We start from the raw sequence: 144,179 nt of genomic DNA on the forward strand, positions 1-144,179 counted from the left end.
TCAACACAGACGCCAAAATCCAAGGCTTTCTAGCAGAACACCACATAGTACCAATATGATCAATGTTACTCACTTCACCTGTCAGTGGTTTTAATGTTGTGGCTGATCGGTGGACCTCCTAAGAGCTTAATTGAATTTCTGTTTCTGATTCTTGAAGATATTTCACCTCCTTGTCCAAGAGGCTTCTTCAGTTGACAGCGAAATATAGAAACCCCAACTTCTCATTGAATGCCGTTAAATGCAGTTTTCCTCTAAAGTCAATGATATTTTTAGAAAAAGGTTGAAAACATAAGCAAAAAAACCCCCAAACAACACAAAAATGTGGTCATATGGTGTAGTGAGTAGTCTCCCACTGTGCTGGCAGTCGAAGCCAAACAAGGTAAGAAGTGAGTGTGCAACTTGAAGGAAATATCAAACAACACGTCTTCTCTTACCTTTCTCATCCAAGACTATAATTACGTACGCTCCGCAGAGGAATGCATCTCATGTCAACAAGAGAAACATCTGAAAGTACTGTTTGTTGTTTGTAGCACATACAGTGTATTTTCTGTGTTTTCGGATTGCAATACACACAGGTGGGATTTTTTTTTTTTTTAAACTACAGAAACAAAACACTATTCATGGCCAGTGTGATGAATGCACTTATAATTGCGTCTACATGCACGGGCGTGTTTCATACAGCTGCAGAGTTTGTGCTCTGTAATTACCTGCTAATGTGTCACAGCCTCAGACAAAGCAGTGACCCCTGATGGTTGCTGGATTCCCCGGAGAGAAGCCCGAGGCATTCTCACACCGCATTCAGGGTTGAACTTTCAACTCGCATCAGTAACGCGGCGCATAATGGCTTCATACACAAGCTTTAGACAGATGCAAATATTCATACACTGCATCTCCAAAGGCCACATGCACGCTAAAACTGACTAAATTAAAAGAAAGGCATTAAAATGTACTAATATCATAAACTAAACTGATCGACTGGGTCCTAAAACATGATAGATTTACTACAGAAACTACTAGCAAGGGGTAAAAAAGCAATAACAAAAATATGGCTGAGTAAAGATATCCCAAAAGTCACAGAATGGATAGGAATAATTCAGAAAATATACATTATGGAATGATTGACCTTTCCTCTGAGACATGCAACCCAAAAATGTGAAAGGTAGTGGGGAAAATGGAAATCTTATTTGAATAGCAGATGATCATAGTTATTATTGAGATGTTCACTCATCATTTTTGAACTGTTTGAGAATGCAAGACTATATGTCTTGGAAGGAGCAGAAACCAAATAACCTTTAACCCATAAATACATGGAAGACTCAAGAAAGACCTGGAGGATCAACGTTTTATACTGACAGTCTTGGACACTTCGAACCTTGGCTTGGCTTTTATTATATTATACTGTGATGGGCAGTATTCTGTCTATATATTGCTCCATTTGAAGCAACATATTTTTCCTTATTGGAAAAATAAGAAAAATAAAGTTAAAAAACTAGAAAAGCACTCAGAGAGCACAGTACTCTGCTAAGGCTGCTCTTTCCTGTCATAATTCCCGACCGCTGAAATCTGAAAAAAAAATTTGTGCATCCAGACTGTAAGCTGCATCACTGCCAAAATTTAATCAGTTGGACCTTGTGTCATTTCTGACCTTCTCTGAAAATTTCATCTGAATCCGTTAATCCGTTTCTGAGTAATGTTGCAGACAGGCAGACAGACCAACATCGATCGTCACGCAATTCCACCAAGGTTCCGCCTTCTTGGTGGAGTGATAAAATAAACTATATATTGAGTCCTAAACTCAAATGTATTGGTTGGAAATTCTATAAAATGTGTAAAAATTAACAATATTTAGCCTTTTTGTGTGGAAAAATTACTAAAATTATTTGCCATTCAACCTTCTGTCAGCTAATCCATCAACTGCTAATTGTTTGAGCTATAGATTCTTGTTCTTGTGACCAGTTTGAAGCTGAACAGCAGCAGAGAGGCCTGAGGCTGGTTGAGATGTGGAGTAAACCCCAGGACGGGTCGCTGGCTCGCTGCAGAGCTAACGCAAAGAGACAACCAACCTTCATGCTCACATTCAGGGCCAATTCAGGACCAATTAACCCGCTATGCATGTATATCCTGCAGGAAACTCATGCAGGCACAGCGAGAACATGCAGACCGACCAGCAGTGCTGCCCTGCAGCTCATTGTTAAAGCCAAGAATGATTTTAAAATAGCTTTTCCATGTCAGTGCTCATTCAATAAAGAAATATCTAATTGTTACTTGCCCAAACTATTTCAAACACCACCTCTTTATTACTGCCAGACCTGTATTTTACAAAATCTGCAAACAGCCGAGCCTCACTTTCATTTATTAACAGGCCACAAAGGTAACCGAGGCTTATTATAGGATAATTAACCTGTGATGTTTGAGAAACCCAGAGGGCATTTAAAAGCATTTACTGCTCTGCTGAAGGTACTTCTCGTATCTTCAAAGACTCTTCCAAGCACAGAAAAACATCGTTGATTGGCTGTTTCTACCGCCTCGGGCCTTTTTACCAACAAACCAAGCTGTTTGTTTAAGAATCTGAATTTTCTATAAGCAGCTGTTTTGCAGTTGAAGTGTTTGGAAGCAGAGTGGTCTAACCCACTTTCTGTAGTTTTTGAGAAAAATGGGTTCAAAGTTTTGGGTTTTCAAGAGTGGTCTAACACTGGAAGCACCACTGTAATGCTATATTTGGGTCATGGGTTAAACCATTCAGCCACTAAAATCTAGACCATGAAATATTACAGAAATTATACAAAACTCAGTTTGGATTTTTTGTGGGTTAGACCACTCTGCTTTCAACACCCTCAGTTATAATTAGTTTAAAGGAATAAAACAATCCAGAGCTATTCCACCTTAACCACAATGAAAATGAGGTGCAGTCAGACTATTCTCCAGCTGACTTATTGCTGTGGAGGCAGGTCTTGAAATGTGAAACAACAGCTAAATGTGTCAGCTTCATGTCTGAATGAGCATCCTGGGAACTTTTCCATAATAGGTCGGACCTTGTAACATCTCCGTATCACTTTTAACACGGCACAAGTCTGAACTGCAAGTGATTTGTAGAAGAATTTTACTACATTTCAGCACCAATATTGTTCCAAAAAGACCATAAAAGTTCATCTATAAGATATGACAGAAATTATGTAAAACTCAGTTGGGATTTTTTGTGGGTTACACCACTCTGCTTCTAACCCCTTCAGTTTCTCCTCCCCTTCTGCTATCTACTCTTGCATTACCATTTTCAAAATCCTCTTCACTGTCCGAATCAACAACAACCTGGGGTAACAGCCTACACAATGGAAATTTCAAATCTTGCTAGGATTTGGATCATACAATATGGCAATCCTTCAAGTATTTTTGGCAATTGAGCCATTTTAATGGCAGAACCTTCTTCTGTATGTCCAAAAGTTCCCATAAAACAACACTGTGCTGCATCCTTCACTTAGCTCTTACTAGGAACAGTTGAAGGGTCTGGAAGCAGAGTGGTCTAACCCACTTTCTGTAGTTTTTGAGAAAATGGGTTAAAAATTTTGTGTTTTCAAGAATAGTCTAACATTGGAAGTGCCATTGTTACACTGCATTTGGGTTGTGGGTTAGACCATTTTGCCACTAAAAACTAGACCACAAAATATTACAGAAATTACATAAAACTAAGTTTGGATTTTGTGTTGGTTAGACCACTCTGCTTCTAACCCCTGACGATAGTGCAGTAGTCAGGGAGGAAGTAGATGTGTAAATAATGGTGTCATCAGCATACGGATGTACATGAGAATCACTGGTGGCAGACACAATGTTATTTTAATTCTGGATAGTCAGATTCAGGTATTAAATGTTAAAACAACTTGACGTAAGCACCTGTCTATCATCTACTATGACAATTTTTAATGGTATGCCCATCATCCTCTGCTGGGAAGCAACATGAGGAGTTCATGTCTAAAAATTATTTTTGACAATAAACAAGATAGGCTATGCTTACAAGTAACACTATATTTGGGTTGTGGGTTAGACCACTTTGCCACTAAAATCTAGACCACAGAATATTACAGAAATCATATAAAACTCAGTTTGAATTTTTGTTTAAGACCACTCTGCTTCTAACCCCTTCAATTGTGAGTCATGTAACATTTTTGATGAGAAAAATGAAGCCAGGAAACAAACTGAACCAACTATTCCGCATCACCACTGTCACCAAATGATTTTATAGCTTTTGCAGTAGTTAAAAGGTGACATCTTCACATTTTCGCACTCAGCAGTCTAAGACAGAGAAGAAAATTAATGATTATGTGGCTCTGCTTGGCGCTTAGGCACTTTTAATTTAAAATTTGAACATATCCGATTAACTGTAATTCAAATTTTGCACAGAAAAAAAAGCCACTCTAGTCCTCTGCTGGGCAAAAATGAGCAGCGGTGATGAGACACTTTGAATATCAGCATGATAGCGTGTGAAGCCTCAAGGCCCATAAAGACATAAATGATATCTCCTTTTTTTCTTCTTTTTTTTTTCTCCACGACTGAAAAAGTGGTTTCATCCTTTCTGTTCTTTCAGTGTTCTGGCTGAGAGATTTCCTATTTTATGACTCATAAATGTTCACCTTTAGCACCAAAACCGGTGAATGATCGCTATAAAGGCAATCAATTCCAAATTACTACTTTAATATATTAATGTACTTTTAATCGTCTTTTTATCCATGTTCGGCGGCAGCAGGTATTCAGGGCTGATTCATGCTGGGATTACTTGGAACAAGATAATGAAGGAATTTCCCCTTTGAAACCCCTAAAAATCGATTAAGCTGAAGACTTAGACCTTCCCCAGGGGCATTTCTGTCAGAATGTGACACCAGGCAGGATAAAGGACATTCCAACTTTATTTGTTGACTTCCTGCTGCTGAGAAGAAGCAAGAAAAAAGAAAATATTTTCAAAAAATAGGTCACAGAGAGCTCGGAAGTTGCATTTGGAAAGGCTAATGTGCACTGTCAGCTTCTGGATGACGTCCTGCCAAGCCAGTGAATTATTTTTGCAATCAAAACAGAAGGGATCCAGAGCGAAGAGCTGCTATTCTGTTATTGGAAATGATTTAAAGCAGATTTGATGTTGCAAACATCTGTTCAGTCAATTAATATAATCACTCTGTATTAATCGGCGTAAAAAGTACGATGTTCTTCACGGGTTCAGATTTAATTAGAAATCCAACAGCTCTTAAATATCAACTCTCCGTTTTTTTTTCCTAGGAAGAAAAATCTCCATGTCATCAGACTCGACTCCTCATTATTTAGCACCTGTAATCTCAGACGGCTTGTCTAACCCTCGGAGATAAGTCCGTTCGCCTCCCTTCTCCCCTCCGTCAGGTGCAGCGTCTGACAGCTTTATTCATGCAGAAACACCAGCAGTGAAATTCACACAAAGGTAATTAATCTGGAAACCTGAGGCCGCTCTCCATTCACAGCAGACTAGATAGGTAATTATAGCTACAGGCTTTTGGGGCTACAAGGGCAACGGAGCTGCTGAAAGACGGGCTTAAATGAGAGACTGAAAAGTTAGATTTTTTAAATTTTTTTTTTTACCTTCCAGAGTTTCATTTTGCACTTTATCAGCTGCCTTTGTGCGACCGGATGATTGTAATGCATAGCTTAAGCCTTAGATGCACGAGTGATTGGACCCTACACTCTTCCATAAGTGGGTCAAAAATGACCCCTATAAGAATCAATGTGATTTTATGCAATTTTTTTGTCATTTTGGTTAAGAATAATTATTTGCATTATTGTTTGTATTATATTTTTGTATACACAAGAATGATTTCATGTTTGAAATATGTTTATTTTTGACTTAATAACTGATTTTGACCTTTTTTTATGTCTTTTTATTGGGGTTTTATAATATATATCTATATATATATATATATATATATATATATATATATATATATATATATATATATATACATATATATATATATATATATATATATATATATATATATATATTCAATCAGCGGAGTACAGACCGCATAGATTTGAATGTAACAGTGAAAACAGAACAACTAATAAAATAAACTAATACAATAACAAATAAGAACATAGCAAGTTGACTAATAAAACCTCTTTCCCCACCCCATCACCCCCTTATGAAGACGCAGCTAGCAATCCAAAAACTCTACTGTGCACACTAGGAGGCAGCCTGTTGCGCTGCACCTGTATTCGCAGGATACAGCAGAAGGACTTGCCATATTTTATTAAATTGTTGGAGTCTATCTCTTGAGATGTATCTAATTCTTTACCAATGGAGAGTATTAGTTATACCCTCCAGCCACATCTTAGATGACAGCGCATTTGTACTTGTCCATAATGTGAGAATCAGGTTTTTTTTTTTTTTGCGATTATGAGACTATATAAGATAAAACACTGTTGTGTTTTATTTAATGTCTTGAAGATTTTGAACATTTTGATAATTCAAAAAGAAGGATATTAGAACAGCAATAGAAGAATGTCAATCCATTTTGTTGACATTTTTCGACTCTTTTCCTCCAGCTGTTGCTGCTCTCCAACCCTACAATGCATCACCTCTTATATGATATTATCAGTAATAAACAGCTTGGGCTAGTAAGACAAATATTCCAATTTCTTTACAAGTATAAAAGGTAACTTGAAAATTTCAATGGAATGATACGAAAACATGTTTTTTTGAGGAATAGCTGGAAAATGAAATGAGAAAAACTTTTCATTTCAAAGATATTACAAGAAACCAACCTCAACCAGGTCATTTTTGACCCACTTAGGTCATCTAAGGGTTAAACAACACCAGTTTCAATCAGAGCTTTACAAACAGGATAAAAATCAAATTTTAAATGCCAAGTTTTAACAATTCCTTCCCCCATCTTTGCAAACAGAAAGTCTGCTTCGGTGCAGGTGTGGAGCGGCGTTAATGAGGCCGCTGATGGACGAGTTGAGAGCAAGAGGTCGGAGGTCAAACCCGCAGGCCGTGACCACAAAATGACCATTTTAACGCATGTGTTGTTTGGACAGTCGTCAACATCTGTGGGATCTGCCTAAGTCCATCTGCCAAGCGTTTAGGTTTAGGCTGGTGGAGATCTCTTAGATAAAGCCAAAGTCTCAATTGTTTGACCGCAACAATTTCTGCAGTGAAACAATCAACCGGTGTTGTATTTTGGAGCCTTCTCAGCGTCTTTTATCAGCCGATGTGTAGCGGCTTCACACCCGTAGTTGATCCTGACAGAAGGCTATTAAGCCACTGCTGTGAGCTTCTATTAGCTACACTACCGCTCAAAAGTTTGGGGTCATCCAGACAATTTTATGTTTTCCATGAAAACACTTTTATTCACAACGTAATTGCACAAGGGTTTTCTAATCATCAGTTAGCCTTTCAACACCATTAGCTAACACAGTGTACCGTTAGAAGGGTCATTCCAGAATTGGAGGACATTTTATGTTCCACCCATCAAATTTCAAATAATCCATGTACAGAATACCAAAACATGCAGTTGTTGTGTAAATGCACTTGTCCTGAGACCAAATCTATAAAAAACTATGAGTAGAAAAAAATGACAATATTTTTTAAAATACCAAATAAGTCTGGAGTTCCCCCTAAAATGCCATTTTTCTCTTGTCCCACCCCCCGATGACCAAATTGAATCTCAAATAAAACAGTTCAAATGAAATTTAAATCTCCTTTTTTGGTATTATTTTTTCATTGATGTCTCTTGTAATTGTGGGAACATTTTTTAATCAACATAATATTTTAAATAATAATTATTTTGCATGGAACGTGTGTCTCACAACATCCCTGTTAGCTTAAACCTTTTTAGCTGGTAGAAGAAGAAGAAAACAGTGAATCACATGATACGCTGGAATTAACGTCATCAATGAGTTTTCCTAAAGAATGTGTAGAGCAAAGCTATGTCCTCTCTTCTATTTTTCATATTTTCATCACATTGTCAGCCTTGATTGAATGTCTCACTCTACCTCATATTATCAGGATCAGACTAATTCTTTGGACTGTTTTCCATCAGTCAGTTTGTCCTCTTGGTCAGCAGTAACAGCAGCTAAATATCTAGCTTCTACTGCTGAGAAAAAGATCACATTAGCATGGATTAGCAACCCTGTTACTGTGATTAGAGTAGGGTTAGCAAACAACACAGAAAACATGGAATAAAAATGCTACCATTGATGTGGAAGCTGAGCCTTTGATAGTTTATTACCTATTATTGATGAATATGGAGCAGGAGATTGTAAAAGAGAAGGTTTATTTTTCAAAATTTTGAAGCCCAAATGTCCTCCAATTCTAGACTGACCCATTTACTTGCAATTGAGTGTTGTTGCATTGCTGTATTGGTACTTTTACTTAACCAAGACATCTGAATGCGTCTTCCACAACGGGTCAGTGTCAATAGGTCACGTTTTATTGCCTCAGCTCAACATGCAATTGCTGCATTCTCAAATACATACCTAAATATAACTTTATTTCTCAGAAGAATGGTGGTTCCTCAGGCTTTGTGGATAAACTGACTGCATCCGTCTTTAATAAATTCCACTGTTAGCATATAAAATACATTATAAGTTATAATATTTATTGGCTCAACATAGAAAATGTAGAGAGGATTTGTATCAGTGTGCAGTTTTTCATACAATAAAAACACAGCAAAGATCAGCGCCCAGTATGTCCTGGTGGTGGTTTGTGCAGTGAGTCACTCAGTGAGAAGTTTTACACCCACAATCTGTCTAAAAGAATATTTCCTGTTGCAGGAAAAGTCCTCCATGTGGGTGTAAGCGCATTTCCAAATGATTTAGTCTTCACTGATCTATGGCAGAGGGATAAAAAAATAGCCTTGTTAGAAGTTCCTGAGTGCATCAAGACAAGATCTGGATCCCATTAACGAGACTTTTGCCAGATGAGACACATTTTTATTGAACTTTGATCACAGCCAGTAAATTGATAGGTAAGAATGAGCAGACCACATACCCTCCACCATAAATGAGAAGTAATAATCTATCTTGCAGCTTATTAAATCTCCCCAAATATAATCAAAAGCTTTGTGTTAATTATTGTAAGATTTTCGGTGAGCATCATATCTGCGCATTCATGGAAGTGGTGTTATTAGCATCTGTGATAGCTCTGCAGGGTGTCTCATTGTAAAACTTCTGCCTCCTTTGGTCCGCTGATGAAAAGCGCAGCTCGGCTTCCTGCTAATACTCTAATTAAAGCCAAACAGGCGCACAGCTTGCTGCACCACATAATCAGTCACCCCCTTCACAGAAATTCATTTCCACAATGGCTTTTATTATCTCCCTTATTCTGCCTTTATGGGAAGATTATTAGTTAAAATAGCCCGAGCTCAATGTGCTTTGTGATGTAGGAGAGGTGAGAAAAGCTTTGTTCATGGAGGAGAAAGAAAATCTTGGCCGTGTGTTTACTGAAAAAAAGACCAACTCTTTAAAAACAATCCTGATAGCTGCATTAGATGATGATGTTATTGGAATATATTTTCTGAAAATGTTATTTCAGTTATTAGGAACCTCAGGAGCTTATGTCAGGCCCTCGGGGAAGAAGTCAGAGGCTGAACCTCTTTGCAAACAAAGAGACTCCACATATGCTGTCTATTCAAATGGGAAAATGCACTTGTTGAAGCCAACCAGCTGCAAATGCAATCAGCTGAGGTTGTTCCATGACTTGGCGAGGCGTGCCAAGCTGTGAAGACTTTTAACAGGCTTCAGCTGAAAGTGTCCTCTCCGATTCAATTATGATCACATAGTTTAGCGCAAGTCATGCTTGTAGTCTGGAGAAAAGGGTCAGATGTGTCCCTTAAGAGGCCAGCACACGGAAAGTTAATGCACTTTTAATGTTGTAACATATCAGAGGTGATCATATGCGCAAAATGTTTAATGTCTGATGGTTTTACAATGTGTGCACTTGACCTCAGACGTTAAATGGCAATATCAGATTAATCAAGACAGATCACACAGCGCTTCACCTGAAAACACAAATTTAAGCATCAAATAAAGGGGGATTCACACCTTAAAGGGATCCAAATGCAGCAAATGTTGAGCTTTTTTTAAGTCATAAAAACTGAGAAAGACACATGTTTAGCATTAACTCTGAAGACTCCCTCGACTAATCTAACTTAAATAGGATGTTGTTTGACTGTGTTTGAAGAAGATGAAACTTTATATTTAAAAGATTTTTGGTATGTTAGGGCCTCAGTGCACCAGTTTGAAGTTATAGGTGAGACAGAAGGTGCAGAACATGCGGATGATATGTAAAAATGTGGTGTTGCTAGTGTTTGGTTTCCTGTACCTGTGCCTAAAATTACCAGAACTGTCACATCATAAAAACAGCAGATGCACCTGATGTTTTCTGTTTGTGGGACCTAATGTGGTTTGTACCTGTAAACCATTAAATTTGAATTTTTCATGTTGCTTTCGGTATATTTTATGTAAATATTTTCAATCTCCTTCTGACATCATGTAGGTTCTATCATTGTGAATAATGTTTTCTTATAATATTTTGCCATGTAGATTTATTTTAACATATTATGTGTTTGCATCTTCTTCAGCAGTTCAAAATGTTCACTGATTACACATAATCTCCCTAAAATTGGTGGTGTAACACATTTTTAATGGGCCTACAGCATCAGAAAAACAGAAATTTAGTCTGGGAAAGCTGAGTAAAATCTCCAAAATAGAACTCAACACTTAATTGTGAGAACTCTAATTGAACTTTAATGATAAATAAAAACTTCAACAGTTTTATGTGTCATTTCTTAAGTTAAGTTTTTCATGGTCATCCAACCAAAAGAAATCAAAATAAATATAAATATTTGCTAAGCTAATGTAGTTGTGGCTTCATAGCGTACAGATAGAGTGATTTCTTTTCTTCACTATCTCTGCAAGAAAGTAATTATATGTAGAACTGTGTTTTTTAATGTAAAAATGGTCTTAAACCATGCACCCAAGAATGAGCCACTTTGGTATTAATCTGCAGTTAATTGGTGGTGTTATTTTATCCACAAAATCCACGTCTTTTCTGCACTTTTTAATCCTAACAAAGGGACGTTGTATTTGTTTAAAACAACTAGCTACATCACCATCTACGTGGGTGGTTTGTGTGTATAAAAAACAGAAAGGAGGTGAATATTGACAGAAAGAAAACATCAAGTCTTCACAAATGAAGCTGCTCTCCTGGGGCCAATTAATAATAAATGTTGATGCGGTGCAGTGATGACAAAGTCTACATACTAATGATATTGCTGTAACACAAGTCCTCGTAGTACAAACTGCAGCCCAGAGTTCACAGAGTTCCTTAAATTGAAGTTTGATGTGTGGACCACTTACCAGCTCCTCCAGAAATGTAGTTAAATAGAAAAATCAAGCCTTGACCTGCACTCCTACACGGCACAAAGATGGATATTTGAAAATGTTTCCAGCTGTGCAACCCCGGTTCACCCAGACTTGATGCTGCAGTGACCCAGCGAGGCCCTGAACTGAACCTCCAGCAGGTTTGGCAGCAGTGATTAGAGCAGCTGTAAATCTTAATGGATCTGCTCTTCCTTGCCAGACTAATGAGCACTCAAATTTCATGAATCAAAACTGGATTAACCCTTAAACATCTGGGTGTCATCTCCTCCTGTCCTCACACAACCTCTTTGGATTTGCTAAAAAAATTTTTTACAAAGCTGCAACAAATAATAGAATTCAAGGAAAGAGAGCTTATGTTGTTGCACCAAACTAGCGCTAAATGCACTTTTAACCAAACAGCAAGGTTTGTTTCTTTGCAAAGATTCCTCTGTGTCTCACCATCTACACTGCCCTTCAAAAGTTTGGGAAGACTTAGAAATCTTATTTTTGAAAGAAAGGCAGTTTTTTTTTTTCAATCGAGAAAACATTAAATGAATCAGAAATACAGTCTAGACCAGGGGTGTCAAACTCATCTTAGTTCAAGGGCCACATTCAGTCCAGTGTGATCTCGAGTGATCCAGACCAGTAAAATCACAGCATAATAACCTATAAATAACTACGACAAAAAAACAACAAAAACTAGACAAAATATTACAAAATGAGACACAAAATGACAAAAGAACAATGACCAATCTAGTATTTTACTTTATGATCCAAACAACTTGTCATGGTCTGGAAATGATTTTAAATTTATAGTTTTACAAATTTACAATTTGCAGTCAATGTCTTCTCTGTAACTTTTACACTTTACAAAGACGTCCTGTGGATTGGACCCTTTAGTAGGCTGGTTTTGGCCCACGGGCCGCATGTTTGACACTCCTCATCTAGGCATTGTTAATGTGGTAAATGACTATTCTAGCTGGAAACAGCTGATTTTTAATGGAATATCTCCATAGGGGTACAGAGGAACATTTCCAGCAACCATCACTCCTGTGTTCTAATGCTACATTGTGTTAGCTAATGGTGCTGAAAGGCTAATTGATGACTAGAAAACCTTTGTACAGTTATGTTAACACACGAATTAAAGTGTGAAATTTCATGGAAAACATGAAATTGTCTGGGTGACCCCAAACTTTTGAACAGTAGTGTAGGTCAACCTTAACTAATATAGAGCAACTTTAACTCATGTACAGCAACTTCAATTCCTTTAGAGCAACTTTAGATAATATAGAGGAACTTTAACTATTAAAAAGCAACTTCAAATAATATGGAGCAACTTGAACTAATATGTTCTAATGCTACATTGTGTTAGCTAATCATGTTAAAATTCTAACTGGTGATTAGAAATCCCTTATGCAGTTATGTTAGCACATGAATGAAAGTGTGAGTTTTCATGGAAAACATGAAATTGCCTCGGTGACCCCAAACTTTTGAACGGTGGTGTATGTCTGTTGTGCACAAAAGCTGAGCAACTGTGTGACTCTTTCTGTGACGCCCAGCTGCAGTCGCCTCATTCATACATGTGTCATCTTGTCCAGGAAATATAAGGTTTCTGGACATTGTCAGAGCAGGTGCAATGAATTATTTCCCCATTCATGTCTTTGTAAAAGCTTTCCCCTGTAACCTCCTACCTTCGGCTTCTTTTTCTTCTAACCACTTTCCAGCCTCAAGGCAAGATCTTGACTTATCTCAGCTGCAATGTGACACTAAAGAGCATTACTTTCGGTGAGTTTCAGAGGGAGACGACAGCAGCAGCCTCAGGAAGAGGCGAAGAGGCCTTTGTGGCAGGACTATCGTCATCACAGCACATGTGGTGGAAGAATTTGCGGAAGTTTATCAGCTGATTCACAACTGAAGCCGCACAGTTTATGACAACATTTCAAAGAAAAGGGAAGTATAAATACCACAGTACTCGGTATAGGTGTGGGGGGGAGACCGACGGCGGCCGCAGAGCAGCAGATTTGTGGTTACAGTGCAGATAGAGACTCAATGCAGCTGGAATTTACTTCAAATTTCTCAAAAGTGTTTCTCACACTCTTATCTGATGTTGTGCTGCTGGTTAGTTTGCAAAATTTCCATGCAAATATGGGACGTTAAAAATACCGCAGCACCAAGAACTTATACTCAAGCAGCAACACAAAGAAGAGGCCAATTTTACTTCTCTAAAAAATTTTAAATGATAACATGCTGCCAGGATAAAGCAAGCAAGCTAAGACATAGTGTCTGACGAGGTTCGCACGATTTGCTGTAGCTTGCAGAATGTCTCACTGTCATCCTGTCTTGCTTTTTTTGTTATATGCACAGCAGTAACGCATAGACAGACTGGATGCTCTGGGTGCACGTCATGAACATTCTGGTGGAGGGGGAAAATATCATGGCCAGTTTGTTTTGGTGGAGCATTTGCATGCAATCTAAAATGCTAAAAATGGATGATTCACCAACAACACTTGTTTCCTATAATGAATGGGATTTGGAACATGACAACACATAGACTGCAAAAGGGGAGGAGAAAGTCGTATGGAATTTGAAGCTAATTGCAAGCTTCTACTGCAATCTACATATAGTGAGTCAGGCTATATGTACAATAGATCTGCCAATTAAAATTGCTTCAACAGAAAATCATTCCACTTTGTTGCCACGCTGCTGTACGCCAACTGTTTACTATTACTCCTAGGGTTTGTCCAATTGTTAGTCTGATTGATTGTCAGATCAGATACTCAGCATTCTTCCGATTGTCTGTATCCTTATTTTTTTCACCACTTTGGCGCTGATGCAGTGTTGTCTCCTGATCTGTAGTCTCCACTGTGTGGTCACGAGCAACGTTGCACCCACAGCACTATCTCATTGGTCATGTCATGAGTAATAAACAAATAATTCTGAGGGATAAATGTTATCCATCCATCCATCCATCCATCCATCCATGCGATGGCAGCAGGTTAAGTAGGTCATTCCACATATCCCTCTCCTCAGCATTTTACAGTCTTTCTTGGGGAATTCCAAGGCGTTCCTAGGCCAGATGAGATATGTAATCCCTCCAGCAAGTTCTGGGTCTATGCAGGGGTCTCCTCTTAGTTGGATGTTCCCAGAAAACCCCATAAGGCATCCAGAAGACATCCTAGCCCGATGGCTAGCTACTCTTCTCAACAATACTGTCCAATTTCTCCTGGGGCATCAAGAGGGGTTTACAGGCCAGATGAGATATGTCATCCATCCAACCATCAATCCATCCATCCATGCAGTGGCAGCAGGCTAAGTAGTTCATTCCACATGTCCTTCTTCTCAGCAACATTTTCCAGTTTTTCTTGTGGAATTCTAAGGTGTTCCTAGGCCAGATGAGATATGTAATCCCTCCAGCGAGTTCTGGGTCTGTGCAGGGGTCTCCCTCTTCACCACCATCCATCCATCCATCCATCCACCCATCCATCCATCCATCCGTCCATCCATCCATCCATCCACCAGTTTTACGTATTCTAGACGTCCCTCTGACCATTAACGTCTTCCAACTGCTTCTGATCGATCCCACGGTGGTCTCAGGCCAGATAAGATATGTGATCCCTCCCGGGAGATTAGGGTCTGCTGTACTCTGAGGTCTCCAACCAGTTTGAAAAAAATCCACAAGAAGCATCCCAATCAGATGCTCGGACCACTTCAGCTACCTCACTTGTATCTGTGTTCTCATTCTTTCAGTCACCCAAAGTCACTTGTATTTCTTTAAAAACTTTGGACAATAAAATGCTGCTGGAACAAGGTAAAGAACATAAGATATGATCTGTGAAGAGATCACATATGAGGATATCCAGATTCACAAAGATTACTAAGGTGTGGTATAATTTTTGCCTTGTTTTGGTGTTTATATACAATAGATCTGCCAGTTCATATCACTACAACAGAAAATCATTCCACTTTGTTGCCAAACTGCCATATATTGACTGACAATGTTGTTTCTTAGCGTAGACCAGTTACTGGCTTGGGAGAATATCAGATCTGATATTCAACATTTTTCCAATTATTGTTTTCCTTATTTAAAAAAAAAACAGTTCCAGATAAAATAAACTTATTCAAAAATGCACCTCTTTGGCTCTGAGGCAGCTGTGTCTCCTTATCTGTAGTCACCACTGTTTGGTCTCAAGCAATGTTGCACCCACAGCATGCCATTAGAAATAAACAACCATCGAAATCCATCATTTTCATTTTTTCCCTATTTTTCTAGGAGGCAGCAGATTAAGCAGGTCATTCCAGGCGTCCTTCTACCCAGCAATGTTGTTCAGTTTCTCCTGGGCAATTTGAAGGTGTTCCCAGGCCAGATGAGATATGCAAAGGGTTAGAAAGCAGAGAGGTCGAACCCACTTTCCGTAGTTTTTGAGAAAAATGGGTTCAAAGTTTTGTGTTTTCAAGAATGGTCTAACATTGGAAGCACCACTGTAATGTTATATTTGGGCTGTGGGTTAGACCACTTTGTCACTAAAATCTAGACCACAAAATATTACAGAAATTATTTACAACTCAGTTCTAATCAAAAATGTGCCAATTCATCTCTGACACCGTCACCTCTCTGTCTATACCAATCAGATACAACTTTATGACCACTGACAGGTGAAGTGAATGACAGTGATCATATTGGTAGTATGTGGTGTTCTGCTGGAAAACCTTGGATTCTGGCATCCATGTTGATGAGACTTAGACACCCAAATAAACACTGTCCCAGAACAAACACACTCTTTCATGCAAATGGAAATCCTTAATTTCACTTTAGGAAAATGAAAAAATGAAATCCCACCACACTGCAAAAATGTGAAACAGTTAGGAACATCTTGAGGAACATGACAATTGCCCAAGATGTTGATTTGACCTCCAAACTTCCTAGACCCCATTCTGATCAATCATCAACAAGATGCAGTGGAACAAGTTTGATTCCCAGAGGCTCCACTGCACAACCCAGAGAACTCAAAGGATCCACTGCCAACGTCCTGGTCCAGACCCCATAGGACACCCTGAGAGGTCCTCTGGTCCAGACCCAATGGTTCAGAGCATTTTGGACCACATAAGGTTGACCAACATAATATTACGCAGGTGGTCATAATGTTATACTTGATCGGTGTAAGTCACTGGTCCCGAATTGGTTGGTCACGAGTAACACACTAGCTGAAGGGAATATTGTAAAACCGACATGAAAAAAAGCATTTCAGCACTTGTTGCATTGGACTTTTTGTTCTAAAAGTGTATCTTTGATCTCTTTAATGACCCTTAAAAACATTGTTCGACCCCTAATAATTACACATAACCCGGTACAGATACAACACAGAGACCAGCAGAGTAAAACGCTGCTCCTCAGCCTGGAGAACATCAAACACCCAACATGCAGCAGACTGGTCCAGTAAAACGGCTGTTTAGCTCAGTTGATGGATGTTGTCGCGACACTGTTTCAGGGGTCACTGCAGAGGTGCTGCCTCTCCCTTGATCCAATTAAGCAATAGTGAAGTGAACAGCAGTGAGACGGCGCACCTTTCTGCCCCGAGTTGAATTTGTTTCAGTCGCACTCGAGGGTTTCTGCTGGAGCCATTTAAGATTTTCTTTCATTCCCATTGAAAACAGATAAGAAAAGGCTGCCCTCTTCTCTCCCTCAGACACATCCACTCCTGCTTACCCTTGAAGATAAATGGAAACGCCAGCGAGTTGTTTTCATGACGGATTATTGAAGTGACCATAAGTCTCCAGCGTACATGTAAAGGATACGAGCAGCTCACTTGATAATCACACAGATGCAAATTACCACAGCAGTCTGAATAAAGCAGCAATTTGGCAGAAAGGATATGAGAATAATGACAATAATAACAGTAATTTGGTTTATACAACTACAAATAGGCTTTTATAAAACATCTGTGTCTGCGCTCACGTAACTAAGCCTCACAAAATGTGTCACGACATTTTCTGAAAATGGACAAAGCTAATGCTCCTAAACAATTTGTGCATCAGCTTTCATTAACCCAGACGGTGTAAACAAAGCAGACAGAAACGAAGCAGACAGTCGCTGCTGCTGCTGCGAGTGTGTTAGACGTTTGTCTAGACTGTAAGCAAGATCCTTCCCGTCATTGTTGGTTGGCATTGAGGGGCTGCAAAACAGGAAATAATCTCACAGGGAAAACATACAGCTCTGGACATTAGAAAGTCAAAGACACATGCCATAAAATACAACATTTTAGTTTTAAAACTATATGGAAAATCTAAATGAATCTAATATTTATGTTTTAACAAAGTATGTTCAGTTCTATTTCTTTATTTTCCTCTGAAACTTGCAACACAAATTAGTTTCCCTGCAATCACTAAGTGCCTTTTGCTTGTTAAAGCCTGGACAGATTGTCAGAGATGAAGTCCGTTATTGTGCCAGTTTAGCAGATTGAAGACTAATATAGAATCTTAATCCTTATTTCGCTCACCAATCAGTGCTTCTAACTTCGGTTCCTTTTCAGTATTTACACGAAGTGTCAGAAATTCAGGACTGAGGTTTCTAGATCACTTCAGGTCATTGTTTATCGCAATAAGTCATGTCCTCATTAAGGAGGGCAAAGTGTGTGCTTAATGGTCTTTTTGCGCCATCTGGTGGACACAGCACTCAGTTTTAGTCTTAATATTTGCTTTGCTTTCTGCCTTTGTACAGAGCAACTGGTGCCAATAGCAAATAACAAACAAGATGCCTTTGTTTTACTGCAAATATAAAATAATTTCTCCTTTTGAAGGTGGGAATCCTGAGATGATTCTTGAAACAGTTGATCATCACAATAGTTTCTTTTGCAATAAATAAAGTACCTCTCCAGTCATTGATCAAACCCCTAAAAACTCTTCTCTGGATATCTAAGCTTTTTTCCTATTGAAATGGCCCATCATAGCTTAAAAAATGACCTCGATGTAACCCTAAGCCGTTACCTCCTCTAGAATCTGCAGATCTATAATGTCCTCATCTCAGTATTTTTGTTTTCATATCAATTTGTCAAAATGACATGTGGCATATAAATGTGCATCTCTTATAATTAGAATGTTGTGAAAAAGTTGACTTGTTTTTGTAGTTGAATTCAGAAAGGTGCATTTTTATATATTCTATGCTCATTACATGCGAAGCTAAGTATTTCAAGCATTTCTTGGTTTTAATTTTGATGACTATGGCTTGTAATGTCAGAGATCCAGTGTCTCAGAATTTTAGATAATTCTCTAAGACCTTAAAAAAAAGGATTTGCAACACAGAAATGTCCAGCTTCTGAAAAGTGTGGCCCTTTATATATTCAATACTTGCTTGGAGCTCCTTTATCATGAATTACTGCATCGGTGCAGCGTTGCATGGAGGCAACCAACCTGTGGCACTGCTGACATGTTGTTGAAGCAGAGGTGTGCTTTATTATTATTTTTGGCTGTTTCTCATCTTCCTCTTAGCAATACTTCATTTGGCGTTCTATGGAGTTCAGGTCAGGTGAGCTGGTTGGCCAGTCAAGCACAGTAATACCATGATCAGCAAACCATTTGGTAGTTTAGGTTCTGTGGGCAGCTGCTAAATCCTGGAAAATATAATCAGTATCTCCATATAAATTATCAGCAGAAGCAAAACGTGCTCTAAAATCTCCAGGTAGACGCTGTGATGACTTTAGACTTTATAAAACACAGTAGATCACTATCCTTGAGAAGCTCTCCTAAGGTCTTCGATCCGTCCCTGCTGCTTGTGTACCTTTTTCTATCACACTTTTCCCTTCAAGTCAACTTTTTATTCATATGGTTCAACAATACAGCACTCCATCTACAGCCAGCCTTTATAGCAATAACCTTCTGTGGCTCCTTGTAGAGGATGTCCATGATCACCTTCTAATCAACTTTCAAGTCAGCAGTCTTCTGTTTAAGAGATACACAATATTTATAGTTTTTGAAAATATAAATGTATTCAATGTGTAATGAAAATTCTAATATTTTGAGATATTGGAGTTTCTGATTTCATAAGCTACAGCCATAATCACAATTAAAGCATCATTTTTAATGAATGTAGAATTTATTACATTTTCACTTTCTTAAATAACTGATATGAACTGTTAAACTTTTTAGAATGTGTCCTAGTATAGATAGACAGATAGACAGATAGATAGCTCGATAAACAGATGATCCTTTTTGTCCCTGCTCGGCTACCTTCGCCAGTCACGTGATTTTTTGTCATATTTGTCCGTGGTGATTAGCGCTTTTAGCTGCTGAAACAGCTGCTCCCTTTGTAAGTTGTTTTCTTCCACAAACAAACAATCATGGAAATCGGGACTGAAATCAGCAAGAAGATAAGAGTGAGTAACGACACGGAGTGGAGTAGTTTAGTTCCTGTTTAACATTAGCACAACACCGGCGCTGCTAGCTGGTTAGCATTAGCTTGCTAGCTTATATTTCTAAGACGAGCAGAAAACAAACTTGTTTTTACTTTCACCGTCGAGCGTTCGTTACTTCAGTTGTGTCCAGGCGGGCGGGTTTGCAGACTTGTTAGATTGTTTTTCACTGATATTAACTTAACTTCTTTTGTATGTAACGTAGAGGCTACGTTTTCTGTTGCTGGCTAACTGGTATTAGCATAGTTAGCATGCTGTCCACAGTTTGGTTAAATAACATCTAAACTGAACGTTCGATCTATTTCAGGCTGCTATCAAAGGCAAACTTCAGGAGCTTGGTGCATATATTGGTGAGTGAATAAAAAGTGGCGTGGTAGTCTGTAGGAAAAACTGCTACTTCTATCAAACCCATATTACATGCTGAATGGTTTCTTGTCTTTTGACCTGCAGATGACGAGCTCCCTGACTATATTATGGTGATGGTGGCAAACAAGAAAACCCCCCAGCAGATGACCGACGACCTCTCCCTTTTTCTGGGAAACAACACTTTTAAGTTCACAACCTGGTATGTTTACAAAAAAAGTGATACTGAACCAACGTGTGAACGCAGCATGTAATATTTTAGAACAGAATAGAATAGGATGCTTTTTATTGTCATCATGCATACACAATGTCTAATGAAATTAAATTAAAGACAACTCTGTGATGCAAAGAACAAAAAAGACGGCTAGATAAAAAGTATAAATATATATACAAAAGGAGCCGAGAAGACAGTGAGAAGAACAAGCAACAAATGGCAGAGGTAATATATTGCACTGTTGACACTTAACTGAAAAACAGCTATTACATATTAAGTACCCATATTGCACTTGGGTTAAACATGATGGTGAATCTGGAGGTGTGGGCCTGGATGGGTCTGTATCTCTTTCCTGAGGACAACAGTGAGAACAGGCTGTGTCCTGGGTGTGACCTGTCAAACGTGATGCTTCTGGCCCTGCACAGACATCAGATGTTATGTATATCTGACAGAGAGGACAGCTGTGCTCCTATGATGCTCTGTGCTGACTTCCTGACTCTTTCCAGAGCCTTCTTGTCAGCCTGAGAGCTGCTCCTGTACCACATTAGATGTTATGGGTGAGGATGCTTTCTACAGAACATCTATAGAAGGATAACAGCAATTCTTTTTATTACAGTCTGCCTGTTCTTTTTAACATAGGAGTATTTGTCGTTGCAACATACGACATCTTTACAACAGAATAGACATGAGAAAACAACCAAGCATACAATCTTTTAGAGCTTTCCACTGGAAAAACAACCTGGCTCCGGCCAGAACTTAAATGCCAGATGCCTTGTCATCTGTTTGATTACGTCATTTGACTAAAGCTGCATTTTAAGGTGAACTTTTCTAGTCACTGGTCAGAGGAGTGTCTGTGTGCCGGTCTGTTGTATGATACTGTTTTCTTTTTACAATATGCACAGGAAACATGTGACTTTTCTTTGTAATAACATTTGTTTTTTGGTTAATCTTAGGCTACATGGTGTTCTGGAGAAATTAAGATCTGTTGCAGGAGGTAGGCCAGCGTCTCTTGAATATACTGAAGATTGTTAAAATTGTTTATATATTATAGTATAGCTCATTTTTCCCTCTCCTGCTTGTCTACACGGTTGTTTCAGAGCCTGCATCCCTCAAACACCAGCTGCAGTCTGACAGTGCTACTGTGGCTGGAAAGAGTCGATCGTCTGTGGGTGAAAATGGCAGATCGGAGGAGTCGAAGGTGCTGACGGTGTCCAGCTCACGCTCTGATAGAACTGAAGCACGCGTGTCCAGTTCTGCTCATGAAAGCAGGAAGGGCAGCATAGAAAAGAGTTCCTCACGTCACACCTCCGCCGTGAAGCCCCTCATGGAGCTGCTGCCCTCTGAGGCCGTTATTGACATCAAACCAGAGATGGATGACGACCTCATTGCCGAGGAACCCGCAGAAATCGGCTCCAACCACAGTCGTGCACACAGTCGACCCACCGCTGAAATCTACAGACCCGGTCAGAGCAAGTTTACATCAGTGAGCTCTGCAGCCATGTATCGGTCTGCAGAAGGATCCTCCCAAAACAGGCAGCAGGACAGCAGGAGCAGCAGGACCTCCAGATCTACCACCAGCAAGGTACTGAAAAGTACTGAGAACCGCCTCTTTTCAAAGGTGGATAATGCAAAACTCGCTTTAGTCTTAGGATGATACACGTTGTTTTGCCTGTCATGTTCACTTTCTGATGACTGTGTCAGATAAAGATCAGAAATAATGAGGGATGTCCGATATTGGCTTTTTTGTGGATAAACGATATGCCGATATTGTCAAACTCTAAATTTCCGATATCAACCGATACTTATAGTCTGAATCCATGGATTTGTTAAAGATTTCTGTATCACTGCGAGATTGCACCATGGCGTCACTGTAACCATGACAACAATGGACTCACCTGCAGCTGGATCTCAACTTCTTTCTAAGAACTGCACCCACTCTGCTTCTCATTGGCTAGTGATATTAGTTTGGTTGAGAGCAAAAGCTGCGTCCCCCTTATTCCACTGGTAGACGAACTCGACTGGCAATGTAGTCCCATCTTTTATTTAGGCCGGCACCAGACACCAGAAATCCAGCACGGTTCAGGACACAGTTTGATGATGTGATCATTTGCGCGCTGGTAAATGCTGGGCAAATACAGGCATTATTTTATCGGTTTTCATGGTAGGCAAAAAAACCCGATAACGATATTGACCGATAATGCATTTTTATGCCAATATCGGGCCGATAATCCCGGGGGGCCAATATTATTGGACATCCCTAAATATAACAACAGTATGCTTGTGTTTTTCAGCAAGAAGAGTTGTCACGGAAGCGGAAGGCGCCTGTAGCCAGTTCTGTGGTACGAGTGAGCCGAGAAGCAGACGAGGACAGTGATGATGTTGAAGAGGAGGATATGAGCTATGGAGGCAGAGGCCTGTCCAGCAGAGTGTCTCTCCCCTCCAAACCAGAACGGAAGTCAGTCTTAACACCTCACATCACATTTAGCCTCAGTATTTGGTGTACAGGCGTCCCTCTCCATATCGCAGTTCACTTTTTGCAGTCTCACTGTATTGCAGATTTTTAAATTGTATGTATCTAATTTTGTTTCGCAGATTTTTCGCTGTATCGCAGGATTTTGCGGTATATAGGTATTTTATCTATTCTGTTTATTATTTTTGCAGTAGAATAAGCATTTTCTCACCTAAAAAACTGAAATCAATCTAAAAAATAGTAATTAAAACGTACATAGTGTTGCTCTGCGGTGTTGTGTTTTTGTGAAATTTTTGGAAAAAATTGAATTTACTTCAAGCTTTATGATGTCGATCAAACGTTCTGAACCTTCTAAGGCTTCTGGCACCAAACCCAAGTGCCAGAGGAAGATGCTTACTGTCGCAGAAAATTAGATAATTACATAGGTTGAAGAGTGCAAAAGTGTTTAATAGCATTGGAAGTGTTTCTAAGAATGTGGGGAAGGTTTATAAGAGTATGGGGAGGGTTTATAAAGCCTTGAAATATATATGTAACTGATAAAATAAATAACCTAACTCCTGCGATAGATGAGGGACCACTTTATATTGTTTCATCCGTATCACAGATTCCTTTATTTTTCTTTAATAGCATTATAACTTGTATTGTTTCAGACCTACTCTCCCACCAGCCAAGCAAGCCAACAGAAACCTGATCCTGAAGGCCATCTCTGAGGCGCAGGACTCAATCACCAAAACCACAGCTTACCCAACAAGTACGTTCCCTTCTGCCGTACATTGAAGCATAAACATCCTGTAGCTGCTGTTATTAGTCACTCAAACTGACCTTTTCCTACAGTCCCGCAGAGACAGACGGTTCCTGTGGCACCTCGTACTCGCCTGGCCAGCAGTGAAGAGATGACTGCAGCCATCCAGCTGGTACAGGAGCACCTCCACAGCCTGGCGCCCAGGATGCAGTCGTACGCCTCCACAGATCTACCTCCCTCCAGAACACCTGGTACACTTTCAATTTAACTATGTCTTGTATTGAGCAAGAGCAGCATTTAAATGTGCACAGCTTGAAACAACCACTCATCCAGAGACCAAAGTCACAATCAATGCACTCACTGTTAAATGATATAAGAAGCACATAAATGTAGAAATGTTTTCAGTATAAAACGTCCAACAGAGGAATCTGATGTAATTTTTGGCAGTTTCATAACCCCAACACTAAAGGTTGGTTTTGCAAATCAGAAACTTAAAATGAAGTTACTACTGGTTTTGGTACATGGTGCATTGGGGACAGGGGGAATCATGTGTGGATATAGTGAAAGAGTAACCGTACGTTAATGTGTAGCCATGTTAAAAGTCCTGTTAGCAAACTTAGCACCAGCACTGTTTTTGTCACTTTTGACTTTTCACAAAACAGCCTCATGTGAACAAAGAAGATAACGGTGCACACTCTGACTCTCACAAACCAGATATTCAGTTCTACATTTCTATAATTTCATTCAACAGACGCTTTTATCCAAAGCGACGTACATCTGAGAGTAGATACAACACAAGCAAGGATCTAGTCAGGAGAAAACAACCTGGATAAGAGCCATAAAACAAGTTCAGTTTTCACGTCTTTATATCAGCTTTGGAAACTGGGTTTCTCCAATATGTTTAGCATGAAAGCCTCCAGAAGGTCAGTTTTGAGTGACTTAAAGCTGTATTTGTGTTTGGACCAACAACCAAGTTACATAGAAAAAGCTACATTATAAAATAAAAATAGCTTTGTATGTGTGGACAATGTGATGTTTTAAACCCTCTGAACTGCATTGTCACGTCTCATGTCTTGTTAAAAATTGCTGAAAGTAAAGAGTGTGACCTAACCAGATTCTGTAAAAACAATAAATAAATAATCTGTCGTTTTTGGCCAAGCTAAGCAGCCACGATCAACTCATAGTCACGTTAAAAAATTATTTAAAAAAAAAAATTGACTAAACTTCAGGCTGTGTTTACACAGAGCAGATAGGAGACAAGTGTGTGAGATAATGTAAAAAATCTATAGTATCTACACTTACAGGCCAAAAATTTAGAAGCAAGAGCAAATTTGTACAAAAAAGAGCATAGTTTCATCAGTGTGCTTTGCAAAAATTAAACATGATTATTATATAAAGAGTCACTCATCAAAAAAGTATAATTATCAGATATTTGTATCTGTACTCTTGTTTCTTTACTCAGCTGTTTCTTTCTAGACGTTTCAATGGACACAGTTAAGATTTATTGGCATTTTTCTATGCAAATTCTCAAAAGCCAAAGAGCTAAAGTGAATAATGCAAACTGTGATTTTTTTTTTTTTATTTTTTTTTGAACTTTTGCACTGAAATCTTCTCAACTCTGAAACTAAGCCCTTCTTTTCTTTTGTTAACATTAATTCAACAATTGTCTGGTAACATCAATGTACATCTAAAGGGAAATGGAGGAAAATGGTGCATATCAATGAAAGCAAAGTCTGATATGCAGTAAATACATCCCAAAATCCACAGAATTCATACTGTTTTTTTTTTTGTTTTTTGTTTTTTTTTACCTTTTTAAGAATGACATTGAGAATAGAAACTTGAAGTTACTTCCAAACTTTTAGTCTGTAGTGTCAATTCACCATTTTTTCCAATATTGGTAACACTTTGGTCCACTTGAAAAACATTGCGCATTTTTTCAGTTTTTGTAAACTAAATTATTAAAGGAGTTCCACTTTTTTCTAGAGAATAATGACAGCAGAGATATGTCCTATTGCTCAGAAGACATTTCTGACTTCTCTCTACTTCTAGCCATGATTGTTCTGTTTCCATAGAGTTAAAGGACTTTATATTGCATCAAAAACTGCAAGTTCACAGTGGCAAAAAGCGTCCACAGAAAGCTTAAGGTTTAGAAGGTTAATCGTCTACTTCATCCTCTACTTTAATGTTGTTTCTGTGTCTTCTTTCTCCCAGTTCAAGCCAGATCATTAGCTTCACGACTTCAGTTGGAGAGTAATGATGGAAGAAACCAGAATGAATACGGTGGGTCTTTTTGCTCTAATCTGAATTTTTTGTGGCATTTTTAATAATATTTAATGAATGAATGCATCACAACTAAACATCCAAACATGAGTAACAAATTATGAATATACCCAAACATGCTTCAAAATATTGTTTTTTTTTTTTTTGTTTTGTTTTGTAACATATTTTCCTCTTTTCTTGCCTTTAGGTGTGGAAGGATCTGCAGGCGGTGAAGCAAAGGCATTTGACACTCGATCCTTCATAATGAATCGACTGCAAGTGGAAGAATCTTCAGTCAGAAGTCGTCTTCAGGTCAAAGACGAAGTCCACTCTGCTTTACCAAGGACTGTCCAAACCAGGTACACACATGATATTTGTATGATCTGTCTGTTTATACATGAGGATAAGATTTGCCATTCCTTAATTGTGGTGTACTCATTTTTCTCCATTCTGCTCTGGATGTTTTTCCCACACTAGTAAAGAGAGAGGCGACTCTGCCAGCCCCAAGTTCATAGTGACGTTAGATGGAGTGCCGAGCCCTCTGGGTAACATGACCGACTGTGACGTGGAGCTGGATGATGTCAGACCACCGATGAAGGTCACCGAAGCAGCCAGCCTCGTCCACAGAGAGCCCAAAGTCAGCGTCCTTCACCGGCTACAGGGAGTAATCACACCACCAGAAGGTCTGGGGCTCAGAGTTGTTCTTTACTATTATTTATTATGTGACTACCGACGTTGGTTTGTCTGTCTGTTAGCAACATTACTCAAAAACGGACTAATGGATTTGGATGAAATTTCCGGGAAGGTCAGAAATGACACACGGACCAAGTGATTAGATTTTAGCAGTGATGTGGCTTATAGTCTGGATCCACAGATTTGTTAAACATTTCTGTATCGTTGCGAGATAGCGGCATGGCATCACTAACTATGACAAGTGAACGCTGTGTTAGCTGCCTGCTGAAGACCACATTATTGTGATCCTACTACAAATCCACCGCTATGGACATATCAGGACTTATCCGTTGGAAATGATATGAACAGTCGAACAATTAATTAAATTGTGGGGTGTTTCCGAGTCCCATTAATTCCTACCGCCTGCTACATATTTAGGTGATGCAGTATCCGTACATAACGTACACATGCAGAACACATGCCTGTGCACATGCAAGGTCATTTTGTTTGTGGGTACATCCATATTAAATGGACACATTTATGTTGCCGTGATATCTGATTATCAATAACTAATAAACAAATGCTGCATTTCTAAATAAAATGCAGCATTTCTGACAATGCCATAACGGGGAATGGGCAGCCTTTGATGAGTACGGTGCTCTCTGAGTGCTTTTCTTGTTATATCCTGTGATCAGACTGCAATTTGACTTCATTAATGTGCCACAGGACTGCACAGTAGCTCAATGCGTAGCACTGTCGCCTCATAGCTAGAAGATCCTCAGTTCATGTCCCTTCCTTCCTGGGATCTTTCTGTGTGGAGTTTGCATGTTCTCCCTGTGCATACGTGGATTTTCTCTGGGTTCTCGAGCTTCCTCCCACAGTCCAAAAACACGCTGAGGTTAATTGGTGATTCTAAATTTTCTGTAGGTGTGAATGTCATTGTTTGTGTCAATGTGTAGTCCTATGGTAGACTGGTGACCTGTCCAGGATGTCCTCTACGTGGTGTATAAATAATGTATCACATTTTTAAACACAGTTTTCACTGATTTAAGTGTTTTAGTCCCGTCCTGAACATCCCTTTCCATTCTGTCCTGCTTTCACAGATGACGTGATGGACACTGAGATGGCCGAGGAGGACGGCGCCCCCTTGAAGAAACAGAAAGTTATGGAGCGCTGCAAGTTCTGGCCGGTCTGTAAAAGTGGAGATGAGTGTCTGTATCATCACCCAACGACACAGTGCAAGTGAGTACCTCTATTTAAAAGGTAGAAATATTAATGGGGTTCTTTATAAACACTTTCAGTCCTAATGCGTGATTCTTTGTCTTGTTCTTCTGAAGGACTTTTCCCAACTGCAAATTTGGGGATAAATGCCTTTTTGTGCATCCAAACTGTAAATATGACGCCAGATGCACCAAACCAGACTGTCCCTTCACTCACGTCAGCCGCAGAGGCCCTGCAGCTCCTCCACCCAGACCAGGTCAGAAGGTTTATGATTAGACTCTCACTGTTCAGCCTCTCCTAAAACACGTCTGTTTGTTCTTTCATTTCATACCTAGATGTGAATTCTGACAAAATTCACATGGATGCAGAGGGAAAATTTCAGTCACACAGTGGCAATTCAGTTAAGCAGCCACTCAAAAAACAGTGCTATAGTTCCCCAGTGGTACAAAGCAATTAAGTACATTTACTCAAGGTATTTGTGCTTTGAGCATTTCCATTTTGTGCTACTTTATACTTTCACTACATTTCAGAGGGAATTTTTGCACTTTCCATTTTTTTTGTATTTCACTACATTTATCTGACAGTTTTTATTGAAGATTAAGAATTTACTCAAAGGATAATGTAACAAGTGCAACACATTGTTCAAGATTAAACCAGTGATTTCCAGCTCTTTTGTCTTCAGACATCTTACAAAAAGCCGTTTTTCGGTGGGGTCAAGTTCCAAATGTCTCTGAGTTAGTAACAGTTCCACCAAATGGTGGTTTTTCCTTTTAAAACCTCTCACGTGGCTCCATTTCAATAAATGGTCCAAGATGTAACCAGACAAAAGTCCACAAGTTGAAAACAGATTTGTGCATCAGAGCTGTTTTTTCTTCTTTCCTGAAGCATTTCAAACATGCAGCAGCTACAACAGTAACACGCTGCTGACACACCGATGATTCACTATTCATAATCTAATCACCTACTTTTTCGTAGGTGGGATTTTTCATGCAGGAATCTAATTTGTAAATGAGTATTTTTATATTGCTGTGTTGCTACTTTTTCTAACGTCAAAGATCTGAATACGTCTTCCACCTCTGTAGTTTGCAGAACTGTCACTGATTTGCCAGAGTTGGGCTGAGGTCATCAGCGTGGCACAAACTTGGGTTTGTCATTGCTGCTCTTTATCGACTCAGTCACAGCGCTGACATTAATGATCAGCTGCTGATCAATGAGTAGCTGGTGTGCAGTTTTCTGTAGTTTCTTCAGGGAAAATTAGAAAAGAAAAATCTGAATATCTAACCAAACTGTTCATAGTTGAGCTGTGCAAAATGCAGAATACAGAGTGGAGGAAGAAAATCTGGTATGTCTGGTTCTGCTGCATCTACTGTTGTCCTCTTTGACAGCGTTGTTACTGAGACAGTTGGCATTGGTTCGTCAGTCTGTCTGTCTGTGCGCAACGTTACTCAAAAACGGACTAACGGATTTGGATGCAATTTTCAGGGAAGGTCAGAAATGACACAAGGACCAAGTGATTAGATTTTAGCAGTGATGCAGCTTATAATCTGGATCCACGGATTTGTTAAACATTTCTGTATCATTGCCAGATAGCGGCACGGAATCGCAAACTATGACAGCAAGTGAACACTACATCAGCTGCCTGCTGACGATCACATGATTGCAATCCTACTACAAATGGACCGCTGCGGAATTATCAGGACTTATCTGTCAGAAATGATACAAGGAACAACTGATTATTCCTATTCCTAGGATGACACCAACAGCCGTAATCAAATCCTTGTATGTTGAGTACGTATGTGGCCATTAAAGCTGATTCTGATTAAATTGTGGGGGTGTTTCTGAGTCCCATCCATTCCCACCACCCACTACATATTTAGGTGACATGATGCGGTATCCGTACATAACGTACACATGCATAACACACACCTGTGCTCAGCGCAAGGTCATATTGTTTGTGGGTACATCTATATTAAATGGACACATTCTGCAGTGTCGTGATTTCTGCCACAATTTTTTTCAAGATTTCAGCCGTCAGAAATAATACGACTGAGCAGCCTTGGAGGAGTACTGAGCTCTCTTGTTATTTAATTAAAGGAGTGCAATGTTAATCAGTGCACGTATCACATTTTCCAGTCTCACGTTTGGCTCATTTTATTCACAGTGGTGCAGCCAGTTCAAACCACTAGTGTGTGTCGCTTCTTCCCAGAGTGCAAGAAGATGGACTGTCCATTTTATCATCCCAAGGTAATCACACAGTTTAGCTAGCTTTGATTACAGAAGAGAGAATTTGTTGCTTTCAAAATCTGACCGAATCTGACTGTTTCTGCTCTCATCTGCAGCCTTGTCGCTTCGCGGCGCAGTGCAAACGAGCTGGATGCACCTTCTACCATCCGACCACAGCCGTGCCTCCGAGACATGCCCTGAAGTGGATAAAAACACCGAGCAGGTAAGCTGATGGTCCCATAATGTTGAATTCTGTATGATTTTATGTTTTTAGACTGTGAATATTTGCATCTCGGCTGTGCATTTGCTCGGTGGTTGATACTGTCGCCTCACAGCTAGAAGATCCCCGGTTCTTTCTGTGTGGAGTTTTCATGTCCTCCCTGTGCATGTGTGGACTTTCTCCAGCTTCCTCCCACAGTCCAAAAACATGCTGAGGTTAATTGATTCTAAATTGTCCGTAGGTGTGAATGTCACTGTGATCATTTGTCTGTATATGTAGCCCTGCGATAGGGTGTCCCCTGCCTTCACCCTAAGTCACCCAGTCCATTAAGCAGTGTATAGATAATGGATGGATGGATGTTTTGCTTCTGCACAATAGAATCTCCAGCAAACCACAAGTATTAAGCTCAACTTAATTATTAGGGAGTTTGACCCAATCAAACATGTTCAAAAATGTGAAGCCTTAATTTATGTAATCAAATTTAAACATGTAATTAACGTTCAATCCTACTCATAATGTATTTTTATGTATTTATGCTACCATTCAAAAGTTTAGGGTCACTTAGAAATGTCCTTATTTTTGAAAGAAGGGCAGCTTTTTCAATGAAGATAACATTACATGAATCATAAATCCAGTGTAGACATTGTTAATGTGGTAAATGACTATTCTAGCTGGAAACAGCTGATTTTTAATGGAATATCTCCATAGGGGTACAGAGGAACATTTCCAGCAACCATCACTCCTGTGTTCTAATGCTACATTGTGTTAGCTAATAGTGTTGAAAGGCTAATTGATGATTAGAAAATCCTTGTGTAATTATGTTAGTACATGAATAAAAGTGAGTTTTCATGGAAAATGTGAAAATGTCTGGGTGACCCCAAACTTTTGAACAGTAGTGGATACAGTCAAAGCAATAATATTATATGTGACTTGCGGCCTGTTAAGGTATTTCCTATTCCTGGTAAATATAGTTTTTTCCTTCTTACAGCTAATTAACTCAGAGAGTCTGACTGAATCCCGAAGGTCAACGTGTGAAGATGTGTAAGATGTTATTCGTCCCCGTCTATGGATTTTCTTCATTAGATTCAATCGTCTGTTCATTTGCTTTTAACATATTGTTTGGAGTGACTTTTAAGGAAGCTGTTTTGTAAATCGAAAAAGTCGAATTTTTGTCAATGCACTCAAAATATTAAATTCTCCACGGTTAAGTTTACTTTTATCTCATGTCATCATTTCTCGTCTTCTTTACAGTGTTGGTTTACAGGGACATTCACGACTGACTGATGATTTATTTATAGAAAGTAAAGACTGGGTCAGCGAGGATAGTTGGTGGCTGTTTATGGAGATACTGGCTGATAAAGGCTGATACATCGATGAGAATTTGTCGTGCTAATGAAAGCATTTTATGCATCTACAAACAGATCCAGTTCGGTTTAAACATAACAGCTGTGCTGTGCAGTGATTGTTTCTTCCTCCTACAATGCCAAAACGTCTTAAGAACTGTTCAAACGCAGAATTCGTCCAGACTTATTATCTTTAATTAAATATATTATCAGGATCACATTTAGTGTAGCATTTAGCAACATTCTGTGACTTTGTGCGTAATAAAAGGATTTAGGTTTAAAAGAGAAATCTAAAAATACTGCTGTTCTGTGTGGTTCTTTCAATTCTAATGTGAACTCGATTTCTGCAGCTCTTTGATGAATCACCGGTGACTTTCGCCTACTAATATACGACTCTCGGGAAGAAACAAAACACCGTCTGACTCAGTTATTAGCAAGTAACGATAAGCAAATCAGTCAATCAATTAATCAGACTTAATTTATATAGCACTTTTAATGCAAATAGAATGGAACTCAAAGTGCTTCACACAACAAAAGGAAAAAAAATCCCCCCAAACCGCCCACCTCCAGTCCTCCTAGAAGTTATTGTTAGAAACGAAAGACCCATTAAAAACAAGGAGTGGGTAAAAGGTCTCTCAGTAAATGCAGTGAGGCAACAATAAAATAGCACAACAGGAAAGTGAAGATTTAAAACACAAATTACACTATAAGATATAAATAGACCAAAAATGTTTAGATCAAAACAATAAAAATCTATTAAAAACCAGACTGCAGAGTTTAAAAATATCCAGTCTGCTGCCATCAAGCCTTGAGGAAATGGATCATAATAGAAAAATGTCTGTGAGGTTATTTGTTCTGACTTTTGGTTTAATTAAAAAGCCCACAGCTTGCCGACTGTAGGGTCTTCAGGATTCATTGGATGAAAGCATATCTGATATACAGGACAAACACATTAAGAGTTTTTTAAAGACACAAAATAATAATCATGAAATCAGTCCTAAAGCAGGCAGGTGAGCAGTGCAGGATCTTCAGAGTTGGCGTCTGTCATATAAGCAGCTACATTTTCAAGCAGTTGAAGATACATTTTTCTTGAGACCAGATAGAGCATTAAAGCCGTCAGTCATGCAGGTAGAATAAGCGTGCTGTTGTGTCTCTGTATTGGCTTCAGTCGATGCTTTTGAGATGCAAAAAATTATTTTGAGTTGCGTTTTCAGTGTGATGTTCAAAACTGAGATCTGAGTCAAAGATCACTCTTACTTGTTTAAAGAGTTTCATGCCAGTGCTGCACTTTCAGGTTGAGTTTGTAACCTTAGTTTCACCACCAGTGACCAACACTTCAGTTTTGTCCTCATTGAGCTGTAAAGAAATCCTGTCATCCGTGACTTTAATATGTCAGCATCCAAACATGTCACATCCTGGCTCAAGGTTGGACAAAAGAGAGGAGACAACACGTGGGTTGTAACTAGAGCATTTATGCGGAAATTAGCCCAAAAGAACAAAGCCAAATTAAAGCTGCAAGTAGCGTTGAACGGGTCCTTGCACACCCACGCATGTCGGGACGTGGCATACGTCCAGGTGTGACAAAAATGTCAAGATGTTGAGACTTAGCTGACCAATTTCAAGGATTATATCACAAAGTTGCTTGCAAAAGTGCATACAAATATAATGGCTACAACTTCCTGTTACCAATAGGTGGTGCTATGACTATAATTGCATTTTTGAATCACACGAATCATACAAAATGCCGATTTCTTCAGACCCAGACTCTTGTCCAACATGCCAGATTTGGGCCAGATTTAATCATGTCAACATGTAAAAAAATGTAATTTCCTGTTGCCAGCAGGTGGCGCTGTGACTATGAATGTATATTGGCATATGGATGTGATCAGGGCAGGACTCTGATCAAACATGTAAAGTTTGAGGCAGATTGAAGCATATACAGGAGAGTTAGACATCACTTCCTGTTTCATTGCGAAGCATCAAAGTTCAGAGGGCCGAGATGGTGACGACCTTTCACTATTGTGGAAGATTTTAATAACTTTTCAACATTAAGGCCTGCTGTATAAACTGGCCAAATTTGAGGTCTCTTGAAGTTACCCCCTATGAGGAGTTAACCACTGAAAATGAGCAAAAATAACAAAAAATCTCAGTAAAAGCAAAATGACCGAGTTAGTGTTGGGTTTAGGGTATGGCTGCCGCTGGTAGATGTAGGTGAAACATCCTGCCCGGAGTAGATGTTACATATGTTGCAGGGGGCGCTATGGAGCCATTTTTCCACACACAAGTCCCATAAAATATCAAATTTTTCACCAGTTCTGATGCAAATTTCCATGCATTTTTGAGCACGGATAGGCTTCAAAAATGTGATTCTTTAGGGTTAAAAATAATTCCCTGCATTCCAACAGACTCCTACTCCTGTCAGTGCTCAAGCTCTAGTAAGGTGGCATTGAAAGAATTGTGTTTGAAACTACAGTGGGAGACAATCCTGATTATACTGAGTATAAAGAGTGATAAAAAACCAAAGCAAAGACAGTACAGAAGATAAGAAAGATCAACTGTGACTCCACAACTCTCAAATTATCGGGTCAGCGTTCGTATCAAGGCCAAATTCCTGACTACATGACTGGCTCATTCATAATGTTTTGTGGATTAGCTCATTTATTATCAGACTTCATTAATAAATGACGTAATTCAAACAGGAAAACAACAAATTCGTCAAGTTATTGATGTTATTTTGAGTCTGTCAGTGAGACATCAGTCTTTATCATAAACTCTATAAAAAAAAAAGGCAGCGTTTAGAAAAGCTTTTAGAATTTTTCCCCATATCATGAAGTGATTTTACCAAAAAAATGTACACAAGTAGAGTACAATTGAATATCTGATATGTGGGTAGTAAAAATACAGATTTTTTTTATGCAATTTCAAAATAAATATTACTTTGTCTATAGTTTCCTACTGATTATATTAAATATTCGATGAGGCTTAAGGCTCTTTTTTATACAGTCTGTGGTCTTCAGCAACTGCATCGTTATTTTTTATTATTATCTCGTACCTTATCAAGCCTCTTCAGCTTTCTTAGTCTTATTAAACCCATCAAGATCCTTCAGAAACCTGCTGCTCTGTTTGTCCTCCACCGCCTCCGCATGGAGAAAAGCTGCAACTACATCAAGCTACTAAACTAAAACCTGCTGAGACCTGCAGGTGGAGACAAACTAAAGGTACAGATTAAAGCTGCTGCTGAATTACTCCTCACTTCACTTTGTCATCCACCTTCCCTAAACGCCTTCGTGATGAGAGTTATGTGTGATAAACGTGCAATAAATAAAGGACACAGAACACACACTAGTTACTTATGGTTTTATTCAAGTATGTGCAGGGTTAAAATCACATTATAGGTTTGGAGAGTGAAACTTTATCATGATAAATCAGAAATCACAGGTTTTATTTCCAAGTCACAGATTTGAACAAGAAAAGCACTCAGAGAGCACAGTGCTCCACCAAGGCTGCTCAGCCATGGTGTGATTACGAACAAATGAAATCTTTAAACAATTCATGGTCCACAGCGGTGGATTTGTAGTAGGATCACAATCATGTGATCATCAGCAGCAGCTGATGTAGTGTTCGGTTGTTGTCATAGTGACGCCGTGCTGCTATCTGGCAATGATACAGAAATCTTTAACAAATCCATGGATCCAGACTATAAGCCCCATCACTGCCAAAATTTTATCAAGTGGTCCTTGTGTCATTTATGACCTTCCCTGAAAGTTTCATCCAAATCTGTTTGTCAGTTTTTGAGTAATGTTGCAGACAGACAGACAAACCAACGGCAATCATCGCATACCTCCGCCGCGTTTTATGGCGGAGTAACTTTGTTTTATTGGATTTGACCACCAGATGATCACAGTAGTGCCAAAACCTCACATGTTGGTCCTTATTTCATCCCATGTAATGACTTGGATTATTAGGGTCCAAGAACCCTCTTGGAATGTGTGGGTTTCCTCTTCTAGTTCTTCTTCTTCTTCCTGCTATCTTTTGAATCGCAGTGTTGAAGGCCTTAAAATACTCAAAAGCGCGTAAACATTTGCAAACACATCAGGACAGGTGAAAAATTTGATATTTTAGGGGATATGCACACGTTTGTGCCAAAATGGCTCAATAGCGCCACCTGGAAGATTTTAAAAATTTCAAACGTGCCAGTATGTTTCAGCTACAGCTATGAAATTTGGTAATCATATGTAACTCGTCACGGCACACAAAAATGTAATTGACATGGATGCCCAACACCCTACAGGAAGTCGGCCGTTTTGAATTATGTGTCATATTTTGGGCAATTTTTGGCCAATTTTTTGCACATTTTCAAAAGTCGCTCAAAGGGGGTAGCCCTGAGAAAACTCAGATTTGGCCAGGATGTACAACAGACATGGGTGTTACCCATGACGTTTCGCCATGAACCAGGAAATGCTGTGTAACTAGCCTGTACATGCTCCAATCTGTCTCAAACTTAACAGGTGTGATCAGAGTCAGGCCCTCATCACATCCATAGGCCAAAATACACTCTCAGTCACAGCGCCATCTGGTGGTCATCTGTTGAATAGCTGACCTACAAGATGCGAGGACCCCATTTACGGATGATTTTCTGTTTTCTTTTTCTTTTCTGTTGCTGTAGATACAGAGGTTTCACAGTTTTACAGCATGAGGTTCTGTCATAAGGGTCAGTTGTGCTGGAATTAAAAAGATTTGTTGTTTAATCTGAGAAAAATCATTTCCTTACCATGTTTTTACCACCAGCAACCAGCTTCCTTTGATTAAGTCCTGTTATGCTCTGAGCTCATTATTGTTTAAGTGATCATTTTGTTACTGTGTCAAAATCCTACAGTTCTGCTTTATTGTGTTTCAGTCAGTTCATTGACAGTATAATTGCAGGTAGGTAATAAATGTCTCTTTACTTATTCTATGCATGTCATGTCTGTCTTTTTTTCCTTTCCTGTGGCTGTTTTTTGTGAACTGCTGGGTACTTAAAGCTCCTCCACACTAACTGTTCACCCACACAGGTGATTTCACTGGTTTCATCTCATCAGACATGCAAGACATAAAATTAAGTTACTGTTATTATTCAGATGAATGAGAAACTTCTGACTCGTAGTGTATATATTAAAAAATAACAATATTTATATGTAATTTTATATGCAGGGACAGAGACTGATAAACAGATTTGCTTTGAGGATTTGGACTTTTTCTCTTAGATCACTTGAACATTTATTGAAATGAAAATGTGAGATGTTTAGAGGGGAAACTCTGTATTTGTTACAGCTTTTAACAACTCATAGACAGGTGAAATGCGAGTCTGACTACACACTGCTTTTTGTAAGAAGCCAAAAATGTCCAAAAACACTGGCTTAATTTGTAACCATATGTTATCATCCATCATACATAGTGCAAAATCTTCATTTTCAAAGTAACTAAAGCTACCAGAAAAATGCACTTGAGTAGAAAATGCAGTGTTTCCCTGTGTAGATTTGTTGAACTGATAAAAGTACAATAATAATAGTAACTTTATTTATATAGCAGCCTAAAGAACAGCATTCACAAGGGGCTTTGACAGTCAATACAGAGACATAAGACATAAGAAGACAAGGCAGAGCAGTCAAATGGAATTAATAGTAAGAATTATAATAGCTAGATTAGACTGCATATGTAATAAAGGAACTAAGCAGTTTCAGAATTGAAGAATAAGACTGAAGATTAAAAGTTAGAAATTTTTTAAAAATCGGGCATCCGTATAGCTCAACGTGTTAGGCAGGCGACCCATGTACAGAGGCTGGTCCCCGATGCAGCTGGTCCGGGTTCGATTCCCACTTGTGGCCCTTTGCTGCATTTGTTCCCTGACTCTTCTCCCATTTCCTGTCTCTCTCTCTCACTGCACCTATCCAATAAAGCTGATAAAAAGGCCAAAAAATAATTTAAAAAAAAAAAAAAGAAATTTTTAAAAAATCAAAGAATGAAAGATGACATCACACCAAAGAATGAGACAACTAAAATTAAAATGAAACGAAGAGAGAACATCTAAAATAAACAGGTAAATAACACATAAATACAGAACACTAAAACTAAACTTGTTTGAATGAACATCTTTTATCTTTAATACATTCAGAGCCTTTGAGCTTGATTTTGACATTTTAGAGCTTTTTTTATGTAGTTTTTTTCTTGTTTGGTGGCATTTATTGCTTTGACATATAGTGTGATCAGCACACTGACCAACGTTTCAGCACATTCTCATTTAGAGTGAAACAGATATTACGAAGTTTAATCGGTGAAAATACTCGAGCTGAATATTCAGCAACCGATGACGTCGTCTCAGTCCCAGTTTGAAGCGCTCTGATTGGTGCTGTTTGTCTCCAGGTGCAGAGGTTTACCTGAAATTTAGCTTCCAGGAGGCTGAGGATTGTTGGAGTTGTGGAGCTGTGAGCTGCAGCAGACTGTGCTGAATGGTGGTCAACACTAAGTCTGGTTTGGATATAGTGTCCTATAGTGTTGTAGTGTAGTGTAGTTTAGCTTTACTGTGGCCAGGACACTTGTTACTAATCCCATTGAGATTAAGAACCTCTTTTTGAAGGGCGTCTTGGTTGAGATAGGCAGCATAACAAACCTCAGAGAAACATGGTAAACAGCTTCAGCCAATCAAAGACACTGAGCAGAAGCATTCATATAAAAAAGATCTCCATAATCCAAGACAGACAAAAAAAGTGACAGCATCTTCTTTGTCGTCTCATTTCCACCAAAAACCTTCACAAACCTGCTGCTCCATTTTTCCTCCGCCGCCTCCACCTGGAAAAAAGCTGCTACTACACCAACCACAAGAAATGCTGCTGCTGCCCACAGGTGGTGCTAATTTAATGCAAATAAAACAAACAAACAAAAAAGAAACATTCTGTGAGAGGCGCTCAGTTCCACAACTGTGAGATAAAGTTCAATTAAAACAATCTGCAGTGACTAAAACAATGCTGTTTCTGCCTCTTCTCAACTGAAGCCTTCATACAGTCATGATTTGTCCTCGCTGCCTTCCCTGAAACAGAAGGTTGATCGTTCAAATGTCCCCCTGAGTGGTTATTCAGGCATCAGTTCTCAGCAGAACAACATTTAAACTGTGATTCTTAGAATTTGTCCTCCCATGGAGATGTAGCTGAGAATTAAAAATGCATAACTTCAGGAAGGGGATGAAGATGCTTTCTAAACATCTGAAGTGATGTAAACAACACCATTCCAGAAGACATGGATTTGTAAACAAAAAACCTGAAGCTTAGTTCTTGAATTGACAGTGAGAGCAGTAACAGGAGGGAAAACTACATTTCTCAATACAAAAAGGTGGAACGTGTGACCAACTATGATCCGCTAAAGGAAGTGGCAGCATGCAGGCCACATTTTCTAGTTATTATTAGCTAGTTATTATGCAAATGATTAGAATATCAGTCAAGGATAAGCTACCTCTAAGTGCGTACACAAAGTATTCACCTTTAATTTCCTTTCAGCATTTAGTCACAGTCATTTATTTGACTTTTTAGACCCAATAAAGACTCTTTCATGTCAAAGTGAAAACAGATTTCTACAAAATGATGTCAATTAACTAAAAATATATGAGGCAAAACAACTGATTTCATAAATATTCACCTCCTTCAAGCCAGTAGTTAGTAGAAGCACATCATGCTTCACTTCATGATGCTGCCACCACCGTGCTTCACATCATGATGCTGCCACCACCGTGCTTCACATCATGATGCTGCCACCACCGTGCTTCACATCATGATGCTGCCACCACCATGCTTCACATCATGATGCTGCCACCACCACGATGCTTCACATCATGATGCTGCCACCACCGTGCTTCACATCATGATGCTGCCACCACCATGCTTCACTTCATGATGCTGCCACCACCGTGCTTCACATCATGATGCTGCCACCACCATGCTTCACATCATGATGCTGCCACCACCGTGCTTCACTTCATGATGCTGCCACCACCATGCTTCACTTCATGATGCTGCCACCACCATGCTTCACATCATGATGCTGCCACCACGATGCTTCACATCATGATGCTGCCACCACCGTGCTTCACATCATGATGCTGCCACCACCATGCTTCACATCATGATGCTGCCGCCACAGTGCTTCACATCATGATGCTGCCACCACCATGCTTCACATCATGATGCTGCCACCACCATGCTTCACATCATGATGCTGCCGCCACAGTGCTTCACAGTGGGATTGTGTGTTTGTGATGATGTGTAGCGTTTGGCATCTCCGAAATGTCGTGTCTAGTCTAGTGCCCCAAAAGCTCAATTTTTTGTCTCATCAGAACACAGAACAAAGGGTCTCTCACATTTCTTGTGCTGAACTCTCGTCCATATTTTTTATGAGCTTTTTTCAACAGTGGCTTTATCTTTGCCACTCTCCTTTAAAGCTTTGACTGGTGAAGAACAGTTGTATGAACAGTTTCTCCCATCTCAGCTGCTGAAGCTCATCACTCCTTCAGAGGAGTCATAGGTGTCTTGGTGGCCTCCCTCACTAGTCTGTTTATTGCACAGTCACTCAGTTTTTTGCGTATGGCCAGTTTATGCATGTGCCATCTCTTACCATTTCCTAAATAGGGATTTAACTGCTCTCCAGGAGATATTTGGTGACTTGAAAACTCGTCTTGTATTCATCCCTTGACTTATGCTTTTCATTAACCTTTTCATGGAGTAACCTGAAGTGTTCTTTTGTCTTCATGGTGTAATGAGTACTGATTCACCAAAGACTGGACTTTCCAGATGCAGAAACACTCTGCAATCACTAAGATGCATTCACAGCACTAAAATTTCAGTAATTGTGCGACTTCTTGCGCCAACTGGTTGCACCTGTGTTGACTATGGTGAGTCACTTTAAAGGGGGTGAGCCACATATTTTACATTTTCTAATTAATCCACATTACTTTGTAGAAATCCATTTTCATTTTGACATTTTGAAAGTGGCGTTTTTTGACCATAATGAATACTTTTACTGTTCTTGTTTAAAGTAACCAAACAATGTAACAGTATCTGGTTGGTTAATATAACTTCATATAAACAAAATGTTACTTAATGCTTCTGATTATAGCTTGCAAGTGATGCCTTTATAAGACTGGGCCAAGAAAAGTGAAATAAAGGCAGCATTTTTTTACAGACTGGACTTAACACATTTGCTGCCGTGACTCATAAATGTCCTTTATTCTGAAGTAAATATTGAACTCGCAATATGTGCTGTACTGTTATTTTTGCAGTCATCGGTGTCTAAAGGATTCTTCAATAATTCAGTGCTTATTAGAAACCTCCCACAGGCATTTCCAAGGAAGAGAGACCACAGATGAGGGCATCTCGGTTTGCTATCTAAATAAGTGGCCCTGTGAGGGTTTTTCCAGACCTGATGAAGAGGAGTGCGAACAGCAGTAGTTAGAATTCACCAAAAGTGCACCTCTCAGCTGTTGTTTTTACTAAATCTGACTCACGATGGACGTCTGAACTCCGTCGATAAGCCACTATGAAGCCTCTGCTTCTGAGAGCTTGAATGAGATAAAAATGACGGCAAAAAAACAAGCAATTGTAATAATTGATTGAAAAGAAATAACAAAACACATGACACGTTTTGAAATGATGGTTCAGTTGCCTTTTGGGATTTTCTGAGCATCACTTCTTGCCCCCTTTAGGTCATTGAAGGTCCCCCTGTAGCTGTAATCATGTTTTTGTTTGATCCCAGCTCTGTATTCGTACGACATTGTGTCTCAGTCTTTGTCAGAGCAGAATTTGACTAATCAGCTTTCCTTCTTGTTCTCTCTTTTCTTTTCTTTTTACAGTCTCAACTCTTTTGGACGGCGTTAAATGCCAAGTATTAGAAATGTCTGCCCTTGCCCAAGCTCTTCAAAATTCCTGCGATGGTAGAACATGTTTTTGTGTGGGAGGACTGTTCTGCCAAGCAAAGCTGTTTTAGTCCTGATTCTTTTTTTTTTTTTCTCACAAGAAAATCTTGTTCTTGCACCACCAAATGCTATCTCGTGATGGGGGCAAACAAGAAAAGGACTAATAAGTAAAGGGCACAGCAGCTTTAGAGTGCTCACAGCCTGCATTTAGATGCATTATGCAGGTCAAACAAGGACACACGTGACAGATCTTTTAATTTGGTGTTAAATTCGACGTCTGTGGATGCAATCACTACATTTAGTTCCAGTATGTGTCTCAGGGAATACTTCACCTTCCTCAAAATGTACATTTTCTAGAAGATTCCCCGTGCTTCGACATGTCATTTAGAGGAAAAGGCAATGAGGGAATTGTAAGAGAAGGGGTTTCTGGGGAGCCCCTTGAGCATTTCTCATCGCCAACAGCCCTCGACGCCGCCTCACCTACTTGCAGCTGGCGTGTCGCAAGCATGAAAGCGTGGTACAGATCTGGAAATCACCACGAGGCGAGCGTAAATAGTCACAACCCAGTCATCCATGTGGAGTTTTTGGGATGCGCTGTCTCTTGAGGATTAGGTCGAAACGCAGCATCGTACGCGGCAGCTAAAAAAAGAGGAAGAGGGAATACCCACGATGCAAACAAACACACAAAAAGCAATTAGTAGTTTTAACTGTGCTGTCACCACACATGCTATCCCCCCCCCCCCAAAAAAAATGTAGGTGTGTGTATGCGAGGCAATGTGTGAAACTGTGAATATCCACTGATATGTACTGAAATTGTGTTATTTTTCTGGAGTTTACAAGATTACCTTACTGGGCTTCAACTTTCCATCAGACATGTGACTTCCAGTCTAATGCAACTTACCCAGATTCTTACCAGAAGCCACATCAGATAGAGCTAATTAGACAGACAGCAAGTCTCACAGTGGATGTGTGTCAGAGAGAGAGAGAGAGAGAGAGAAAGAGAAGGAGGAGTGACAGAAAGGGAAAGAAAAGAGGGAAGAAAGACTCTCATTACTCATTAAGTGGTAAGCCAAGTTCTTCTCAGCACCCGTTCTGCTACAGAGACTCTCGCTCTTTCTTTTCTCTCTCTCTCTCTCACATACACACACACACACACACACACACACACACACTCTTACACCGCACTGCACACACACTCAAAAAACACAAAGCAGAAGTGGACAAAGACACAGAGTTTCAGTCGCCACGGTTGGCTATGGCTCAGGGCTCTGACAGCAATGACACAAGTTACAAGTCTCCATCACCTGGAAGCAGACCGGTAAGTTTTCATTGTCAATCTGTGGACCCACTTTGCTCTGCTTTAGTCCACACATGCACCCCATTTGGAGGTGCAGATCTTGTCACTTAAATGCAACGTCTTCTTCCTAAATCTCTTTCTAGCTCTTTCTCTGTTTCGTGCTCATTTTGTGGGCAGCAGCAGCAGCAGCAGCAGCAGCAGCAGCAGCAGCAGCAGCAGCAGCAGAACCCGTCGCTGGTCCTGTCTTCGTTGGCTCTTTTCACAGTTTCTCAGAGTGTTTCTCATGCACACATGGGCCGGAGCCATGACTCGCTTCAAGTGTAGGCTTTTGTGAATTGCAAGATTCATCGCTTGCCCAAGTAGTGGGAATCCTTTGTTGTTGTTTTTTTGCAAGTGTGCCGACTGTGAATGATTTGGAGAGCTGTGGGGAACAGACAGTGTGTCGGATACAGCGTGTACTGTACATTTCTGTGCGTGTGAGTTGCCGCCCAGCAGCCTCAAACGCCGACTGGTTTCACGTGTGCCAGCTCCTAGCACACTGTTCTGTCTGCAGAACCAGCCTGGAAGGAAAGCAGCCCGGCAACATGCTATATGTGTGTGTTAAAGGCCTGAATGTAACTCTGCTTTGATGCTGTAAATTCAGTTAATTCCATCTGCAGCATCTGCTGTTTTGGGGTTTTTCAGCCAGTAATGCATTCAGAAGACGTTAGATAGTTCATTTGTTATCTCTTTGATGCACAACTGACTCAGCACAGGGATTAGTTATTGTGATACCAAGAAAATCGTGCGTTCAGGACATGAAACAGGGTGTGTGTTGTACCTAACCGATGATTCAGCCACTCCCCGACCCAGCCCTTCACGTTAGCAGTAAAGCTAAGCTCATCATCTGTCAAACTGTCATTAAGACAGATAACGCTTCCATTTTGACGCATAATCCCGCCAGTGACAACCGCTGACGTGAACTTCAAAGCAGTCGCCAGGCTTCTTGCAAATTGACTCTCTGCGAGCCGTTAGCGCCACTTTGACTTGAGTTTGCACTAACTGTGGGTCTTCGCCTTTTTGCCAGAGCTCCTCAGACGATGTAAAGAAGGTGATGCGGCGGGAGAAGAACCGGATCGCCGCTCAGAAGAGCAGGATGAGACAAACTCAGAAAGCCGACAGCCTTCACTTGGTGAGGACACACTTCTCTGCAACAAAAACACCGCATTCAAAAGCAACACAGCCAAAGAGACACAACAAAAAAAACACAAGAGGGATCATTTGTCTGTTGTACACTACGTCCATGCTAATCAGACGAGGGTAGAATACAGGAAGATTTACCGAGAGGAATGAATGTTTGTGCAGATTTAAGGCCCTGATGTGATCGATTTGCCACCGTGAAGTAACAGTAATGGCCTCCAGCACTTTTGCAGCCTCGCAGCGTGGCATGCTACTGTATTTACAGAATGCTACCTGGCCATGTGGCGATGTGTCATGGCTTCTGTTGGTGCTGCACACTTGGACGCTGTTCTGTGTTTGCAGAAGCTTAAGGAATAAATTAGCACGTGTGGGCAAATCACTCCCTTTTTTGCAGCACAGTCCAGCGCCAGGGGCTGCATCGGCGATGGGAGCGTGTTCGGACTCGCCTCTTCGTCCCAATCTGAGCTCGTTTTCTGTGATAGTTGCAGAGGAGATCCACCTCAGTACTGATAGTGTGAAGTCCTGCCAGTAAATCTACCTGCTATTTCAATGCGCTGACCACACTTCCACTCACCCATGTCACTTCCTCGTTCAAGAAAAGAAGGTTTTGGTGTTTCTGTGAACTTTATCAGATGAACTGCGGAGACTTTGACATTAAGAGAAGCCACCACTGTAGGCAGGAGTAGATCCAACTGATCTGAATACATGCAGCTCCTTCTAGAGAAATGTGCTGCATATTATCATTCTCTTTAAACGCTGCCAGAGTGACAGAGAACACCGGGGGACCACAGAACACATTCTGTGGTTTTGCTTTCATCGTCTCGCTAGATAAACAGGAAGGTGAATTTTCCCTCTCTATGACAGCGTGGCGTGTTTCCTGTTTCTTCAGTAGTATTTTTTTTTTTTTTTTGTGCTTCTGTGTAAATGAGCTTGAGTGTTGTACGTCGTGGGCAGCAGGGGAGAAAAAGGCAGTCACTTCTTGTAAAGCGCAGTTAGCAGTGGGCTGTATTTGGCTAAGTGACGCAAGTACAGGGGTTTGCCCAAAGGTTGTGTGACAGTAAGGACCTGGCGGTGTAATCTGTTGGCCACGGTGAGATGACCTTTTCATTAACCAAGTGGAAGATTTCTGCCCTACTATTCCCACACAAAGGCGAAAAGACTCAAGCACTGACGTACGACTTGATCTACTTGTAGTATTTCAGAGCTTTCGATAAGCAAGAAAGACGCTTCATCTCGGCTTGTTTTGGAAAATGTTGCACCTGAAATGTTAAAATGCAGCTTTTCAGACCGTCGGTGCTGCAACAGTGAGCTGCAGACAGTTTCTATTAAGTTTGAATCAGTCGATGCTTGAGGACAATGCCTGTGTTTTTGCAGGTTTTTTTTTTTTTTTTAACTTTGGCAACACATTTTTATACTTTAAACAAAGAAAGGCCCACTTTAGACTCACAAGCAGCCGAAGTATTCCTTTGTTTCAGTTTGGAAAGAAACATATGGTCCTTTATTACAGTGAAAACAATCAACTTTTATTGACTTGCTTATTATAAGGGACTTCTAGGCAAAAATAAATGCAACCTGCCAGTTTTTAAGCATGTTTTAGCACATTTTGCTGGATTACTTATTTTAATTTTCCAAAGTGTACCAACATTTGTTTTTTTAAAGAAGTAATTCAAGGGACCTCTTCTCACCAGTTAATAAAAGCATGATTGCAAGATTAAAAAATAAAACCTATTTTAATAATATGCACTACCTGTCAAAATTTTGGAGACACTTTCTCATTCATTTTAATGAGAACGTGTCTCCAGACTTTTGACTGGTAGTGTAGATAAACAGTTTAAGTTGCAAACATCATTTTGACGGGTTGTGCTGACATAATGATGTGTGGTACTTGCATCAACTTAATATTGTGTGTAATTTAAACTCACATTTCTGCATTAGTTGATTTAAAACTTAATCCAAGTTGAGGTAACTTCAAAAAAATGACCTAACTACTTCAATTTTCTTCACCTTGATATCAGGATTTTAAGTCCATTCTCTGCCTAATCAACATTTCATTTTCAAAATTTGCCTGCTTTAAAACTGGTATTCATAATAATCAGAATTGAGTACATGAAAAGCCTAATAGTTATGAGTAATCAACCTGAAAACTTGTGTTATGTAACCAGATATAAAGCAATTTGCAGTTGGGTGATGTCTTCCATTGCACCTGAAAGATTAATTCTGCAAATTCAGTATAGTCCATTGGTTGAACATGTTTTCATAATAAGTTGTCATAATTCAAAAAAAAAATGCAAACTGTTTCTTTTTCAAACCCAAACATTTTTCAGAATCCAATCGTCCTTTTTGTGCAATATAAACACTGACTTGCAGGGACTTGTGTGAAATAAGTTGTCCATCCCAACAATTACCAACCACTTCAACCTGTTGCTCACTATTAATCTGAATATTAAGCTCTTGAAAGCAGCAGACACGATGGCGCCACAGATCACCTATCTATGTGATGACGCACACACCAACGGAAATGAATGGAAAAAGTCACTAATTTGGAAAAACATCAGCAGATCTCTGATGCTGCACGCAACGACAGCGGCGCCCTGAGATAAAGGCTAAAAGGTGCAAAGCTAACGATGTTTAGCCAGTTCACCACATCACCTGCTTTAAATGACCTTTTAGCTCACCAACGTAGCATCAAACACAGCTGACGCAAGCGGAAAAGCCCTAAATTTAAACCAAAGTGTGATATTTAAAGTCAGGAAATCACCAAAGACATTACAGGTAATCCCAGGGTAAGTTAGAAGCTAAGATAGGATTTATTGATGCCACAGTGGGGAAATTTTCAGCACCAAAGGGTGTCATGCAAACATTTAAGGCAGAAATTTCAAACTCATTTTAGTTCAGGGGCTACATTCAGTCCAATTTCATCTCAAGTGACCAGTAAAATCATAGCATAATAACCAATAAATAACCACAACTTCAAATATTTCCTTTGTTTTCGAGCAAAAAAGTACATTCTGAAAATGCTCATATTTAAGGAATTATCTTTTTACAGAACATGATGAAAAACCTGAAATTTTTAAAGAAAAATAAGGTCAATTTCAACAACATTTTGCCTCAGTTTATCATTTACACAGTACAACTTACAGATCACAGTTTATCTAGAAAAGACACAAAACATTTAGTCACAGGTATCTGGAACTGAATGATTTTATGATCAAAACGACAAAAAAAGACAAAAGAAAGACAAAAAACAAGAAAAACAAGACAAAAATTACAAAAATGAAACACAAAATGACAAAAACGATACACAAAACAACAAAAGCAAGAAACAAAATGAGACAAATGACACAAAACAAAACAATCAAAAAAGTTACAAATTGACAAAAATGGGACAAAAAATTGCCGAAATGACACAAACAAGACCAAAAATGACAAAAGCCAGAAACAAAATGGCAAAAAATAGACCAGCAACATAAGCGAGACAAAAAGGAAACACAAAACGATAAAAACATGAGACAAACGCCAAAAGTCAGACAAAAAAAAGACAAAAAACAACAAAAACTAGACAAAATATTACAAAAAATTAGACACAAAATGACAAAAGAACAATGAACAATCTTGTATTTTACTTTATGATCAAAACAACTTGTCCTGGTCTAGAAATTATTTTAAATTTACAGTTTTACAAATGTAAAATCTGCAGTTAATGTCTTCTCTGTAATTTTCACACTTTGAAAACTCTTCCTGCGATTGGACCCTCTGGAGGGCCGGTTTTGGCCCGCGGGCCGCATGTTTGACACCCCTGCTTTAAGGAATATCAATGCAAAAATAAATAAGATACATCCTAGAAATAACAGGACTGTACATATCAATGGTTTTGCACAGATTCTTTCATAAATGCGGGCACTGAAAGAAGTATTATTATTGCACAAATTATTATCTATATTGCACAGATTTGTTTGTAACTAGAAAAATAACAATATGGCACGAAAAATCATGAGCGTCTTTTAGGGTTTCACCTGCCTGTTGCTACATACAACAGTAAGATCAGGTCCATGTACAGTAAGTTAAGATATTTGACAGAAATCGGTGCCTTTCCCTGTTATTTTTGGTCATTTTATAAGCAAAAAATCTCTATTATGCTCAAGTAAATGGAGCTTCAGTTAAGAAAACTGGACCTTTGTCTTAAAAGTTCTCAATTCTTCTCATTTTGCCGCTGGGGGTGGGCGCTAAAAAACATTTCTCTATGCAGGAAAACCCCGACATCCTCTGCAAACCCACGATTGTGCAAAATGTCACAGGTCTTTTATCCTCACCTTCCTCCCAGGTGTGGTTAAACAGACCTGCTTTACAACAATCAAGCCAACATTCCACCCAAAAAGCTGCTAAACTGCCACTGCAGGGCATGTGGAGGTGCAGAGGTGTGGCGTGAGAAAACAAATCAGTGAATTATGTTGGATGTAATGGAAAAAGTGAGCTTAATATGAACCCAGAATTACAGAGTTCGAATGGAAAAGAGACCATAAACAAATATAATACGATTTACCCTAAAAATATGAGGAAAAAGTTGAATTGATCTCTATAAAGAGCTGCACTTTTATTTACTGTATACAGTTCTCTTTCATGCAGAGTGGTTTTTAACTTAAGAAAACAGAAAAATGATTCATAAACAATGTAGGGATTTTTCTGGTAAATGACAAGAAATAAATGTAACATTGCATAATACTTAAAATAACTGTTGAGTAAAAGCTACTTTCTGCACATGGCTGGTAAGGGGTTAATTTTGCAGACCTTTTTTAAATATTTATTCTTCTTTACTTGGTGCATTCTTATTATTTTTTATCTATATTATTTCTTTTTTTTGCAATGACTTAAGTTTTTTTGTATTTATGCTGCTTATCCAAAGAGCTGCTTTTGTTTCTGTTTATAAATGACGACAAAAATCTATTCAAGTTGAATTTAGTCTATATATTTTTTTTTTTTTAAAACAGAGCACTACTGTGAATTTTTTTGTATTTTTCTTGAAATAGTTTATTTCATAGTGTAGTTCAAACACTAAAAGATGGACAGAAACAGGATTTAAAGCTGTAGGTTTGGTTTTGCATTGAAAAGCGCTGGTGAATGTCATTTTCATGTGGTCCAATCTGATTCAGCATACAATCAGAATCAGAAGCAAAAATCTAAATCAGCTTTAATGATCAAGTACGCACACAACATACAAAGAAATTTGGTTTCAGTTGTTGGTGTCACTAGGAATAAGGAAAAAAGACTAATAAAGTAACTATAGAAAGGAAAAAAATAAATAAAAATGGTAATGATGATACAATAAAATAAATAAAAACAAAACAAGAATAACAAGAAAAGCATTCAGAGATCACAGTACTCTGCCAAAGCTGCTCAGTCGTATCATTTCCGGTGGATGAAATCTTTAAAAAATTTGTGATCCTCAGCAGTGGATTTGTGGCAGGATCACAATCATGTGATCATCAGCAGGCAGCTGATGTTCACTTGTTGTCATGGTTACAGTGACGCCGTGCTGCTATCTTGCAATGATACAGAAATCTAACAGATCCATGGATCCAGACTATAACCCACATCACTGCCAAAATCTAATCACTTGGTCCTTGTGTCATTTCTGATCTTCCCTGAAAATTTTATCCAAATCTGTTATTCTGTATTTGAGTAATGTTGCTAACAGACAGACAAATGTACGCTGATAGTCTCATAACTCCTCCACGTTCCTTGGTGGAGTAGTAATAATAATGATAGTAAAAAAAAAAAAACTATAAATATATACATATATACACATATTTACACATCTAGAAAAGAATACATACAAACAGCAATGCAAAATGACATATTCCTAGAGTGAGAATACAGAGCAAAAAGCAGAGAATGCTGTTCAAAAATAACATACATATACACAGGTCAACTTTAACTCGTTTAGAGCAACTTTCACTCATATGGAGTAACTTTAATTCATGTACACTACTGTTCAAAAGTTTGGGGCCACTTAGAAATGTCCTTATTTTTGAAAGAAAAGCAGTTTTTTTTTCAGTGAAGATAACATTAAATGAACCAGAAATCCAGTGTAGACATAGTTAATGTGGTAAATGACTGTTCTAGCTGGAAACAGCTGATTTTTTTAATGGAATATCTCCATAGAGGTACAGAGGAACATTTCCAGCAACCATCACCATCATGCGATAAAGCCGCTGTCACTTCTTCTCTGTCGAACTAAATCTCTGCTGTCCTTGTGTGTTTCCAGGAGAGCGAGAACCTGGAGAAGGAGAACGCCGCCCTGAGGAAGGAGGTGAAGCAGCTGACGGAGGAGGCCAAGTATCTGTCATCAGTGCTGAGCAGCCACGAGCCCCTGTGCACCGGCCTGGCCCCCCAGACCCCCGACCTCCTGTACCCTCCTCACCACAGCAGCTACCACCACCAGCACATCGCTGTCCCACACTACCAGCACTGACCCGACTGACTACTGAAGACGTGCTGCGAAAAAACAGACGACTGACCTCAATGGAGAGAGAGACTGACTGGAGATGTGTCTTTTAAGTGTTGATCATTGTTTAAAAAAAAGAGAAAACCCGACCCAGGCGACAGGCCGCCATGTCCGCCAAAACAACGAGAGCCCAACTGTAACTGTGCGGTGTTCGAAACTATTTATTTTGCTTTCTGCTCATCCGTTTGCTTTTTTTTGTCCACCTGATAAATATCATGTTAAACGGCTTTTGATGAGTAGAACTGTCAACCAGTCCATGTTTACATTGGGAGACAAACCTAGTGTACGTTCAGGTGACTCAGGCGATATTTTTGTAAATGGCTTATTTTAGAGCACCTTTGTCATCCTGTCATGTTTTTGTGTTTCACATGTTTTTAATGTGTTTTACTGTGTCGATTGAAAATGCTCAGGAGATTTTGACAGATTTGATTGTGGACAAAGAGAATGTAAAGTCAAGATCCTAAAACAACAACAGCAGCAGCAGCAACAAAAACAAGGCTCATAAGAACCAAATAAGAAATGAGTGGCAGTGAAGCAGAAACAAGGTCTTGACTTGTGCACTGGTGATGGAGCCGATGTGTGAGGAGAACCAGCAGATATATTTATTAAATGTGATGCCTTTTGGATGATCATTTGTGACCTGGAGGGGGTTGTTACTTGCATGTTCGTGTGGTGCTTTTTGGCACAATTCTGTTCATTTATACAGCACCGCCCAATTCACAACATATGTCAATAGAAAATAAGACTTTACAATAACCTCTGGCAGAACCAGGCTCAGGGAGATCTGCCTCGCCTGGTCAGGGTGAGGGTAAAAATAAAAATAGAGGAGAGGTGCTTAGTGCATCATGGGAAGTCCCTCAGGCCTATACTGGCACAACTACGATGTGGTTCAGGGTCATCTTAGGCAGTTTAAACCTAATCTTAAAAGTAGAATAGGTGTCTGTCTGCTGAACCCAAACTGGGAGCTGATTCCACAACAGAAATCCTGTAGGATCTGCCTCCCTTTCTACTTTTAGAAATTCTACAAACCACAAACAAGAAAAGCACTCAGAGAGCACAGCACTGCACCAAGGCTGCTCATTCCCCTATATGGCATTGTCAGAAATGCAGCATTTTTTTATTCCGAAACACAGCATTTGTTTATTAGTTATTGACGATTAGAAATTACGGCAACAAAGAATGTGTTGTTTCATATAAATGTACTCACAAAATGAATTTGTGTTGACCACAGGCGTGTGTTATGCATGTGTACGTCATGTACAGACACTGAATCGCGTGACCTAAATACGTAGCGGGTGGCGGGAATTGATGGAACTCGGAAACACCCCCACAATTTACTCAGTAGTTCCTTGTATCATTTCCAACAGATAAGTCCTACAAGTCCGCAGAGGTGGATTTGTAGTAGGATTGCAACCATGTGATCGTCATCAGGCAGCTGACATAGTGTTCACTTGTTGTCATAGTTACAGTGATGCCGTGCCTCTATCTCACAATGATACAGAAATCTTTAACAAACCTATGGATCCAGACTATAAGCTGCATCACTGCCAAAATCTAATCACTTGGTCTTTGTGTCATTTCTGACCTTCCCTGAAAATTTCATCTAAATCCATTAGTCCGTTTTTGAAGAATGTTGCTAACAGACAGACAGACAAACCAACGCCGATCATCACAATACTCCGCCGTTCCCAGGTGGAATAATAAGCTTACAGTCTGACCTCATGGTCCAATGAGGTCTTTTAGATACAATGGATTAAGAGTTTTGAATTTAAGATGCAGGATTTTAAATGTGATTCTGGATTTGACAAGGAGCCAGAGAGGAGAAGCTAATGTGATCTCTCTTATGTGTTCCTGTCAGAACTCTAGCTGCAGCATTTTAGATCAGCTTTCAGACAGTTATTGAGGCAACTTGATAATAAGGGGTTAAAGCAGAATGCACAGAAAGAATCCTGTCCATGAGACTCACTGTTTGTGAGCTGAAGGACACTTTCTGGTTTAAAATAACTCCAAGGTTCCAAACAGCAGAAGCAGAGGTCAAGGCAAAGAGTAACTATCTGGTTGGATTGTGTTCCTGACGCGCCTAAACACAATAACTTGAGTTTTGTCTGGCTTTAGAGGCGTGTGAGGTCTGCAGTGGTGCTGATAACAGGAACATGTGACAGAGCACCCCTGATGTTTTATTTCTCTCTGGAGGGAGTCTCTAGATGGCACTGTTCAACAGTAGGAGGCATGAAGCTGCAGTAGCTGCTAAAAAAATCTGAAAGGTAATCATTTGGCAACTTCCCTTTGTGACTGAGTTAATATTTGTCCTTGAACGCTGCTGAGTTTTTCCTGTCACCTCTTACCCACTGTTAGGGATCCACACACACGACCTGGACTCTGCGCTGTTGTCACACTGGGAATTAATCACGCGATTATATGGCTGGATTTTTATACTTGACGCACTAAAAATAGAGCAGAGGGGGAGATCCCGCACATTAACAGGCGTTACGCACCAGATCCACATCAGATATGTGGAGTTTTACTATCTGCTCTGAACCCACAAACAACAGTCCGTGAAACTCCGCCCTTGAGCCAGAGTTGACCGACTTGTTTCAAGATCCCAAAGCGCTTTGTAGGTCCGGGTTGGAGGGTCACCGCCGGCGCTCCTACACGTGTTATTTCACACTCTGAGACCTCAAACAACCAAATCCATTCATCAGATCAACCGTGACTGTAATTGTTTAACAATATGTTCGGCTGCTGAACTCTCCCCAACCCGGGAAGGAAGTGAAATATTGGACCCCGAGTGAGACGCACAAAGCTGGAAGTTGTTTCTTTTTTTGAACTATTTCAGATAAACATAGCGGAGATTTGGCACATAACGTTTCAACTAAGCCTCTCCTTTTTTTCTTTTGCGTAAAACAAACCGTTTTAGGCCAGTCAGTCTTTTTACGCAACACTTTGGAGAAGCGCTGGAAGTTCCTCTGTGAAGTTTCAGGGGTTTAAACTAAAGTAGCTGAGTGTGAAGCTTCTGCTCCATGAGTTTACTGGGAAGATTTGATGAATATGAGCGAGAAACAAGCTTTGGGAGACACCAAACCGAACGAGGATTTGGAGAACCATGTCCATGTGGAGGCGGGGGACGCGGCGAAGCTGCCCGGAGATGAGAGCCAGCAGGACGGCTACGAAGTGCTGCAACCCACCCGGCTGTACAGACGGCGCTGGATGATGGTTCTCCTGTTCAGCACGTACTCACTGTCCAACTCCTACCAGTGGATACAGTACGGCATCATCAGCAACATCTTCATGAAGTTCTACGGCGTGGCAGCCTTCACCATAGACTGGATGTCCATGATCTACATGCTCACCTACATTCCCCTCATCCTGCCGGTGACCTGGCTGCTGGACAAGAAGGGGCTCCGGGTCATCGCGCTCTCCGCCACCGCGCTCAACTGTGCCGGGACGTGGATCAAAGTGGTCAGCGTGGCACCCAACCTCTTCCCCGTCACCTTCCTGGGACAGTTCTGCTGCTCCCTGGCGCAGGTCTTCATCCTGGGGATGCCCTCCAAGCTCGCGTCGGTGTGGTTCGGTTCGGAGGAGGTGTCCACCGCCTGCTCCATCGGAGTGTTCGGGAATCAGGTAGGCTGTGATGCAGGGACTCCCCTCCTGGCTGATAAGTAGGTCACATTAACTCTTCACCCACTTGGTTACTGATTTGGCCTATATTCCATAGCTCCACTAATCAGTAGGACATTCCCACGTTGGTTTGGCACGTTTGCGCCATTACGCACGTTCAGGCTGACCTCTGTGCATCTCCTCTGCGTCCCAGTCACAACATAGCTGGCTGAGGATGAGGGGGAGCGAACAGCAGCAGTGCACAGTGGGCAGTCATGCAGGGAGAGACGTGAATGTACAAGTAATACAGCCCTTTATAGAGAACTTTATAATGAGAGAGAGCGAGAGAAAAAAAGCAATTTCTCAACTCAAAAACGACTCAAAAGACACTTTTCAGTTATCAGTTTCTATTTTAAATATGTGCTCAGATGCTCCAAGATTCAATTAGATGGCAAATACGATAAATATGATGCAAAGAAATGCATGCAGAATGGTGCATACTTGGATAAATCAGTCAACAGAGTGGTGCAGATTAGACTGTCCTAAAAGGTTGGACAAGACAGAGCATGTTCAGGACAGTGTGTCTCAGAGCAAAAACAAATTAAAATCATGCCATCATGTCAGGGCTCTGTGTTGCAGCTGTGGGCAGCTTGCACATGTCTAGTGTGTGTGAATCTGATATTTCCTCACTGATGTGTTGTGCAATTGAAAAAAGCACAGAATCCTGGAATTTGTCTAAAAACTAACCAGTCATGGAGACATGGTGCAAGAAAACGGGCTAAAAGACACATTATTTCACATCCTTAGTAGCTGAAGTAATGTAAAAATCAACTATAGCTCAGAATGATGTTGTTTTAACCCTTAGATGCATGAGTGATTGGACCATACATTCTTCCATAAGTGGGTCAAAAATGACCCTGATAAGAATCAATGTGTTTTTATGCCTTTTTTTTTGCCATTTTGGTTAAGAATAATAATTTGTATTATTGTTTATATTATATTTTTGTCCACTTAAGAATGATTTTGTGTTTGAAATATGCTTATTTTTCACTCTATAACAGATTTTGAACATTTTGATAACTAAAAAGAATAATATTACACAGAACAGCAGCAGAAGAATGTCAGCATCCATTTTGTTGACATTTTTCCACTCTTTTCCTCCAGCTGTTGCTGCTCTCCATCCCTCCATCACCACTTGTACGATATTATCAGTGATAAAGAGCTTGGGGTAGTAATACAAATTTTCCAATTTCTTTGAAAGTATTAAAGTGAATGTAAAAATATAGTGCAAGAAAATGACCTCACCACTTATGCATCTAAGGGTTAAATGTGGTTAGTTATTACATTTTAAACTGCAGCAGTGTTGGAAATTCTGCACAAAACTGATTTTCTTCATTTTTGTATTGCCACACAAATTCCTCACGTTATGATTCACATCAACTTTTACGTTCCCACTCACACACAAAAAAATGTCAGTGTCTATTTGTATAAATTAGCAACAGCAGGGCGTTTTAAAATTCACATGATCAGCCAAGAGGAGAGTGCAAAGATCAGCAGCAGCCATTGTTGGTATAAAGCTCACAAGAATCCGAGTTAACACTTAAAGAACAAACAACGCTTGAGTCACCTTAACATCATCTCCAAGTAAATGTCACAGGAAAGTCATCATTTAGCGCTGGAAGATTTGTACCCGACAGCACAAACAAGATAAATAAGAACAAACTAATGGGCCGAGGCCTTTCAAATTGCAATTTTTATGAATTCAAAGTTCCCAGTTTGAGCATTTCCATCACCCACACAGAGCCAGTGGGCTTGAACAAATCAGCTCTTTTTCTGCAACTTGTTTCAGAATATTATGTGACAAACAGCTCACAAGCAGATTAGGCCTCGGTTTAATTGTATTATAGCTGATTTTATTACATCCAAACTGCCTTTTTATCATATCACATCCTTATATCTCAAAGACATCACTTTGCCAACGTGGCTTTATTGCTACATTATCGTCCTCTCATTTGCAGTGTCTGCAGAAGCTGAGTTAACAGTTTATTCCAAGCACAGAACTTTCTAAAAGGCTTAAAGTCTGTTGCATAATACACCACCAGTCAAAAGTTTAATTTAATTATTTTCTACATTGTAGATTAAACCTCGTGTCGTCCTGCGTGTCAAAATCGACCCGTTTTAAAGTTTGAAAATGTGGAAAAAAATATATTTTCACAGTGAAACTTCTGGTGTCCACATTTTCGGGAAATCTTTGAACATTTTTTGGTGGGAAAAAAATGTTAAAAATGTTTCTTAAGAACATTCCAGCGAAATTCGCTGGAATTTGGTTGATTTTTATGTGAATGTTCTTAAAGAAAATATTAGAAATTTTACTGATATATATGGAATCACTTTAGATATTTTTAGGATTTTTTTTGAAGACTTTTACTCATTTTTAAAAAAATATTTACAAGAATCTTCTTGCCAAATTTGGGGAATTTTTTTGAAATGAAACTTTTAAGGGAAACTTTTAAGGAATTATTGGAATTTTCTTCCTGAAGGTTTTGCAAATTTTCTGAAATTTGGGGAATTTTTTTGCAGATTTTTTGGATTTTTTTCAGACAAGGAAACAATATTTTTTGGTTCCCGTAAATGAGGACAACGGGAGGGTTAATACTGAAGACATCAAAACTGTATCAAAGAATATAGAAACAAAAACATGTTAATCTTCAGTATTAATCTAAATGTAGACAATAATACAAATAAATAAAAAGCATTGAATGAGAAGGTGTGTGCAAACTTGGTAGTGTATGTCAAACGACTTGCATGCAAAATGAGTGAACAGAACATTCAATGTGTTATCCTTAATGGTACAAAATAACAAACACTTAATAACAAACCCCCCCAAATTTCCTCACATTTAAATAAGTTATCTTTCACAAGAGGCTTAATTAAAGTTCAACTGTCTAGTTTTCTGGTCTGTGGTCAACCTTACCCGGACAGTTAACGAAAGAAGTAGGGAGTTGGTAGGAGTGGTTTTAGGGAGAATTGGAAGGTTTCTGACATTATGGTCACATGATGGGACTGAAGGTGATAAATATGTGGGCGTGCAGCATGGAGTGTTAAGGCCATCACATGGGATGAGCAGCAGAGAGACTGAGGACACCACAGTAACTCCAGCTGCACAAAACAAACAGTTTGCACTCAGGACTGCAAGCTGCCGAGACGCCAGCTCCGAACTCTTTAAACGTCTCACCTCGCGCTTCCCAGGGGCCCGTTTCAGGACAGTCGCAATGCCGCAAAACAATACCCTGAAAGGCAAGCGTGAAAATCCAGAACTCAGTGCTGAAGAATGGCCGCGCTCCAAGGCTGCAAAGAAACACGCTCCGGGCTTCGCTTCCCTGCAGTGGAGTCCGGGGCCTTTGGGCAGATCCGTCTCCACCGGGTCAAGATTGGACGTCGAGGCTTCAGGTGACCGGGTGACGTTGGTGCCAAAGACTGAGATCAAACTTTACCACCGTCGCTGGCTCATGCTGTTCCTCTTCAGCGCCGTCTCAGCCAGCAATGCCTTCATGTGGCTCCAGTATGGCATCATAAGCAACATATTCATGCGCTTCTACAACATCGACTCCCTGGCCATCGACTGGTTGGGCATGATCTACCTGCTCACTTACATCCCACTTATTTTGCCCGTCCTCTGGCTCCTGGACAACAGGGGCATCCGGGATGTCATCCTTGTTGGGTCAGCCTTTAACTGCATTGGTGCTTGGATTAAAATTGGCAGCGCTGATCCCAGTATGTTCACAGTCACCTTCTTTGGCCAGTTTATTTGCTCAGTAGCCACGGTCTTTGTCCTCGGTATCCCATCTTACCTCGCCTCGGTGTGGTTTGGAGAGGAAGAGGTTTCCACCGCTTGTTCCATAGGAGTTCTGGGAAACCAGGTTTGTCTGAAACATCACTTCATATAGTGTTTTTTTTTCTTCCTGCTCCAGCTGAGTCTGCACAGCGAGCCAAGAGCTGCCTGACAGCTGTCTGTAGATGACGCAGGGCTGGACTGGATGCCAGAGTCACATAGGACTTCTGGTGTCTTAGTGTGAGAGTCCAGAGAAAATTGCGTTAACTGTTTGTTGAAGCCTTCTCATTGTGCAGGACCAGTTTGAACGTTTCAATGTTGGAGTATCCAGAGAACATGTGAGATGCTTTTCTGTTGGGCCAAAACTCTCATCTGGTTTGTTCCACATGTTTTCAGATGAAAGATACTGAATAAGAGCTTGTTTTAATTTTTAAACCGCTCACTGTATAATTCATTTTTAACAACTGAGATGCGTCTTCATATCACATACTGTTAATAACGCTACTTCCCATTACTTATAAATGTCAGGGAGTTCATAAAGTTGCACTTTAAATGTATTTTTAAACCAATAGCAAATGAATGATGGCAATATAAAACAATCAGTAGTCTAAATAGACACAACTATATTAAAAAAAGCTTTTTAGTGTTTGATTTGGGTTTACACTGCAGGTAAGAGTTTGGAAGCAAATTCAAGTTCCTCTTCTCAATGCCCGTCTTAAAAACCAGTATGAATTCTATGACTATTGGGATGTATTTACTGCAAGATCAAACTTTGCTTTCATTGATATGCACCATTTTCCTTTATTTACCTTTGATGTTACCAGACAATTGCTGAATAAATGTTAAGAAAGGAAAAGGAGGGCTTAGTTTTAGGGTTGAGAACATCTGCAAAAGTCACAGCTTCAGTGCAAAAGTAAAAAAAAAAAAAAAAAAATCACAGTTTGCATTACTGTTTAGCTCTTTGGCTCTTGAGAACTTGCTCACAAAAATCCCAATAAATCTCAACTGTGTCTGTGTCTCCATAACTACGACAGAAATGTCTAGAAAGAAACAGCTGAGTAAGGAAACATGAGTACAGATACAAATACCTGATAATTATAGTAAAAATCTATTCAGATGGGTACCCAGATGGCTCAGCTGGTTGAGCAGGAAACCCATAAACAGGGTCTTTAGTCCCCAATGCAGAATCTTGGGTTTGGCTCCAGCTCATGGCACTTTGCTGCAAGTCTTCCCCCCATTCTTCTCCCCTACTTTCCTGTCTGCCTCTCAACTTAATCTGTCAAATAAAGCCAAAAACGACCAAAAAAAACCTTCAAAAAAATATTTGAGTGACTCTTTATATAATAATCATGTTTATTTTGTCGCAAAGTAGACCAATGAAACTATGATCATTTTTTGTACACATGATCTTGCTTCCAAACTTTTGGCCTGTAATGTACTTGTTCGCTTCTGAAGAGTTTCTTCTTCATTTTGTGCTCCTTCCTATGTGCTCCTCGTCGTACAGCTCGGATGTGCCATCGGGTTCCTCCTGCCTCCGATCCTGGTGCCCAACGTGGACGACATGGATGAGCTGGCTCATCACATCAGGGTTATGTTCTACATAACGGCAGGAGTGGCCACTTCACTCTTCATCCTGGTCGTCTTCGGTAAGATAAACGTTGCATGATAAAGGCTCAGTCCACCTTAAATCACAAAGCTGATACTTTCTCACTTAGGTTTTAGTGCTTCCAAGGGCTGTACACTGCAGGTTGATTGGTCAGAACACTCATCCGACCAAATTCTCATTGGTCCAACAATCGTCAGTGTTATTCAAACTAAATTAGAATCACTAACTTGAAAGCTGTGGAAGCAGCACTTTACCACTTCTATAGGTCAACAGTGAGTAAATGGAGGATCTGAGGTCAGTGAATGTGTCTTAGTGATCGTAGGATAAAGACTGTATCTGGGAGGTCTAGTCACTGGTGGATCAGTACTCCTGGACAGAACTACACCATGAAGACTAAAGAACATTCCTAGAAACTCTGAGAAAAGACTGTTGAGAGTTCGCCAGAAGACATGTGGTGACTCTGATGTCAACTGGAAGAAAATTATTTGGTGTGAGGAGACCAGAATAGAGCTTTTTGTCCATTAGAACAGGCACTTGGTGGACACCGAACACTGGACATCATCACAAACACACCACTGTGAAGCACGGTGGTGGCAGCATCATAATGTGCACGCTAAGTGAATGTATTCTTATGATCCACAAGCTGTTTGCGTGCATTGAAGAGGAAACACAAGTTTAAAAGAGGGCAGTGAGAGGGACAGTAAATCTGACACATTCACTAATGTAATATAAATTAATAAACAACTCACTAAATGTTATTCCATCTCCAATCATCATTTTTTTTAATCACAGTTTAAGCTTGACCATCTCTGATTTGCCGGAAAAATTGCTATGACATAAAATATGCACATTTCTAAGGATATTTGTGTAATTTTCGTTTGATAAATCACAATTTTTTCAAGCGTTGAATTTCGAGACTGATTGAACGACAATATCTCAGGAACTTTTAAAGATAAAAGCCTGAAATTTTCACAGTTATTTCTCAAAAAAGAACTAATCAGGGGACACCACAAGAATTCAAATACCGCTAGACAGCCAGATCCAAATAGAATCTGGACTTTTAAAATGGTTCTGAATTTATAACTATGGTTCTGAATCAGTGGCGTGATGAGAAATACTCCTGGGAATTTCAGGCTTTTATCTTTAACACTTCTTGAGACATTGTTTATTTATGTTTCAGTGTGTGCAACAAAGGCTGAAAATGGGTCAATGGGCAGGTTATTTTTAAACAAAAAAAAGATATATAAAGCTAAATTTCCACAGATGCTATTTTAAATACAATTTTTAAAAAGTTGTGGTGGCAGAGTAGAAGGCCTCTGATAATTTAAGTTGGAATAACCCAATAATCTTTCTTCATAATGACAAATTCTTACCTTTAATCAATTATTTTTGGCAGCGCAAAGTCCAGACTAACTGTGAAGGCCTTTTGTAATGATTTATTGGAGTCAGAGCCAAACTGAAGTTGTTTGTGTAGCTGCATTTTGTTAAAACAGCAGTTTGCATATCGCAGTTCAACAGCCAACAAACAGGTTAACTTGTCATTTCTTGTTTTTTCTCAATAGTGCTGGAAACACTTGGTGAATTATATTTCATTTATATACACTACCGTTCAAAAGTTTGGGGTCACCCAGACAATTTCATGTTTTCCATGAAAACTCACACTTTTATCCATGTGCTAACATAACTGCACAAGGGTTTTCTAATCATCAATGAGTCTTTCAACACCATTAGCTAACACAATGTAGCATTAGAACACAGGAGTGATGGTTGCTGGAAATGTTCCTCTGTACCTCTATGGAGATATTCCATTAAAAATCAGCTGTTTCCAGCTAGAACAGTCATTTACCATGTTAACAATGTCTACACTGGATTTCTGATTCATTTAATGTTATCTTCATTGAAAAAAATGCTTTTCTTTCAAAAATAAGGACATTTCTAGGTGACCCCAAACTGGGCAGGAACACACTAGTACACTCCAAATCTGGTGTTAAAATTTCCGTTTGAAATAACCAGGTTAAAAGGATTTAAAATCCCTCAAATACCAGCTTTTTATATTTATTCAAAGTTCATTTAGGTTCATGAGGCTAGAAGGTGGATTACATGCTATAGAAGAGTGATGACTCCTGTTGATGATGATGATGATGATGATGATTTATCTGTTAAAGATCACCTGCTGCTCCAGTATAACATAACGATGAGGGTATATTTAGTTTGAGCTGCTTACAATAATGAAGTTTTCATTGGGGGCAGTTTCTTTGCTACAAATTAGTTCCAACGAAATCAGATCTCATTAAAGTCTGTCATTCAGTATTTCTAATGTGATTTCTAAATGTCTTATGTAGAATAAAAGAAACTCCATTTACCTCCGTCGTGTTGGAGCGGCAGCAGAAAGAGGATGTCTGAAAACATCTGCAGATAAACCCGAAACTTTCAAATTAGAGGGCCAGGTGCCATGTAATTTGTTTTTTTACAGTTTCGGCTGTGTTTGAATTTACATGAAATCTGCATTAAATGGAGGAGTTTTTGTGAATGGATATGGAGATAAAGAGGTTTCGGTCGTCGCTGCAGCTGCTGAGCTTTTTTTTCCTCGTTTTATTTTTTCCCTCATGATGCTCTGAAACAGTGTTTGGCCCTTTTCTCACTCAGACCAAAGGGAATTTCTTATTCAGTCAACTGACATGAAGGTGGTTTTTAATTTCCATTCGATTTACAGTCTAACAAGAAGCACCATTCAGCGAGTGAAGAAAAAGCGCTGATCTGCATGTTAGTAGCAACAAAAAAACTTTCCCAGAAGGGGAGCTTGACAAAAAAGATACTGTTGTGGTGCGGGGAAGGTCAGGAGAAGAACCTGGCCTCATAGTGCTTCTGCGCATTTAAATCAGCTGCTCATCTGTTTGGTAAGGTCAGCGTTTGTTAGAAAGAAGTTATGACCACAAAAAGACACGGCACTTTGTGTTAGGAGGAAGTGGTGTGACAAAGAGGATGTGAGCTGTTAGGAAAAATGCTTAGTTGTAGTCTTCGAGAATATAAGCGAAAGATTTGACTCTTTCCCTTATATTCTTAAATAGATGTTTAGCCCAACATTAACAGGCAGACAGACAGACAGACAGACAGACAGATGGACAAACCAACACTGATCATCGCATAACTCCACCTCGTTCCTTGGTGAAGTAGAAAACAAATCACAGTTTGCATTTTTCACTTTAGGTCTTTGGCTTTTGAGAGTTTGCATACAAAAATCCCAGTAAACCTCAACTGTGTCCATATCTCTGTAACTACCACAGAAATGTCTAGAAAGAAACAGCTGAGTAAAGAAACAAGAGTACAGATACAAATACCTGATAATTACAGTAAAAATCTATTGTGATGAGTGACTCTTTAAATAATAATCATGTTTATTTTGTTGCACCAATGAAACTGTAATCTTTTCTTTGTACACATGTGATCTTGCTTCCAAACGTTCGGCCTGTACTGTATATAGAACAATCGATGCGTTTAGTCGGCACACAGCAGATAGTAAACTGTTGTGAGACTTTCCTACAGAGAACACTGCCTGGCTAAGAGCAGTAAGATCCATGAAAACGTCGTTGTCCTCTCGGGGCGCCGTAAGCATTCTGCATTCCTAAACACAAAAGGATGCTTGTGAAGGCATTTCCTCGTAGTACCAAGCACAGACTGACTGCACTGTTCATGTTTTCACTGGAGTCTCCTGCTGTTAATAAAGCAGCAGCCTGAGACGCCAACTTCAGCTCATTCTCTGCTCGTGACGATCAGGACGGCGTTTTTAATCCGAGCCGAGTTCATCATTGGTTTTAGTTGTTTTGAATCTTCCTTGACCCACTGAGTAGCTAAAGGTGGCATCAGGGATTCTAATCCAACACGCTTGGTGTCAGATTTAGCGAAAATTTAGCATCCTGTCCGGAACAGATTTGCAAAACGAGAAAATAAGTAAAAACCAAGATTTAAGATGAAATTAATGGAACGATGCATTTCTGTGAAAGGTTCATTTTAAGGTACAATCTAAATAAGTAATCAAAAGAATCTAAATGACATGCAAGATTTAAAAATGGAATTAAAACAAGCATATTATTAAAATACCAAGAAAGGAATTAAGAGTTTCATAGCGTTTGTTGGGCTGCACAGTGGTTTGGTGGTTAGGACTTTTGCCTTGCAGCTAGAAGATCCCCGGTTCGCATCCCGGCCTTCCCAGGATCTTTCTGCCTGTTCTCCCTGCTGTCTGCATGAACCAGATGTCAAATGCTAGAGAAGAACCTTCTGTAATTTCGTTGTCTTTGTGGACTTTCAAACTGCAAATATTGACGTAGCTGCAGAGGCGTTTGCGTGCAGAAATGCAAAGTTGAGTTGTCATTTGTTGTGTTAACCAAACATAAACAAACTGACATGTATCTGCGGTGGTTGTTGATGTTTCAGGAGCACACTCATTATTCAAAACAACAATGGGTATGCACCATCAGAGATACATGTGCACTGGGATATGTTCAGCATAATCCTACGTAGTTCTTAAAAATATCGTCTGAGTGGCAAAAATTGAATTTGCATGTGGACGAAGGGCCCAAAAATGGTGGAAAATGTCTTTTTCTTGCTAAATATCCTCATTAGTGTGGACAAGCGCCTGAGAGAGACACAGCTTAAGAGGCAGTTTTACCCCCTTAAGCACCTGAAGAGATTAATCTGTTGTGATTTTCAAAACAAAAAAAGAAGATCTGACAAATACCCAAAATATCACTGCAATGCTGCTGATTCTCCACCGTCATACGATGGATTACATTGAGGAAGGATTGTGACTTAAGCTGCTCTTGGTTCCTCCAGTGAGGTAACTCACAGCAGCTGGCTGCAATAGTTTCATGATATGACACATATGTACTCACACACATATCACACCATCATGCATACATGCAAGATGCCATGTGTGAGGGTTTGTCCTGCTGGCCAGGCCATCTGTAGAGCCACAGGCCTGTGAGTCAGCAGGGCAGACAGTCCCAGGATGGAGAGATCTGCACAGAGGAGGTGACAGAAGAGGTTCGAGCTTTTGTAAATGAATCAACAGGCAAAGTAAACTTCACAGTGCAGTGAGACATTAATGGATCTGGTTGACTGACTAAAGGGGAATCACTGAGGTGTTGAAGAAACCTGATCCACCTGAACGGTTTGGATGAAACTTCTCACTTTGTACAACACAAAACGTACACGACCGCTCAAAAGTTTGGGGTCACCCAGACAATTTCATGTTTTGCCATGAAAACTCACACTTTTAATCATCTGCTAACATAATTGCACAAGGGTTTTCTAATCATCAATTAGCCTTTCAACACAATTAGCTAACACAATGTAGCATTAAAAATCAGTCGTTTCCAGCTAGAATAGTCATTTACCACATTAACAGTGTCTAGACTGGATTTCTGATTCATTTCATGTTATTTTCTTTGGGAAAAAAAACTGCTTTTCTTTCAAAAATAAGGACATTTCTAAGTGACCCCAAAATTTTGAATGGTAGAGTACGTACAGTTACACTCCAAAATATTCTACCCCTATTGCAAATCAGGTTTATTGGCAAAATGTACGAACTTCCAGCTGTTTTTCATAAATAACTCAAACAAGAACAAATCAAATCGTTCAACACAAGCGGTATTACAGGTGGTTTCTCCAAATTCAAGGTTAATGATGTCTGGTATACTTGAGACAACGCCTGATTTGCAAAAATGTGGGATTCCATTCAGGGGGTTGAATAATTTTGAGACAGCAGTAGTCATTAAAGGTGTCTTGAATCTGGAGAAACCAACTGTAATACTGCTTGTGTTGAGCTATTTGAATTGTTCTTGTTTGAAAACAGCTGTAAGTTTGTACATTTTGCTGATATACTTCATTTGCAGTGGGGGTTGGATAACTTTAAGTGCAGCTGTTTGTAGCTGAGGTCGTGCTGTAATTTCAGTTGCTTCACCTCCACTTGTAGAGCAGCTGTGTGAAAGAGTCGGTTGGTTTTGTAGGATTAGCGAGAACCTGTGACGGTACACAGACCCTCAAGTCAGAGTCGCCGGGGGGACAAAAGGCTGGTTTGGCTCGACTCCAGCAAACACAAAGATAGACATCTGTGTTTCCTCATGAGGCTGTGTGGTTCCACGGAGGAGAAATGCTGACTAAAGCAGGCCACATCACCGTTATCACCTCAAGAACTGACAGTCCTCAAGCTCACAGACTGGCTGACAGTCAGAGGAACAGAGTATAATTCATTATGTAGAAGCTGTATGTGTTTGAACGTGTCCAGCTGTGCCTGAATGAGTCCTTATGTAAAATACACATGGCTCATATGGGATCCATACCATCTATAGAGGAAAGTTTGCTTGTGAAAGGAGGGGAAACATAACACAGAACAGTAAGCTCCGATTGTTTAAAGACATTGTTGTGCCCTAAAATCCCCTTCAGTTTCCACTTGATTTTTGTTCCTCCCGTGTTCATTGTGGGCTCATTTTTCACAGCAGTCTGAAGTTCTCCACCTCTGTAGAAACACCATGACCATAGCTAGAAGTAGAGAGAACTCGAAAAGGTCTTCTGTGTGGTATAGCTCCATTAAAACACCTTAAATCATAAAAAAGTTCTTTGATTATTCATTAAAAAAAATGGAAATAAAATCTGTAACAAGTTTCCAAGTCCCCACAAATGTTAACAATATTGGAAAAAACAATGTGTCCCTATACACTAATCAGGCAGAACATTATGACCACCTGTCTAATGTTGTATTGGTTCCTCTTATGTGGTCAGAAATGTTCTGAACCACTGGGTCTGGACCAGAGGACCTCTCAGGGTGTCCTATGGGGTCTGGACCAGGACGTTGGCAGTGGATCTTTTGGGTTCTCTGGGTTGTTTAGTGGAGCCTCTGGGGATCAAACTTGTTCTATTGCATCCTGGTGATGTTTGATCAGGATGAGGTCTAGGAAGTTTGGAGGTCAAATCAGCATCTTGGGTGACTGTGATGTTCCCCGAGATGTTCCTGATTGATGTTTTTGTGATGTGGTGGGGTGTATTTTCCTGGATTTCCATTTGCATGAAGGAGTGTGTTTGCTCTGGGACAATGTTTATTTGGGTGTCTAAGTCTCATCAACACAGATACCAAAATCCAAGGTTTTTCAGCAGAACACCACATAATACCAATATGATCAATGTGATTCACTTCACCTGTCAGTGGTAATAATGTTGTATATACTATATGTATTTTTTTCTTCTTACAGTTTGAATTTGTAAGTGGCTGTTTGTCCCAACCAACTCACTAATGGCTTCACTTTTGTGTGGAGAAACACAGCGTTTTTTGTTTTTCACACACTCTGGTCCCTGCAAAGAGTTTATTTTTTGCATTTTTTTAATGAGGCATGTAATAGTAATTTTGATTTTGATTTTGATCAAATACGAGTGATTTTAATTTAAATTTTTTAGTTTCAATTTGGTTAAGTTTTCCAGCAGAGCTGCTGTGACCTAGCATTAAAATTTAAAATTTAGCAGGTGTTTTTGTTTTTACAGAATCTTGCTGTGATAGATGGTGCAATTTTCTAAAAAATGACACGTCTTTCACACCTGCTTTCAGATTTTGAGGATCAGAAGGTTCAGTGTTTCAGTATTTTTTTCTACATTTTTTTTTTTTTTTTTGCATCTTCTTGGTCCAGTAGGGCACTAAATATAGGCGAAACTTTATAGATCTAGCAATAAGTTCTTATGACGGAGCTGTTATTGGACATTACTTGACCCACATTTTCCTGTAAACCTGCCAGGTGTATTAACGCTTATCATTTAATACTACTTATCAGTCCAACTAGAGCTTGTACTGATGAGGGTACCATAAATGACCTAGTTTTTTGTACATCAATTTCTGTTCTTTACTGTATTTCCTCATTGCTGAATCTTGATTACTTCCTCTTTATATGTAACTGCCTTTAAATTTACACTAAAGGTCAAAAGTTTTAGAACTCCACAATTTTTCTGTTATTTTTTTAAATTGAAATTTCTGCATTTTAATGTCTTGTTGTACTCTGAAATGAAAGCATTGGACAAACAAACAAATGAAATTAAAAAAAAAAAACTATTTAGAAACCAATTGTATGCATGTAGGCATTCAAATGTAGGCATTCCTCCTACAATGGAAATTAAATATTCTTCAGAAAGTTATTCCCAACTCAGAAGTTCCCATAAATGTGTGGCATTTCTAGATTGGTTTACTTTCATTCTTCTGTCCAGTTCATCCAAACCAGCTCCATGGGGTTTAAGTCTGGAGACTGTGCTGGTCACTCCATGTTTTCAAGCTCACCATCTGGTTCTTTTTTCCTAAGGTAGTTCTGGCATAGCTTGGACTTATGCTTTGGGTCATTATCTTACTGTAGGATGAACCCCTGACCAACTAGGAACATCCCAGAGGGTACTGCATGAATGCTGTGGTAGTTGTCCATTGGTGGTGTTTCACGGTCCAAGCAAGCATCTTTTTCTTATTCTGATGTCTTAGTAAAGGCCTTTTTGCTGCATCTCGAACTGTCAAACCTGCAACTCCAAGTCTTCTCTTCACAGTTGAAACTGAGACTTCTTACTATGATCCCTATTAAGCTGTGCTTGAAGCTGTTGTCCTGTGAGCCGCCAATCACCAAACTGTTGACTCTCAGAAACTTATCTTCTGATTCTGTTGTGATTTTGGGTCTTCCAGACTTTTCCTGTCAGAGTTTCCTCCAGTTTCTGAATGCTTTTTGTTGGTGAAGGAAACTGGACTCACTGACACCTCGACTTTCTTCACAATTTCTCTGTAAGAAAACCTACATTTTTAAGTGTTATGATGATCTGTCTGTCTTCTGTTGTTAATTGCCTTTTCTTCACCTTTTTTATAGCAACATGTTACTTTCTGCAGTACAATACTGTTATAATAATGCTCTGGAGGGTTTGGTGCCATGGTGTGTTCCACCACTACTTTTATGCAGACAGAGGGGGTTGTAAGTAATCAAAAAAAGTTGAAACACCTGTAGGATTTGGTAGCACTGACTTTCAAGGCTTCATCAACCTCCATTGCTACAGAACAGCTTTAAGTTCTTAACCCATTTCTTGTTCCCTGAAAAAGGCCTTTTTGTATAATTCTGAAATGTAATTTTTTTTTCCAGTTTTGGTTAACTGTACCTTTTTTTTAAACCTCTGGCAGGTCACCACTTACCTTTGTCCCATTTCAGGCTATTCATTGGACTTGAAGTGCTTGAATTTCAATAGAAAAATGGAAAAATGTGGGAGTTATAAAACTTTTGATCAGTAGTGAATATTTGTGAGTGTAGAATTTGCTGCTGTTTCTCACGTTACATTTTTTTTCTTCATATGTCAGTTTTCCAGGAGCGTCCTAAGCTGCCTCCGACTCAGGCCCAGGCCATGGCTCGCAGCATCCCACCAGAGCAGTACTCGTACATCGCCTCCATCCGCAGGCTGCTCCGCAACCGCTCCTTCATCCTCCTCATCGTCACTTATGGTTGGTCATCGCTGTTCTTCAACGTGCTGTTAAATGATGTTTTGATCATTTCTGCGATAGAATATTGTTACATGAAAAGTCATTTTAGCAAATTATGTCAAACAGTTCTTTATTTAAACAACACCGTTGAGAGGAAGTTATAAGTTAGATGTTGAGATTTTTATCTAAGAAAGTTGTTGGGATAAATACAGTTTGAAACAAGCGTGAGGGAAAAATACTTTGGTTTGTACTTCAGTCCAACTGGAAGGTTCTCCAGCGGTGCTTATTGACTCACCAGGATAATATCTTTTTCTTTATCATAGAAGCACGTTTCCGTGAAAGCCTCCACACCATCCCTTTATATTGCACCAAGGTTTATCTTATCCCAAAATGTCATAAAAATCCACACGTTATTAGTATTTTTCCAGAAATGACCGTGTGTGTCTAGAAGAGGTTCAAAGTTTGTTTGTAGTCTGACAATATTTAACAAAAACGTCTGATGAATGCGACTGCAGATTATGTACTCGATTATGCCCGGAATGTAAATTAGTTTCTCCAGAAATTAATCAATTACTTAATCAATAAAAGAATAATTCGGAGTACATTTCGAGAACTCCTGGTTTTCTAGGTTTCAAATCACAAAGTAAAGTGAATATATTTGACTTTTGGCCAAACCAACATGTTAAGATACAAGAGTCTGAGACATTTTTCACGATTTGCCAACAATCTATACCTTTAATGAATTAATTGAGAGAATAATTGATAACGACGGTGATCAGAAGCTGCAGCTCCTGTTTCTTTGGTCTGTCAGCAGCTCTGTGTAGCAGCTGTGAGAGGAGGAAGGAAACTCATCAGCTCTGACCCTCCTTATGTCGTTTCATGTGAGGGAAGCATGTGACTAGTGTTGGCATGTATTAATGCGTCCGTCTGTCCTTCTGTCATCGTGCAAATGATCCTTCGGGTGACACTGAACAGGTCGTTGAGTCTCAGATTTACCTGAGAGTTCCAGTCCAGCTGTTCCTGCCAGTTTAGAGCTGCAGCTGCTGTTGCACCTCAGAAATGTATATTTTTATGGTAATATTTGCTAATACTACATCATAAAATGAATATTGTATTTGTACATCCTTATTCTCTTCAAAGATTTGGCTGTATTAATGATCTTTTGAAGTTTAAAGCAGCTTTTTATGTGCAGGTTGAATAGTCGCTCTGTTAAGTCCCACTTACTGACTTTCAGTGCAGAGTTTTCCTTTTATAGAAATCCTCGGTTTGGACCAGCTTCTGTTTTGGAAATCAGCCTGATTAGGTTCAGCTGAGGACAAAAAAACCCCATTAACTTCTCACATGATGATATTCCATAAATCAAACAACGACATTAGCTCACCACTTTCTCAAGTTTAAACTTCCCTGAAAAGCATTTTTTTTCCTCCTTTGGTGTTGTTATTTTAAAGTATTTCCTAACTGGCAGGTCTGAACGTAGGCTGTTATTACGCCGTTGGGACGCTGCTGAACCGTATGATCATCGCACATTACCCTGTAAGTTACACACTGAGTCTCTATATGAACAACAAAAGCTCTTTTTGTTTCCTCTAATTATTCCTACTGCAGAACATTTGCTTCATAACCTATAAGTTTTTCAATATTTCGGTTGGGGTTGTGATTTAACTGCTATTCCTAGTTTCAATTGAACAAGTAATGTAGCATTAGTAAGTCAGGTAAATCCTGCTTTTATTTTATTACATTTTTTTTCACTTTTGACTATAAAGAAATGATTTCCTGTGGGAGGTCTAAATTTCATAGTTTTTAAAATTGTGAATACTAAACAAGGAGTGAGCAAGATGCTTTTCTCTATTATTATTGTTATTATTTCTCTATGCTTGTGCTTATTCAATATTTTAGTGTGTGGTATGTATATCTTTTTATGTGGCATCTTTTGGTGTTAGGACCATACCTATGCTGGCCGTTGGATATTACTGTACTATTTTCTTATTGTATATTTGTGCGATAGGATCATTTTTATTGTTTTTTAATTGTATTACGTCTTGTATGATATGCTATCTATTGTGGGGTTGTATCTGTACTGGATTTCCCAAGACAATTCTACCTTTGGGACCATAAAGTTGGTCTTATCTTATCCTAACTTATGGAAGTATTAGGCTGCTGCTAAGATACTCTGTAAATGTTTTTTTTTTCCACTGTGGGCTCATTTTTCACTGCAATATGAAGTCCAGCACCTCTAAGTAAACAGCACAACCATGTCTAGGAGTTAACACAACTCAAAAATGTCTTTAGTGCAGCATAACAAAGGTATAATGTCATAAATGATGAAAAACAGAACATAAAGCTGAACTTCTCGGTTTATTTTACAATAATTGAAAAAATGTCCAGAATATGTACATAAAATGTCAACATGCATCCGTCCACAGATGTTATCAACACTGGGGGAAAAATGGTGGCTCTTCAATTTGCATTTTATAATTGTTTTTCATACTTGCTTTGTATATACACGGCCTGCAGTTCAGCCCAGCTCAGCTAAAAAAATTCCTGAATTCTTCCCACATGACTGTCGGTCACAGCTGAGTCACTAAAGGCTTCACAGCTGTGCCAAGGAGCACAGAATTTTTTTTTTTTTTGAGAATCTGGACAATGCAAACAGTGTATTTTTGGTGATTTAGAAAAAAAAAAGATACAATTTTATGCTTAGGTGTTAATTTTTCTGAATGAAGTCACGTATGTGTTCAAGGACGTTTAGAAAATTTTAATTCAGACAATTATTTTATTTTATTTTTTAAAAGAACATGTGCCTTTCAAACCTGTAGATTTTGTGGTTTGGAAGAGTGTTGGAAAAAAACCTGCTTAAACTAATTTTACGGCCCATTAATTCAATGTGTTACCTAAATTCACACTGTGAGGCCATAAGGTCAGTCACTCCTGTCCTGTTTTCTTTGGCTTTTCAGGGAGAAGAGGTGAATGCTGGAAGGATCGGCCTCACCATTGTCATTGCAGGGATGGTCGGCTCGCTGATCTGTGGTATTTGGTTGGACAGAACGAAAACGTACAAGTAAGAAAAACGTCCAACCGGGAAAAGTATTGGATCAGCAGTTTGTCTTCAAGAAGAGCAGTTGGGTTTCAGGAATGAAAGAGATGCACAGAGGGAGATACAGTTTGTATCTGAAACAAAAAAAAGAACGCTTTTTGAGTGAAGCAGCTACACAAGCGCTGCTCTTTTCTGTTTATTGTCCTTTCTCTTCTCAACTTGCTGCAGATCTGGTGTTGTGTTTATGTGTTGGCCTGTGGGATCTCCCTGTCTGTGTATTCAGGTGCAGCTTGCTGCTACGACAGCGACCTCAACAGCCTTTTGCTCCAGCCTCATGGGCTCTCAGGCTGTGAAGTAACAGCTGTGTCCATCCAATCAACCCCCCGCTGTTGTGGAGTTTTGTAGAGAAAATGGGGAGGTGTGGGTAGTTGTGGCCTACATGCAAATACCCATTCAGTCTAACCTGGCTTTGTCCTCCATTACAGATAATTTCATCACCCTCTTTATGTTTTTACCAATCCTGTAGTAATTCTGCCTATTATTCACTGCTGGCCACTTTATTAGGTCCACCTTGCTAGTAAAAGGTTGGACCTTTTCAAAAAAAGCTGTTTGAGATGATTTGAGCTTTGTGACATGGAGCATTATCCTGCTGGAAGTAGCATCAGAAGATGATCCATTGTGGTCATAAAGGGATGGACATGGTTAGCAACAATACTCAGGTAGACTGTGGAGTTTCAACCATCCTTAGTTGGTGCTAAGGGGCCCAAAGTGTGCCAAGAAAATCTCCCCCACACCATTACACCACCATCAGCCTGAACTGTTGATACAAGGCAGGATGGATCCATGCTTTCATGTTGTTTACACCAAATTCTGACCATCTGAATGTTGCAGCTGAAATGGAGACTCATCAGTCCAGCAATGTTTTTTCCAATCTTCTGTTGTCCAGTTCTGGTGAACCTGTGCCAATTATAGCCTCCGTTTCCTGTTCTTAGCTGACAGGAGTGACACCTGGTGTGGTCTTCTGCTGCTGTAGTCCATCTTCTTCAAGGTTGGACGTGTTGTGTGTTCAGAGATGGTATTCTGCATTCCTTGGTTGTAACCAGTGGTTATTAGAGTTCCTGTTGCCTTTCTATCATTCTATAGCATTTTGATCCACACAACTGCTGCTCACTAGATATTTTCTCTTTTTGGGATCATTCTCTGTAAACCCTAGAGATGGTTGTGTGTGAAAATCCCAGTAGATCAGCAGTTTGTGAAATACTCAGACCAGCCCGTCTGGCACCAACAACCATGCCACGTTCAAAGTCACTCAAATCCCCTTTCTTCCCCATTCTGATGCTTGCTTTGAGCAAGTTGTCTTGACCACGTCTACATGCCTAAATGCACTGAGTTGCAGCCATGTGATTGGCTGATTAGCCATTTGTGTTAGCAAGAAATTGGACGTGTACCTCATAAAGTGGCCGGTGGCTGTACATATACACCAGTCAGCAGCGTCATTAAAGCCCGCTGGGGAAACATCTTGTGTCCTGACATTCATGTGGGTGTTACTTTAACACTCACCCCTCCCCATGGCATCGGCACTAATGGACGGCAGTGGCCCCCCCAAGCATAACAATACCCCTTGCTGCAACCCAAAAACAGCTCACGGATGGCTTGAGGAACACGACAAAGAGCTCAGGGTGTTGACCCAACCTCCAAACTCGCCAGGTCCCAATGCGATTGACTATTTGTGGGACCAGAACAAGCCGGACTCATGTTTTCCCCCAAACATCTCATATAATAACATTCCAACAAATACTTGTAATTACGTAGTGACTTTCTAACGTGCTCTGAGGAAGATTTTGTTTATCTGTGAAGGAAAATAAATGTGTTGAATGCATGCTCTCTCTCACTAAACATATGCAGAGACATTCATTTGTGAGAAACTTGGCAGGAATGTGAATCAAGTTGTTAATGTGCTTGTGTATGTGCATAAAAACAACTACAACTCCACACATACAGCTCCATAAGACTACTGGTGGGCAAAAATTCTACATTCCGAGGCTGTGTAAGGCTGTGTTTAATCTTAGTACATTTATAAATCATTTATGTTGTGGTCTGCTGCAGTACCAACTTAAGAGTTTCTCCTCACAATCTGAAGATGCATCAGTTTATCATGATGACAGTTCTAACGCTGCATATTTCCCATGTGTGTTTCCAGGCAGACGACCCTTGCCGTCTACTTAATGTCTCTGGTGGGGATGATCGTCTATGCAGCCACACTGAGTCTGGGGCACCTCTGGGTGGTCTTCATCATGGCAGGAGCTCTTGGGTATGTTTTTATTTGTTCAGTTTAATGTGCTCATTTGTTTGATGCTAAATTCAGAATTCAACATTCAATTCGAAAATCAAAACGCAAAGATGTAAAAATGTAGAGGAAAATATACACAAGAATTAAATAAATGAGTGGAGAGATACCACATGGATGCACAGATGTTATAGTTGAGCAAATAACACCCAATCATGGTCTGTGACGTATAAAAATGCTGAGCAGGTTGATTATCATTTTGTATCAAGATGCAAATGTACATACACTACCGTTCAAAAGTTTGGGGTCACTTAGAAATGTCCTTATTTTTGAAAGAAAAGCAGTTTTTTTCAATGAAGATTACATTAAATGAATCAGAAATCCAGTGTAGACATTGTTAATGTGGTAAATGACTATTCTAGCTGGAAACAGCTGATTTTTAATGGAATATCTCCATAGAGGTACAGAGGAACATTTCCAGCAACCATCACTCCTGTGTTCTAATGCTACATTGTATTAGCTAATGGTGTTGAAAGGCTCATTGATGATTAGAAAACCCTTATGCAATTATGTTAGCACATAAATAAAAGTGTGAATTTTCATGGAAAACATGGAATTGTGTGGGTGACCCCAAACTTTTGAACAGTAGTGTATACATGGCAGTTTGTCACTATCTGCTCTGTACAGGGCATTGGACCTTTCTGTAGTATTTCCTTATTGTATGCTATGCATGATAAGGTGTTTAAAAATATTTTTTATCATATTTATATATATATATATATATATATATATATATATATATATATATATATGATATGTCATTAATTGTAGAGTTATAGCTGTACTGTAATGCTATCATGAAAGACAATGGGACAATAAAGTACATCTTATAATTTTAATTAAAGTATTAGACTGCTGCTAAGGTACACTATAAATGTATGATTAACCCTCTGAACCACAAGTAGTTTCTGTTTGTCTTTTGCTTTGTCACATTTTTATTCACTATGGGTTCATTTTCTCTCAAATATCAATGGAATCAGTCCAAAGTTGTTCTGAGTGACCACCTTTGTCCTCTGATGAAACATTTCTATGCTGATGACAGCGGTCTCTTCCACAATGACAATGCTCCAATGCATACGACTCAAAAAGACACTGAATGGTTTGGAAATGATGTAGAGCATTAGGTTTGACCCAACTGAACACCTATGGAAGTATTTAGACTGACGTGTTAGACAGAGCTCATCATTAAAATGCCAAATATGGGAATATCTTTTTGGAAAAATGGTGTTTATCCGTCCAGTGAAGAGACTTGGAGAATCAACAACACTTTATTATGTTTTTTCCCTGTAATTTGCGACCTGTCTTTACATTTATGACAAAATCACCTATAAAATTAGGTATGCAAACTGAAGTGGGCAAAGTAACATAAAATTTGAAGCTCTAAGTATATTCAGAGGCCTTGAAAAAAGGAAAGAAAAGAATAGTAATTCAGTCGACAATAATGCTAGTAGATACTTCTGTCACACCTGGAATCCTGTTTTGCTAGTTTCCCTAAGTGAACATTCGCGTTGACTTTTGCCATAATAATTTACAGCCATGTACATTGCAGCTTCGGCGCGTGTACGTCGACCCTACACTGAGGAGGACCCAGATATGCTTTCGTACACACTGACCTAGTATTCAAAACTATTCAGAATATATGAAGCAAAGGTAATTCAAGCCTCCTGTTGTAGTAACACATATGGATAGAGGGCACAGTTGTGTGGAATTACCTCAGTCAACCACTGGGACAATCCAATCCCTGTCATTACTGCTTTCCAGTGAGTCTGTGGTTCACAATGTGTATTCAAGCAACCAAAACAGTGCCAATGAAAATAAGTCAAACCTAAGATTAAATCAGTGATCATGTTAAAGTAAAAGATATACAGCAGCTATGAGTAGCGGAAATTCAATCTTTATGGGGTAAATGATCTATGAGGTTGCCTCTGGGGTTGCTTCTCTGTTCTCTTGGAATCAAAACCAGTTTTTAGAGCCAGCTTTAACCCTTATGTGGCCATGTTGAAACCAGTCCACCTCTTCAAGTAGCACAGATTGGTCTTCCAGATTGGAAGGTACACCTACATATTATACCATACATGCATGCATGCCAGTCATTGTACAAGATTCATGTGACGCAATTTCTGGCTTATTTTATCGTCTACAAACTGTCTGCTTCCCGAAGAACTTCTAAATGTGTAAAGAAGATGCGGTTTTACATCTGATGCTCTGTGTTCCTGTTATTAAAGCATATTTATAGGCAGAAGAGAAGAAATGTGCCTGGAAATGCAGTTAGTATTGACTCAGTCTGATGTGTTTTGCTGCTGTTGCCATCTCAGAACCTTTTGACTGAGTTTCACTTGTTGTCACTTCAGTGGAAAGAAAACAGCCTGCTATTGAAAGAGAAAAGTATTTGATGTCATTGGCCTGCTTTCAAAACCTGTTGTTCCTGCACAATCTCTTCAAAGTCTCGTAGATCAGAATCAGAACTCATGAATTCCTTGAAAAACTGTCACATTTAATAGGTGAAAGGTGTTGATCATCCACTTGTGATGTATTAGTTTTAGGGAGAGGCAAAACTCATTACTGGGCAGAGCCAATGTCCTTTAATGTTGTACATGTTAAAGAAACTTCAGTTATCTTGTGATTCTGTATGATTTACAGTTGAGTTTTCTTTGTTCTTGGGTGTGTTTTCCAGGTTCTTCATGACTGGCTACTTGCCTATAGGCTTTGAATTTGCAGTCGAACTGACGTACCCGGAGTCAGAGGGAACCTCCTCCGGACTCCTCAACTGTTCAGCGCAGGTACGATTTTATTTGATGCAGCACTTGTAAAAGCAACGGTTTACAACATGCTTCAAGACGTGGCAAACGGAGCAATAAAAAAATGAAAGCAGTATAAAAGCTTAATAAGCGATAAAAAAGACGACATGACATAAAAACAAGTCTATAAAAATGGGTTTTAAAGAAGTGATTTAAAAGAAGTCACTGATTCTGTTCAAGCAGATCACTCCAAAGCTGAAAGATGGCAAAAGCACGATTACATTTAGATGTAATGCCGAGTTCAAAGGGCCACACATGATGACAGAAGCCTGCAGACTGGCTTGTATGGGTTTCTGTTCTGTAGCTTGAGGACAGATCCAAACCTCATAATCCTGACCCAAGCACCCCTCCTATATGTCTATTTTTACATTGTTCTTAGACTTTTTAATACTCCATTGTATTGTAAATGATAGCAGTTTTGCACTTTCTTTCTTCAAACAGCATGATTTGCATGTTATTGCATGTTCTTTTGCACATTTGTTTCCTTATTTTTTGCTAAATGCAACATGTATGAGATACTAGATACCTTCAATTTTCCAAGTACCTACCTACCTACATCGATCTATCTATCTATCTATCTATCTATCTATCTATCTATCTATCTATCTATCTATCTATCTATCTATCTATCTATCTATCTATCTATCTATCTATCTATCTATCTATCTATCTATCTATCTATCTATCTATCTATCTATCCACCTACCTACCTCTATATACCTACCTACCTATCTCTAAAAACCTACCTACCTCTATCTGTCTACCTACATCCATCCATCCATCCAGCCATCCATCCAGCCATTCATCCGCATCCGGGAGCAAAATGCATGATATCGTCTGTTAATACCAGTAACAAGTCAAGCTTCTGCATTCTGAACCACTTGGAGGCAAGACTTTTGGTTTGTGCCAGAAACAATAGAGTTCCAGTGGTTGCGTCTGCAGAAAATAAGTGAATGAATAACCGTAATGGCCTGCAAAGACCCCTTCAATGCAGAACTCTAGCCAGATGAGTACCTTACAGGCCTTAGATGCTGAGTTTTGGACAGCATTTGTTTTGCGTCTGTCTTTTACACCAGTTTTCAGTCCAAACTGTGCATGTTGTGCACCCACAGGTGTTTGGCATTATTTTCACCATCTGCCAAGGGAAGATCATCGACAGCTTCGGCACGCTGGCGGGAAACATCTTCTTGTGTGTGTTTCTTCTAATAGGCACAATAATGACAGGTAAGATCTTCTCTCAAATATACTGTGTTGAGTCATAACCAGCTTTTGATTTCAAGCCTCACATGCAGGGATGCAGAAAAACTGTCTTTGTCATTGACTGTTTCTGTCACGAGTTTACTAAAGCTCCTGCAGGGAAATGTTAATTCCAAGAATGCAGATCGTAGTTACTGAGTAAGTCGAAGGACAGTTTCAAGGTTAAACGTAATAAACCAAATAGAGCATTTGTTTTTGTGTTGTGGTTGTATCACATCCTCACAGGAAGACTTGGAGTAGCTCAGTTCAAAGTGTTTACTTTCGTTGAAAGGGGGAAAAAAAACAGTATGTGACCACAGGTATTGTTTTGTTCCGTTTTTCATCGTCCTCACTCAAACTTGCATGGTTTTCATTGGGAAAATCACTAAACAGACATTTTCTAGAGAGAAACAAAGCTGCTAAGACAGAGGAGCAGTAAACATTTTGTTGACCATTAACTGAGTAATAGAAACTTTCATGCCACCCAGAGGCGACTCACATACAGTCCGAGTGTGTTTTCAGGTAATAAAGGTGAGATTTCACGCCCCAGTCGGCACAAAGACACTTTGCATGGCCCATTGAGAGGTTTATGAACAATGTATAACTTTTTAAAACTGCATTAGCCACTGAAGTGCTAAACTTTGTGCTCACTAAAAGAACACTCCAAGACTCTTTAATGAGACTCCTCTGCTCCCAAAGGTCAGCTGACTGACTCACTGTCTTTTGAAACTTACTCATAATTCAGATATATGAGTGGACTTCTTGCTGTGGTCACCATGCCAGTTATGAGAAGAATAAGAGTGGTTTTGTGTAAAAGCCTCCCACTTCTGTGATTTGTAATAGAAATTCTCAGCACAAAGGTCATCAAAAAGCATGCATAATGTTTGCTCTCTGTAATATCTATCAGTCCCAAAAGTTTAAATATGTTGTGCAATATCCTCCATGCTAATGTTGTCTTTATTTATATAGCACTTACAAAAGTGCTTCACATAGCCAAGACCACACAAATCATAATATATAAAGCAAGTAATAAACGGTCTTTTAATTCAGATTAACAGCAACAAAACCTATGAACAATAGAATATGATAAAGTCAGGGAAAATGTTGCAAAAACTACTTTTTAAGCTTGACTTTAAAAAAAAAGCCTCTACAGGTATTCCAGAGAACTGAGACTGTCACTTCAGCAGCTCCCTCTTAGACTTAGAGGATCCTTGTGTGAGGATTTCAGAATAAAATCAGGGTTGCACATGGTTGATCTGAGATATACTGAGGAATCCAACCACGTAGCAGCTTGCAAGTAATTGAAAAGAACCTTAAACTGATTCTTAAACATCAGGAAGTCAGTATTAAGAGGCTAAAACGGAGGTAATGGGCTCAAACCCATTTCTTCTGGGTAAAAGGCTGCCAGCTGTGTCTGTGCCTTTCAAGTCTGAAAAACAAATGGAAATAGAAGTTAATTTTTAAATTGAAGTCAAGCTACCTGCATGACCTGAGTTAGTTATACTGTATGTGTTTGAATTACCACACGGTCTATGGAAATATTTAACAAGTTGTCTCATAGTTTAATGAATCATGTCTGTGCAGAGGAGCCACCTACTGGATAGTTACTGTTATTACATCATCTCATTCAATCACACAGTTCCGAATGTCTTTTAAGTTTCTTTATAGCATTACAGTATTGTTTTTATTCTTTTTGTATTATTAGCTCACGCAGACTATTCTTCTCTCTGTGTCTTTATTTCCCTGTAGGTTTAATCAAGTCTGATCTACGGAGGCAAAAAGCAAACCAGAGGGTCAAAGAAGCCGTAAGTGTTGAAGCAAACCGAGGATCTTTCTTTGTTCTTTGGAGATGAATGTGTAGCTGGAGGATAACGGTGGCGCTAGTCTGAAATGAAATCGGACTTTTTTTCACAGAGGACATTTTGACATGTCACAGTATGAAAAGCACAGGTGCAAATATAGGAAATGAAAAAAACCAAGAACGATGCCCGACGTCTGACTCTCTAACAGAATGGTGTCATTGTCGTAATGTTGCACCACCTGTGTTTTTCGTGCGGCGACAAATTAAAATGTCAGCTGTGAAAAATGACCCATGTGACACTCGTTTGCTTGTTGTAAGTTCGCATGGAAGACGTGGTCAGTCACATGTGGATCTCGTGCTGCTCCACAAATAACTCTCTCTTTGCTCCCCATTGTTTCTATTTTTGTGGTCGTCTGCAGTCAGTCTAAGTGTCTGCACCAGTTTCACATGCTAATATTGTTGAATATGAGCACATTATAGTGTGTGTATGTTTTTTTTAACTTTTCTCAAATGTGTACATGTTGTAAAATAGAGCATAAAATTGCATATGTCTGTATGTACACTACAGGCCAAAAGTTTGGAAGCAAGATCAAATCTGTGCAAAAAAAGATCATAGTTTCTTTGGTATACTTTGAAACAAAATAAACATGATTATTATATAAGGAGTCACTCATCAGAATAGATTTTTTACTATAATTATCAGGTATTTGTCTCTGTACTCTTGTTTCTTTACTCAGTTATTTCTTTCTAGACATTTCTGTGGTAGTTATAGAGAGACAGTTGAGATTTATTGGGATTTTTGTCTGCAAACTCTCAAAAGCCAAAGAGCTACAGTGAATAATGCAAACTGTGATTAGTTTCTTACTTTTGCACTGAAGTTGTGACTCTTGCAAATCTTCTCAACTCTAAAACTAAGCCCTTCTTTCCTTTTGTCAACATTTATTCAGCAATTGTCTGGTAAAATCAATGTATACCATAAAGTAAATTGTGTAAAATGATGCAAAATAGTGTAAATACATCCCAAAATAAATAGAATTCATACTAGTTTTTGTTATTTTTTACCTTTTTAAGAAAGACATTGTGAACAAAAAACTTAGTTGCTTCCAAACTTTTGGCCTGTGGTGTATATGTGTGTGTATATATATATATATATATATATATATACATATATATATAAAAATAAATGATTTCATTAACAGACCTTAAATATAAAATGCATATACGTTTAGAAACGCATTATCTGATATACACGTGTCTTCAACCCTTACTGAATTGGTCTGGACACTATCAGCAGTAAGTGATTGTTGTGATTTTTCCCTGTTCCATTCTGCCAGAATACATTTCTTCCTGTTTCTGGGTGGGTCTCCAAGCTTTGTGATGAAGTTAATGATGGGTACCGTCAAATTTCTCACGTCTGATGCAAAAATAGTCACAGATTCCTCAGTTATTCTGTAAATAGGCCCCAATAGTTTCCGTCAATATGTTGACATTTTGAGAAATGCACTTTGTGTTGGAGCATAATATGAGACGATCAGTACTACAGTCTTTATCTACTTATACAGTTTTGGAATGACACCAAACAACTGTATTTCTTCATTCAGAACATCCTTGGTGGATTTGTTTTGATCTTAAAAGAATAATTAAGGGGCTTAAATCACCCATAAGATACTAATATAAAAGAGGCAACTCACTCGATGAAGCAAGAATCTAGCGGGGGACTTAAAAGTCTGACCGAGAGCTCAGATCCCGTTGAACTTCATCCCAGACTGGAGCCTCACACCTCTATGAGCGCCGAATGAGAAGTGATCAGTAGGTGTTGTTTTAGGCGGAGCGGCAGAAGCTGGGACAAGACTACGGAGCCACAACGCTATTCTCCCAGCAGCAGACTCTTCCTTCTCAAGCCTGATCAAATACACTTTTCTGCTTCCACAAAAAAAAAAAAAATCTCCTCAAATCTTAGCTCAACACACAGATGCACAAAGGTAGGAGCACTGAGAAATCAGCACACACTGTCAGTGATCACCCACAGCTGCTGCACATCCTTTCACCTGCCTGTCCCATCTCTCCTTGTTTCTCAAGACCAATATTGTTCACACAATTACGAAAATATGATTTTTTTTTTTTTTTTTTTTACTGATCTTGTTTCTGATGTTCTCTAACTGCCTCACAAACAATCCCACTGTTGGCTAAAGTAGACTGAACAAAAATATAAATGCAGAATGTTTTGTTTTTAACATAGTGGTATAAGTATTTGTTGTTAAGGCACACAGCATCTCTCAAACAGAATAGACATGATGACAAGTGTGCACTATTTAGGGATTGATAATGGGAGGATGGACATTGGGGTTATAGATCATGTGACAAATACAGTTATAGTTGTCAATGCTGGCTTTAGGACAGTTGTCCCGCTCTTTCTGAAAGGCTCAGTGAAGTTGGTGGACATTTTTAAGGGGCTGGGTTACGTAAAAGACTCAAAATGTCTCTAGAATAACATGACAGTTTGCTAGAATGACTAAAAAGCAGAGTAAAGAGAGAAAAATCTGTTGATGGCTGATTTGCCAAGCTTCAAAACTATCAATTTTAATGCGCTTTCTCAGCATTTGAATCCTAGAGTGTAGTGGAAAAGCTGAACTCAACACCAGGTGCACATAAGACATACAATACATTGCGACCTTTTTAGGGTAGATGTTTCAATTCTCCCATTGTTCCAAAGCCATTCATTCTGCAATCCATAAAGACGCCAAATATACAGCAATGAGAGTCTCATAGAACTATTTTAATACAGAGTTCTGCAGCACATATTTTAAAAGACTCAAAATGACCCCAGAATAACGTGAAACTTTGCTAAAATGACAAAAATTTTGCACAATGAATCAAAACTTGTTCATATTTATTGGATGCAGAGTAAAGAGAGAAAAATCTGTTGATGGCTGACTTGCCAAACTTAAAAAATGTCCAAAAAAACCCGCCAAAATTAATTGAAAATTGTGCAAAATTATTAAAACCTGCAGGTTTTTTGGCTCCAACATCTACTAGATGATGCTCGGCACTTTGTATGCTCAGTAAATTATAACGTAGTTAGAAAAATGTGCATTTCTGAATGCTAATTTCTGTGTTTCCTTTCATTCAGACTGATTTTTTTTTTAAATGACTCGTGTAAATCGTGTTTTTGGAAAGCTGCAGGGAGTTATTTCTTAGACAATAAATTGTGCCTTACTGTGGCACTAACAGCTTGTTGTATCATTCTTCTTTTCTCATTTGCAGCATCCTGTTATTTGAATAAAGCCGCATTTCAAGTGGTGTTTTATAGACGCTGGTCACGTTCTAAGAAGAGAAGGCAATATTTTTTTTGTTCAGTCTATTTTTCGTCAGCTGAGGTGCTAATTAAGCCATCACAACCTTTTCAACTGGATTGCTGTGAATTAAAATCACAGAGACTGATTTTACTGTATGAATAACTGACTGATTCAAAATGTGAAGCTGTTGCACATTATTGGCTTTGGGTGGAATACATCACATACTTAGGCTTATAATTTTTCACGCAAAAAAATCTGCCAAATCTCCTTTCTTGACTCTGTGTGATTGATAAATAATTCCTATTCAATCCTGTCCTGATATATTTTCTTGCAAGTGAAGCTCTAAAGGCACATTCTCACAGTGCAGTCATTTTATACGGGTTTTAGTCTGCAAGAAATCTGGAAATTACTGAATGTCTGGTGTATATATATATATATTTTTTTTTTTTTAAAAAGGAATTTCATGCCATTTGAAAGCTTGGCACTCAGTGTCCAAGTGGTTAGGACGTGTAGCACATGGATGCAACTGCCATCAGTAGTTCTAATAAGTGCAAAATGGCAGAAGAATCATCTGTTTAAAGATCTGGGCATTCGTGGTCCAATTTCATACGGTATTTAGCTAGTTTGAAGTGAAGAATCGAGACATTAACATGAGCTATTTTTTAAACATTAGTGCACTTTTAATTTCACAAGCCTAAACAAAACAACAAAATAAACAGTAATTGCGGCATGTGCAAAAGCATGGTCACTCTACAAGCTCAGTACTTTGCAAAAATACTTAGGAGGATCCGTTCAACAAATCCAAAGATTCCTTTTATAGCAAGCACTTACAGTGGGAAGAAAAACTACCCTTTAGCAGAAGAAACTTCCAGCAGAACCAGGCCAAAGGGGGGGGGGGGGGGGGGGGGGGGGGGGGGGGGGGGGGGGGTTGGTTGTTTACCTGCCTCGACTGGTTGGGATGAGGTTTAAGGTCAACCTAGTCCTAAAAATGGAGAGGGCTGGTTCCACAGAAGAGAAGCCTGATAGCTAAGGGCTCTTATTTTGGAAACTCCAGAAACCACAAGTAAGCGTGCTGTTTCAGAGCTAAGTGTTGTATTGGGATAATATGATAAACTAAAGTCTTTAAGATAAATTAAGATGGAGCTTGGACTTTAAGGGCTTTGTATGTAAGGAGAAGGGTTTTAAATTCTATTGTGGATTTTACAGCAAGTCGATAAAAATGTTAGAGAAATACACTACCGTTCAAAAGTTTGGGGTCACCCAGACAATTTCGTGTTTTCCATGAAAACACAAACTTTTATCCATGTGCTAACATAATTGCACAAGGGTTTTCTAATCATTAATTAGCCTTTCAACATGATTAGTTAACACAATGTAGCATTAGAACACAGGAGTGATGGTTGCTGGAAATGTTCCTCTGTATCACTATGTAGATAGTCCATTAAAAATTGGCCATTTCCAGCTACAATAGTCATTTACCACATTAGCAATGTCTAGACTGTATTGCTGATTAATGTTATCTTCACTTTAAGAAAGTGCTCTTCTTTCAAAAGTAATGACATTTGTAAGTGACCCCAAACTTTTGAACGGTAGTGTATCATCTCTTGCTAGTTCCTCTCAGAACTCTGGCTGCAGCGTTTAAGGTCAAATGTGGCTTTTCCGATGGTTTTGTGGAAATCCTGCTTTTAAGGAGTTGCAATAGTCTGGTCTAGAAGTAATAAATGCATGAACTAATTTTCAGCATCATTGTTGTGGAACGGTGTAACACCACCTCCAACTTCTTTGTAGTCATATGGGGAGTTTCGTCGCCTCTCTGTCCGGCCGACGTGCAGTTTTATCTGAATGTTTCCTTGATCTTCCAGCTCTAGCTTTGACTCCCGCTGTTCACCTCAATTGCTGTTTCCTAATGACATTTCAGGCAGCGGAAATTGCAAGCTGGATGTTCTTTGATTTCTTTTTATAACCTTTCACTGCTTTGTAGCCATCAATTTTAGATCCTCAGGCTGGTCGAGAGGGTTGAAGAGTCAGAAGCAGGTCAAGAATTTTTTCCGATGCTTTATCGAGCTCTGGAGCATTCTTGACCTGCAGTAACAAGTAGAAACCAGTCAAACAAGTCTGCAGGAGACAATGTTGACAAGTTCTGATACCTTACAAGTAGTATATGTGTCCAAACCTTTGCACATGCCACAAGTATTATTTTTCTTTTCAATTTTTATGTTTATGAAGTAGAAAAATTTACAGAACTTTTGAAGAGACATTCATTTTGAATGCCTGTTTACTGCATGTTGTATTTATGTCTTTTCGCTATAAAAGCACATCTTCAGCTGCACTTATTCACACTTAGTTCTGGATGTAACATGGGTCTTTTCACTTTGGATGCTATTGTAAAGAATGTGTATATGAATATAATAAGCAGCCTATGCTAAATAATTTACAGTGCGGTTTAGCTGAACATGTGTTTTTTGTATTAAGTTACTGTTTGTTGTGAATGCAAAGACTATTGAAGTTAAAACTAAATCAATCAAACCTAAAATCTACAGAAACAAAAGACAGTTTCTGTGTTAAATCCATAAAGTTGTTGAAATAACCTGTTTCTTTTGACTGATAGAAACCTTCTGACTCCCACACTGGAAACCTGGATGCACCTTCGATCATCAAAGAAGCCCAGTTGTAGACGTATGCACAAGCACTAACTCTAAAGTTTCAAAAGTGACCTGTTTCCTGTTACAGTGTGAAGTACCGAGAGTTAGGAAGGGTTAGATACACTGTCATTCTAGGGAAAGTTAGATGCACTAGGTTCTACGACTGAATAAGCTCATAAAATTCACTGATCAGGAATGTTTTTTTTAATATTTAATGTAAATTAAATGCTTTTACTAAATCAGCAAGACAAATCTGTGAAACATTTTTGCATTTCCAGTTTTATCTGTCAGTATTTTTTAAAGTGCACAGTTGATCATGTGAAGTAAATTAAAAGACAGTTGCCTTAATAAATCGACACAACTGTTGTCTTGGTGTATTTGCCCATGTAAATGCAGTGTGCATGTTTTAGGATTAAATCAGGTAGAAGGATTTCTAATCCATGGTTGTCCACTCTAAGGGACTTTTATTGGAAGAACAAGAAAACATGATGAACTGTAGCTGTGTAGTTGTATTATATTTGTAACACTATTCATGTTTACTTATTTAACATGAAATAAAGCTTTTGTAAAGTTTACGTTTTTGGATCATGCTTTACAGTACATTTCGTGCTGAAACTAGCAGGTTTTTTTTTTTGTTTTTTTTAAAGTTACTTTTTTGGCCTTTTTGTGGGCTTTATTAGATGGCGCAGTGAGAGAGAGAGACAGGAAACAGGGGAGAAGAGTCGGGGAAGACATGCAGCAAAAGGCCGTGAGCGGGAATCGAACCCGGGCCAGCTGCGTCAGGGACCAGCCCCTGTACATGGGTCACCCGCTCAACGCGTTGAGCTATACGGGTACCCGAAACTAGCAGTTTTGATGCATTTTCTCAACATTCAAATCCCAGAGTGTAGTGGAAAAGCAGAACTCAAAACCAGGTGCACTAACCCCTATGCAACTCTGACATAAGACACACAATACAATGCAACCGTTTTAGGGAAGATGCTTCAATTCTCCCAATTTTCTTAAGTCATTCATTCTGCAATCCATAAAGATGGCAAATACGCAGTAATGAGAGTCACAAAGAGCTACTTTAATAGAGTTCTTCAGCACAAGTTTTTGCTCCCACAGATCTCAATACAGTCTGGGATTACAGGAGCAGGCAAAACACAGTGAGACAGCTTAAATCCACCGAGACACTGGTAAAAATCCAAGATGTCCAGAACAACCGAACTGCCAAGTACCTTAACAAACTATACAAGTGTATTTGGAGTTCTGGTCCTGTTATGAACGAGCATTGTTTAGGATTTAGTGGCCTCTAGAGGTGAAGTTGCAGATTGCACCTCCCTCTTTTCACCCTCACTTTTCAAGCATGTAGAAGAACCTACTGTATCCCTTTCTGGGATACTGTAGAAACATAGTGGACTCTGTGGATGAGGACTCGCTCCCTCTGTAGATATGACTCTCAGGTAACAAAGAGACACTTCTTTTTCGAGGATTATATACTAATGGAATCAAAATTATCAGGATTCTATTCTGCCAATAGATTCCTAAGTCACTGGACATTTGAAGGCAAAGGGTATTGATTGAGTGACATTATATGAAGTTAAATGATGAATAAAAATTGTCCATGGCATTTGACTTTCATCATCCTTCCATTATTGCAGTTTGGTTGTAAGGCTAAGCAGGGCATTCCAGATGTCCCTCTCCCCGCTTTTCCAGCTCATCCCGGTTAATCCCAAAGGGTTCCCAGGCCAGATAAGATATGTAATCCCTTCATTAAGTTCTGGGTCTACCATGGACTCTCCTCCCTGATGAAAAAGATCTAAAGAAAGGTGCACAGGAGTCATCCTAATCAGATCCCGGACCAACCTCAGTTGGCTCTTTTCGACACAAAGGAGCATCGACCCTCCAGATATCCACGTTCAGCATTTGAACCCATCACACCTTGGAGGAAACCCATTTTGGTCACCCTTGTCCATAATCTCATTGTTCTGGTCACTAACCCAGAGCTTGAGTGAGGGCAGGAATGGAGATCTTTCTGCATAGCTTCCTCTCACCACAGCAGTGCAGTACAACATCCACATTACTGCGGATGCCGCCCGAGTCCATCTGTCCATCGTCATGATGTCGAGATACTTAACTTTCATCTTTTGGGGCAGCACCTCCCACACAACCCAGAGGAAGCAATCCATCAATTTCCAATCTCAGTTTTGGGCAGCTGGGTAGCTCAGTGACTGATACCCCTGACTTTGGCGTAGGAGATTGGTGGTTAAAATCCTGGTCATAGTGCAGTTGTCCTTATGGGAACTTAGACAAGGTCCTTAGTGCTGCCCCGCCTACCTACCTTGTGTTGTGTCTGCTTTCAGATGTATATTACTTTGGGTAAAAGCGTCTGTTAAATGAAATTGTAAATTGACTGAAAATGACTATCATCCTGCCTTCTTCACACTTGTTTGCAAACCACCCCAGTGTGCACTTAAGATCAAGACCTGATGAAACCAACAGAACCACATCCTCTGCTAAAAGTAGAGACATAACTCTAAGGTTCCCAAGCCACACACTTTCCACACCCATCTGTGCAATAAGATCCTGCAAATGAACTTTTATCATGAACTACTCACAATATTTACACAATACCATTCACTCTGTCAGGACACAGATGTCAGTGATTACAGTGTTAGGTATGCTTGGAGACAAATTGTGTTGATATCTTTGAGTAGGATAGCTTTAGGCGCTCATGCACACACAGGAGCTTTATCTTTCCACAGCATGAAGTCACGCTGAAGATGTTGATGAGAAGATGAGGTTCTATGCAGGTTTTGTAGGAGCTGATGTAACTTGTCTTGTTCTGAGATAAATAAATAAACTGGCACAGAGATGTAGATAATGTTTGAGTCATAATGGACAATATTGAATCAAGGCACGGCTTGAAAAGATGCAGCTTGAGCAGATAAAAGGCAGCATTCTCCAACCTTCAGAAAATATTTCTTACAACTGCAGCATTTGGTTGACTCAATTATGGGCCAAAAATAAAAAAAATAAAAGCCTGGGTCTTAACAAGATTCCACTCTTTATTGTTATTCATTTTTAAAAAATATATCTACAGATAAATAGAGGGCTGCATGTACTTAATTTGGCCACATGGTGGTGGCATTGTTACATACAGTTCAGTCTCCTGTAATGATCACATAGACCCTGCAGGATTCAAATGGGGGGCAGAAAGGAAACCAAAATAATCAAGGTATGTTGGTGATTTGCGTTCTTATAGTCATTTTGTTTACTGTGTTAGAATCCAGTTTGAAGACGTCAGGTACAGATTAGTCTGAGAGGGTGAAAGTGTTGTTCTGAATAAACTATGTTGACAATATGAACTTGTCATTGGCATAAAGAGATAAACTTGCCTCAGAGCAGTTCACTTATGAGATCATCCTGACTTAAGGCCAGTACTGAGAGAGCAGTTCCTATTTCACTGATTCTCTGATGATCTCATTGTTCTCTAGTTAGCCTGTGACTGATCCTTGGCATAGCGTGGGTTGGTTTTTCAACTTTTTGTCATGAGTTTTTCCTGGTACTACAGGTTCATCGGCACACGGATCTGTGGAAATAGTGCTCAGTCGTAGTAATTCAGTGTCCATAAATGCAAAATCCATCACCTCATGCTTACAAATTAGTTTTACATCTGCTCTCAGTCACTTGGCAGCAAATGAAATGCTGCTTTTACTCTTTTAACAAGTTTGTTAAGCTGAGTAGTGGGATGAGTAAGATGCAAAGACAGATTTTCTAGGGACGTAAATAGAATTGTGTCAACATTTTCTGTGCCACAGAAGTTTTATTGAATTTCTGAGCTTTATTAATGTGAAATGCATGAACTTTAGGCAGAAAGGTCACTAAATGATGAAGACGAGCAGGGTGTGACCTCCGGCTCGTTGTGGAAACTCCTCACGGTCTGCCCACCCACGTGTACCAATGGATGTTTGAATAAGGCCCCTTGTATGCGTATGACATTTCAGAGTTGCTTGGAAGAACTTACTGTATGTGCTTGGGTCACATGGTTCTTACTAAGAGCTTTTTGCTTGTGTTTTGCCTCTTGTTTGGCTCATTTATTTTACTGCTCTGAAACCCAACAAACATGTCTGCTAATGCAGGAAAGTTAGATGTAAGCACAAAAGAGATTTTGTTAAAGTTAGGAGATTTGTTGTCAGGCTTGTAAAGAAGCAACAGGTCTTCATTTGCTAAATACTCAGCATAGCATAACAAACAGATAGACAGAAAACCATAACACTGTCCTCGGAGATGCAAGTTATATTCCCTGGAAATCAGATAACTAAAGCATTTGCAAAAAAAAGTCCAAAATCCAAAAGTTCAATAACACTATTAAATAAGCCTTTTTTCTTTATTGCCCACACATACATTACATCACAACAAATTTCTTTTTCCACATGTCTCATCTTATTCCAGTGTGGAGGTCATCATACAGCTCCAGGGCCTCGATCAAAAGCCCATGAGTTGCAGCCTGCAGCTTCAAACCTTTCGACGAGTAACCCCAAGTCATAACCGTTGCACCACCTCTGAACCTCTAAGTTGCATTTGATTTGAGTTACATTGCTCAAAACAGTCAATTGCTTTTGGGTGATTTATAGAAACTTAAACAGAGTTTAAACGAAGAGATGAAGAGATGCTTTATTCCACTTTTCCACTTCAATGTACAAACACAAAAAGGCTTAAGGCAGCGTTTGCCCCTTTTGTAGGTATAAAGGGCTCGTTTTAGGCTAACTAGAAGACAACGATTTGTAGTTACAGATGATTCTATACTAATCAGAACATAATTAGATATTCCATTTCTGTTACTACAACAATCAGGCATTACATTATGAACACCTGCCTATTATTATGTTGGTCCACCTTATGTCATCAAAAATGCTCTGAGCCATTGGATTTGGACCAGAGATCTCAGGATGCCCTATGGGGTCTGGCACCAGGACATTGGCAGTGGATCCTTTGAATTCTCTGCGTTGTGCAGTGGGGCCTCTGGGAATCAAACTTGTTCCACTGCATCCTGCTGATTCTTGATCTAGGAAGTTTGGAGGTCAGATCAACATCTTGGGCGATTGTCATGTTCCTTAAGATGTTCCTGATTGTTTGATGTTTTTGCGATGTGGTGTTGTGCAGAGTACCATCTCTGAACACACAACACCTCCAACCTTGAAGGAGATGAGCTACAGCAGCAGAAGACCACACTGCGTGTCACTCCTGTCAGCTAAAAACAGGAAACTGAGGCTACAATTGGCACAGACTCACCAAAACTGGGCAATAGAAGATTGGAAAAATGTTGCCTGGTCTGATGAGTCTCCATTTTAGCAGCCAGATTCAGATGGTAGGTGTAATATGGTGTGGGGGATATTTTCTTGACACACTTTGGGCCCCTTAGTACCAACTGAGCATGGTTTAAACACCACAATATACCTGAGTATTGTTGCTAACCATGTCCATCCCTTTATGACCACAGTGGACCATCTTCTGATGCTACTTCCAGCAGGATAATGCTCCATGTCACAAAGCTCAAATCATCTCAAACTGGTTTCTTCAACGTGACAATGAGTTCACTGTATTCCAACAGCCTCCACAGTCACCAGATCTCAGTACAATAGAACCTTTGGGATGTGGTGGAACGGGAGATTGGATCATGGATGTTCAGCCGACAAATCTGCAGCAGCTGTGTGATGCTATCATGTCAATATGGAGCAAAATCTCTGAGGAATGTCTCCAACACCTTGTTGAAAGTATGTCACCAAGAATTATTGCAGTTCTGAAGGCAAAACAGGGTCCAACCTTTTACTAGCAAGGTGTACCTAATAAAGTGGCCAGTGAGTGTAAATTTAAAAAGTAATCGGGGTGATATTACAGTTCATTACAAAACATCGGGTTAAATAAATCAAATGTGGTTAAAAATAGTCAAACCCTGTCTGTTAAATACTGTCTAAAAAGCAGATGTCATTGTAGTTTACTTGGCGCAGTGTTAACGCGATACTCAAACAGACCAGCAGGGGGCGCAGAGTGTTGCAATGGAACTTGAAACCAAAGCAGTAGAATAAGTTCAACGTTTACTGCTCCTGTGTTATCACACGCAGGTGAGTTCACTTTCCTCTGAAACACATGTATATACCCCAATATAAGGGACCAAAGTGCTGTGAATACCTGTTGAAACGTGCAGTGCTAGAGTCGAGTAGTTTCGGGGTAATGTGTTGAAATAGAGGCGGTTTGTTGTACTCAATTATGCTAGGATAGGCTAATGAACCTGTTGCTAATTAGCATGGTAGCGCCCAGTACAATGGAAATGCTGATGAGGGCGTTTGATGTGTTGCTAACCGAGCTAAAGAGACGCAAAGGGCTAACTACAGCGAAAATATATGTTCTCTTTTGCTTTATTTTAACTTTAGCTGCCTAGTTCTTTGGTGTGATATTGTATGTATTCTTATGTTTCTTAAGTCTTATTCTTCGATTTTTAAACTGCCTAGTTCCTTTGTTTGACATGCGTGCTAATCTAGCTAATTTTTAGTTTAACTTACTGTTTATTTTATTTGGCTGTCCTCTTGCTTGATTGTCTCTGTGTTTGCATGTTTAGCTGTTCTTAAGGGTGCTATACAAAAAATATTATTATAAAATAATTATAAATATTTACGCTGTCTGTTAAACTGTTTTCTGTCTACTTTATGTGTGTTTATTACATACTTTTTAAAATGTAATTTGAGAATGTGTAACAGTGAAATAGGAGTAATATGAGAATAGAACTTAATGATTTCTCGCTTTAAATTTACATATTGTGTGTTATTGTGAAAGAATATATCCATATGAAACATTTCAGTAATCAATGGATTTAGTTTATTGTTCTACTGTTGAAGATAATGCGTAATTCAAGTACAACTGGACAGCATCATTACTTATTGACATTTATTGTGTATTTAAATGTTTGTTTTCAATGTGTTTTCATGTGCTAGGTTTGCGTGTTTTTCTGAAAAGACAGTGTGGTATGTTGGAAAATATTTGTAACTTACTTTGAGCTCCAATGGCCATTCTGTTACTTACCTCAGGAAGTTCTTTGTTATTGTGATTTTTAGATATTAGTTTATTAGTTATCTTGTTAAGGAAGCAGAATAAATCCTGCAGTTGAGCTGAAAGCAAGCAAAAATGTTTTGCCTCACACCCTTTTACCTCTCCCTAATGCCCCTAGGCCAGGAGGGGCAACAATCTTGGTGGCTCATCTGGGATTAGGTCCTTCTTCTGAGGGCAGCTAGTCCATAAATGAAACCGACGTCAAGTTCCTGGACAAACACGCCGCACCAGTGACTCCTGAGGTAAAAAGATGTCTGCTCTACAAGAACTGCGAAGGGAAATCCGGCGGCAGCTCCACCGGCTGATCAACTCCACGTCCATCAAGGATGAGGTAAAGGAAGATCCACCGGGACAGTCTCTAGCAATGAGCAAACAAATTAATTTACAACACACCTTATCATACACAGTGGTTATTCAAAGGACTTTACAGGCAGATTTAAAAAAAAAAAATTAAAATAAAACATTTCGTCAAAATTTAGGTAATTAATTCAAACAATCATAAACTGTACAGATATATTGAATAATGTGCAAAACAGATGTAAAGAATAATTACTCCGCCAAGGGATGCGGCGGAATTGTGTGACAATCGGCGTACATTTGTCTGTCTGTCTGTCTTTCTGTCTGTTAGCAGCATTACTCAAAAATAGATCAATGGATTTGGATGAAATTTTCAAGGAAGGTCAGAAATGACACAAGGACCACCTGATTAGATTTTGGCATAGATGCGGCTTATAGTCTGGATCGATAGATTCTTTAAAGATTTCTGTATCATTGTGAGATAGTGGCACGGCGTCACTGTAACTATGACAACAAATGAACACTACGTCAGTTGCCTGCTGACGATCACATGATTGTGATCCTACTACAAATTGACCGCTGCAGACTTACCGGGACTCATCCGTCGAAAATGATACGACTGAGCAACCTTGGCAGACTACTGCACTCTCTGAGTGCTTTTCTTGTTAAAACTACAGACAAGTTTACTTACAAGCAGTGGAAATAAAAGAACAGTCTTCAGCTTATTCTTAAAAATGGCTACATTCGGGGCAAATCTAATTTCTGAGCGGAACTGGGTCTCGCAGTTTGCAGCAAAACGACTAAATGCCATTTCACTTTGTGTGGTCTGAACTCTTGGCGCTGCTAACTGAGCTTGTACTCAACAAACACATCTCCAATATATTTTGCTTCTTGACCATTCAGAGAATTAAAGACAACAAGCAGGCCTTAAATTCAGTTCCATATTAAACAGAATGCTGGTGCAGGGATCTTAGAACTAAAGTAATGTGTTCTCTCTTTTTGGTGTTTTTCAGTATTCTACCAGCGTTATGCTAAACTTAGCAAACCATTTTCCATCTCTAGCTTTATACTTCACACACATGTGAGCAGTAGATCTTCTTGTCTAATATCAAGGAGACAATCAAGCATGTTGAACTACTCCTTTACAATATAGCTAACTCAGCTTATATGGCACCCCACGGTGTAGTACTATATCATTTTATGGCCCGCCCGTAGACATGCTAATATGTGGCCTTGTGGGAATAGTAATTCCACAGATTGCCAGTATAGCCAGCATTACCACAGGATGGGTGATGGTGTACCTCAGTCTATGGCGTGATGATTTATTCTGCAGTGCATGATGGTAACGTGCGTCATTGCCCTGAGCCTGACTGATCCTATCTGTTTGCTGGCGCTTCACTGATATTATCAACTATCCACACTGTGATCCATCCTGCACCCACAAAGCTAAAACCAAAAAGACACAGCTAAAATTGTAAACACTATATTTAGCATGCCAGGCGAGATGCTAGGAAAACATCTTTCTTTGAGCAGTTGTAAGTTGTTTATTCCAAATGAGATCTTGGATACTAGATTGTAGCCCTTCTAACAACTGGTTAGACTCAAAAAAAAAAACCAAAACATCACTTTGCCAATAACCCTGCCAGTTAGTGTAGGAGTTCAGATAACCGTCAGACTCATAAAGCATGAATTGGATGGAGAAATGTGGAGGGAGGAGGTCGAGGCTAACACAGCATGACGCAGTGCCTCCTGTTTGTGTTGCTTGTTCAAACAGCTGCAGAGATTGATGGTGCTGGCCACGTACGACACACAGTAGCAAAGAGGGAGCTGTGTGCACCCCAGTGCAAACACATGGAGGGGGGAAGAGAAAGGCAGATAAATCCAAATCATTTCATAGAGACGAGGAAAACAGACAGGCCTGGCTGACAAGCAGGATATCAAAACAACTGCGCAGAAAAGATTCTTGAAATCTTGAAAGTGAGAAGATGAAAGTACAACTAGGACTGAGAGTGAAACACAAGTAAGTGTGATGAAGACTTTGTCACACACAGATGGCCACTGGGTGTACTTTGGAGAGGCTGCAGTACGAGCACCTCATCCGTGCACATTTTGGATAAAATTGAGCTTGCTCGCAGATGGACTGCAGAGAAGGGAGGTGCTGCTGTGAAGTCAAACTGTAAACTGATTCTTGATATTGAGCACTGGCTCGGCGCCAGAGGAGCTGTGCTTGGTACCAGTGTTTTCTTCTTCCTCACTCCACCAAAAAGATAAAGACTAATCCTATTTTTCTTAGTTCTGTCATTTTTCCCTCCTAGTGTCTGTGTGTCTGTTTGTGTGTGGCCTTGTATAGTTGCACACAGAAAAATAGGCCTTATCACTATAACAGGGAAATATTGCAAAACTGATATTTTAAGTCACTCAAATGGATTTTTTTTCCTGAATGGTTTTGCAGATTTTTAAAAACTCTGTGTGGACATATGAAATAGAGAGTTTTGGAAGTGGTTTTGTCACCTCTAAATTTGTACTTGCCTATTGTTGTTTTGCGTAATGAGTATGTGCCTGACATATATACTGTTTCCTTTACATTTGGTTTCCACTAGCAATTACATGTTTACATCTTAACTTGGCTTTGCTGCACATGCAAAAGCCTGCAGCTTAAAGCCTGCAGAAACTCTGAAGTGACAGAATGTTCTTTTCTGGTATTTGCCATATCGTTGATGGCCCGGCATGTTTATTACGGCATTTGTAGATGTTTTTGTGTGTATGGACATCCAGAAACATCCAATAACACACACAAAACACAGATTTTTTTTCTGCTTGATGTTCTTAGTATGTGTTACTGAGTGGAACATCAACTGTTCAGAGGAGACTGAACCAATCAGGCCTTTATGGTCAAATAGCTGCTAAGAAACCACTACTAAGGAAAAGCAACAAGCAGAAGAGATTAGTTTGGACCAAGAAACACCAGGAATGGACATTAGGCCAGTGGAAATCTGTGATTTGATCTGATGAGTCCAAATTTGAGATTTTTGCTTCCACCTACTGTGTCTTTGTGTGACGCAGAAAAGATGAACGGATGATCTCTAGATTCATGGTTCCTATTGTGAAGCATGGAGGAGGAGGTGTGATGATGTGGGGGTGCTTTGCTGGTGACACTGTTGGGGATTTATTCCAAACTGAAGACACACTGAACCATCATGGCTTCCACAGCATCCTGCAGTGACATGCCATCCCATCCGGTTTGGATTTAGTTGGACAATCATTTATTTTCAACAGAACAATGACCCCAAACACACCTCCAGACTGTGGAAGGACTATTTGACCAAGAAGGAGAGTGATGGAGGCCTACATCAGATGACCTGGCCTCCACAGTCACCTGACCTAAACACAATGGAGATGGTTTGGGATGAGATGGACCACAGAGTGAAGTTCAAAAGGGCCAACAAGTGCACAGCATCTCTGGGAACTCCTTCAAGACTGTTGGAAAACCATTTCAGGTTCTACCTCATGAAGCTCATCCAGAGAATGCCAAGAGTCTGCAAAGCAGTAATCAAAGCAAAGGGTGGCTATTTTGAAGAATCTAAAATATAAAACATGTTTTGACTTCATGCACAGTTTTTTGTTTAATACATAATTCCATATGTGTTCATTCATAGTTTTGGTGCCTTCATTGTAGATTCTCAATGTAAATAGTCATGAAAACAAAGAAAAACCATTAAATGAGAAGATGTGTCCAAACTTTTGACTGGCAGTGTACTCAGCACCTTGCAAGCTGAAAATGAGAATGGAAAATGTTGTAGTTGTGAATGGAAAGAAGACGTCCCCTCCATCGGTTTGCAAACTGGTGCCGATTGCTATTTTACATTATTACATCTAAGTCTGATAAAGATTTTATAGGTTAGCTTTAATGCACACTGCCCTCGCCAAAGCTATCCTGACACTCGTTAAATCCATTTTAAGATTAGTAATAGTCACAGACTCTTATTAAACATCCCTCCTCTGTAATTATCTAAGATTTTCAATAACTTTATGTCATGGTGAGTTTAATGTGGTTTGCTGTGGCTGCTCCACAGAAACTGAGGGTGCCACACTAGCGTTGGCCTTAAAAATGTGTCACAGCGTGTGTTGTGGCTGTGTTGATTAGCTACTGCAGTTGGGGACTAATTTCTTCCAGTGTTCCCCGAGGCTTGTGTGTTGTTTTCATTTTATTGTTCATGGGGAAAAATGGCTCAGGCGGTAAAAATGGAAAAATCACTTAATTTTCCTCCACTGCCGAGCTACTGTTTGGCTTTTAGAGGGCACTGCTCCGCCTACGCAGAGACTGGATGGCCATTAACTACTTTACATTTGTGGGCATGTGGAGGTAAAGGTGCTACCAAATCCTGTCAGTGACGCATTGTAACAGTGCAGCCGGAAATATGGAACCTTTTCTACTGTAAAGCGCACATTTTATGACAAGTAAGGTATTCGTGCAATCATTTGCAGTAAAAAAAAATTTTTAAAAACTCTTTGATTTACCTTTAAATTTTCTTCTGAGGTCGTAGCTTTTCGGAGGAGGGTTCTCTCAGGTTTCAAAGCTGGCAGGCTGATCAGAGTACCCAAGGTTTGTGAGCCTTGGCACCAGCACACAGCACCAGGCTTTGAGGACCCAGATTAACCTGCACAGTAGTTAAATAAACACACATCCACACATGGCCGCATGAATGGACGTTTCATCACCGCCTTCTACATTTCCACGATCGCCCTGGACTCACCCACTGCTGCACTCCATGATGCAATTAAAAATAACATGCAAAACTCCAAAACATGTGTGGAATATTGAGTAGCAGGGATGTATAGGTATGAATTACCTAAATATTACCTACACTTTTTCACTTTTGGAGGCTTTCCGTGACTTGTTTTTCCTCAAGATTTGGTTTAGATGATTGTCAGTTGTTAGCTTCTTACCCTGTTCACTGATCAAGCCCAGCATTGTGCTCTTGGGTCCTAGTAAAATTACCTCAAGACCAAATTGGCTTGACCCCAGTGTGTCTGTGGGTCTGGGGGTAGAGTGGGGGCTGACTTTCAGACAACTGCTGGACAGGAGCTTAGTGGGGTGTGAGGTAAACCCCCATGGCTGCGGGTCATATTAAAACAGCAGAGACAAGGGGGTGAGGGGGCTTGTGTTTGTACACAGGGAACCCCGGGCAGCTCAGTAAAAAGCTTTATTATTTAGGCCTCTGCCAAGCAGAGATCAGGGTGGAAAATACACAGGATCCCCGGCGCCAAGTCCCTTGCTCTTGGAAAATCCGCCCTAGAAGCGTCCAAGCGTAGGGCCTGGATTTAATCACCCACTGCGGCATTTGTCCTCAGTCTGAAGAACGAAAGCTACAATCAATCTACATCAATGTGACCCTCAATCCCTCCACCAGAAATCACATTAAAGAAACACATTCTCTATTATGTGAGTAAGTCTCATTTTTCATTCTGAGCACGAAATCTGAAATGACTGAAGTCTGTTAATATAAACTGTTCAAGTATGATTTGTTTTCTCCTCTTTAACTCCACTGATAAACATTCATGTACTGCCTTATAAGGACACAGTATAATATTTACCCTATTTTATTAACTATGTTTAGCAAAAAGCACTGCAGAGTTCATGTGTTATCTCAATTACTTCTTCTCAACAATCTTACTTTTTTTCATATTACAAGTTGAAAAAATGGGATATGCAGAAAAATCTTTACCTTATTTTTTTTTAAAGTGAGGCCTGAATCCAGTGAAGCCAAAGGAAATATAATGCTGGAAATGGCCTAAAGCTTTTTGTCACAATGAAGCTGTCACCATTCCCATTCGCTTAAGGACAAATCCAATAGCACTGAGCTTTTTCTGAGCCAAAGTGCACTGAGATCCTGGACAGCTCATTCCATAAAGTTCAATATAACTCGTCATGCAGAGTAATAAAATAGTCAATAAATGGCATAAAGCTGTGTCTGTTATGGTTTTGGGAGTTATGGGTTGTTTGGTGATGGGAACCTCTGCGCCCTTATGTACATTGACATTATCATCAGACATCTAAATAGTCATTTTACAGATTATACAGTCTATTTGTAAACACCTTAGAAGTTAAATGATAAAATTGAAAAAGTGTGGAAAATAATGTATGATCTCTGTGAAAGCCATTTCCTGTATCAGCTTGCTGTCCAGAAATGACTGTCCCAAGTGTAGAGTTTGGTCAAAAGCTACACTATCAAACTTCCATGCTTCATAACATCATCAATTAGGCATTAACATTTTTTGGCAGAAAAGCACCAGGACAAATGTGAGGCTTGACAGAGGAAATCCTCAGACTCTGCACTGACAAGCTGTGTGTTTAGTTTTCTCCGATCTTCTCCGACACCCTACCCACAGGCAAAGTCCTATCTGCTTCAAATCATCAACCTTCAGTCTTCTGCCCAGAAAGGACAGGGTTGTCTGCCTCCCTGACTACAAGCCAGTGGTGATGACCTCAGTTCTAATGCAGACCAGCAGGTGCCTGGTTTTGTCCTCACCAAATCTGACACACCCCCATCATTACTTTCACTTTGCATGCATGAAAATCAAACTGAATCAGAACTTGGGACTAGAACATCTGCAAACACTGTTCAGTCTGCAGAGCCCCTCTCAATCTTTAAAAAAAGACTAAAAACCTAGTGATTCACTGCACACCTTTGGACGTGACAGACTATAAAAAAAAAAAGTCCTGTTACCTCCTGCACTGCCTGTAGGCACCAAGGTCCTATGATCACACTTGAACTTCTTTTATGGCTCTTATCTAGCTGGTTTTCTCCTGACTAGATCCTTGCTTGTGTTGTATCTACTCTCAGATGTACATTTTTTGGTCTGCTAAATGAATATGTAGAAAGGCTATTTTGACGCTTTGACATAGTGCCCCCCAACATCACCTCAAAAGTTGCTCTAGAAACAGTTTAAGGAACATGACAAAGACACCAAGATATTGACACAGGCATCAAACTTTAATTAAACATCCACAGAAGGTGCTAGAATAAGCACACACCACATGAAATCCCTAGAAACTGTGTCCATGTCCATATTCACACCTATTTCAGTGTCACAAAGGGGACCTACACAGTATTAGGCCTTTGATTGTAATGTTGTTGATCAGTGCAGTGGTACAGACAAACATCCAGCTACAATCCCAAACCATGACCTACATAGCCTGTAGTCTGATAAGCTACAAAATCACCAAAGCAGGAAACTATGAGCTAAAATGTATCAACTGTAAAGGAAGTACAGAGCAAGGAAACTTTTAGTAGGGACTGTGAATGTTGCAGCAAAGAGATGATCAAATACAGTGACACCAAATGGGGCTTGTCCACTGAAGAGAAAAAAAAGGTTAGTCTGTGCAGTGTTCTTTAGCTGAAGTTGCTGAAAAAACACCTAAGACTCATCTGGGCATGTCTAGAAAGACAGACTCAAGCTATGCAACCTCTGGAGGAATAAAATGTAGCTCCTGTTAGTCAGGGTAGTGCTTCCTGCACGTAGCACATGAGACTTATAAGATTTCGAGTTCACACTCATGAGGGATGGAAATGCTTGTGTTACATACAGCCTCTGTCAGTCAGCAAGAATGTGTAGAATTGCAGTTACAGAACTCTCCCTGACTATGAAACCTCTTGCTTCTCAGACCTCCTCACACTGAGATCCTCCAACATCTGTTGGTGCTTTTCAAATGTCCACCTATCCTCACTTTAGTTGGTTGATGTTTTAAAACTCTAAATTATGTCATGGATGCAGGCAAAGAGCAGCAATTATACTTTTACATTTGTGTTTTTGAATCAGTGAAATCTTCCATTGTATAAATTGAGTCAAACCTTTGTAAAGATATAAGGCTGAATTATCAAATTATCTATTTGAGTGAGTTTAGTGGTAGATCACCTGCCAAGAACTAAAACATTTCTGTGTTTGCATAAGACGTGGTGGCAAAGACCATCTAAACCGAGACCAAATAATTAGACCAGAGTACAGAGACATGAATAGGACTTAAAGGGAGGTTAAAGTCAAGTAAAGTAAGTGAAGCAAGACAGGTGAGACCGAGTCAAGACCAGGACCAGATGGAATGAGGAACATGCAAGCATTACTGAAACGATTGCCCTGAAACATACAGTATTTACACATATGGCTAATTTGTGGCTTGTATTCCCTAAATGCCTTTGGGTGAGGGGTGAAGAGATTCCTGAAGAGTTCTAGCTAGGTAGCTTCCATGACTTACATTTAGCTGGTCTTTATGCTTTAGGAGCTGGGTTGGGTCAGACCAACATAACTCAGAGCAGCCATGCTCCTTTTCTGGCTTAACTTTAAGCCTTAATAGAATTTCAAAGGACAAGTTCTCTAAACATTCCACTCCTGTAGTTTTTTAATGAATAAGGACAAAAGCTTTAGAGACCAAAACCATTCTTTTTTTATTGACTTTTCCCACCTTTTCTGCTGTCCATACCACCTCCAATCGCTTGGTTGGTTCTTTTGGCAAATTCGCCATTTTAATGACAGAATTCATTAATTCAGTTCTTTCACTATTTTGCAAGGCACTGTAACTACATCCTGGGTTTAGCACCACCCAAGATGATTGTTATTATTAAAAAGTCCGAGCGTTTCCTTTCCCCGTATAACAGAATGATAGTGAGGTGCAGCCAGAACACTCTCCAGTACTGACACAATGCTGTGGAGATAGGCTTGGCTTTGTGACACTAAAGGAGATTTACTCACTTTTGGAACCAGCCTCAAGTGGCCATTTGAGTGCAGTTAGCGTTGACTTTATTTCTCAGCCGCAGAAGTCGCCGCTTGGTGGTGTGACCTGCCTCAGTAAGCACTGCGTCGCAGTGCTGATGTTAGCAAATCACTCAGACAATGCACAGGTAATTTAGTGATATCCCCGCAGTGATGGGCTTGAATGGCCTTAAAATATATTCAGAGTCTTTTTTGTTTGAGACCGAGTCCTTCAAAAAATTATTTTGAGAATGAACTTTGTGTTTTCTCATTATAGAAATCTTTGTTCTCGCCTTTACATTAGCCTCAGAAAACACACAACCATTTTAATCAAATGCAATTTTTTCTTATTCTCAGTAATAACTGCATCGTGCTTCACCGTTCCAAAGCATTGCTGGCGTCCAACACCCATCAGAATGTGTTTTTCTCAGGCAAATACTCCTGAGATCAATCACCTGCTATAAAAGGAGAAAATTTAGTCGTATCACCTCCACATCTACTTTGATCCACTATTTCTGAGCTCACTAGGAAACTGAATTCTTTAACTGACAATCATCATCTGGATGGACATGTTAGAAAGTTAGGGCAGAGTTAGATCCACAACACACCCTGTTTGTGATTCACCAAACAAACACAGCTGCTCTTGGCAGGCAGCAATCCAGCCTTAACACTGCTGCAAAGTAAGTAGACCAAAAACAAAGAAACATTAAAATATATTCTTCCCTATTTTTTTCCCTGTCATTTTAAATATCTATAATTAAGCATGTTACCAAATCACAGAGCTCACCTATCCCTGCAGTTAGTCCCAGCTCTTTGGAGCACTTAAGAATTTTCAGTCCATTGTTTTGGATTTGTATCTTGCATCTTTATTGTTTGACTTACTCTCGTGAAGCCCCCACTTGTTTTAAATGCTGGTGTGTTCAGAGTAGCAGCTCTAAACATCAATTGTATACTACCTGCCTCGCACTGAGTGGTACACAGAAAAAATTAGTAGCTCTATGAACATAGCAGAGCATTTAGCAGCAAAGAGCAAGTCCATCCCCACAATCAGTGCTAAAAGGTGAATGAATGTTAAAGTTAAAAAGAAAAACGAGTAATATATTCACCACAGCAACTTTAAAAGGTCATTTCACTGTATGAAGGTGTTGTGTTTACAGAACACTATACGGCGTATTATACAGGGACTGTCAGAATCGGTTGCAAATATATTTAGTTTTTTGGATAAGAAGTCTGTAAATCAAAAGAAGACTATCGAAATAACTCTTTCAGGCACCTGCTCTTGTGGTCCGCGGTGCACAATCTTTTTTCTCTTTGATTTACTCGTTTACTCAGAAACCTGCTGTTGAGTCATCTTCTGGCCACCTCAAGCCAAACAGGGTCCAGGATCTCCCGACTGGTTTTCATTTGTGTACCTCACCATTGGAAGAAAACAGGTGTGTGAATCACCACACCGGTCATTGATTTGCTGCATCAGCTGTCAGTCTGGTTGCCTTTTTGCCCTTCTTGGCTGAGTATCGTATAAGGTTTCATGTTTGGATGTTAGTGAGGTAAAAAAAAAAAAAACTCCGCTGGAAACAATTCTTTGGCAAGAAGGGGTCAACTGTGAATGTGATCACTGAGAGTGAAAAGGGAAGTTACATCAGCGTTGCAGTAAGCCAGCTAAGTGAATTATGATCAATCATAGTCTAAAACTTCCACAAAGCCCAATGAATGTGTAGCAACAGCAAGACCTGGCTTTGGCTGAGTTAACCCTCCGAACCCTAAAGCCAAACAACAGATTTGAAAGGCACATTGAAGTAGAAAAAAAAATTCCCCAAATTATACCATTTGTCAGAGCCAGACACTGTAAAAACAGAATTGCTGTTTTAATGTCTCTTGCCAGTAATAAACTATTTGAAACCAGATTTTGTAAAAAACAAATGATTCTGTGCTCCTTGGTGCAATCAAAAAGCCATTAGTGACTCAACAGTTCACGGACCTCTCGGCTGAACTGCAGGCTGTGTTTACATGAAGTGGGTAGGAGTCAAGTATAGTGACAAAGAAAGACAGAATCAGAATATCTTAAGTATGTAGAATTACCATTTCACCAGTCTTGGTAACACTTGTGGCTACTTCAGAAAATGTTGTACACTCACCGAACACTTTATTAAATACACCTGTTTAATTGCTTGTTCACACAAATAGCTAATCAGCCAATCACATGGCTGCAAATCAGGCATGTAGACGTAGTCAAGACAATTTGCTGAAATTCAAAGCGAGCGTAGGAATGGGGAAGAAAGGGGATTTAATTGACTTTGAATGTGGCATGGTTGGTTTTTGCCAGACGGCCTGGTCTGAGTTTTTCACAGACTGTTGATCTACTGAGATTTTCACACACAACCATCTCTAGGGTTTACAGAGAATATTCCCAAAAAGAGAAAATATCCAGTGAGCGACAGTTGTGTGGAACAAAATACCTTGTTGATGTGAGAGGTCAGAGGAGAATAGGCAGACTGGTTGGAGATGATAGAAAGGCAACAGGAACTCTAATAATCACTGGTTACAACCAAGGAATGCAGAATACCATCTCTGAACGCACATGTCCAACCTTGAAGATGGACTACAGCCGCAGGAGACCACACCTGGTGTCACTCCTGTCAGCTAAAAACAGGAAACTGAGGCTACAATTGGCACAGATTCACCAAAACTGGACAGTAGAAGATTGGAAAAATGTTGCCTGGTCTGATGAGTCTCCATTTCAGCTGCAACATTCAGATGATCAGAATTTGGTGTAAACAACATGAAAGCATGGATCCATCCTGCCTTGTATCAACGGTTCAGGCTGCTGATGGTGGTGTAATGGTGTGGGGGATATTTTCTTGACACACTTTGGGCTCCTTAGTACCAACTGATCATGGTTTAAACTCCACAGTCTACCTGAGTATTGTTGCTAACCATGTCCATCCCTTTATGACCACAATGGATCATCTTCTGATGCTACTTCCAGCAGGATAATGCTCCATGTCACAAAGCTCAAATCATCTCAAACTGGTTTCTTGAACATGACAATGAGTTTTCTGTACTCCAATGGCCTCCACAGTCACCAGATTTCAACCCAAAAGAATTTTTGAGAATTAATTGCATGATATATTGTCATACTGCACAAATAGGTTTTTTTTTTAACTCTCTCTCTCTTCTTTTTTTTCTTTTTTAGCCTTGGCTTTACAGTTTATGTAGAGGTGCAGGACTTTATATTGCAGTTAAAAATGAGCCTGAAGTGATGAAATAAAAGTGACATGACGACTAAGCTCACCATTGAACCCAGTGTTTCTAAAATGCTGGATTAGCTTAAATATTTATCAAAAAGACATATTCCTAACACACCCATCGTTTAGTGATAGCATGCACAGTCTTTGTGTGTACATGCTTGTATTTCTGCCACTAAGTACAGAATAAGAGTTTGCAGAGTCAAACAGACTGACAGCTAAGGTCATGAAAGCTAATATTTGAAACGGTATCCTCCTTCCCCTGGCTTAAGGGAAGTTTCTAAAGTTTTTTTTTTATGTTAATCTCACACAACAGTTAGCCTTTGCTTTTGTCCTGGCCTTTTGTAGTCCGTTCAAAACATCAGTCATCACACAAAAATTTGAAATCATGCAACAAATAAACTTCTTCGAGAAATACAGGCTGACGACGCATCACATACAGCTGCTTGTTGGGGTTTTCCCCCTTAATGTTGCTGAGCTCGCTGGAAGCACAACTCAGCTTTAATCACAAGCTAAAATCAAGCTTTAATGGTCCATGAGGGGAACTTTGGTTGCTCCCTCAGCAAATAGCAAAAGCATTTAGTAGACAAAACACTCAGATAGTGTAAATGGTCTGCATTTGTAAGCCTCCTTTTACAGTGACACTCATTCACCATTTCACACATCGATTGTGGCAGAGCTGCCATACTGTACACGGAGTAAGTTCAAGTTGAATGAGACTCTTGACATGTGGCCAGGAAGGGCTGGTAATTGAACTTCAAAACCCTGAAATTAACAGATGACCTGCTCAGCCTCCAGAGCCAAAGAAACCATAATAAATATGCTCCTGTACATCTGGCGTGTAGATGTGGAAAAGAGAAGTAATGCATGTTGAATATAAAATATAAATGCAATTTGATATTATGAAAATGTACAAAAAAAGGTGTACAAGAAGAGAAAGCACGTGTAAATAGACTGAGCTAATAGATTTATTTAACAAAAGCTTAGTTGAATGAATCATATAGTCGCAAGCTTATCGAGCTTTTACTTGGACGTCTAGTTCAATTTTGCTATTCCAGCTGTATAAATTACATCTTAAAAGAAAATATTATTTTACAATAACAGTACTTTTGTATATTTATCGTACTCAGCAGCTGAAAAGAGGTAACCCATACAGAATACTAAAAATAGACTGCTGTGAAAAATGGAGGCAAAGCAAAATGGAAAGTCTGCACAGCATGACTCGTGCAGGAAGTAGTTACTCATTGCATGGATATTTTAGGCCATAAAAAATAGTCGCAAAATACAATTTAAAGCACACTGCTACTTGAAAGGGATTTTCTGAGCCTGTGATATGAACAAATTTAAATTCATACGGGTCTCAGTCTTTTGGCACAAGTGTTAAGTCCTTTTGTGACTCCATTTCCTATACTTTTGGGCACCGTCGCTCTCTGGAGATGACGTAAAATGCTTTGCTAATTTAAAACTAATATTGGTGTATGGGATTTGCAAGGAAATTACGGTTTTGCTTGAAGCCTCCGGGGCCCTTTGGCAAGCTGTTCCCAGTGAAAGGTAATCTGACGGAGGCTCCGACCATCTTTATGTCCACTGTAATGAACTGTTTGCCATAAAGAACGGTTTGCAAAACATATAAAAGAATAGTGATTCAAAGGTAGAGTTGTTTGCCAAATGTATTGACAAAAAAACATGAGTCACGCTGTGCAGATTGCCGTAGTTTTATGTTGATACATGGTGTCCGCGTTGAGAGTCACTAGCGGTTATATTGCTCATTTGCTTCTAAAACCACACATTACGGAGTGGCTGCTACTAGCACCGAGTCCTGGTGTCTGTTTTCGCAACAGCACAAGAAAAACAGTGTGCTGCCATGATATCTCACTCTGCTCTCCACATCAATCCCCAATGTGGACTGCTGATGCCTTTTTCTCGCCATATGACTCTTATTAGTTTGATATGAAAACCCAGCTTCATCCCTATTCTCATTGTTGAGAGCTTTTTCTCGCTGTGTGTGAATTTCAGCCCCCCGTCTGCCTCAAATCAGCCCCTGACCAACCCGCCACGAAAAGACGTATTTGTTTTGGATTTACAGTAGAATGGTTTTGCACAACCCCACAGTTCAAATAAAGAGTGTTTGATAGTTATACTGTGACACCTGGATCTCATTTTGGCCTATAATTACAACAGTAAATGGAGATTTTGGAGCTCATTTACATTCAAGCCGTTGCCCTGCTCCTCTAGGTCAGAATTACAATCACATTAAAATGTACAATGAATGAAGGCATTACATCATGTGAATGTCTCCCATAGTGTGTCCATTAAACTGAATGACCCACAGTTCTTTTGAAGTCTTTGTTGTATTGGGTGCTGCTCAAGAAGCCATTTGGGAGGGTGCTTTCTGGATAAGGTGTCCTTGCGCTGTCAACACTTGAAGAAATCAAAGCCTCCTTTTCCCTTCCTGTGTGAATACGCCCTCATGTTTTCAATTTCCCGGTGAGTGGTGGACTTTTGACTCCTTCTCACAAAAATTTTCACACTGAAAAACCCCTATTGTAGGAGTCTCACGCACCATGTCACAGCATGTGGAGCTGCTGACATGTGCACAGGCGTTAGCTGTAGCTTCCACAATTAACAGCATCCTGCCATCTCTGGTGAAAGACCAGTATGAAAGATCGGCGCTGCGCTAGTATCTGGCAGTAATCAAAGGCAGCTTGCTTGTTAAAAGGGTGATGATGAAATTGGTTTTCAGTTTGTGTGAATGAATGCTTAGTTCATTGATGAGGAGTTTCTACCATTTGTCTTCACTGCGGTTTGTCGTTTATTTCAGTGTAAGTTGTTATTTCAAACAGTTCTAACATGGCTTTTAATTACTGCCACAGTTTGCTGAACAGTAACCAGGTTTGTCTTCGGTTATCCAGGTCATGATAATCGTCAGAGCTTCAGCAGAAATCAACTGGACTTCTCTTGCAGGTTCTTATTCAACTGAAGCTCTTACAATACCCAAAGTCTTTATATAAAAGTTAGCTGTAGTCGCCATGATGTCACCCATTGGTTTGTAGACTGCTGTTTTGAATCCATTAAGTTTGGATTTTGGCCGTTACCATCAATGGAATCTGTGGTCACCCAAACTGTAGCAACTTGTCATTCACAATGTAGTCAGACCTTAAACCTTTGTCATCTGTTTTAACCCAAGCCGGACCTTAAATGGTAAATTGTACATCGTGTTGTATTGAAGCAAACTTGAAACTAGCCATCGAAAATAAAATTGAAAATATTAAGAAAATGTTTACTGAGCCAACAAATTGAGAGAGAAGTTGGTCATTTTCACATTGCACCAGCACCTTATTTTGTGGAGGGATTTGTGTGGGAACTATGTCATTGGAGGGTCACTAGTGAGAATCTGGTGGTTGAGCCTTGGCTTTGACTCCTATTGATGTCGGCATTAGTTAGTTTTATGTGTTAAAAAATATGTTTACTTATGACCTCAACCGTTAATAGTGTTGATGATGTTTAGCATGAGGAGGAAATAGATTACAAACCAGACCAGTCGACATTTACATCAACTTCTGCTGTATTAGCTATTGCTAATGTCATCTTTGAAAGTTAGCAATATGTAAAGTTGTCTAAGTTAATATTATTATCATTATAGGTAAATAATAATAATCACTTACACATTAATATTTTATTTCTTATCATAAAACCAGTCATGTGTTCGCAAGCTAATATGTTTGTTTAGTTGTATTAGCTACATAAAACCAGTTATATCGCTATTAAAGTTTTGTGTCAGATATGGTGACCGTGCCCCATTTCCTTTAGCTTCTTATTCTAAACTGGCAAAGACAGAAACTGTTTTGCATTGTGGTTGGTTTGTGCTGCTCTATGAAGAAAGCTCAGTGTCTTTGCCTGTTCTGATGGATTCTTAATAAAACCTTTATTATTCTTTTGGAAAAATCCTGATGCTGCTATTGCAACCCTGTTCCACAAAATTCATTTACATTTGTGGCTTTACCGAAAAGAAAAATTCCCACAAAGTGCTTCCAATGTGAGAAAAAAACCCCACCAAATCTACATTAGAAAGATGTGGGGGAGGTGAAGCCACAAGTCTGCAACAGGATCTTCACCTGGGAGATGGGGGTTCATGACCACTTTGGAACCATTTTCTTGGCCGTTTTCCAGTTGTTCACCATTTTAGAGCAGCCAAATCTTTTGTGGGTTCTGACTGCAGGAAGAACCGACACTGTAGAACATACCTAAGTACTGAAAGTTCCAACTCAAGGCAAGGTACCAGTCAGCAGCCCTGAAAACTGCTATGTGGGTCTTGATGCTGATTGTTTAAACTTAGAGAAGAAAAATGCTGATTGGTTGCACTCTTGAATCCTTGATGTCCTCTTCGAGTAGCAGTCTTCTCTCTTGCTTCACCATCAACAACTTAAAATTCACCATACCGACTATCAAACATGAAACTAACCCTCCGCTGTTCTGTTTTCTTCGTGCTTATAGAACCAGAGTTGCACGCAATAACTTCTGTTTTCATTGTTTTTGTGCACTTGGAGTTCACGTTGCAGTCAAAGAGGTAACAGAAAGGCTGATTGGGCCGATTAGGGGGTCGTTCTATTACATTTTCACCTCGAGTTTGCCCTGAATTAAGGCAATGGGAAGCCGTCTATTAGACTTTTTGTTTCCTCCCCAAAACAACCTGATTAGGTTTAGAATATCATCAAAGTAGTTGTTTAATACAAATGCTAGGTCCCAAAAGAACCCAGTATAGAAAGTTTTACAAGTCGTTGTTACCATTAACATTGGTTTATTACTAATTTGTTTAAAAAAAACATTCCTCAGGGAATAATCCAATATAGGGGTTTAGATACACACACTCTGTTCTGAAACACACAAAGAACAAATAAGACATCTCCTTCTTTTTCTGCGTTATCCAAACCCTCAAATTATTAGCAGCAGGTTGCCCCCTCCTTTTCAGATTTTAATGTATCTGATACTGAGTTGAATTTTCTTTACCACAAACTGCGAGATCAACTCACATCTACTATACACTTTAATATATAATCTGCACAGCTTCACAAGGACCATGTGGCTGCAGTGTGATATGTGTTAAGGATGAAGCTGACCATTTGAAGTTGCCAGTATATCTGTACCAGATGGGGCTGATCCAGGCGACGCAGACTTCATGGCTGTCGACTTCACTGTCATGCAATTTGCGAGTGAGACATTTTAGAGTGAAAATGATTTATGTGTGTGTTTTTTTCCCTTGCTGATGCTTCATGTGACACCACTGTTTTGAGAAATGACTGAATATAACTCTTCAGTACCAGGCAGAACAAGACTTTCAAGAACATAGTACAGAGAATTTCACCTTTCTTTCTACTTCTAGGTTGATTTTGTCACCTTTACCTTGATTAAGGTCAGAAGAAAGCTTGTTCTAATTTTGTCAGAGACAGCAGAAAAAGGATGTATGGAGCACAACTGAGGAAAGAAGTGAGTGTGAGGAGAAAGGTGATGCTGAAAGGTGACCCCATGTGTGTGGTCTCCCCATATCAGATGCCCTATAGAGAGACATGCACGCACCATGTTGATATTCAAAAGCTTTGGTTGTTTGTTTAAAGTGAGTAATTGATACTTGCCACTGGAAGAATTTCCCCCAATTTGGCACCAAGTGTGAGAACAAGGAGAGTCCAGTTTGCCATGTCTGCCTGCTGTCGGCATGTGTTATGCTACGGGAAATACGCTGGCCCTGGTCCTCCTCCTCCTTTGGAGTTCAGTGCAACGGCAGCACCAGACCACACATACTGCCACTTTTATGGTTTTCGGCTGAGGATTCCTTCTGTTGCTGCCAAATTGCCTATTATTGAAACTTTCAATAAACAAGCAAAGAAATATAATGCCTTTGTTTGGTTTGGACCTACAGTTGAAACACTTTAAGACCAGTTTTTAGGACACCAAAGAATGAACTATTTGAGGGGAGTTCAGACATCGCAAATTGAAAATATGAGGTCTTACTGGAAGGCCCTGGAAGATTAGTAGCATTCCCATGAAACATTGCCTAACTGAATTACTTTCTGAATTCATCTTTTGAATCCCTTGCTGCTGTTGCTGCCCCACCAGAGACATAGTGTCTTCCCAGCCTGCTGAGAATTTGTTGATCTCTGCTCCATTTAAAGAAAGTTGTCATGGCTTCTTTGATGTCTGCCTGTTTGACACCTTAAAACGCGACGTGAAAAAGTGCACTAAAGAGGCTTAGCCACAGCAGGATTCCACCTCAGCTGTTATCTTTGCCAGCAGAAAAGGGGGGATCTTTGCACTTTGTTTTGATTGTCGCTACTTACACCGCCAGCATCTCCTCTCATGCGCAAAATGGTGCTTGAATATCATTTTGATCATTTCATTCTTCTCCTTTCAGCTGCCCTCATTCATGTGTCAGTACAAAGTGTGGGTCCTAATCCTTTAATGAATGTCTTCTTCTGGGGCTTCACATGGCAGCACATTCCAACCTCGGGACACTGAACAGCTGGATGACTACAGCACGGGGTGTTTTATCTTATCCTGCATTGTCAGATGTTCATGTTTGGAAAGCACAATCTGTCTTTGCACATATCGGGAATGACATGTGCTTGTACTGGAATGAATGGAGACACAAACGGAAGCCTCACAGATAGAAAAGACAGAGAGCCAGTAACTGGACAGTTTTTGCAAATCACTCATTTCTGGTCATAAAACCCACACTGGAAACTTCCTTTTAGTGTTTTTGTGGTTCTGGACTTAAAAGATGTTTGACAGCTTCATTTGAGAGATTTGGTTTGATTAATGCAAACAGAGATGGAAAAAGTATCAACATATTTTACTCTCGAAGAATTGATTCTCCAGCTTTATGGACACAAGTCAGGCTCAAAGTAATTGCTGGAGCAGAACTGCAATCATGTTGAGGTAAACCAGTAAATTTATTTTTTTTTGCACATTTCAACGTAATTCTTCTGTTTTAGAATGAACCTTGAAAATAATTAGATTCATTGCTATCATCTCAAGCTTTCTTAATGTTAGAATATAAAGTCCACATTAACTAATTTACTGCGTAATTACTGCAACCTGCAGTTTTTCATTGTACATGTGTCTAGATATAGAATACTGGAAAATATTCAGATTGAAATAAATAATAGCATATACACCAATCAGGCATAAAATTATGATCACCGACAGGTGAAATGAATAACACTGATGATCACTTCATCATGGCTCCTGTTAGTGGGTTGGATATATTAGGCAGCAAAGGAACATTTTGTCCTCAAAGTTGATGTTAGAAGCAGGAAAAATGGACAAGTGTAAGGATTTGAGTTTGATAAGGGTCAAACTGTGATGGATAGACGACTGGGTCAGAGCATGTCCAAAACTGCAGCTCTTGTAGGGTGTTCCTGGTCTGCAATGGTCAGTATCCATCAAAAGTGGTCCAAAGAAGGAACAGTGGTGAACCAGTGACAGGCTCATGGACAGCCAAGGCTCATTGATGCACATGGGATGGAAGGCTGGTCGGTGTGGTCCAATCCAGCAGGCGAGCTGCTGTTGCTCAAATTACTGAAGAAGTTAATGCTGGTTCTGATAGAAAGGTGTCAGAATACACAGAGCATCACAGTTTGTTGCGTATGGAGCTGCATAGCTGCAGACCAGTCAGGGTGCCCATGCTGACCCCTGTGCACCACCGAAAGACCAGCACTGAGCATCAGAACTGGACCAAGGAGCAATGGAAGAAGGTGGCCTGGTCTGATGAATCACATTGTCTTTTTCATCACATGGATAGCTGGGTGCATTGCTTACCTGAGGAACACATGACACCAGGGTGCACTATGGGAAGAAGGAAAGCTGGTGGAGGCAATGTGATGCTTTGGACAACGTTCTGCTGGGAAACCTTGGGTCCTGCCATCCATTTTCATTTCATTTCATTTCATTTATTTTTAAAATGGGACAATTCGTATTAATGTACATTTTCATGTAAATACGATAGACTGTAGCCATACGGCTAATTTCCGTCTCAAGTCCCATTGGCAGATCAAAATTAGAGAACATCATAACACCATAACTGAACAAAAGCATCCATGTGGATGTTACTTTGACACGTACCACCTATCTAAGCATTGTTGCAGACCATATACACCCTTTTATGGAAACGGTATTTCCTAATGGCTGTGGCCTCTTTCAGCAGGACAATGTGCTGTGCTACAAAGCAATAATGGTTCAGGAATGGTTTGAGGAGCACAGCAACCAGTTTGAGGTGTTGAGGTGATTTCAATCCAATGGAGCATCTGTGGGATGTGCTGGACAAACAAGTCTGACCCATGGAGACCCCACCTCGCAACTTCCAAAATTGAAAGGATCTGCTGCTAACGTCTTGGTGCCAGATACCACAGCACACCTTCAGGGGTCTAGTGGAGCCATGCGTTGATGTGTCAAGGCTATTTTGGCAGCAAAAGGGGGACCAACACAATATTAGGAGGTGGTAATAATGTTATGCCTGATCGCTGTAATTTGTAATTCAGTATAGGACACTTACATGGACTCGGGTTACAAGTATTTCCATGTACAGATTTCCTCTCATATCACGCAGCAGTGAATTATTCCTGAGTACCGATGCGATCTTCTCTTCACTGTGGCATCATGCCAAGATTTTTATGTTCTTCCCCTACACACAGGTGCAAAAACAAACTGTGGTCGCCATAACCATTGAGGTGACTGTATTTTTTACATTCCTCTCATTCTTCTCAACATCACAACTCTAAAATTAGTGGCCCTCCGTTTCTGTACTCTCTTTCCAACGGTTTTTTGTCTTTACCATCCACACTGCATGTGTAACTGATATAAAATGCTGCTGCTGCTGCCGCTCATTGACAGCGGAGTTCTCCAGAGCTGGACACGACGACATAACTGTAATTAATTACATCATCCTCGTGTGCTGAAGAGAACAGATAATTGCCCCCTCGCTGCAAAATTTCAGCCCAATAATAGCTCCCAAGGAAATGTTAGTGAAGCCAAACAACACAATCACAGGCTCATATAGTCCAGAGGGGGCACGCGTTTCGTGTTTGTTCAGTTTTACTCGTAGATAAGATGGTGGGAAAATCAGATGATGTTAGTAATAAAGCAGATAGCTTGTGGTTCATGAGAGAGACAAGAACCTCAGTACATGAAAACAATGAATACTGGAGGAGTTTGCTGGCTCAGAAATGCACTAAACAGACATCCCTCTGGCTGCATCACACAATCTTCATTAAAAAAAAAAACTGTTTCTTGCATGCTGTTGTGTTTTGTTGTGTATTTTGCTTGGTTTCTTTCAAGAAAAAAGATGAGGAATTGCAACTTCATACCTGTCACTGATACCACAAATAAATATTCCAAATCGTTATCTCCAAAGTGCTGAATGGTTGAGTGAGGCGGTGATTTCTGTGATAATTCAAGATTGCCTGGATAGTATTGTTCCGATTCATCTCCACGTACATCTTGGTCTATATAAAGAAAGAAAGGAAGTGGATATTCTGACATCTCTTTATCCAACATTAACCCCCAGACATCAGGAAACACCTGTTGGCTTCCTCCTCAGCATTCCTCTTCTCTGATATCTCCCTGATAACTGCTAACACCTGGGAAACGCTCACCAATCCACCAGTAAATAGGCCCTTTGAGTAATTTTCATGCTACCAGTGTTTCATAATACTCGCTGACAGATGTGGTGAATAGCTCAGCAATATTTACTGTGATGCTGGCCTCGTTTAAGCGCACCTGATTCTAGGAGGAGCTACTATCAAAGTCTTGGCTTCTCAACTCAGTTTGAGTGAGATTTCTTTGCAGTTATAAACTTACGTCATGATATCAATACAGTTATGTGCTATTTCCACAATAATTCCTGCTCAGATTATGCCTTTACAGTATGTTCCACCTGAACTATTGGCACTATAAAAATGCACATACTGGCCACGAGAGCAGTGAATAACCTTTAATTCAAACATTTTGCTCTCAGGTGCACAATGAATCCACACTGGCTAGACACTAAACTCCTACAGCTTCTGTAAAAGTCAGCCGTTTGAGCGTGCTCTATCAGAATATTGTATGGCTTCAGACATACCACAGCATGTAGTTGCAGTAAAACGATAATGGGGAGAACAGAAGTACATGCTCCGTCTCTTCCGTTATCAATCTGTCATCCACCTCTCATTGTCCTCCAGTCCAACCATGCCTTTACCACTTAGCCATGCAGTCATTTTTCCCCCTTGTGAATAATCACTTTACATTTACTATGTGGTATCTTACAGGCTCTTGAGAGAAAGGAAGGCATTGCATTCTCATGGAAACTTGCAGAAGAAGCCAACAGGGAAGAGAGGGCTAGCGAGAGGGAGAGATACAAAGACAATTTTATTGCTGGCCAGGGAAGATTGCCTGTTTTGAGACGTTTTGAGAACCATGTCTCCTAATCTTATAACCCTACTTTACAATGGCTAGCTATTTCCCAGAGCGCTCTGTATCCTCTTTGGATTAGCTCATGAGCTATAAAAATACAAGCATAAAGTAGAGCCCGACTGATACTGGATTGTTGGGGCTGATGCCATTATATTGGCTAGTAATGTTTTTTAAATTTATTTATATACATATATAATGTATATGCTGGGGTAATATTCAGAAAGGAGAAGGATGTCATCGTTATTGATCAATAAGACACCACGTGACTCTGCACCGCCATCTGCTAAGGTGAAATATATGCTCTGCTACATGTGCTGCAGGCAGTGCTAAGAGAATTGTAAAGAATGGATTTGGAGGTGCTTTGCTGGATAAACACCATTTCTAAATTCCCCCAAACGTCTTTTTCTGCATTATGTTGTTTACAAAATGTTTAATAGGACTCCAAATGTCCTTTTTCGCTGGTAGCACCGGTGCAACCAACTTTCTCATTTGGTCGCACCTCCCACCTTGCCACAGGCAAAACAGATCACTTGCTAAACATCTTCTGATCGGTCGACGCTACAATTTACAGATGTTGAAATTGAAATTTTAACTGGTACACTCTCCAAAAAAAGATTGCAAATGTCTGGAGCCTTTTATATGCCACTGCTGAAATATATATCTGTGACAGGCCATTATTGGCTGATGATGTTGCCGAACTGATACATTGGTTTAAAGTCTGTGTATGTAAAATGCAGACTTGTAGCTACAGAAGAATTGTGAGGCCAAAATATTTAAATCTAAAACCCACTGCTACAATGCTGTGAAACGCAAAAGTTTGTCAGGCTGACATCCACTTTAAGATATGATCCAACATAGAGGCTAACTGCACTTACTGATGTAATGTTACTGAAAATATATCTTCCCTGCTCCTTCCAGCCAAGCTTGGATCATCACTTGGGCCAATGTTTTCTCTGCCTTTCAGGCTTGCGGCCAACATAATATAGTCTGATGCCAGTGGGTTGCTAGGCAGGCATCTTAATGACCTTCTATAATAGTATTCATTCTTGAGAAAAGACAGACGGAGCATCAAAGCAAAAAGCCTCCCCTCCCTTGTATCTTCTCCATGTGGAATAAAGTTTTTTTTTTTTCTTTTATTGTTGTGCGTGTAGTTATGGCCATAACCCTGCCGCCTCCTGGACTGAAACCATATCTTTACAGACTGAGCCGCAATAATGACCTCTCCTGAAGAGTTTTTTTTCTTTTTCTTTTTCTGAGATCTCTATACTCCCACAGGGATGCCAGCATTTAACTGGAAAATTAACAATGGGAAGATCAACTTTCCTCGTAATTAATTTCTGTGGCATTTTTATGTGCACTTACTTTAGGGTATTGGGTCACAGTTAGTAAAAGTTAAAAGGTAAGTGTAATAGTCTCAGAGGGGTCTTTAGTGACTAGGAAAAAAGCTGATATATTCTTTGGAAATGGAAAGTTTTTAAAACGCATTCTTCTTGGGTTCTTTTTTGCTTTTTCATGAGATTTCCTCTAGAAGAGCTTTTCTGTATCTGAACTGTGAACCCATCTTTACATTTGCATTTAGGTATTTATCTGGGGATTTTATCTACCGCAGTGTGCAATGAGCATAGTGAGCTGAGAATTGGAGATCGAGAGCATTACATGCTACAAATGGCATACAGTGTCATGTTTAAAGTCAGATGTAAAGAATATTACTTTGTCCTGAGGTTGGATGTTAGATAGTGGAAGACAAGGGCATACAAATCAGATAAGTGACAGCAGAATTTAAAATGTGGGATGTGACCTAAATAGGGGTTTGTGCGTAACCGTAAGATAGTATGGTCATGGAAATATCACTTACAAAGGATTATTACAAATCCAGCAGTGCAGTAAATCAAACATAAGATGTCAGATAAAACAAATCCAAGGAATGGGTGCAGTAAAATTTGTCCAATTACATTTTTTGTTGCTCAATATTCTGTCTGTGACAAATGCTGTAGGGAATTCCTTTTTGTAGGAACCTGTAAGTCCAACCTGAATTAAGGTTAGATTATACTCCTTTGCAAACACAGACCGCTGCAGACACCACAGAATTGTAGTTGATCTTATTAAGGCCAATTCATGCTTTACCGCATGCAAATGACATAAATTTCGTCATATGTCCAAGTCTGCGAGGTCCCACATAGATTGCTTTGCAAGTGTGTCAACGGAAACAAATGTAGCTGAAAACAGAAGGGTTTGGAAGCAGAGTGGTCTAACCCATTTTCTGTAGTTGTTGAGACAAATGGGTTCAACATTTTGCGTTTTCAAGAACGGCCTACCATTGGAAGCACCACTGTAACGCTATAGTTAGGTTGTAGGTTAAACCACTTTGCCACTAAAATCTAGACCATAAAATATTACAAAAATTATACAAAACTCAGTTTGGATTTTTTGTGTGTTGGACCACTCAGCTTCTAACCGCTCAACAACTGCTCATTTTGAGGACAGACTGCGTGAAGAGAATATCAATCATCCACAGCTTCGTGATTCGTCATTAAAAGAGCTTTAATTCAAATAGTTGATGTTGAACTTGGAAGGTGCGTTGATTTGTAGCTATCAGATTCCCATTGACAGTGTGCAAACACAATGGGAATTCTAAATTCTCCAGAAGGGTTCTACAACCCAATCTGTCAGTAGCTTCTACATCTTGTGAAAAGTCCACATCAGTCTGCGCATGGGGATGAGGAAACCATGATTTGCCCTTAAAAACTTTGATTTTATTCCCTTGCAGACGAGCAGACAGATAGCTGTTGACACTGTGGACGTTTAGTTCTTTCACAGCTTTTTAGTCTAGTTGGAGCTGTGGACTGTCCGCAAATTTTGTCCTGCATGTCTACATCTGCAGAAGGGTTCGCGCTGACTCTCACGTACTTGTGGAGATGAGGAATTTACATTCAGTCCCTGGGGGATCATTGTGGATTATTACACTGGCTTTACACCCATAATAAATCTGCTGTTTGGTCCATATTCCTGCTATGCATAGAGAGGTCTACTGTAATATGCAACGGATGCTTATGTGGACTGAGGTCTATGCTTTTAAATACAGTCGTTCATATTCATTGTAACTAACCCAAAAGTCTTCCCTCAGAGAAAATGCACACAATTGCACTCCCCTCATTATTTATAATATTTGACTTTTTTGTATATTTGTCCAGAAGTGTTGGACACAGGGCAAATATTTGAATATGAATAGCTGGAGGAGAGTGTGAGTGAAATATAAGACACTGTTGATGGGACATTATAACCCTTAAGAAACTATTTATACAGCAGCATGAGAAAAAATAATATTAATGGATTGTGACACTCCTGTTATTGTTGGTTCTTACTCCTGTTTGGGGGATAATTACACTCTCAAGTTGTGGAGCCGAGCTTCCAATAACGGGGGAGATGTAAATAAGAAGTATAACACTGCCACTGGGGTCAGTTTGCTTTAGCCAGTTTTAGTCCTGTGTTTTAGCAAACATTTTGGCAGTTTAGCATCATAAAGTGCATGATAAGCTCAAGCTATGACTTGAGTATTTTGATAATGAAGAGCATTTTAAAAGTAATGATTCTCACTCAGGTTCTGGGATTATATCGACCAACTTTATACTCTTGTTCCTATATTAAATATGAAGATAGAACCAACAAACAATTAGTTTAACTTGGAATTAAAATTGGTAGCAGGTTAAAACAGCTAGCTTGGCTCTCTCCAAAGTTCCATCACTGTCTGTTTTTGTCCAAATGAAAGAAATGCAATATAACATATTATTTATTGAGTTTTAGATGTGCTAGTAGGATTTATGTAAGTCTGTCGACAGAACTAGGTATCTCTTCTTGCTTTCAGTCTTCGTGCTAAGCTAACGACACCTAGCCTTAGCGATGTGGCTACTCACTGCACAGACACTCGAGTTGTGTTTTTCTTTACACGTTTGCAGCAAAGTCAATAATCTTTTTCCCCATGAGGTGAAGCTATCCCTTTAAAAGAGTAGCTCTTTTTGTTCTCTCTTTATTTGTCTGAGTGTGCTTATAAAGCTTTACACAACCAGTAGGACTCTTTCCCGTATTCTCATACTTGGATTCTTGAGACGAATGGCATTTTTTCACAGTAATATTTTTTTAAAGCACCCTACGTTTTTCCGGGTAATGGCTATGAGCTTAAGATTAACATCTGATCTGATTTCAGCCAAAGAATCCTAACACAAGTCACTTATAAATCTGTTCTCCAACCACATCTGTAGATATACTTGATCATAATAGAGAGGCTTCAATAGATCTACCATATGAAGCTAACCAACAACATACCTGAACAACCTCCAAATTTCCCTGGTGTCTATTTTTAACTCGAAGTCCTGCTGGATGTGCTTTCACAAAAAGTAATTTTTGGAAACATATGGTACAATTTAGAATTGGGATCATAAGACCAGTTTTGAAATTGGAGGGCGAACAGGAAATCGTGGCTGTAGTTAGCATAAAATACTTTTAGTTTCTTTAGAGTCAGATTTTAGAACTCTACTCTCACAGCAAAACTTATTTGTCCATTAAAGTTCTGTACTGAGTGAGGGGTTCAAACTATGGTGAGGAGAAAAATGGGTAATTTCTCACAGGGTTATTCTTAGTTCCTCAAAGCAATACATTAATCATGTGTCCTGTCACATAATCCTATGCAGTTGACTTTTATATACAGTAATAGATCTTTTCTGAAGATGAAAGCTTTACATGAAATTGAATTCCTTTTACGTTTCTTTGTTGTAAATTCTTGGCATTAGACGGTGATTAAATTGACAATTGCATGCTTGAGTTCATGTAAGTCCTTCAAGAGAAAGCGTCCAAAAGGCTGACAATCCAAGAAAGCTAAATGAGAAGCTGAAATGAGAAGAAGTGCAGAAATGAAAAGAGTAGGTTTTTCACCCTTCTTAAAAAAGGGAGGGAGAAAAAAAACTCTTTTCCACCTTCACTTGTGTAAATCAGAACCAGATGAGGGGCTGTGCACCCCTGATCCCCAGAGGTAGTCAACTCTGCTGCCGGTGAGCTGCTACATGCTAATGAGAGTCCGGTGACATGGCTCGACAGCCTCCAGAGGCCATTATTCTGGACAGAGATAAACCTGCTCTGCCGCATTCACTGTTTCTCAGGCAAAGCTGGGTAACAACTTTGCCAGATTATGTTCTTTACCCATTTTTTTCCTCCCAGCAGCTCTGGCAGCGTACTCCGTAATTGTCAGCGTTTCAGTCTGAAGTTGCAATCTTAATGTGGGATCCACTCCCAGTTGCATTTGAATAGCTGTGATTGATCAACGCTGAGAGGCTGCGATTATGTAAGGCTGGTTTTATTTTCTTTGATATTTTAACTCATATTAGCAGGATGACACATTTTTGACTCGAATGTATCAGTAAAACCGCAGCGTGTTTGCATTCGATTGCCTCCAAGCACAGCAGGCTTTGTGTGAGGCCTAAAAATTGGAAGACAAGTTTTCTCTTGGGTTAAATATATCAAGCGTCTCTGATAAATGTTGTTTGATAGTAATAGTAAGCAAACTATCAGTGAATCACTAGACGCCTGAGTGTCACAGCTATAAAGCGTGTATGGGACACTTACCAGTGTTGGGAAATTTATTACAGACGTTGTTTACTTTCTGACTCATGCGTTACAATGTGTGTAGTGGGGTGTGGTGAAAAGCCTGGATTTCGTGGCACGAGCTATAGTTTGAAGAGTTAAAATAAATCATTACTGCTTTTTGAATTTATCAGTCGTGAAATAACAGAGTGAAGATCAGTAATCAGCTCTCAGAAACCAATTTTCAAACGTGGAACCAGTCTCTGTTATTGTACAGTAAGCTTGTGATTTTCGTGGTGTTTGATGGTTGACCTGCTAGCTAAATTGTTCATTAAAAAATGCTGGTGAATCAGTTCAGTCTGCATTGGTTTCTCCTGAGTGGGTGAAGCCCGAACCCCACATTAAAACATTATGTCATTAAAAGTAAAAAATGATAACAGATGTTCATGCAACCCCACTGAGAGAGCGTATATTGAACGTGGAAGGCCTTAAAGTAATTCAGGATGGTGAAACGGCTCAAGCACAGAAAATTCTCTGCTGTAAACTTTCAACACTGCAGTGGCAAGCTACAGTGGCAAGTTGTTCTGAGCTTATGTCTTTGATTAATGTTTTGCACAATAATAAGATGTGCACGCCTTATCGCAAAACATTTCTTGGTAAAGACGAAATGATTGTAGGATAAGCTCAAGAGTAGGGAGATTCTTCTCTGGAAATTCCCCGAAACATGCCACCATAAACTCATTTTTAAGTGTCTCTGGACTGTTTTATTTCCAAAAAAGAAGGAAGATTGCGCTTAGATTTCAATCTTTTGTTTAGTAGCCCCAAATTCTTATCAGATTGTAATGGATGGAGTGAAATCTTAGCCAGAAGTAGAGATTATGGCTGTCAAGGGACTTTAAAATAGTCCAACCCCGGGGTTTTCTGCCTACATTTACAGCACTGATGAAAGAACAGGGCCTGTCTGACCGATCTGATGTAATCAAGGGAGACAAGGTGAAATTGTCAAGGCTGAAAAGAATATGAAATCCTGCTCAAAGCATAAGTAATGTTACTGTACTGATATGTAGCTGGAGGATGATAGATAGGTTTCTTTAAAATGCATTCAGAGAAACATGTCCTGGTGACAGTCATTATAATCCAGACTGTCAAAAAAACAGCTTTGGGAAGAGTTAATTGCAAGTGTGCAGTGAACCATCGATAACTGTGCAAAGTAAACAACAAAAACAGAGGCCTTGTGGTGATGGATAATGGACGGTTATGTGCTGTTGTGGAGATTACAGAGGTTAAGGTCTCATCCCAAAAAACAATCACAAGCTTCTGTCATTGCTGACTCTATTCAAAATGCACAATTTAGTTTGCAAATATAGAATATGTGAATTCAAACCATCATTTAATCCATCATAGACACAAACAATACAAAATCTCATCCATATTAATTGTGTGCGTCTTTATTTTAGTATTTTGGAAGAAATATTTTTAGTATGAAATGTACCAACTGTTCCTACAGACGTAAAGAAAATTCCTAGTCCTAGTTCCTAGTTTCAAGTGAAAGATTTTTCCATGGTGTGAAGCAGCAACACATGCCGGTTGCTGCTTCACACCGGCCCACTGGTCTTATCAGATTTCCAGTTTCACCCAGGAGCTATGAGGAATCAACAACTCCTACGTCTCACAAAACCTTCGTAAATCATCTAAACCAGACGTCGTAGACCTACAATGAGGACAGATTCAGCAACTGTACAGCTTACTCTTCACCTCAGATGCTTTCAGAAATACTTTCACTGAACTGTTTTCATAGTAAAAGAGAAAGTTTGCAACCGAGCCGCCATGTTGGTCCAATGCTTCTACGGACTGAAAGTCTGAAGGGCTGTCATGTGACCAACTAGTGGCCCACTAGTGCACGCCTACCATGCGGATGATATTCAGATGTGGTGCGTTTCCATATGAGAAAAAACGCAGCTGTGGACACAGACCGTTAAAGACTTTGACTTTTAGACTTTAGATGTTTATTGTCATACAGTTACACACTAGCAGTGCACATCTGAATGAAATTTTGATGCAAAGGCTCAATATAGTGCATTTGACAGGCACATATTAATTAAAAAAATACAATAAGAAGTATGGTCTTTGGAATTTAAAGTTATTCATAATTAAGGATGTGGTTGCTTGGAGTGGCAGGGCAGGACAGTTGCAAGACGAACCATCACTAAGAGATGTTTGCATGGCCCGCCTGCACTCACACTCCACCTCTTTGTTCGTTTCTGGATTAGCCAAGGGTTTGGAGGAGTCAGGAGCTGCCAAGATGGTAAAAGCCAGAGCCACAAAGCTCCATGGCCACAGTTGGAAAAATCGGGTGACACCAAAAATGGTTTACCCATCTTCATATACAGTCTGTGTGGTTTTCTAGCTCTAATTTATAAGCATGGCCTGTAGTTTTCTTTGCATAAAGAGACAGGGGGAGAGAAGAGCATTTTGGTTAACCGCAAATTAGTTTTCAGGTTTGCAGCGAAGTTAACATCAACTTAACTTGTGTATATTTCCAGTTGTGTGCTGACCACTGGTTCAAGGAATGATGGCATCAGAAAATTTGGCAACATTCAGTTAAGGATCTGGGATGTGCCTCAATCCTTTCCAAGATATCTAACTAGCCACAAAGTGTGCTGATGTTGGACAGGAATGAGTTTGGTTCATATTATCTTGTTAAACAACGGATCAACTTGAGTATGATACTGCTAGAGCAAATACTATCACATCAACATGCTTAGCAAGTTTACAGTTTACATTTGGCAGATCTGTGTGCTCGTGTTTAATGGATCCTATTTAAATGTGCCAAGCAGTAAGTGATAACATAATGCCGTAAAATAAAATTACAGACTTGAGAAATTTATTAAAATAACTGAATTACTCAATAAAGCTTCTCCAATGGAAATGCTAGTTGTTAGCATTCCATATTTGGAAATTTTAATAGTAAAGCAATTGTTTTTAACGCAGGGTGGGTTTCTGTTTTCCATTACACTGATTATGTTTGTGGTGCTGAATAGATAAAACTGAGCTTAATCTGTGTAATAAAAGCAATCTGTTGTTCACTGGGCTGCACAACTGGACCATTGGACGGCCCACAGCTTGACTACAAGGATGTTTGTTATTTGCCTTTTGCAAACATAACAAAATACAGCTGATCAGCTCCGTTTACAGCCACAGTGGAACCGCTATTTCATTTGGAAAGGACTTTAGAGAGAAATCAGACTGGGGTCTCCATGTTGGAGGGGCGAAGAGCAGTGACAGAGGAAGAGGACATCCTATTCTGTATGTTTACCGATGCTATTTGACCGTCTGGACAAATCAAATTATCTAAGCATTAAAGAACCGAGAACGTGAAGCAACAGCAGTTTGTTTAGAGATGTTTAATTTCAATGGAAACAACCTCATAAAACAAAAGAACACATACAGTTTAGCTCTTTGTGGGGCCACAGGACATCAGTGATTGTATTTGTCAAGGCCAGATCTTGCTGTGTGTTGGAGCACGCAGTGGGAATGTGAAAGGGAACTGCCCATATTAGATTTTGTTTACAGCGACGACAGGATGTGGTTTGAAAACTATGCAATGTTTGTTTAAGTACCATAGTGACTTACAGATTATATGTCCTACATGATGCTTGAATGTAAACCTGCCTTTATATGTATAGTCCTCTGTGACACAGCCATTACCCCTTACAGGCTACTGTCCAAAGGATCACTCTCACGATGCTTTTGCCACCATGACATTTATAAAAACCTCCTTTGGGCTCACTGTTCTGACATTACTGTGTCCGTTATTTAGACAAACCCTGATTGTCAGCAGAAGGAGACGAGCAGCCATTACAGTGGTGGGATCCGACTTGTAAAGACTGAGGACAGACTACAGTTTAAAAGCACATTTGTCAGGAATTCTGTCCCGCAGATCTTGTGAAACATATGTTGAACATATAGTCATCAGATTTCATAAGAGGTTATAATGCACAAAACAGACAACTGGTACATTTTTTCCAGCGGTGGGGCTGTGCTGTTGTTACTGTTGTTAGCTGCCCCTCCAATAAACGGACATTTCAAGCCGCAAGTATCTACAAGCATCTAATTTTGGTAACTACATTAATCTCCGTCGAAGCCTCGTGGTGCATTTGGAACAGCATGATGACAAACTACCAAGAATTACTAAATACCAAACAGTCTGCACACCATCTCACCTCTGGCTCTGCTGAACCACTGCTCTGTGCTGCTCAATGACCTTAATTCTTCCATACATGTTCAATCTGGCAACTGATTGTGGATAAAAATAAAGATACAGAACACCTCAGCTGCTTTAGGTTTGTTATGTATAAAAGCCTGGCTGCCTGAAACCATGTTTTTGAGACTTTCAGCAGCACACTGCAGTTTATAGGGTGGGAAAAACTCAGCCATGGCATTAATTGCATATTTATGAAGACATGAAATGACTTCCAAAATATAAATATCACCGCAAAAAAAATTATTTTCTTAATCACTAACTAATCCATGTATCTCTTTCACATCGATATGACTAAGGTCAGACCGAAGCTGTACTTTATTGTTTTTCCTTCAAATACAGTGGTGGAAAACAGTTTTCGGATACCCTTAAAATTTGACACAATCTCAAATATTATCATGAAATATTTGTGGAAAAATCTTTTTTGTGGTTCAGAACGTGTGGCTGGATTAGATAGACACAAACAAATACAAATTATATTTTTTTCTTTATTGTTTACAAGAAAAACTAACAAAACTAAAATCTACCAAAATGACCCAATACTCAAAATTTGTCATTTTTATGGAACCAATCAATTTTAAAGTTTTTAAATGACTTTTTTTTTTTTTAGGATTTGTTTAGTATTATAGCTGTGATTGTACTAAAAGAAACTGCATTTGAAGAGTGCACCTAAGAGTGATTCTTAATGTAATATACATGCAATTGTATGGGGTGCCGGAAAACTTTTTTCCACCACTGCAGTGTATAGAGTGAATAACTTCCACGTTCCAACAGACTACTGTTAGTGGGAGTGACACAGTTACCAACAGTGACCCATTTATTTCTGCTTCTACTGACAGCAGGCAGATTTGTCCATTTGTCCTGCTTAGTCAGACCATTCTACACATAACTGCCGTGAAGAATGGTCTAGGTGCACCTCATTGTAATTCTGGTGTAGGGAGGAAAAAAACGCTTTAATTTATACTTCTTTGTACCAATTACAATTGTGTTAGGTGGTGCTAAGCCCAGAATGCAGTGATGGTGCCCCTGCAAAATTGTGACGGTGGAACATCTGCATTGAAATGGCTCTTGTGCTTAGAAGTTTGTGTATGTTGCCTCTCAGAGGTTTCTGTTGCTGATTCAGTCAGGTGCAGGTAGTGGAAGGGAAAGAGAACATAAAATGTGTAGAGGAAATAACAGGCTTACTAGATCTGGTGATTCCAAAAAAATTTATGTTGAAATTGGTTGAGAGAAAGCATCTCCTCTCATAACTGTCAATGTCAAAGAAGTGTATTCCTAAATTTAAGAACTATATAGAACCAAGGAGTTAGTGCGTTTTTAATAGAGCTGGGACTTTAACACGTTCATTACGATTAATTAATTAATTACAGAAAAAATAACGTGTTTAAAAAAATGACGCATTTAATTGCACCTTTCTCAGTTCCATACTTTCTGGCACACCGGTAACACTGATACACACTCCAGCCTGGTAAGTGGCGGTAATGCACCTAAAGTCTGTTTACTAGCCGCGAAGAAGGTTCACAGAATGCACTGAGAGAAACGTCGAACCAACATGGCAACTCAGTCGCAAACTTTCTCTTTTATTGCGAAAACTGTTCAGCAAAAAATATTTATGATAGCATTTGAGACGAGTAATAAGCTGCTGAATCTGTCCTCGTTTTAGTTGAACGACGACGTTTGATGAAAGTTTCGCAATGTGTTGGACTAATATGGAAAGCAGTGTAGCCAGCCCACAATCGACCACTTTTCAAGACACTGAAAGTGCTTACAAAAAGTCTTAAAATGTTGAATATAATCGCTATAACTGCACTTTGAGTTTGCAATAATCTGTGAATGTGGTAGACAGATGAAAAATGCATAGAAATATAAATGAAACTAACATTTTTGCTGTTTAAGTCCATGTCTATTCATCGATTTAGTTGTCAACCAACATTTATTTGAACTGAAAAACTTTGCTTATTGTGTCAGATATTGCTGATTGGCAAAAATGTGATTAATTGCGATTAGTTATTAATAAAGTCCGTAATTAACTAGGTAATTTTTTTAATCGCACCCTACCACTAGTTTTTAATTATTAGAATTATTTAGTAAAACATTTCTATTTTTATAATATTATGTATTCAGCTGTACAGTACACCATGATATATAATAATAATGTAGTATAATAATACTTTACTTATATAGCACCCTTAAAAGCAGCATTCACAAGGCGCTTTGACAGTCAAAACATGCAGACAGACAAACAAGCAAGAGAGCAGTCAAATAAAATGATAAGTTCAATGAATAACTGATTAGCACGCATATCAAACAAAGGAAGTAGGCAGTTTAAAAATTGAAGAGTACAATTGAAGATTAAAAGTTAGAAATCAAAAAATGAGAGAATTAAAGACAACGTCACACCAAAGATCTAGAAAGCTGAAATTTAAATAAAGCAAGAGAAGATAGATAAAATAAACAGGACATAATACAGAATGGACACTACAACTAATTAAAGCTAAAAGTAAACTTCACATAAAAGCAAATCTATAAAAGTGGGTTTTCAGAAGTGATTTAAAAGAAGTTACTGACTCTGCAAACCTGATCGCCTCAGTCAGGTCGCTCAAATGTACTGATAAGTACTGTTATTTTCAATTATGTTATTTTTTAAAACCCCACACACCCCATTTTTGAATAAGTGCACAGTAGTATATATTCCTCAAATTTGTGACATTTTCAGTAGTGTTGTGACATGTTTAGTTGATTACCTGGGTTTGGGATGTGAGCACTGTAAATGAAACTGAGCCTTTATGTAATAAGGCCCATTCATTGATGCATCCTATGCACACACATGCAACCTCCTACAGGGATTTAAGGCCCGCTGTACATTACAACACACACACATTGTGCTAGACGTAGAGCAGTCAGTCGCCTATGGAGCGCTGCCAGCTGAAGGAGTCACGAGGTCGCGTGCAGATTAATGAGGAGGCACAAACCAAACATGTTTCTCATTGACTTTGTGGATGAACAGCATGTCTGCTCCTGCCGGTTCCTTGGCAACACCAAGTCCAAAATATCTTGTTACTAATAGAAGAGTAATTACAGCGCTATTAGAGATGTATAATTCTTACTTTCCATTTTTGTTGTGTAATGTTGGCATTAAGTCGTGTAAGTTAATGGAGAAAAGTCCAACGGTGCAGTTTCCTGTATCCACAAGTAACTGATGGTAATGTCATATTTAAAGCAGCTGGACATTCAAACAGTCAAATTATTGTTCTGCTGAAATACTTCAGTTCACCTGGGAAACTTCAGTTCACGATGAAATTCGTTGAGGCTTTTGCCAAACTGTACGAGATCAAGGATGGTTTCTATAATTGCGTTTTAGGGGTTCATCATGTCTGGAGGCCTGTTGTATGAACAAGTCATCAATAAGTCATTTTCCATGGCAGAAAATTGTGGGCCCTTTTAGAGCGGCTGAGACCTTTTTGTATGTTCCTACAGCAAGAACCATCATTGTAGAACTTTTTTTTTGACACCCTGGACAGGTCACTGGTCCATCACAGGGCTACATATAGAAACAAGCAATCATACTCGCATTCACACCTGCAGACAATGTAGAATTGCCAATTAACCTGAGCATGTTTTCGGACTGTGGGAGGAAGCCGGACTACCCAGAGAAAACCGATGCATTCATGGGGAGAACATGCAAACTCCATGCAGAAAGATCCCAGGAAGGCCGGGACTGCAGCCCTTCAGTCAAAAAGCCACTGAATTTTTGCCATGTGGCTTTCAGTCAGAGCCTTTTTTTTGTTTGTTTATTTGTTTTTACAAGTGAATTGTTTTTCAATGTGATTAATGAACTATCACAATTATTTTTGGTTATATTTCCCGATGAAACCATTAATCACACATGATATGTTTGGGAAATTAACAATCGGACAATTCTTTCTGTTTCTGCTCTGATAAATTGCGTAAATTTGGCATTTAAAAAAAAAAAAAGAAAACATGCTTTTCAAACCTGCTAGTGGAATTTAGGGTTCAGAAGGTTAAAATCATGGTTGAAGCTATCAGTTTTTACACAGCAATGGAAGCAAAAAAGCTCGAAGGGCCAATCAGACATTGCTCCACCTCATGCCTGCCTCAATTTTCTGCAATAGAAAGCCACCTGTTGTTCACCAGTCTTTGTTTAAAGACCAAATTGATAGTTCACTATGTGGCAACTTCATCAGCTGTCTAGTTGCAGCCCATGTAGTTGAATGTCCTCCACTTGAATACAAATACACTGGACCGGAAAGGAAACCTCACATTAACTGAAGAATATTACACAGATTACATTAGCTTTAAATGGGGAATAAAGAACTGCTGCAGACACGTTTAAAGATTTATTTAAATACCTGGTTTTTGTTTGTTTAGTTCCATTTGAAACTCTGCCATATATGAAACACCTGCAGATTTTCATTTCTACGGACCAACATTAGGTATAATCCGGTTTAATGGCCTCTAACTACAAACAGTACTTTGCCTGAGTTCGAAATATTTCCTTTTTTTTTTTTTTTTTTTTTTAAGCTGTGCGCTGAAAATGAGGCCTTTTTATTTTCAGCATTTCTTCCAGCTGCCGGGGCCTCTTGCAGCTCATTGACTTTGTGACTTCAAGCTTTGTGTTACTTAGCCTTTGTCCAAGTGGCATAAATTTCCTCTTTGCGAGGAGACCTCTGCATCTTTGTTTTCACCAGTTTGAGCCTCGGTAACTGTGAGAACATGCAGTATGCCCAGACCGGCAGAAAGATAATAAACACGGCACAACTACTTAAGTCCTCATTTTTGAGCTTGTGCAGGAGAAAGCGCCCCGCTGACGCTGTCTCCATTACCTGTTAGAATGAACGCAGCTGTACAGGAGGCTGTTAAAGACGTGACTGCTCTCATCAATCTGGTTTGCACTTCTGGGATGAGTATGGGGGAGAAGGCTGGTGTAACCATTACCAAGAGGGTAATCTAATGAGTATTACTGCTCCAGTGTCCACGTGTTTTAAGATTCTCTTCTGCCATATGTGTGTGCAGAAACACGCCGCCCAGCTGAACACACATGCAGTGAGGGATGCTTTAAATGCCACACAGATGTCCTGCTTTATTCTCAGTCCTCATGTTTCTCAGAGAGTTTATAAAGTAGTGGGTAAAGCATGGGGCTCTATAACTTGATGTAAACGGAGAAGGTGTTTACAGCTACAGAGAGACAAAATAAATGAGCTATAGGGAACCTAAACCCGGCTGCTGGCAGCATTACACAGAATCCCGAAACAAAGGAGTCCTTTTTATCGTTTTACTGTCAAGATGTTGCACAGTTTGACTGTTTGTGTATGTGATTCAGTGTTACTGTGTACCGACGTTCTTACTGAATCCCTTCAAAATGATTAGAAAATTGAAAGCTGTTAAATGTTTTGATATAACGTCATAAGTGATCGAGCTTGGAGTGATAATGTAAAACTGTAGCTGAGCAGGGACACCCAGTAATTGCATTATATACTAAAAAACATATGAAATGCAGCACTAATACAATTCACATGCGATTGGCAACAAAACTCTGCATGCAGCTCGGAAAAGATGCAGTGTTTTCATTGAAATATTTAAGTATAGTAAACACACCCCGTCTCATGCTTCCAAGTCTTGACTTTTTGTAACCCAAGTATTTAACCAAGATCACAATCTCTCACTTACCGTAACCAAGTGTTGTGCTTTAATATGATATCAATGAAATATGCTTTCAATCTATTTTTGATTTGAAGTTACCATGTATTTTTAGGAGAAACCGTTAGGCCACAAGTGACAATTACAGAAACCAGAGAAGAACGCCTTCCTGAACACAAGAAACATAAATTAAATAAGCCTGTATTTGGAAAAGAATTATGAAATAAAAACTGTTTATGTGTTCACCTAGTGGGCATGTCAGTCTTTAATAAAAACAGTTTTCAAATAGTAGTTGGCTAAAATCTTCAGCTGCAGGCCATATCCCTATGTGGTACTGGGACTAGAAACAGGGGAGCTGTGTTGCTTGGGGCGTCTGTTTAAGGTACTTTTGAGACCAGTGGCACCAGTTCAACTTTCTCAGATTGGATGGCTATAGGATTTGGTGTATTTTCATAGAAGGGGTTTTAATCAGCCTTAGGAATAATATTTAGAAATCAGGTTCCTTTCTGTGTATTTATATTTGTATGTGAGTCTGACTAGTGCACACAGACACCTCATTGTGTTTGGACTGTTTGGAGTCTTTGAGTTGGAGAGCTAATGAGAACACTGAAAAACGAGAATGGTTAGATCAGCTGAAATTAATTGCTTCAGTTTGTAGTTTAACAGCTGCAGCGGTGCTAACAGAGTCGCTCATCTGATGAACTTGTATTGACCAAGGAACGCGGCGGAGTTATGTGACAATCGGCATACGTTTGTCCGTCTGTTTGTCCGTCTGTTTGTTAGCAACATTACTCAGAAATGGACAATGGGATTTGGGTGAAATCTTAGGTGAAGATCAGAAGGTCTGTCCATCAGTCACCTCAGTCCAATGAACCTTGTAAAGGAAACAAAGAGGAGATCCTTAAAACAGCAGTAGAGACTCTCACGATGAGCTGAAATTATATGTAGGTAAATAACAAATAAAATGCTTTACTATTTAAAGTATTTCCGATTGTAGGACATAAGGCGAGTGCTGGACTGCATCTTTGCTTATGCAGTGCAGTGTTTAAGGTCATCCTTGGTCTATTTTTAAGCACGAAGAAGACCAACTATTTCAAAGGGAGGGACTCACATGCACTACTACGCACACAGCTGTACCTGTTGTATATCGAACAGAAAAGCTTGGATTACAACACACACGGAAGGAGTGTGACTTTATTCTGTGCTAAGGATGTCATTACTGTATTTTACCTGGCAAATAGTTGTTTTCTGCTCTTTTAATGCTATTTTTATTTTCAAAATGTTGCAGATTTCACTTTTAAGGTATAAATAAGCAATCTGAGCTCATAGTATAAAAACATATGACAGTAATAAATTAATTAATCACTAGTAGCCTCAATATTTCCCTTTAAAGGTGTACTTTAGCATCAGTGATTAACTCACAAGTAATTACTCCACCAAGGAACATGGTGAAGTGACGACCGGCGTACGTCTGTCCGTCAGTTTGTCCGTTAGCAACATTACTCAAAAATGGATTAACAGACTTGGATGAAATTTTCAGGGAAGGTAAGAAATGACACAAGGACCAAGTAATTAGATTTTTGCAGTGATGCAGCTTATAGTCTGGATCCACGGATTTGTTAAAGATTTCTGTATCATTGCAAGATAGCGGCACTGTGTGACTAACTATGACAATGAGTGAACACTATGTCAGCTGCATGTGATGATTACATAGTTGCGATCCTACTATAAATCCACCGTTGCGGACTTATCGGGACTTATCCATGAGAAATCATATGACTGAGCAGTCTTAGCGGAGTACTGCGCTCTCTGAGTGCTTTTCTTGTTATTTGTGCCAGCTTGCTGTCATTTGCTAGTACCACCAAAGATCTTGTTTTTGTTAAAGAAACGAACAGTAAACCATTGAAATTAGACTTATGAAACAGCTGATTTTTGCAAATAGTCATGAATTAAACAGTGTAAGTAGCTATATTTTGAGAATGTGAACATTCTGTCCCTACCAAAAATAATTGTATTGCTATTAAATGCAGTAGCGAACAGAAAATAATGTGTTCATAAGACAAGATCTTGCAGACTTTAAATCTTATATTCAAATCATTGTGAACAGTAGTGCTTTTTCGGTGAAAACTAATACATTCATCAATGAATGTAGAATTTTCATGGCAGCGCCACAGAATTGTACAACAGACTACTGGATGAGATGATGAAAAAGTCCAGTTGAAGTAGCAGATTATTGGCTTTAAAGGCTTATCAGACACCAAAACACTGCACAGTAGTTTGTGCTACTCAGAGACAGGGTTTTTACAACTCTGGAAAGTTATCAAGGCAACTATTTTTATCTGTGATCGGGATGATCACGGGGTGTGCCGCTCGCTCCAAGGTCTTCATTCAGAAAAATGAGAGGGCTGTATTTCTTTTCTTGCGGAGCTGCTGTCGATCTGATTGCAGCCTGCATGTGCTGAATCTGCTGAATGGGCTGTATTCCTTTTAATTTATAGAGGATGTATTTTTGACCTTTCAAATATTCGCACTTTTAGGGCCAGGGCTTTGTCTTTTTGGCATCTCTTTTTTCTTTCTTTTTACATCATGCTATCTCTAAACCAGCAGTCTTTTTTATGCAACAAAGACTTACTAACTTCTCTGTCTTCCCAGTGATACATTTTGCATAATGCTGTATCCTGATTTTAAAGGCAGGCAGTGCAAATTATAATCTCACCCTTTCTCTCATAGTCTCTGTTTTCCCTCCTCTCTCTCTCCCTTCTCTTGCACACACACCATCTCCTCTATTATTGGAATACTGTCACGGAAACACACACTCGGCTGTAATATAATGCTGTAGTTTGATCCAGACCTCCCATTCATTTTGTTTAGCTCTAAAGGTCTATGAAGTTGATATGTGTTTACATATTTGTTCACCCCTTCACTCTTTTCCACTAACTATGGCTGCCGGCTTGTCTTGTGTGTGTGTGTGTGTGTGTGTGTGTGCGTGTGTGTGTGAATGTGTGTGTCTGTGTGCTCTTCCCATTGCTGAATTACACAACTCTTTCCACCCTGGGGCCTGAGAACTGGTCTGATGTGACCTGATGATTTTATTGCAGCAACAGTCCTTTTGAGGAGACTCACACACACACACACACACACACACACACACACACACACACACACACACACACACACACACACACACACACACACACACACACACACACACACTTTCCCTCTGTGTCTCTGTCTCTCACTTCCCCCCACCCCTCTGGTTTTTTTTTTCTTCTTCTCCCTCCACATCTGTTAATCTGCTCAGGGAATAGCAGCAGACAGAGTTTTCCAAACCTCTGTGCATTTATGTGTCATGCAATTCATCATTGGTAAGTCTTGGACGTGCACAAGTTCTGAGAAAGTCAGACTTCAACCCAGAAAAAAAAGAGGACCCTGAACTCAAATCAGATTAAGGCTCGCTCATCCAGTAGCCCGGGAGCTGCAAATAGGTTTACGGCAGGTTTGGGGTTGAGGTGGTCGACTCGCATTTTAAAGGAGCAAAAATTTCTTATCAGCGTCTTCAAACTTAAAAACAATGAGAGTTCTTGGCCTTGCTTTACTCAATGATTTTTAAAAGATGTACCCAATTAACGAAGAGAGGCCAGAGGAGCTTGGATTTCCTGCTCGGATCCATTTGGATAGTGAAGCTTATGAATGATTCATCGGTGACTCATGTTTGTTGTTGCTACTCGAATGTTGCTGCTCGAATACTTGATACCGAATAATATTAAGACAACCCAATCCTTCACATCTGATGAGCCCATGGGTTTCAGTGCATTTCTCTCACTGTGAGCGTTTTATTATCTGATGTAGCTCGCCTCTTAGTGGATCCAAATGACTCCTAGCATGAACAGAGACACCCAGGCCAACCTTCTGCATTACCACGATGAGGGAAAAGATACCCAGGAAGTGTCAGAATCAGAGTATTATGCGACCCTTACTGGAAGTCGCTTAACAGTGACTCAGTTGCATTTTCTGGCTAGAAGAAATAAAAGGCGGGGGGAAACGGACTGCACTCGCGAGATGTTGGTATTACTGACTTCTGCTGGTCCTCTGCTGAAGGTTAGAAGTCAATCATGCATGGCTGCACGGCTGCTCAGTGCCAGTAATGTGTGTTTGTTGGTACAGGGCTGTCTGCAAAGCCATTAAAGCCCCTGACCCCCTGTTTTTAGTCCTCGTCATGCCCTCTGGTCTTTGTCTCTCCATCATGGTTCATCTCTGATTGGTTCTGACAGGGAACAATAATGGGCACGCAGAGAAAGGGAATTCTCTCTGGCTACTTGTCAGTCCGTATTAGCTCAACCCAACATCCAACCCCAAATCTGTGCAACTAATTGCAGTCCGTTAATGAAAATGACAAACATTTATGTAACCACCATCGATTGAGCCACTTTTAATAAAGGTGATTATTAATGGTTAGACATCTGTAAAACAGGAATAAGCCGTCAGTTAGAGCAAGTTTAGGGTCAGCGTTAGGCAGGATCAGGCTGCTTTTCTTCTCTATCCTACGTTTTCCAATTAAAAATGTGAGTACAATCATTAAAGTTCATTAATTTCACAATTTTTAAACAGGCCCCTTCCAGTTTGATGTAATTTTTATATTGTAGATGACTCAGTCAACACTGGACTGTTTTCTTGTACAAGTTCTTTTAAATAATTTTTCTCCATTTATACCAAATGGGAAAATGCAGAATATTGCTTCTGATAACTGGTTGACTTCGTAATCTTTTTGGGTTGTGGACAGAACTAGTAAGTGCAAGTCTTTAAAAAAGGAAAAAAAAAAAAAGCAGGAATTTGATTAAAACAATACCAATAAGTGGAAAATGCAGAATATCAGATCGGATAATTGGTCAACACTGACAATTTTGATGTCATTTGAATAATTTCTTTGTCAACTATTACATTAATTGCCTTCCATTTTGATAGATAATTGGTTTGGGGCATTTTTAAAGTCTAAATTCTGTGATTGAAACTTCTTAAATGTGAACATCTTCTGGTTTCTTTCTTCCTCTATGACAGTAAACTGAATATTTGTGGGTTGTGGACAAAACTAGGAAGTGCAAGTCTTAAAAAAAAAAAAAAACTAAACAAAAAACAGGAATTTGATTAAAACAATACAAATAAGTGGAAAAATGCAGAATATTGGATCACATAATTGGTCAACTCTGACAATTTTTCTATAATTTTGATCACTTCTTTGTCAACTATTACATTAATTGCCTTCTTATTATTTTTAGAGTCTAAGTTCTGTGATTCCAGCTTCTTAAATGTGAATATTTTCTGGTCTCTTTCCTTCTCTATGACAGTAAACTGAATATTTTTGGGTGGTGGACAAAACTAGGAAGTGCATATCTTTTTAAAAAAACAGGAATTTCATTAAAACTGTACCAAAAAGCAGAAAAATGCAAAATATTGGGTCGGATAATTGGTCAACACTGACAATTCTGATTTAATTTCAATCATTTCTTTGTCAACTATTACATTAATCGCCTTCTATTTTGATAGATAATTAGTTTGGGGCATTTTTAAAGTCTAAATTCTGTGATGGAAACTTCTTAAATGTGAACATCTTCTGGTTTCTTTCTTCCTCTATGACAGTAAACTGAATATTTGTGGGTTATGGACAAAACTAGGAAGTGCAAGTCTTAAAAAAAAAAAAAAAAAAACTAAACAAAAAACAGGAATTTGATTAAAACAATACAAATAAGTGGAAAAATGCAGAATATCGGATCACATAATTGGTCAACTCTGACAATTTTTCTATAATTTTGATCACTTCTTTGTCAACTATTACATTAATTGCCTTCTGTTTTGATAGATTATTGCTTTGGAGTATTTTTAGAGTCTAAGTTCTGTGATTCCAGCTTCTTAAATGTGAATATTTTCTGGTTTCTTTCCTTCTCTATGACAGTAAACTGAATATTTTTGGGTGGTGGACAAAACTAGGAAGTGCATATCTTTTCAAAAAACAGGAATTTGATTAAAACCGTACCAAAAAGCAGAAAAATGCAAAATATTGGGTCGGATAATTGGTCAACACTGACAATTCTGATTTAATTTCAATCATTTCTTTGTCAACTATTACATTAATCGCCTTCTATTTTGATAGATAATTAGTTTGGGGCATTTTCAAAGTCTAGTTTGCAGTTTGAATATTAGTAAGATATTTATGAAGTGTGGACATTAATAAGCTATTATTACACTTATATTGGCCCAGATGCGCTGCAGCTCTCTCCAAGCAGCTCAGAGGTTCCAGTGATGTGGTTGTTTTGATGAATTTAAAAGCTAAAAAGACAAAGCAAGGACAATAAATACCTAGAGGGTAGTACCAACTGTAAAATACATCTCTGGGGATCTTCTGTTTGATTTATACTAAGCATTTTGTGAAAAATAAGAAAATGATGACTGCACATTAATATGCTCTGAAAATAAGAGTAATTGCTCTTTGCCTGGGAAAGCTGTTAAGCAACAGTCCCTGAGAAAGAGTACTTGAATTTATTACTCTGTTAGAAAAAAAAGGCCTGCAGGAAACAGGTGGGGCTGGTGAGATTCAAGTAAGAAAAATTATGTTTGTGTGGAACTAAAACATTATGAGAAAACTGCATTTTAAATGGCATTTCAATATGGCGGTTAAGACCAGCGGATAAATTCATCATTTCCTAATTTGGAGTTAAATGTTTTCACAGATCCGATACGTTTGATTGTTTCGCGAGTGCAAGGAGGGATTCCTGTGGCTTAAAAAGGGCTCATACAGCTTTGCATGTTGTCTTTTTTAATAACAATCAAGTCAGTCAAACAGTATTACTGACAAAAAAATATCATCTACAGTAAATGTCATCCGAATGCTAGATGACTCTTGACTGGGCGAACGTCAAACAGTACAGGGATTCAGAATCGGTCTCCTGACTCGGAGAAAATGAGGTCTAACTGTACATCCAGCCACTGTCATGTTATGACTTTTTCCCCCTCCTTCTTCATTTTTTTGTTCCATTAGGGCTTCGCACTGTAAAAGAGCACCAAAACAAACAGAGACAGAGCAGAGGGAATGAAAGACTGCAGTGTTTTTTGGGAACACCGGAGCCCCGACTGCACACGTGACTCCTTGTCAGCTGGCTGGACTGACGGACGACAGGTGATTTGATAGGAGAGTAGTGTAATTAAAAAGCAGGCAAACATTTTAAATTACATTTCCTGTTATTGCTGGAGAAAAGTGCTCTGATTTAACATTCTGGGGTTTGTCACTTTTTAATACACAAGACTTTTTGTCAGACATATTCTGGATCACATACAACAGGTTAAACTAATTTGTACATGGACAAAAAAATGAAAACAAACGTATTTTCTCTAAGTCACAAGGAAACGTAGCAGTACCCATAGTTTAATATAAAATTGTTTCCATCACAGAGAATGGACATACATGTCGATTTTCATCCCAGTTAGTGAAACAATCACTATATGACAAGTTGCATAACAGACTAAATCTGCTGTTAATGTAAAAGAAATCTCATAAAAACCTGTTACGTAAGACTTGTTCTTTTCCAGTATATTCTTTGATGTACCAAAAATAATTTGAACCTGTTATGGATGAAAACTTCCAGTGAATGGCAGTGTACTCATGGCTAGTTTCCATCACAGTTCTTCCCTTCCACACAGGTCCCCTCTTCTTCTTCTTCTTCCATCCGTTCTAATAGATGCACCAAAAAAAAAGGCCATTGCTGCTGGTTGGCCAAAAAAAGAAAAGCTTGGCTCAACTTCTTTGTTCATTGACTTTCCATTGCAAATCCAACAGGCATTCTCTCTCAGCTCTCCTTTTCCCTGACCACAGCTATGGCTTTGGATACAGCAGCAAGTCTGTCCTTTCTCCTTTTGTGTTTGAAGATAATGCCCACTGTTTGAAGCAAAGGGAACTTAAGGCAAGTTCAAGGAAAAATCCAGCCTGAAGGGACTCTTTGACCATTCAGGAAAGATCCATCTATATTTGTGAAGATTAACAAAATAATACCAAGACTAGAAACAAGACAGCTACACTACTGAAAACGTAGAGACTATTTGCAGAAATAAACCACAAAATAAGTATTTACAGCCGTTGTAAATGAAGCAGCTCCAGGTTGTTTTTTTCTTTTGTCACAGATAGCTGTTCTCTGTAATCTAGCTGTAGGATTATGTTGTCCACCTTCACAAACACAGATGGAACTATTTCAAGATCATTCCTTGATTGGACAGCTAAGTTTGGTTTGGGTGAGGTTTGGTTTGCAAGTCAAATTTAAACTACAAGTCATCCAGAACCGACTGGGTTGGAGGAAAAGTACAAAACAAGAGCAAAAAAAGTTTTTGAGCAAATCTGCAATCCTTAAAAATGTGTTACCTCCAGAGTGGTGTTCAGATCTAAGCCATGAGGCCACAGGGTCAGTTTAAGTATTTGTCACAGCTACAAGTCCAAAAGTCATAGAGCATGGGTTTGGTCTGTACCTAGTAAAATCCTGCCATTCTACCTCACCTTCATGTCCTCTCAGCTACACTTGCAAGACTTGACAATCATGTTGGAGAGCTGCTCCACTTTGGGGGTTCGTCCAGAGTAGTAGAGTATAGTGAGAGGTTCCAGGTCTTGTGGGACACAGCAGGGGGAGGCAGATGCCTCTGGATTCAGAGTGTTGTACAGGCTCAGCAGCTGTTGAAAAACACACAGGAGAGGTTAAAACTCACTTTAAATCACAGTTGTGCTGTCAGCTGTATGATGGGTGCCTGATGACAGATGATATCTTTGTAATTTGCTGGCTAGCATAAATCAGTGTAATTGCTACACTCCGTGACAGTAAATGCTGGAAGATTAAGGTCTACAAAATGCTGTCTGCTTGTCCAAGTGTTTGCTGGACACAACTGCCTGTGACGCTTACATTGGTAATGTCAGCAAGTAGTTCAAGTGTGGGCTGAGTAACCAGAACAATACACTGAAAGAGGTTACAGTTTGACCTCACTGGCAAGGTCAGGAATAAACCTCACAATAAATAGTATCAGAAGGACTATTTCTGGAGTACAATATGATTCCAAACAACCTGTTCTGAGTGATGTGGGGGATTATCCAGACTAACAGGGACATCGTTTCTGAAAAGACATATTGTTCCTCTTGTTGTTCATGAGTGAGTGGAAAATGGACAGTGCGATGGACAGACGGATTGGTGCAGCATCCGCAGTAATTGTACTTGTCTATATCTCAGACCATCGTGGTGAAGAGGAAACTGAGCTGGAAGTTGAAGCGCTTCATTTATTAGACGGCCTTCATTCCAGCCATCTGACTAGGAGGCCTCCTGGACACCTTTTGGGGTTTTCTGGGCACATCCAACTAAGAGGAAACCCCTGCATAGACCCAGAACTCGCTGGAGGGATTACATATCTCATCTGGCCTAGGAACGCCTTGAAATTCCACAAGAAAAACTGGAAAATGTTGCTGAGGAGAAGGACATGCGGAATGACCTATTTAACCTGCTGCCGATGGATGGATGGATGGATGGATGGATGGATGGATGGATGGATGTGGCTCTTGTGTGTTATTTTGTCTTCTACCTAAGTGGATCAGAGTGAGCTTACTTTCAGCTCCAATCATGTGGTGCATCCCAAGTGTGTGCAGAGTACCTGTGTTTTTCTGGTCTTTCTCTGGGTTTTGGTTTGGATTTGGTTTAAATCCAACTATTTCTGAGTCCATTCAAGATCTGGTTTTCCCCGTTTAATTCTTTTATACATGTCATGTTCTGTGGATCTGGCGTCAAAGCCAAAGTCCAACATTTTGGTCCTTCAATTTACCCAAGAAGCAAATGGCAAAATATGTTTTTGCTCTGTTTTAATTTTCATTATGCAAAACATCTCACAAACTCTTCCTGTGAGTTCCTTCTTACCGAGCTGTGTGTTGTGTCTGAGCTCCTCAGATAAGGGCAGGGCCCGGAGCAGTAGTTGGCGTCGTAACCACTGGGCTCATGGATCCACTTCCAGTCCAGATCACGCCGGAAATCGATGTGGAGCCGGCGAACACAGCAGCTCTCCTCTGTGTTTCTGTGAAAAGGATGAACAACATAGTTAGTTTGAAATTTTTTGTAATGGCATACTTGAAGGATTTGGAAGCAAAGTGGTCTAACCCGCTTTCTGTGGGTATTTTCAAGAATGGTCTAACATTCAAAGCACCACTGTAACGCTATACTCTGGTTGTGCATTAGACCACTTTGCCACTAAAATCTAGACCATAAAATACTACAGAAATGATGTAAAACTTAGTTGGGATTTTTTGTTTGTTAGGCCACTCTGCTTCTAATCCCCTCACTTATAGTCTCTTAACATTTAACATGTAATTGGTCACATATACTGTATACAGATATACAAGTACTAGCTGCTATTTATTAATCTATCCCTTACGAGAAACAGTAGTTTGTATCCAGCGCTCTCTTGCGTCGGCGGGTGGACTGAGTGTCCAGGCGATGGGGAGGGATCATCATGAGGATGAGATGAGGCAGATACTGTTCCTTCTTCTTCTTTAGGTGATCCAGATCCAAGCGACTGTGCTCGTCATCACCATCAACACCTTAATATAGACACGATGAAGGTGCACTTTAACCCACTATTAACTATTACAGCACTTAACTGTCTTAATTTCCATCCATTTAAGCATTCAGTTTACCAAACTGAGCATTTATATTCATATTTGTGCTTTCATTGCAAGTATATTCTTAGCACTGTTGGAGAAAAAGGTTGAATAAAAGATCCTGTGATATTATTGACTGCAATATGTAAGACAAACAACAGACAACAAACCAGAATAAAAGTATATTTTATTAATATGGTTAAACAGCCATGGACCATATGGAGATACAATTATACCCATCTAAACTAAAAGGGGGAATGGTAAGATGATAGTAAAGATGACAAGAAGGCATTCATGAATATTAAATCTATAAACAACTAACTGCTCTGATCAATTATGTGAAAGTGTTGTTGAAGCCCACCTCTAAACTTCACCTCCAGCACCTCGTTTTCATTGTCAATGATGTCACCGTTTGGATTGAAGGTGTGGCAGGGACAGTGCACACTGATTTCCAAACCCAGATTAGATCCTAATAGGACACAATTACGGAAAGAAGGATTGTCAAAAATTCTTGTGTCAACTTGTAATAGAAGTGCAACTTTGTGAATTCAAAGATCATTTGGATTAATGACAGCTTGTGGAAATGAGCTCTCATTAATTCTAAATGACCATCCTTTATCATTAGGCCTAATGACAGCTTGGGGAAACAACTCCTGATTGTTATGAAATGAGATGACCTCAGCCTCACCTCTGTTCATCAGCCACTCCCGCACTGTTTCAGTCACATCGAAGGAGACCCATTCTGGAGTACCTTTGGTCAGCACATTCTTGGCTCCAATGTAGCGTTGTTTCCTAATGTGCTCATTTGGCCTGACAATCTGCAAAGCAAAAAATAAAGGGTTGCTATGAAAGTTTGCTCTTAATGCTAAAACAAGTCGAACAAGATTAAGTAGAACAGAGCAGCCACCGGACAAGAACCCTGGTACAAGTTATTTGTCAAACTCATGCCTTGTTGTTCTACCGATTACCCAAGAGTTTAGAATCGTGCTTTGAACTAAGATAATATATCGATTGTCTAGACCATTCAAACACATAGAAAAAGGAAAAGTTAAATTAAATTGTATTATATACCCAATAAGGAGATGGAAAAAACACTATGAATCAGCATTTATTTCGGCACAGCAGTGCTTTGAACTAAATACCATACACTCACTGGCCACTTTATTAGGTACACCTTGCTAGTCAAAGGTTGGACCCCCTTTTCCCTTCAGAACTGCCTTAATTCTTGGTGTCATACTTTCAACAAGGTTTTGGAGACATTCCTCAGAGATTTTGGTCCATATTGACATGATAGCATCACACAGTTGCTGCAGATTTGTCAGCTGCATCCATGATGCCAATCTCCCGTTCAACCACATCCTAAAGGTTCTATTGTATTGAGATCTGGTGACTGTGGAGGCCGTTGGAGTCCAGAGAACTCATTGTCATGTTCAAGAAACCAGTTTGAGATGATTTGAGCTTTGTGACATGGAGCATTATCCTGCTGGAAGTAGCATCAGAAGATGATCCACTGTGGTCATAAAGGGATGGACATGGTTAGCAACAATACTCAGGTAGACTGTGGAGTTTAAACCATGATCAGTTGGTACTAAGGGGCCCAAAATGTGCCAAGAAAATATCCCCCACACCACTACACCACCAGCAGCAGCCTGAACTGTTGATACAAGGCAGGATGGATCCATGCTTTCATGTTGTTTACACCAAATTCTGACCATCTGAATGTTGCAGCTGAAATGGAGACTCATCAGACCAGGCAATGCTTTCCCAATCTTCTATTGTCCAGTTGTGGTGAGTCTGTGTGAATTGTAGCCTCAGTTTCCTGTTCTTAGCTGATAGGAGTGACACCAGGTGTGGTCTCCTGCTGCTGTAGTCCATCTTCTTCAAGGCTGGATGTGTTGTGTGTTCAGAGATGGTATTCTGCATTCCTTGGTTGTAACCAGTGGTTATTTGAGTTCCTGTTGCCTTTCTATCATCTCCAACCAGTCTGTCCATTCTCCTCTGATCTCTCACATCATCAAGGCATTTTGATCCACACAGCTGCCTCTCACTGGATATTTTCTCTTTTTGGGACCATTCTCTGTAAACCCTAGAGATGGTTGTGCATGAAAATCCCAGTAGATCATCAG

At 39.5% G+C, this 144,179-nt stretch overlaps 4 protein-coding genes across 7 annotated transcripts in view; 3 read left to right on the plus strand and 1 right to left on the minus strand.

Annotated features, from left to right (window-relative positions):
• Positions 1 to 19,595: 19,595 nt before the first annotated feature.
• Positions 19,596 to 31,375, plus strand: zc3h14 (zinc finger CCCH-type containing 14). The gene is made up of 17 exons (XM_055015779.1): positions 19,596 to 19,742; positions 20,086 to 20,128; positions 20,229 to 20,343; positions 21,309 to 21,349; positions 21,453 to 21,937; positions 22,647 to 22,810; positions 22,948 to 22,983; positions 23,476 to 23,576; positions 23,660 to 23,818; positions 25,779 to 25,847; positions 26,035 to 26,185; positions 26,304 to 26,509; positions 27,602 to 27,740; positions 27,836 to 27,975; positions 29,881 to 29,963; positions 30,059 to 30,165; positions 31,151 to 31,375. The coding sequence occupies exons 1-17, from the start codon at positions 19,707 to 19,709 to the stop codon at positions 31,152 to 31,154; spliced, it is 2,079 nt and encodes a 692-aa protein (XP_054871754.1). The 5' UTR covers positions 19,596 to 19,706; the 3' UTR covers positions 31,155 to 31,375.
• Positions 31,376 to 39,608: 8,233 nt separating this feature from the next.
• batf (basic leucine zipper transcription factor, ATF-like) lies at positions 39,609 to 51,049 on the plus strand. Of its 2 annotated transcripts, none has more exons than XM_023295807.3 (3): positions 39,609 to 42,757; positions 43,803 to 43,907; positions 50,178 to 51,049. In XM_023295807.3, the coding sequence occupies exons 1-3, from the start codon at positions 42,695 to 42,697 to the stop codon at positions 50,382 to 50,384; spliced, it is 375 nt and encodes a 124-aa protein (XP_023151575.3). In that variant the 5' UTR covers positions 39,609 to 42,694; the 3' UTR covers positions 50,385 to 51,049. The 2 variants fall into 2 exon arrangements, with proteins under 2 accessions (XP_023151575.3, XP_023151576.1); XM_023295808.3 differs by lacking the exon at positions 39,609 to 42,757 and adding an exon at positions 43,063 to 43,329.
• A 1,693-nt stretch (positions 51,050 to 52,742) lies between these two features.
• Positions 52,743 to 86,656, plus strand: flvcr2b (FLVCR heme transporter 2b). 3 transcript variants are annotated; one of them, XM_055015781.1, is made up of 11 exons: positions 52,743 to 54,038; positions 59,351 to 59,492; positions 68,808 to 68,948; positions 70,393 to 70,460; positions 71,882 to 71,985; positions 74,162 to 74,272; positions 76,983 to 77,088; positions 78,219 to 78,330; positions 80,092 to 80,147; positions 81,969 to 82,125; positions 86,048 to 86,656. In XM_055015781.1, the coding sequence occupies exons 1-10, from the start codon at positions 53,460 to 53,462 to the stop codon at positions 82,047 to 82,049; spliced, it is 1,500 nt and encodes a 499-aa protein (XP_054871756.1). In that variant the 5' UTR covers positions 52,743 to 53,459; the 3' UTR covers positions 82,050 to 82,125; positions 86,048 to 86,656. The 3 variants fall into 3 exon arrangements, with proteins under 3 accessions (XP_054871756.1, XP_023126571.3, XP_054871755.1); XM_055015780.1 differs by lacking the exon at positions 52,743 to 54,038 and adding an exon at positions 57,129 to 57,934; XM_023270803.3 differs by lacking the exons at positions 52,743 to 54,038; positions 81,969 to 82,125 and adding an exon at positions 57,126 to 57,934.
• A 51,525-nt stretch (positions 86,657 to 138,181) lies between these two features.
• The window catches only part of LOC111568923 (transforming growth factor beta-3 proprotein-like), a 16,644-nt gene continuing 10,646 nt past the window's right edge, over positions 138,182 to 144,179 (minus strand). The window contains exons 3-7 of the mRNA XM_023270799.3: positions 142,742 to 142,871; positions 142,415 to 142,522; positions 141,828 to 141,993; positions 141,317 to 141,470; positions 138,182 to 140,094 (exon numbers count right to left, since the gene is read on the minus strand). Coding sequence (XP_023126567.1) covers positions 139,936 to 140,094; positions 141,317 to 141,470; positions 141,828 to 141,993; positions 142,415 to 142,522; positions 142,742 to 142,871 — 717 coding nt within the window. The 3' untranslated portion in view covers positions 138,182 to 139,935. The remainder of the gene's footprint in view (positions 140,095 to 141,316; positions 141,471 to 141,827; positions 141,994 to 142,414; positions 142,523 to 142,741; positions 142,872 to 144,179) is intronic.

This window comes from Amphiprion ocellaris, chromosome 12 (genome assembly GCF_022539595.1).
Source record: "Amphiprion ocellaris isolate individual 3 ecotype Okinawa chromosome 12, ASM2253959v1, whole genome shotgun sequence".
NCBI classification, from domain to species: Eukaryota; Metazoa; Chordata; class Actinopteri; family Pomacentridae; genus Amphiprion; species Amphiprion ocellaris.

What these genes read in the sequence shown, in the direction of transcription:
- flvcr2b (XM_055015780.1), top strand. Translation starts at nt 57,134, where the DNA reads ATGAGCAGCAGAGAGACTGAGGACACCACAGTAACTCCAGCTGCACAA. An exon ending in GACAGAACGAAAACGTACAA is followed by an intron (nt 71,986 to 74,161) that starts GTAAGAAAAACG and finishes GTGTGTTTCCAG; the next exon opens with GCAGACGACCCTTGCCGTCT. An exon ending in ACCAGAGGGTCAAAGAAGCC is followed by an intron (nt 80,148 to 81,968) that starts GTAAGTGTTGAA and finishes GTGTTGTTTTAG; the next exon opens with GCGGAGCGGCAGAAGCTGGG.
- zc3h14 (XM_055015779.1), top strand. Translation starts at nt 19,707, where the DNA reads ATGGAAATCGGGACTGAAATCAGCAAGAAGATAAGA. An exon ending in AACCACAGCTTACCCAACAA is followed by an intron (nt 23,577 to 23,659) that starts GTACGTTCCCTT and finishes CTTTTCCTACAG; the next exon opens with TCCCGCAGAGACAGACGGTT. An exon ending in GTCCATTTTATCATCCCAAG is followed by an intron (nt 29,964 to 30,058) that starts GTAATCACACAG and finishes TCTCATCTGCAG; the next exon opens with CCTTGTCGCTTCGCGGCGCA.
- batf (XM_023295807.3), top strand. Translation starts at nt 42,695, where the DNA reads ATGGCTCAGGGCTCTGACAGCAATGACACAAGTTACAAGTCTCCATCA. An exon ending in CATCACCTGGAAGCAGACCG is followed by an intron (nt 42,758 to 43,802) that starts GTAAGTTTTCAT and finishes CCTTTTTGCCAG; the next exon opens with AGCTCCTCAGACGATGTAAA. An exon ending in AAGCCGACAGCCTTCACTTG is followed by an intron (nt 43,908 to 50,177) that starts GTGAGGACACAC and finishes GTGTGTTTCCAG; the next exon opens with GAGAGCGAGAACCTGGAGAA.